The sequence below is a fragment of the Gouania willdenowi genome, chromosome 12 (assembly GCF_900634775.1).
Source record: "Gouania willdenowi chromosome 12, fGouWil2.1, whole genome shotgun sequence".
In the NCBI taxonomy this organism is placed as follows: Eukaryota; Metazoa; Chordata; class Actinopteri; order Blenniiformes; family Gobiesocidae; genus Gouania; species Gouania willdenowi.
Genome location: NC_041055.1, coordinates 12,872,818 through 12,998,748, shown reverse-complemented (window position 1 = coordinate 12,998,748; position 125,931 = coordinate 12,872,818). Strand labels below are relative to the sequence as shown.

Genomic DNA, 125,931 nt, shown 5'->3' with positions numbered 1-125,931 from the left:
CTGGGAGTGAAGTCTGTAAGGTGGAAGATTGAGAAGCAAGTGCTGGAGCGAGTGGGTCATGTGATGTGAATGGGGAATGATAGACTGACAAAAGCAATGGTGTTAGGGTGGCATACTAAGTTGGAAGGATTCAAGAAGAAGAAGGGGCAAAAGAAAAAAATGATGCTGTATTGGAAAAGAATGATGAATGAGGCAGGGTTTGACTGGACTGATGTGACAGGAAGAAATGGAAGGGTATGGTGGGGGAGAGAATGGAGCATTTGTACAAATGGGAGTGCCAGTAAGGACATAAGTATGTGTGGGGTGTCAGGGAACTTAGAATGGAAAGGAATGAGAGGAGAGTGATTGACTTAGTGTATAGGTATGAGGGGTGTGGGAAGGTCTGCCAGAGTAAGGCAGGCCTGACCAACCATCAGAAGCATATGCATCGAGTGGCTGAGGAGAGAGTGAAATTTGAGTGGGATATGTGGAATGAGTGTGGAAATGTAAGCTGCGAGAGTGATTCATGAACGGACATGTACTGGGGGTGTGAGGGCGGTGGATGGAATCAATCAATCAATCAATCAATCTTTTATTTGTATAGCGCCAAATCATAACCAATGGTATCTCAAGACACTTTACAGTAGAGCAGTCTTAAGGACGGACTCTTCATTTTATGGATACACACCAGTGGCGGCTGCTGGTCTTTCATGCAGGGGAAGCTCATTTTCTGCCTACTTCAGAAAATGTATCTGTTTATTTAAATGTGAATTCTAGTAGAATTCACATTTTGTTGTCAACAACTATTTGTAGATTATCACACACGCACGCACGCACGCGCTGGAGTGTGAGTGTTTGGTCAAAAGTCTCACAACACAAGCAGTAACAGTCTCCACAAACACCAAAAACAGACACTAGGTTTGTCAGAAGTTGATTCGCTATGAGAGGATCAGCAAAGTCTTCGTGTCAACACAGAGCAACGAACTGAAATATTTGAAAAACCCGTCTGTGTGCTTATAACGTCATACTCTCTGATTGGCTCATTTCGCTGTCAATCAAAATTGAATTAGCCTGAGACAGATCATCCAATCATCATCCATTATTCCAGCGTCCGGAACAGACAGATCCAGCCCACTGCTCCATAGACCTCCTGTGAAGCCCGGCGTCCGATGGGCGGGACTAAGTGCGTCATAACCGAGCATTTATCCAATGAGCGTCTAGTTTGACTGCAGTGGATCAACCCCTAAATCCTCTCCCATTGAAGTCAATTGAAGCTGAACTTCACCACTGTTTATTAACACTGTGACGCTGCGGTAATGAATGAAGAATGTCACGCTGTCACTGTCAGTTTCCTGTTACAAGAAGCAGATTCTGAACTAAACATACATGTGTTCTGTCATATATTTAGTCAATGAAATGTACACACAACACTACATATTTGACCACTGATTTTAGGGGAAGCTGAGGTTCCCTTGTAGTCTTAAAGCATCCGCCACTGATACACACATATGCATATATACGTATACACACATACATATGTATCCCACACCCAACATGAATTCATCATGGCGGCAAGGAAAACCTTCTGTTAAGCAGCAGGAACCTTGTGCGGATCCCATTCCTATGATGAACAACCATCCACGTTATGCTGTGTTGGGTGTGTGCAGAGGAAAGGGTGGAGACAGAGTTGTTGAGACTCTGTAACTCCACACTGAGGATCCCACGGACCTGCAAGACAAAAGCCAGAAGGAGTACAGGAGCAAACACACAAGGGAAGAAGCAGACATAGAGGGAGTGTTAGAGAGAGGATTGGGACCCTCTCCGGTCACTCTCTAACCTAAATGACCTCTCTCTTAACGCCCTCTCCAACCTCTCTCCAACCGAGCGTGCCAGACCCCCCGGCAGTCTATGCCTATTGCATCTTAACTATGAGCTATGAGCTGGTTCCTAACTAAAAGCTTTATCAAAGAGGAATGTTTTGAGCCTAACCTTAAAGGTAGAGAGGGTGTCTGCCCCCCGAACCATGGTTGGTAGATGGTTCCAGAGAAGTGGGGCCTGATAACTGAAAGCTCTTCCTCCTATACTACTTCTAGAGACAAATGGAACAACGAGTAGGCCAGCATTTTGAGAGCGTAGTGTTCTGGGGGGATTGTATGGCACTACAAGCTCCTTGAGATAGACTGGTGCCTGTCTGTTTAGGGCTTTATAAGTGAGAAGAAGAATCTTGAATTCTATTCTATATTTTATGGGAAGCCAATGCAGAGAGGCTAATACAGGAGTAATGTGATCTCTTCTCCTAGTTTTAGTCATTACACGTGCTGCAGCATTTTGAACCAGCTGAAGTGTCTTAAGCGACTTGCTCGGGCAGCCTGCTAAAAGAGATTTACAATAATCCAGTCTAGAGGTAACAACAGCATGAACTAGCTTTTTGGCTTCGCTCTGAGACAAGATAGATCTGATTTTAGCAATGTTACGGAGATGAAAGAAGGCAGTTCTTGAAGTTTGTTTTATGTGAGAGTTGAAGGATAAATCCTGATCAAATAGAACCCCAAGGTTTCTAACAGTTGTGCTTCGTGCCAGAGTAATGCCATCTAGGGCAGTTAGGCTAGCATAGGTTTCTCTAAGGTGTCGTGGGCCCAGGACAATGACCTCAGTCTTGTCTGAGTTAAGAAGAAGAAAATTTTGGTCCATCCAGGCCCTAATGTCCTTTAGACAGGCCTCAAGTTTAGATAGCTGATTTGTCTCACCAGGCTTCATTGATACATACAGTTGGGTATCATCAGCATAGCAGTGAAAGTTAACAGTATTTTCTCATAACATTACCAAGGGGGAGCATATAGATGCATGAGAGGATTGGACCTAGCACAGAGCCCTGAGGAACCCCGTAGCTTACTTTAGTGTACACAGAAGACTTATTATTCACGTGTACAAACTAGTACCTATCAGATAGGTAGGACTTAAACCAGTTTAGGGCAGTCCCTGTGATTCCAAGTAATTCCTCTAATCTCTCTCGTAGAATATAGTGATCTATAGTGTCTAAGATCTAATAAAACCAGCACTGAGAGTCGTCCTTCATCTGAAGCCTAGAGTAGATCATTAGTTACTTTAACTAAAGCAGTCTCTGTGCTGTGGTGAGCTCTAAACCCTGACTGGAAGTCCTCGAACAGGCTGTTATTTTGAAGGAAGTCACAGAGCTGAGCCGCCACAACTTTCTCAAGAATCTTTGAAATAAAAGGAAGATTAGATATAGGCCTGTAGTTTGCTAAAGTGCTGGAATCAAGAGTAGGTTTTTTGAGAAGGGGTTTGATTACAGCTACTTTAAAGGACTGTGGCATGTAGCCTATTGATAGGGATATATTTATTGTCTCCAAAAAAGATGGGCAGACCAGGGGAACAACTTCTTTAAACAGCTTAGTTGGGATCGGATCTGAAAGGCAAGTTGATGGTTTGGAGGATGAAATAATAGAGTTAAGTTCCTGAAGTCGTATATGTGTGAAACAGTTTAGGTTAGGCCTATTTACATTTACATTACAGCAGGCCCAGGTGAAGGCAGGGAGTAGCTAATTTTATCTCTAATCTTATGAATTTTATCGTTAAAAAATGTCATAAAGTCCTCACAGCTGAGGGCTAGAGGAATCATGGGCTCAATAGAGCTCTGACTTTGTGTTAGCCTGGCTACAGTGCTGAAAAGGCACCTCGGATTATTTTTATTTTCTTCAATTAGTGAGGAGTAGTATGTAGATCGAGTATGTCGTAAGGCTGTCATGTATTTACTATGGCTTTCTTGCCAGAGTATTCGTGACTCCTCTGTTTTATTGGAGTGCCACATTCTCTCTAATTTACGGGTTGTTTGTTTGAGTGTGCGAGTTTCAGAGCTAAACCACGGAGCTTTCCTCTGATGTTTAATAGTTTTTTCCCTCAATGGGGCAATTGAGTCCAAGGTGGATTTTAGTAGACTAGCAGAGCTATCGACAAGCAGATCCAGTTGAGAGGGGTTATAATTAATATCATAGTTATTTATTGGATAGTGCACTGAGTTTAAGGCAGCAGGAATGGCCTCTTTAAATTTAGCCACAGCACTATTGGACAGATTTCTACTCGTAACTATTTTATTGCACAGTGCGAGATCCTCTAGGATAATGTTAAAAGATATTAAAAAGTGATCTGATAGCAGAGGATTTTCAGGGTAGACTTTTAGTTCATTAATATCAAGGCCATATGCTAGAACAAGATCAAGAGTATGATTTAAACGATGAGTAGCTTCATTAATAGTTTGAAAAAAGCCAACTGAGTCTATAAGGGACATAAAGGCTGAGCTCAGGCTATCACTATCTTTGTCAACATGGATGTTAAAATCTCCTACTATCAGTATTTTATCAGAACTGAGGACTAAGTTTGATATAAACTCAGAGAATTCTGATAGAAATTCAGAATAAGGGCCTGGAGGACGGTAAATTATCGCAAATAAGACTGGCTGGCAGGTTTTTGATTAGGTATGAGATAAATTTAGAACCAGGCTTTCAAAGGAAGTGTAATTGGCCTTTGGTTTTAGATTAGGAGAGAGGAATGATAAATAGCTGCTACACCACCTCCACGGCCTATGTCTCGTGGCATATGAGTATTTAAATGACTGGGAGGAGTGGCTTCATTTAAACTAACATATTCATTTTTTGAATAAAAAAAAAAAAAAAAAAAAAAAAAAAAACTAACATATTCATCTTGATACAGCCATGTTTCAGTTAAACAGAATAAATCAAAGTTATTTTCTGAGATAAGGTCATTTACTAATAGAGATTTGGATCTCAGTGATCTAATATTTAATAGAGCACATCTAATGGTTTTATGTTTTGGTGTTTCTAGATTTGAGATTTTAATTTTTTTCAGATTTTTATAATTGATAGCTCTTTTATTTGATTTTTGGGTTGGGGGACAGACACCGTCTCCATAAAATAATATTCATCACCATCACAACAGTTGTCATGGCGATGAACACAGCTATCCAAATAGCAATGGGAGGGAAACTGTCCTAAGGTAAGCGCAGAGGGGCGTGGAGGACTCCACCTCTGTAACATGGTCTCATTTGTGAGATGTCATAACAGTGACTGTGCCATGTTTTCTGATAGTAGAGATGCTCCCGCCAAAGTAGGGTGGATTCCATCTCTTCCTATCAGGTTCGGTTTTCCCCAGAAGGATCTCCATTTATCAATGAAGCCCACCTCGTTTTCTGGACACCACCTCAATAGTTAAATGATGACATGCGGCTATACAGTACATGTCATCACTGGTCAGATTTGGTAAGGGACCAGAGAAAATTACGGAGTCCGACATTGTTTTAGCATAAGCACAAACTGATTCAATGTTCACTTTGGTTGCTTCCGACTGACGACGTCGGGAGTCATTAGTGCCGACATGGAGGACGGTTACTCTTTGCCAGCAACTTTAGATTTGATTCTATGTCGCCCGCTCTGGCCCCTGGGATGCACCTCACGATGCCCGCTGACTTCGCTAGCTTCACGTTTCTCACTATGGAGTCGCCAATTATCAGAGTTTGTTCCCCGGTGAGTGTGTTGTCCTCACGGAGGGTGGAGAACCTGTTTGAGACGTGAACATGGTGGTGTTCCGAGCGGCTTTTTGACCTTCGACTATGCTTACCACAGACAGTAACCCAGTCATTGCTGGCCGGGGGGGAAGCTAAGCTAGAGCTAGGGCTAGCACGGTCCGCACCGGCTAGGTCCTGCTTGCTAGCTTCGGGTTTGGTATCAGGGGTGCGGAACCGCTTCTCCAGATTGTTGATCCTCGCCTCCATATCTAACAGTACGCTACACTTTATGCAACTACCGTTGTCCCTAAAGGAGGACGAGGAGTAACTAAACATCTGACACACCGGGCAGGAGAGCGGAGGAGAGGAGAGAGAAGCCATAGATGCTAAATTTAAGCTCAGCGAAGCAAAGGACAAAAAGGAAGTTTAAAGGAGATTACACTGCCTCTAAGAGGCGAGGTTGCTTTTTACTTAACCTTCGTGCGTTTAACTGTACGGTAAAAAATTAAAACAAGTGTTTTCAAGGCTAAAATATCAATGACAACAAGTTTGATTAGCGTTAGCAGAACACAGTAGTAGAACGCTGCAAGCAGCGGTAGAGTGTAAACAGGAAATGATCGATACGTCACCACGTCACGTCCTCCACGTCCATGGAAGCAGACAGTGTAGAAGGTGTTTGGTGTGGATAACTTATGGAAACTATGCAAGACATAGAAGAAGATGCAGAGAAAATGGCCTTCGTGTGGGGGGTGGAGTGGAGGTGGGTGAAGGGGAGGACGGGGGTGGAGAGGCGAAAATGTTGGTGGGAGCAGTTGGTGAAAGGACAGCGAGAGGGAGGCCTTCCGTGTGCCTGTGGTGCCAGAGGGAGTTTTCGATTGCCAACATGGCAAGGCACCCGAGGAGCTGCATGTTGTGGGACCCTGGGTGGGGGGCAGGTCCCTGACGGCTGCCGATGGCCCAAAAAGTGACTCAGTCACACTGCAATAATCTTTTTTCTCTTTACTTGTCTGCACATGCTGTCAAAAGTCAACACTACAAGAAGTGCAATCTTTTTTTAGACTGCAATGCATTTTATTTTTTATTTTTTGTTATTGCAATTAAATAAATTGCATTATTTTATTGCATAATTTTGACCATCACCAGCCCTCCCTAAGGAAGGGTAAGAAACACTTTATTAAAGGGAGAATATAAAAAGAGAGGGCAGTGTTACACCTAGGTGAGGGGGTGGGAGGGAGGTGGAGGGGGAAGAGAGCAGGGAGGAGCGATTCAAGGAAGAGAAATGGAAGGGTGGGGAAGAGTGATTACTGTAAAGTGAGATGTGAAGTTGTAGGCATGAGGCTTAACTATAATGGTGATGGCTGTGGGCAGAGGGAAGGAGTGAGTGGTAATACCTGAAACAGGTATTTGGGATCATCGTGTCTAAAGTTAAGCCCACAAGTTTTATCCCACAGTCCAAGGCATGCTTGTGCATCGTAGACCGATGTATGTGCAAGAAACTGCCACTGTAAACCCAAGCGCTGCCACGGACTCGAGGACGCAGACAGAATAGCAGAAAGAGCGGGGGACAGCGAGCCCAGGCAACCCCCCCGGCCGAGCAGCCCCTTAGACGCCCCCAAGACACCAAGTCAAGAGGCAGCCACCGCCCCCCACATACACACCCGAGAAAGCACCTAGAAGCCGAGGAGCCAGCGCACTCCGCCACTGCCCCCAACCCCCAACCCCAAGGCCCCCCACCGACATCCACCCCACCACCCCCACCCCCTGCCACCCAATCTCCAAAGGGGAGGGCCCAGTAGCCCCCCGCCCGAGATCCCAGCAGGGGGGCCAAGGCCCATGCCCAGCAGACGGCCAGAGCTGCGACGAACGGGCAGCCAGCGGGCACCAGCCAGTGGGCCCTGAGCCAGCAGGGACCAGACCCCAGGCCAGAAGGACCCGGAATAGAAGCAGCACCGGGAGCAGCACGCCGAGGGCAACGACCACACCCCCGGCCGCCCTGGGCAACGAGAGGACGCTGCACGCCGCACCGCCAGCCCCCAGGCGCACTGACCCAGCCCCCCAGGTCACCATTTTTGACACCGCCAGCGCGATGCGCCTCAGTTATTGCTAAAGTCCCCTCGCCGCCCCACCCACCCCCAGGGGCCAGACCGCCACACCGGCATGCGGCACGCACAAACCAGAGGCGGTACTTTGGGGACCGCCCAAGCAGGGGCCACCCCACGCCGCACCCACTGTTATGCAAGAGCGTGTCTCGCACCACCCACCCCGGAAGACCCCCGCCAGGACCGGCCAAGCCAGCCGGCCCCCAAGAGCACCCACCCAGGACCGGGAACCCCCAAGGGCGAGACCCCGGGCGAAGCCCCCCGGGGAGCACCCCCCCCAACCCAGCCCACACACTGGCCACAGTCAAGCAGGACCGCACAGCCCCAGACGGCGCAAGGACAGCAGCCCAGGCCTCGCCGCCCACCGGACAGCGCAAGCCACAAGGCAATGCCACCCACCGGTGCGCGAGCGACCGGCGGCTACCACCGCAAGAAGGAGGCACCCCAACGGCACCCACCCAGTGCGACACAGAAGTCCCCAACTAAGGGCGCCCCGGACCCACCCACTGATCCGCAGATAGCAGGACAGACCGACGGCAACCGCAACCACCGGAACAGCTCGCGCCGCCTCCCAGCAAACAGCATCATCTCGAAGTGCCAAGCAACCCCGCCCCAACCTCGATACAGACACCCGCACCCCCCAGGGCGCCCACCCCCCACACCGGCGAGACAGGCCACCCCGGGCCCGCACACACCTAGGACAGCCCCCAAGGCGACCAGGAGACAAGACATGGACCAAGCCACACCCATAGGGAAGAGGCACCCCCACTCCCCGCCGGGCCGACACTGCCTGGAGAGACCCCGCAAAGAGAGCCCCCGGACGCACCCCCCATGACCCCCGAGACCCACTGCTCCACCATGGCCGACCGCACCATCTTGATGTATTTGCTTTCTACACGGTGGCCCAGCCATCAAAAAAGGGACCAGGCCCTCACCCGACAGGCCCAAATATGTGGTCCTACCCACCTTCCTGTTATGGTGCCTCTTCATTCCCCAATGGAGAGGCACTTCCCTATCCCCTGTGTGAATGTGTGTGTTTAGTGAATGTATGAGGTGGAACCTTTGTGTATATAAGTGTATGTGGTGCAAATAGACCCGGAGGGTGGTGTGTTGAGGTGCGATTAAAATTGGAGGGATTGGTAGGACAATTTGAGGTGGGAATGCCGCCCCCACGCCACTACTCAGTAGCACAGGTGGCGGCACCCTCCACCCTCAGCCCCACCATCCAGCCCCCCAAGGGTATGGGTGTGTGGTGCACCAAGTGAGTGAGCCAGACCAGCTGGGAGTGAAGTGAGGTGTTCATTTTAGGAGGCCTGTCTGGTGCGAGCCCGGCCCGTCCACATGGCGGGCCACCGGAGAGGATAGATGGCGCAGACGGGCATGCGGCACAGTGGACCCCAGGGACGCGCCAAGCAGCACGGCCAGAGACCCACCCCGCGGCACCCCCCAGACCACGCGGGCCCCACGGGGCACGGCGGCACCCCCACCCCCCAGACGCGGCCAGGCAAATGCGAAAAAATTCATATCGGGTTCATATCGGGCGGGAGGGTCGCTTTAGTACCATAGCATTTTCCACTGAGCCACATTTACCCATTACACATTCAGCCACAGCCTGTTTGATGCTCAGATGGAGGTAAGCAAGACAAACATCAAGCCTGATGTGTGCGATCAGAACGTCATATTTTGCTATTATTATTATTATCATCATCATTATTAGTAGTAGTGTATAGCATTTTCCGTCTCTTACTTAAAGCTGATATCTGGAGTTTCTGAGAGGACGTCTCGATGTCCCGCCCTCACCAGCCTCACTTCCTCCCCCTGCCTCTGCAATCTACCAGAAGCCACCCCTCCACCACAAAGCTCTGACAGGTAGTGAACAACATCTGACTCACATTAGACAAAAAAAATGTGTAAATGATACAGGTCAACAGCAGCTCAGAGGTTCGTGTGTTAATATATTGAATTATTTTGGTAGTGTAAATCCTTAGAATCTAAGCATCAACAATGTAGAAACGTACGTATGCTACCTCAGGACTTGACATGAAAGACCGCACATTTCCACGCTCACTCCAGTTTCTGAACATCAGGATTTTGCCATACTCACATTATTGGGCTTACGTACCTTTTGTAAATGAGGCCCCAGGTTGCTGAGTTTTGTGTGTTACAGCAGTGTTACAACATGCTTTACGGCAGAAGTAAACCGGTACATACCGAGTAGCGGCACTTTGAAGCAATAGACATATATGTACATAGATGCCTCATCATGCTGCTGACGTGACTATGTGGCGCCAGGAAGACCACACGCCCGCTCACATGCAGAGACAGACGGGAATACACACATGATGTGTCTGTACATACACACAGAGCTTGATGAACTTCCTGATTAGTGCAGAATCTGCTAGTTATAGAACCACAGTCAGAAACATGCAGAGTTCTGCATTGGAGCTGTCAATCAATGCACACTGAGGGTTGTGATCAGAAAAAACCCTCCTCCCTCCTTTTATAGGAGGGACTGAGCCAACAGTGAAAGTTGGTGACGCACTATGGTCCAAATAATTTGTCTCAGCCGATAGCCGAATTCAATTGTAATAGCTGGCGTTCAACCCTTAGAGGGCAGTCACTCCGACATTTTACAGCTAAATTCACAAAATTAAAATACTTCCACTAAAATGTTAAAAGTTGGACTAGGATCAATCAACAGCACTACCTATTACCCAAATACATATGTATTCAGCAGAAAAAAGCAGGTTTGGGGTTGAGTTACTCTTTAAAATAAGCTACTAGTGGATGGAAATAACTTTGAAAGGGAATGTTGCACTAAATTTTGGTCACTGTTGGCTTGGTTTCAGTGTCCACACTAATTTCATTTTCCATCTATTGCTACTTAGTTTAAGAGCAAATATGCTGGCTTCCCAAAGTACAGTATCATGTTTAATGCAGTGACCACAAGTGAAAATTTACTTGTACAGCCTCTGCACTGAGCTAACTCAAAGAAGAAGCCACAATATTTCATTATTACACAATAGTTCATTTATTAGGGGCCAGGCTACCTTATCTGCTGGGAACTATTGTTGTCTTTACTTTCTTTCTTTTTCTTCATCTAAGTAAATTATACTTCCCTTGTGCAATCACCAAATTTAGCAAAAATAGTCCTGTCCCATGCCAGATTGCCTCAGAGGCAAAAACATGCCAAATAGTCCTACAGGTGACACGACATCAAGCCTCTAAAGTTAATTTTTTCGAAAATTCACAAAAAATCAACCATGCTACAGATTTGCAACTTTCAGCCAAATGTAGCTCAATACCAAATAAACTTTTGTACACATAAAGCTGCAGTATGTACTTTTTTTTGGCTTCATTTGGTCAAAGATCCATTATCACCTTTGAGCATATCTTAATTCAAAGTGTTCTGAATGGACATTGTAATTTTGCAGCTTCTCTTGGCCCTGTATAAGAGTTTTGGAAATCCATGAGCGTGATGTGTCTTTTTAGCCAATCAGAGATTTTTTTTACACAGTGCTCCATAAAGGCAGGCATACACTTTTCGCTGAGATTTGCAAGTGTCTCTCCACTTCCGGGATCTTCTTCTTTGTCTGTTTTAATGGCGACGCTTCAGAGTTCTTCTTCTTCTTCTAATTTGTACGTTGCATTTCCGGAAACAAGACCCCGAAGTGTCGTATATGGACGTACAGTGTGAGCAGTCAGATCTTGTCAGAGTGTCGGTCCGTATAGTGTGAGAACATGAATCGTGAGCTGTGCACATTTGGGCTTTGCACGAATCGCACAGTTTGACCTGGAGCTGAGTACAACAATTCAAAAAATTGCACAGCCAAAAGCTGTTTTGGGGTGTTACTATTGGCTTCCTGCCGAAAGTCGATGCGCGTTCACGTCCTCTGTAGTAAAAGTGTAATGTAGAAGGGTGAACGTGGTTGTTTCTATACAAGTCTCACAATTCTACAAACAGCATGAGTCTATTAATCGTCATTAATGAAAAAAAAACTGTAAAACTTAATAAACCTATCTCCTTCTTTAATTTCCGCTCAATTGACACCAAAACTGCGCATCTTCAGACTCCGGTACACAAACGATCGACACAAATTTAGGATTTATCGAAATTTGAAACTACACGTACCCACTGTTGTGCCAAATTCAGGATTGGACAAAAAGGTAAACATTAAAATACTTTTAGAAAACTTTGTATATGATTGTGAAAATTACTGAGAAAAAAAAAAAAAATTACAATGTGACACTAACTAGCGATGCGATTGTTCAAGTCTGTAAATATCATTAAGTAGAGTGCAACTTGCTGAAATAACTACTTCAGAGTTTCTCAAATGGGGGTACGCGATGCCACTATAGGGGGTACTTATATACAGTACACACTTGTAAGTTAATTGTGAATTTAGTTTTACTTATAAAGTGATTCTACTTATTTGCCTTTTTTGCACAACACAGATGTTGCTACTTTTAAAATGTATTTTTTTGTGTGTGCATTGTTCACACCTGCTTTGGCAATGTAAACTGCGATGGACTTGCGCCCTGTCCAGGATATACCCCCGCCTAACGTGAGCCAGAGATAGGCACCGGCAGACTCCCGCGACCCTGGAATAGGACAACGCAGGTCTGAAAATGTATGGATGGATGGATAGAGAGAGAGAGAAAGAGAGAGAGAGAGAGAGATGAATTTGATATTGATATGAAAACGTGTATTTTTGGTTTAAAATGCTAATCATAATAATGATAATGAAACTGATCTTTATTATAACATAAACTAAAAAATACAAGGATCAGTCTTGATCCCACACCAGGTAGGAGCTGACAGGAAATGATACATATCTATTCAGGAGGCACTAAATACTATTTCTTTCCACTTATTTACAATGTTAGATTCTTTGAAATGTGTGTTATCTCTCATTTATTCCATCAACCTGCTCTCTAGTTATTGTTTTTTTTTCTCTCTTTTTTAACATTCTGAGCAAAATGTTGTACTCAGACAAAGGAGGTACTTGGATTCAGAAATAAGAGAATGGGGTACTTGAACCAAACAACTTTGAGAACCACTGGACTACTCCATAAGAGTGGCTCTTCTAAAAATTTGTGATGCTGCTTGATTGGGTAGCAGATGGAGATGAAAGGCTGCCTGAAAGACTATGATGGTGTGCAGATTTAAATGTGCACACCTTCTAGAAGCTCCTTCCTCAATTGGGGAACTGAATGCACCAACAGCTGAGCTGTTATAAGCATAAGCTAACGAGTACGTACGTTCCTCCAAGCTGTCCATCTTTTGTCGGTTTCTAAAGTGTGATTTTGGTAACACTTTAGTTTAGGGAACACCTATTTACCATTAATTAGTTGCTTATTAGCATGCGTATTAGTAACATATTGACTCTTAATTAGTCATTAAGTACTTATTAATGGCTTATTCTGCATGGCCTTAATATACAACCAGTAAGCCATTAACTAAGAGTTTTCCCTCAATAACCTCAGAATTATTACTTATTAGTATTAAGTAAGGAAGTTGATCAATTACAATCTCAACATGCTAGGGTTAGAATTAGGGTGAAGGTTAACCCAAACCCTAGCCCTCTTTGGACTGCCATTAAGTGTATAAGGCATTAGTAAGTACTCAATAAGGCATTAATAAGTACTTAATAATTACTAATTAAGAGCCAATGTTACTAAAGCTAATAAGCAACTAATTAATGGTTAATAGGTGTTTCCTAAACTAAAGCGTTACCGTGATTTTTTTTTTTTTTTCATCCTTTAAACACCTCCACCTGTGAATGAAACTCTTTGTGTGAACATACTCATACTGGTATCAACATCACATTAAGTTTTTTTTTTTTAAAGTTTTTTTCTGATTGCACTTTACGTGGACCCAAAAATCAGACTCTGAATTTTACTTGGTAAAGTAGAAGAGCTGACAGTCACATACCTGGCTAGCAGCTGCCTGACGTTAGGGCAAATACTGTGACATCAGAACTAGAGCACACTCATGCATGCTCTGATTGACTGAGTCGATTGATGATTGGCACCTTCTTCAGCAAATAACACATACCTTAAAAGAGGTGCTCTACTGGCTCAAAAAAGGTGTCAATCAGCATTGCACTACACCAATTTCAAGCAGTCGAACATCTTGGTATGCGACTTAATCCACTTATCTGTGGATTTTTCCAGGAAAATAGTTAATTTGTTGTAAGCAACCTATTGGCTGATGTGATCTATAATCCAGAAAATACGGTACTTGCTTATATTTGGTTGACAGAGTGTTCTTTATATAGTTTCTTACGACACACCATTAGTCAGCCAGACAAATTTGAATAAAGTCATTTGTGTTTTTCTGTTACATTATTATTAATTCATGTCACACAGTAAAAGGGAGAACAAAATCACACACACATACACACAAACATAATATGTACAAGTTTAATAAGTGTCCACTGTCCCCAAGATCTGGGAAGATGTCCCTCCAGCCAATCTCATGGTGATGCCTCTGTGCAGCCTGTGCACATATTAGCTAATACGTATTTTACATGTAAGCATATCTCCACAGCTTCAGTAAGCATTAGGGAGCTTATGAGGGAGAATCCTGTGAAGGTCCAGTCTGTGTTGTTGACTTTTACACACACACACACACACACACACATATGCACACAAAGAGTGAGAGGGCAGCTAAACAACGCAAACTCACAACAAATATCTATTTGCTTCTTCTTCTGTGATTACATCCAGGTCAAACTTCTGCAGGGCACTCAGAGAGAAGAGTATGGAGAATCAACACAATCGACCCTTGAGGTGTCAGCTGTGGGGGGCTGCAGGCTGGTCCTATGGTGTCAGCCTCTCTGTTCATAGTTGACATCCAATCCCTGGTTTGTTTCCATGGGGTCCTCCTTAAAGCTTTCACACTGCTCAATGACTTTCCTGAGAATACAGAACAATCAGAGGTGAACTTAAGACTGTTAAATATTAAGTGTCTGTACATATGTATGTGTGCAGTATGATTTCAGTCCTAGGAAATAGTGATTCTTTGCATAAATGCTTTTTAATGAAATATCAAATGAACTGCATCAGGAAACACGCTTCTTTTAGACAGTGAGGCCCAAATGAAGCTGAATGACTTAGGACAAGTTGTCCTCATCTTTGAGCTCTGCAATAGCAGCCCACACAGGTTTATTATTGTACCAGTTTTCTCATATTGTCTACATGATGTTTACTGTTACAGCCCATGTTACATTGAGATTCCAAGAGCTGTGTCTATAGGTATTATTCTATTTGTGTTTTTCAGAAAAAAGATCAGAATCAGAAAGGATTTTATTTGCCAAGTACATATTAAAAACAGCACAATAAATTTTACTTGGCAGATGGTGCTAAAATCAGAAAAAGAACAAAAAACAAACCTGAAACAATACTATTAATGACAAATATAAAGGATAAGGGATAAATAAAGGATAAAAATATATACATAGATACAAGTGCTGCAGGTAGTATTGTCTTTATGGAGGTGGTGATGAGGGGGGAAACAGTTTTTGTGTCTGGAGGTTATGGTCCTGATGAACCGAAACCTCCTTCCAGAGGGGAGACATTGAAGCAGTTTGTGTCCATAGTGGGAGGCGTCGGCCACAATCTTCCCTGCACGCCTCAGAATCCTGGATCCGTACAGGTCCTGGAGGGAGGGCAGATGGCAGCCGATGACCTTTTCTGCAGAGTGTACGATACGCTGCAGTCTGACCTTGTCCTTGGCCGTAGCTGTAGCGTACCAGATGGTGATGGAATAGCAGAGGATGGACTGGATGATCCATCTATCTATCCATCATCTTTGCTGGCAGACTGAACTTCTCCAACTTCCGCAGGAAGTACATCCTCTGCAGAGCTTTTTTGATGATGGAGCTGATGTTCAGCTCCCACTTGAGGTCCTGGGTAATTATGGCCCAAAAGAAGCAGAAGGACTCCACAAAGCTAACTATAAATTCTCCCAGAGTAAGGGGCTGGAGGGAGGCTGGGTTCTTCCTGAAGTCTGCCATCATCTTCACTGTCTTTAGAGCGTTGATCTCCAGGCTCTTCTGGCTGCACCAGGGGCATGATTAATAAAATTGTGCCTAGATAAACACACTTCAGCTGGTGTACGCTAAAAACCAGAAAATGCATACAAATATTTTTTTTACAACTCATAAACGAGGGCGCACACCTGTCCCACGCCCATTTTGGTTTTAAATCACAATCAACTCAAAAGTTGTCGCACACGAGGAAACACCTTACTCTGCCCATACGGGTGCCCATAAAAGGTCCGGTGAACGCCCTTAATAAATATTCGCAAATACAAATTTCACATTGGATCAAGTGGGAAAACTAGCAAATAAAACATATTCCGCATAATGCAAGGTGGAGGTATTAATTGTTCAGGTGGACACACGCAGGAGAGCGTAATTTGGTGACAGTGTGCAAAACAAATGATAGAAAGGCTGATTGCGTTGCGCTGCCTCAGAGCGTCAAAATGTGACTGAAGTGAAAAACAAATCGTCAGACATAAAAGTGGAGGAACATATGTGGATTACTCTCAGTAGGAAGAGCATCTGTTCAACAAGCTCAGACAGAAGGCTGGAGGATCATTGGGGAACCCATGTGTTATAACAGAGACTGAGGGGGACACAGATGCACTATATGTGCCAGAAGCATGGGATTAAATTGTATTTGCTTGTTTGAAATAAGATGAACAGGTAGTAAAACACTTTTGGTACTGTACGTAATTCACAATATTTAATTTCAAGTAAAATCATTATTTTTTATCAGTCAGACTCCCAGGATGTTTACTTGTCAGTGGTGCTGGGGTGAGTGAGGTCGGGGGCACGGCAGCCTCGTTCGCCTTCCCACAGCACCTCGTCCTCCCTTCCACTGCAGCCTCGTCCTCACGAGGCCTTCCTTTTTAAAAGCAACAGGTGTTGCAGCCAATTGATTACCAGTTTTGCGCAATGATCATGTGATTTTAATTATAATTATTATTAATATAAAACTGTATTTGTCGGCGTGCGCACGTCACTCACTTCCTTGGGTGTGAATTTTTTCCTCCGTTTTTGCAAATACAGTATATCCTTCATATATGATATGTATTGTGAAATGTGCAATGTTCAATTATTTCACACAAATGTATCGTTTTCATTTCATTTCATTTTCACTATCAGTAATAGTGTCCGTTTGTGTCTGTTATTTTAAACGTGTAAAATGACCAGCTATGTTTGAGAGAATTAAATGGTTTTACTTCCATTCGCTCCTTCATTTCTCCTATGCTCACACCTCCGGTCAGCTGCATGGAATGCAGTTTGGTCATCATAATTCGAAGTTCAGCACTTTCCAGTGCTTTCATCTGGTGCTGTTTAAATCAAGTGCAAAACTTTCAAAAAGTTGCACATCTCAGACACATTTATCTGTGTAAAAAAAAAAATCAATTTTCACTCCCTTTCGGTGTGATGGAAACTATTTCATTTTACCAGCTAATGTAAAAAAATCTTTTGAAAATTTTCAAAAAAGGGCTCCGATGCATCAACGACATCAATATACACTACTTTATTTACATTGGAACAAGGACACTCCTTTCTAATGCTGGATTGAATGAAGCTTAACTACCGATCCAAAAATATTTACAAGAAAAAAAACCTGATACTTCACGGTAAAATGTCCATCTTACCTGGCCATGTCTTTGGTCTCTGAATGAGAACTTTCTAGCTCCAGGACATTCTCCAGAAGACTCATTCCCCCTTCTTTAATTAGTAGGGGGCAATATTTACTCGCTGCCATCCAAAGAAATACAAATAGAAAAATTATTTTTGGAGTATTTCAGAATAAAGTTAAAGACAGACAGCACACCTTATTAATTATGGGCCGTATTCTCCAAGTGCTTTTTTTATGCGCCTGCAGTTACGTGACTATCTCCTGCACGTATTCTCGAGTCCAGGCCCCTGGTAAATAGACAAAAAACGCGCAAGTCTGAAGTTTTCCTAACGCTTGGAAATGTCATTGAAATCTGTGAAAATTAAAAAGCACACTTAATTTGAAACCCCTTCGTTGATAAACAATGTAACAGGTTGATTTGATAAGATTATTGCAGTGTGACAGATTAACGTTTGTTTGTGAAGAAAGCCTGATTTTATTAACTTCTTACATTCCTGCATTCAGAAAAGATCAGCGCACATCATTTGTCATTATTTAACTAGTTATTTACTCTTGTAGTTTGCTCAAAATGTGGCTTTAAGTTGTACACTGTTAAAATAGTTGGACAGATGTCCGACGTCTGTCACAGTTTAATTTACAGAGTCGCAGCCGACGCACGCAACTTAGGTGCGCACAGCTGATCAGCTCTGCGACGCTGCTCCCACCATCCTCCCAGGAAAAGGAATGGATGGCACGGGTAAAATATAATTAAATGTAAGACATTTTGTCCCGTCTAGAACTGGTAAATGTCAACATATTAGAAATGCTGATGGTCAATCCTTTGACGTGCTTGTGTTACTCCCCCCGCCACCCCCATGACAGTGTCACTTTGAATAGATTATTTCTGGGAGTCTCTTTTGCAATATTATGAGTCCGTGTGGCTTAAATTGTAACCAAGTCCAAACTTTAAGTGCAATATAATGTTTCTCCTTCCTGGGGCGCTGGACTTATTCCAGGTTCAGAAGCACGTAAGAGGAAAATGTTGCTCCACCCAGAGTGCGTAACTGGGATGAAGGTGCTTAGTAACTAACTGAAGTACAGGGGCAGAATAGCGCGCAGCCAGAAATGGCGCCGCTGCACGGCTTTTCTGACTTACGCGCATGGAAGAATACGGCCCTATAAGAGCTTGTGCAGAATAATAGATAAATAAATAAATGCATGAAGATAAACTATTATAAAAGGTACAAGTATTGAAATATATTGAAACAACAAACTATACTCGCTAACACCTTGGCAGTACTTTGCTGAATAGCCTGTGATAGTCCAAATCTAAATGCAACTAAATGAGCTTCCTCTTAATAAAGTCCTCTCAGATACTCACGGTAAACTGACACCAGGTTGTAGAGGGCCCATGTGGCCCAGTGCTGACTGACAGGGGAGATGCTTTGTGGCAGTAGCCTCAAGATGGGCTCAAATGACCTGAAAGGACAAAGCCAATTTTAAGCATTGAGAGATCAGCTGAGATCAGACCTATGCTCTCTGCACATGTTTTTTCCCTTCTGCTCAGAACAGTGACAGAGATACAAGAATATAAGACTTTTCTTTTAAAAGTGCTATATAAAACTGACTTATTATTATAATAAATATCATTTCCTCTCATGCTTCCTAAGGAAGTAAATGAATAGGATTCTTTAATACATTCTGACATGTCAATGTGTCATTCATCTTCTGCCTTAAACATCAAAACAGTGATTTAACATATTTAAAGCAGAAATAAGTAACTTTTTCACCTTAATAAATCCTTCTCGTAGTTCCTGTGAGGTATACAAGTATTTATGGGGTGATTTGGGGGAGGGGGGGGGGGGGGTCTTTCATCTCCCCTTGCTGTCTCTGGCCAGAAAACCGAACTTGCAACTTTCCTGCCTCCGACCCGGTGGCAAGACGTACTGACCAGTCCCGGGGCTGCACACGGTTGTCTACCCCATGCAGTGACAGCTCAGCAGCAATCCCACAGCATTGTGGTGTGGTGCTGCTGCTGAGCTGTCACACACACTGTCGTCGTGGCAGCGCACACACACTCGCCACCCAGCGCTCCATCAGGCAGCACACACAAATATTCATCCATCCATCTATCTATCCATCCATCCATTTTCAGAGCCGCTTTGTCAGCACACAAACACATCACACACATTTCCACACTCCCTTCTGTATTACTTCCAAATCATTCATTAATTTTACTTGTCTCTCTTCCTCATACTGTTCACATGGGACTATATGTGTGAAAGCACCCTTATCGCCAATTTCCACTAGATGCGACTCCGCTGCGTTACGTCTCCCCCGTGCCACCGGAGCTCATAAGTTTCCACTTTAGTCTGTGTTAATTTCCACCGGGTCCGCTGCAGTGCATGTCTGCTCCTTCCCAGCTGCGACAGTCCTGTGCCCTGCGCCAGATATACGCAGGACTTCTATTTCTGTATGCACGATGCATCAATCAGCACAGAGCAAATGAAGCTAAACAGGAAATTAAGCACGTACTCCGCAATAAAATATTCGGTTACTTTTCAAAATAAAACACTTCAGATTATATTTCAAGTAACTACATCACCAAAATGTCATATAGTGTAAAAACAAATTCACATTCACTATATTGTTTCCTCTCATACTGTAACTGCACAGTAAACTGCAGCAACTTTGATTTAGTTCATGTTTTACAGGTGCAGTTTTATCTCTTCTCTGTTGGCTGTTGTTAAAAAAATGTGGCTATGACAAATCCAGAGAGTCCAACATTCTTGTACTCCTTCATTAGGAACACTGACCTGTTTATCTGTTTATTGTTGCGTTTATAACACATACATTTAACTGCGTTCTTGCGCGATTATACACATATCGTGCAAACTCCCCTGTCCAACCGGAGTGTACCGTGGCGCACTCAAAATGCAACCGGTGGGATTATCGGACGGCGGACAGCGGGGAAAAACCGGATCAGTACCGTGGCGCAGCGGAGACGTATCCAGTGGAAACTCCCAGTTAGTGTCACTAACGCAAAGGTGCGCATGTAGCTGTAGGGTGGGGCAGGCGGAGGGGGGTGGAGTTTTTCCGACAGTGACATAACCAAAAGGGACCTTTAGGGGGAGCGCTAAGCGCAAGTTACTTAGTTCTGCTTTAAGGAAGGTAGATTCACCTGTAGTTTATATTGCGTCGTGAACTGACATCCCAGCTTTGGATGGCTTCCCACATTTTCTCCATCACAGAGTCTCTTTTTGGCTCCTCCATGGACCAAACTTCTGGTCCGTCAAACATGACATGGGACAGCACACCACATGCGTTGTACGAGACCTCAATCCCATCAGCTTTGCTGTCCAGCAGATTACTGTTTCAGATCAGAGTGACATGTTAATAGAAAACAGTCAGACTGTGGACGTGAGACATCTGGTATCACATTGAAATATCTACCTCTTACCTGAACACAACAATGAATTGAGGCGTGAGCAGCTGAGGCCTTAGAGCTTTGACCTCAGCCACATTGCCCAGAAGGCCCAGCATGTTCCGGTGAAGCTCCTGCTTGTCTGGAAACTCCTAGAGACAATGTAAGAGAACCATCTTATAGAAACCTTACTCCTTACTAATGTACTGATGTTTGTAACAGGTGGTCCACAGACCACTTATGATGCACAAGCTCATGTTTTAAAATAATGTTTTTCTGAAGTGCCTGTAACATAGGTGTGTAATTAGGGGGCCAACCCCACGGGGCCAGGGAACCGCGTATGTAAGCATACCCAATTCCTAGGGCCAGCGGTGCTAGGAATCCTATTGTATTTGTTAAGATAATTATTAATGGGCCAAGCCCGCGGGGCCAGGGAACCACGTATGTTCCTAGGACCAACGAATACAATAGGGTTCCTAGCACCGCTGGTCCTAGGAACCCTATTGTATTCATTCCAATTATTAGGGGGCCAAGCCAGCGGGACCAGGGAACCGCGTATGCTTACATACCCTATTGTATTCATTAGGATTATTATTAAGGGGCCAAGCCCACGGGACCAGGGAACCGCGTATGCTTTCTAGGACCAGCGGTGCTAGGAACCCTATTGTATTTGTTACGATTATTAGGGGGCCAAGCCCGCAGGGACAGGGAACCGCGTATGTAAGCATACCAGAGCATAACAGTCTAGTGATTTTTATTTGTCATTGAGGAAACACACTCATAGTAATACAATTCTACTTTAAGGAGTGTTTGAACAACTAATTTCACACAGTTTAGACAATAATATCCTTTACAAGATAAAATGTTACTGCTTTGGTTATATTAGGCCCATTATGATATGGACCAATATTTCTATCTCTATATTTTTCCTCAAAATGGCAATAGGTTATATACAGTAAAATCCATTTATTTTAATTTTATTTTTTTCAATAGTTTTACAAGAAAAACAATAATGGGTCAAAGTCAGTGGAGAAAAATTCCACAAAGACCCTTTTATTAATCACTAGCAGCACAATATCAACATTTTGTATCACTTTTGACTTTTTCCTTCATTAAGGCTGAAATGTGATTAAATTATGTAGTGTTGCTTTTTTCAGGGCAGCTCCGACTGCTGAAAGTAGTTTTTAAAGAAAATCACATTCAGGACACTGTCTCTTTAAGAATATGTAAACCGCCCCGTTAGCTACAGCAGCAGATTTCTGCTACAGCGCAGCGACAGAGCGTTAGTTATAGAAGAAAAACACATGCAGTGTTTTCCCAAACATATTTCAGTGCTTCAACACTCAACTGATCAAGTTTTACAGCACAGACAGACATCTGCACTGAGCCTCTGACAGACAGTCGCTAACACGGAGGAAGCAGCACAGCTAACTGTGTTTGTCCGTGCACGGGGGGGAGGGGGAGCGCCGCGTACTTCTGCCCTGTTTAAGCGCTTAATTAATCTTAATTAATGTCTGTTACGCTGACATGCTGACTAGCAAATGGTGTGATTTGGCAGAGAAAAAAACCATTGGATGTTCTGTGTATACTGTATGTCTGTATATATGTGACTGTGGGGGTATGCGCCAAATTTGAATAATGTAGGCCAGTAGGGGGCGCTGCAAATATGGGATTATTATATCTCTTAAATGGCTGGACAGATTTTTACCAAATTTGGTGGGTATGACCTTTGGTCGCTCCTGAGGCCATATCTCAAAGTTTTTCGTGATTGGTCAAAGGGGGCGTGGCTTAATACATCAAAACATATATACAAACATGTATTTCAGCTGAATTACTATGTTGTGAGCTGTGAAATTTACAGGGTAGACATAAAAGACCACCCATACCAAAAATTGCACCACTAGGTGGCGCTATATTTACAAACAGCACACAGATCACTCATACCAAAAAGTGGGTGCAAACGCATTTTGACCTGTAACTTTCACATTTTAAATCACATCTTCCAAAACTTCATATCCACCTGTTCACAGCAAATGGCACATTGGCCTGTGTCCTGACGCTCGCCTCAAGCCCGTCATCCTTTGTGACGTACTTCCATGGGCTCCGCAAAACCTGGGGGCCGAGTCACCAGGGGAAGGCTTGGCCCCCTTTCATAACTGCTTGCAGTTCTAGTTATAGTTACTTTTTATAGTTTCGTTGGTAAAAGTGGTGCTTCAGGCTATACAGTGCAAGGGAGGGTGGGTCCAGGGCCCCCAGGGGACCTGGAATGCAAAAACTCACATATATCCGCCAGCAGGTGGCGCTATAACAAAGGTCAATGCGTTTTGGCCTATAACTCCCACACCGTTTGCTGCACATTCAAAAACTTCATATCCACAGATTCCCGGAATAGCACTAAATCACCTGAGCTAGGCCACGCCCATTTCCGCCTAAACTTTTGTGGAGCAAAATCACAAAAACTGTAAAACTTACTTTTTCGAACTACTCCTTGGGATTTTGTCCAATCAGCGTGAAACTTGGCACGTTGAGTCTTCAGTTGGACCTGATCTAAAGTTCAGTGAAAAATTGTTTGGGCAAAATATGCACAAATTATTAATGAGTAAAATTTTCTAGCTTGCTATAAAAACGCGAACTAGTGCATATCTCGGTTATAATAAATGCTAACAACATCAAATCTGAGATCCTTGGTTGGCATGTGACTGTAAGGGTATACCCCAAAGTTTAATAATGTAGGCCACTGGGGGGCGCTGCAAATATGGGATATTTATATTTCTTAAATGGAAAGACCAGTTTTTACCAAATTTGGTGGGTACTAGTACAGTGCCCGTCGGAAGTATGCATTCATATAGTGGGCGCTTAAGGAGAGTTGTCAATTACGGGCATAATAATAACATACTCTGTAGCATTATTAAGGGGTATATTTGCAGGTGCAAAGTAAAATACCGTGTGCAATTTCCCTGGTTTAATTCTATGAGACATGCGTTGTTTTTTTTTTTTGTTTTTTTTTTAATAATTTTTATATTTTTTGTTTTAATTATTGTTTGTTGTTGCCATTGTAGTGTTATTCTGAGGGGTATTCCATAAAGAGGGTTATGTTGAAACTCTGAGTATGTTCAGGCTCAAATGAGGGAAACTCTGAGTATCCCATTCCTAAACGCGAGGTATGTACTTCTCTGAGTATGTTACCATGACAACATTGTCCGTGAACTAAACCTGGTCGCTGGCAGGTTTGATCAAAGAAACCCTGGGTTTCTACCTGGCTCCGCCCACCTGAACACCGTTTCTGAACACTTTAATGAACCTTAATACTCTTCTCTGAAACACATTAGAAACATCACACACCACAGACGTGTTCACATCATTAATGTTGTGTTGCTTTACGTTTTTTTTTGTTTGTTTGTTTTGTGCAAACGGTAGTTTTCTTTATAACATTGTGGATACAGATCATTAAGTGAAAGTCACTGAGAGGTTGATCTACATTAAAACATCTACTGACGTCTGTGGTAAAGTTCTCTGAATACAAACCTGTGGATAAAATAAAGGAGGAGATGGCAATTTAAATTATTAAATTTTTAAGGCTCGATTGTTTTTTTATATTGTTATACAGTTAAATCTGTAACTCACGCCTCTTTGAAGGTATGATGGTACAGTGAATTGTGACGCTGCTCTTGAATATATATATATATATATATATATAAACATTTATTTCAGCTGAAGTATTATGTTGAGGGCTGTGAAATTTACAAGTTACATATAGAAGAGCACACAGACCGCCCATACCAAAAAATGCACCACTAGGTGGTGCTATAATGGGTGCAAACGCATTTTGGCCTGTAACTTCACATTTTAAATCACATCTTCCAAAACTTCATATTCACCTATTCACTGCAAATTGCACTTTGGCTTGTGCCCTGACGCTCGCCCCAAGCCCGGCATTCTTCGTGATGTACTTCCATGGGCTCCGCAAAACCTGGGAGCCGAGCTGCGTGGGAAATTCTCTCAAACAGACCTCACTAATTTGAAACTGATGATTCAGTTTTCAGAAACCTGGAGCAGTAAAGTTGAATTTTCTGTTCTTGTTGGCCTAAAAATTGTTTCCACTGCATGAGTTTGAGCTCTGATGTTGACACATTCCAGGTTGTAATAAGTAGAGTTGAAAGCTGTCATTTTTTATGGAAGAATATTTTTTGCTCATAAGTGAATATTTAATAAAGTGGTTTCCAGTAGGAATGCACTGAAACCTAAATTCTTGGCAGAAACAAAAAATGAGGAAACTAAGGTCGAAAACTAAAACACTGAAAGAAATGATTCTGCTAATTACTAGTACCATGGCATTTATCGCTGCATAAATTCACATTAAAGTCATAGTGGCATGAAAAGACAAGTTGATTTTAATGGAAAAATGAGAAGCCAACAATCCTTTTGATATATGACATGTACGGTCAAATGATAGTAGTATAAGAGAAAATGAAAATAAAGCCAACATTTCCAAGTACTGTGCTTCCATCTGCCTGTGAAATTAGCCGCGACTTTTTCCGTATTGTGACATCATGGGAGGCTCAACTTCTGCTGCCTGTTACTGGGAAGCATTTCACTTTACATTTAGAGCTTGGATTGGGCAGTGCCTGGTGTCAGTGGATAGTTCTGCTCCTCCAGATTCTGATAATGTGCCTTTTGTTTAGGTAGAGTCCAAACTAAGCAAAACTCACACTTTTTGGGAACCGTATTGACCTGGGGTCCAATGCATTAAAGTACGGCTTAATTTATGACTCAGATTCTGACAAGCAAGTAGTAATGGAATATGAGTAATCAGTGAAAACGGTAAAAACAACTATTATTGACAACAGGATTTTGTCGGCTCCGGCTCATTGTTTTAAACTCATTTACCCTCGTCTATACATTCACCCCCTTGTCAAAGCTCTATATCCACTGTCTGTATCCACAAAGGCACAAATACGGACGCAGTAGCAGCTTCTGTATTCACACATGTATCCACTACTTCTGTGTGTATGTATATATATTACATTTTTAGGATTAAAACAGACACCGGAGAAAGTACCAGAGGACTCCTTCAATAAAATCTTCATCCTGCAAGCTGCCCTGATGTCCCCAAAGGCAGTACTATGTGTCTTAAACATTTAAGACACGTGACCTCAACTTTTAACAGTTTTCTTTTCATCGGAAACAACTCTTTATATGTGCCTTTATTTAATGATGTTTTAATCACGAACAAGACTTTTCCAGGGAAGGTGCTTCATTTTGGTGATGGATCAAAGTGTCTCTTTTGTCATTTTGGGTTATGCTTAAAGCTAGAAATAATTCAAATAACTAATTTAAGGCATAATCAATTGAAAGTCATGTTTCAAGGGTTCATACAATCTGAATTTCATAATGTTTACAGAAGTTTTATTTAACAGTCTAAAGAAACTCATTCTGTAACACACACACACTCACTCCATTTTGGCCCTGACGTGGCACACACACACATTCGAGTTTTATGACTCTTTGTTTGAAAGCATGTGGTTTTTAACCACACCCATATTCGACCATGTTGTCTTTTTACAGTAGAGTTAAGACTCCCGCTTCCTTCTGCTAACCAATCAGAACTTCACCTTAAATGTGTTTTTAACCAATCAAATCACAGCCTGAAATGTTTATAAAAGGCCTCGCTCCCTCCTATCTCATTCTCTTGCTTATCACTCACTTGTTCCTGCACTATTGTTCTCTTACCACCCTCTTCTTCTTGCTTTGATTACACACAGCAGCTCAAGCTGCTGTAAATAACCAAGGCAGCAAGCAGCTCAAGCTGCTGTCTTCAATAGTCAGAAATTTTCCAGTTTGTAGTTATGCAGAATATTTGAAAAATTATCTAGTCTACTCTCTTAGTCCTAAAGGGGCCTTGGGCCATTTCATGCCATGAGTAGCTATTTTAGCTATTTAAATTTCTAAAATTAGCCAAGCAGCCTTTTCTTTCATTTTTGGAGCCACTCGAGTTTTCATAGCTACCATATTAACTTTGAAACAAACTCTAGCCTTTTGATTGGAGATTTGGGGTTGTTTACGACTGCCCATCAATGCCCAGGAGTCGGTATCTTGTGAGAAGAACTGAAAGTATCCCCGCGGGCCCGCACAGGCAGGACAGGAAGCTATTCCTCAGAATGAGCAAGAAAAACTCTGCCAAAGCCCTGCTGGTTACGCAGCGGGAGCCGTTCGACTGAGCCTGTACGAGGAGGGTAAATACACGCACACACTCTGGCGAAAGGTGGTTTATAACAAACAAAATCTCTTAATCAAAAGTTCTAGATTCATAGTCCATCATTTTAATTTTGGTAAAGTTTTATTAATTTTATTACTTTAACTCTACCCTTCTCTCTTTCTCCCTCTTAGCATTAATAAGCCCATATAGGCCATCCCTACAAATTTCAAAATAGACAGAATCTAAAAAGGTGTACAGGGTACATACCAAAGTCGATGTACAAATGTGCATAATGTAGATACTAATGAATAAAAAAAACTGTGAATACCCGGGAAAATGCCTAATAATTATCATCCATGCTTGCATTTGATGTCAATATCTACTTGTAAAATAAAAATGTACACATTGTAAATGTTGTTTTTATTGACATTCAAACTTGTATTAAACCTCTATTCTTAATGACAAGAACTCACTACAAAAACAGGGAACTGTAACAATTAATAAAACAAAGTGATGTAGAACACTTCAAACTCATTTCTAGATGGCACCTCTGGCAATCGAACATCTATCTATCTATAAAATCAAAAAAGGTCTGTGTGTGCGTGCGTGTGTGTGTGTGGAGCGAATATCTCCCCGACGCGGTATGAGTTGAAACTTAGTCAATGTTCAAAACGTTAATTTTAAGATTACGGCCCTCTTGGTAGTGAGCGCGGTATTGAGCGCGCTACTTCCAATTCCGGGTTCAATGACGGCACTATGTCACAGTTTGTTTGGGTAAAAAAAAAAGGTCAATATTGAAAACGTTTTTGTACTGCTAAAAGTCATTTAAGTTAATATTTCATGGTTATTTAATATTTCATGTTTATTTACAATTATTCCCGTGATCCAAATGTCCTTTAAATCGCAGGTCATGGACTCCACTCTGTGCCATGCTATCGACAAAGTCACAAACACAGGAGCTCTCTGAATAGATTATATGAAACCGTCAGCCACTGGTGAGTCTTTTGCAGACAAATTTCCCATTGTTTAAACCATATAACTGTCCATGTAATTGCTCACTAATGCGCTGTTTCACTAGAGTCGGTACTGAGCTCAACCCGTTCAATACTCCATCTGGAAAACTGCAGATTCTCTGTGGTGCCGTGCATGGAAGTTAAGTTCTGACCACTCGGTTCGAAGGTAAACAAGGATTTTTGTTTAAAAAAAAAAGACAGCCAAATTGTAGATAATACTTTAATTTCCTTACTCACTCATGTAGTTTGGAGCTTTACGTTTTGTTTTGCACAGTTTTGTGTTTTTCTGTTTGCCGCTACAATGGCTATGGAGTTTGGTTATCAGCCCCTCAAACATTTCACGGGAACACACACACACTCACCACACATAAGGTTTTTATAATAAAAATATACTAAATTAGTAAACTAAAACAAAAAACTAAACAATATTTATACAAAAAGTACACAAAACAACAACAGAATATAAATATGAAAATGAACACCAAAAAGATACAAAAAGAGACAAAATGACTCCAGAATCACACTACAATGGCAACAAAAAACAATAATTATACAAAAACTACACAAAAACACAAATACACAAAATAACTCCAAAAAACATACATTACAAAAAAATACACCAAACAAAATAAAATACAAAAATTAGTAAAAAAAAAAAAAACAACAAACACATTTATCATGCACATGTCCCATCTATCTGTCTGTCTATAAAAGCAATAAAGGTCTGTGTGCGTGGGTGTGTGGAAGCGAAGATCTCCCCGACGCGGTATGAGTTCAACCTGAATCCTAGTCAGCGGGCTCCAAATACCCTAAGTGTGTGCATTTGTTATTTTGAAGTAATTTGGTGTAGCGAAACATTCAAAACGTTCATTTTAAGATTACGGCTTTCTCGGTATTGAGCACGCTACTTCCGGGCTCATAACATCATTGTGTCGCAGTTTGTTTGGGTTCACTATTAAAAAAGGTCACTATTAAAAACTTTTTTGTACTGCTAAAAGTCATTTAAGTATTTCCTGTTTATTTAATATTTCATGTTTATTTAATATTTCATGTTTATTTAATATTTCATGTTTATTTAAAATTATTCCCGTGATCCAAACTTCCTTTAAATCGCGGGTCACAAACTCCACTTCCTTCTGTGCCATGCTATTGTCAGCGTCTCAAAAAACGGGAGCACTCTGAATAGATCAATTGAAACCGTCAGCCACTGGTGAGTCTTTTGCAGACAAGTTTCCCATCTATACTATAATTCAAGGATGGTCTGTGTGTCTGTGTGTGTGTGCGCGTGTGTGTGGAGCAAATATCTCCCCGACGCGGTGTGAGTTCCACCTGAAACTTTGTCAACGGGTTCCAAATACCCCGAGTTTGTGCATCCCTTATTTTGGAGTAATTTGGTCATTTCTAAATGTTTATTTTATTTCAGACACTATATAAACAGCGATTTTCATTGATGTACATTATTCTTTCATGACATACACAGTGGTGGCAAGCTACCATTGTAGCAGACAGACAGAAGCGAGGCTCCCATAGTGCGCCATTGGTCCCTCCATACACCACCAACACTCACACCGCATTCAAACAAGACATTTCACTGTGGGTGAAATGTCTTGCCTAAGGACATAATGACAAATACCAGGGGAGCGACAGCTCCCCCTATTGTGGCACATTCCAGCCTGCTTAGCTCCCAAGATCTGACAAGATTGGGCAATGACAGGCAGGTATGGCCAAATACAGAAGCATTGTCGAAGCAAGGGAGATCCGCTGCCTCGAACCTGCTTCGCCCATTAGGTTGGACTTCAGCTATGACCGTGACTTCCAGGGCCTCCAGCAGGGCCAATTCAGACTCTACCTTTGACTCGTAGTTAGGATTATTTGGTGCCGCGTATCGGGCCATGTAGGGGTCTGTGTTGAAGTACAGGGCTAAGTGTAGCTATGCCGTTGACGTGACACAGAAACATAAATCGCACTGGAGTGCATTTTTCATTGTTTTTACGCTGTGCTGCATCTCAACCGATGTTTAGAAGACTTTAGTGCTCTGATATAACAAAATATGTCGTCCACACCGCAGACACAATGACCGGTATCCAGAAGAACGTCTGCTGGCAGCTGTTTTTGCTTGTGTCATTACAACGTGTTTCAGCCGGGTTGCTTTGGTGAACGAAGTCTTCCAGTCGAAAACTGAAAATGCACTTTTGAGCCACTTTTGATAGCACTAGTCTCCAGAGTAACAACCAAAGTAAAGACGAACCTGTAGACATTCCAGAAAAAGATTCATGCCTCGAGAGTTGAGGAACATCTGGCAGTTGTCTGGTGTCTCATCTGTGATGTTCCACAGAGCGCTCCAGGAGAACTCCATCACCTGGTCACACTGAAAATACAACACTTTGTGCTATTCCAAACTAAAAAAATTTATTTTATTATTATTGTAAATTTAAAAAGAAAAATACATTCAAAAAAAATATCCAACTCACCATTCTGTCTTGTAGTTTCTTCTGAATTAAATTCAGCATTGTCTGGGGAAAAAGACAAATATTAACAGTCATCACTACCTCTCAGCTACAATGTCATTGGTTCAAGTCCTGGCATTTCTAATGAGAGTTTGTATTTTCTCACCGAGGCTAAAAAGGTAATCTCAGTTTATTCGTTTTAAAGTGGCTGTGCTACCACCAACACAACTTGTATTTTTCATTAAGTACACATGCATAATAACTGATTTAACAGTGAAAAGAGATATTTTGTGCCCTGTCATTATAAACCATTTTGAGGCAGACAGATATGGCCTAAAAAGCAGAAGTGACTTAAACAAGGAACGCTTCATTTGTTTCTATGCATACAAGGCATGGAAAAGTCTGACATTCCATCAGATTTCTATACCAAAAGGGGGAAGATGTATTACTGGTGGGTGTAGCAACACCTCAACAGCATCAAGAAGCAAGGATGTCCCGATCCGATATTAATATCGAATATCAGTCTGATATCAGCCAGAAAATGAATATCTGATTTTATCGGTCTGCATCTAAAATCACCGAAAAAATATATATGTATACAGCAGTTCTATGATAGAACTGCTGGATACATATATATTATATATATACCTATGGATAGAACTTCTATCTGTGGTGGCACAGAATCCGCAAAGTTTAATACGACCAACCTCATCGCGCATTTGAAGCAGCAGCATTTGAAAGAGTGTGAGGATTTTTGCAAGATCACCGAGGTGAAGAAACAACAAACCTCTGGCTCCCTCACCCTTCCAACGCTGGCCGAAACATTTGCAAAGCCTGACAAACTCCCACAGTACAGCAAAAAGGCACCGACTATAACAGAAAAGATAGCCCAGTTTATTGTGCTCAGCCCCTGTCGGTGGTGAGTAATGTTGGGTTTAAACGCTTACATAAGCACCTCGAGCCTCGCTACATTATTCCTAGCCGCCACTACCTTGTCGACTAAACAATACCTCAGATGCATAAAGAAGTTAAAAAGTGTATTTGCACCCATGTGGTGAAACTAATGTTAGCTTCACCACCAACATCTGGAGACCACCGACCGCTGTCCTTATTGAGCCTGACTGTGCTCTGGGTAGATGCTGACTTCATATTGCAGAGAGCAGTGTTACATGTACGTGAGTTCAGAGGTTCACACACAGCTGATGCAATCACAAACGCCATGGAGGAGATGCTGCGTGACTGGAAGATTGACAAAAAGAAGGTCCATATCATTTTAAGAGACAATGCTGCTAATATGAAAAAGGCTATAGATCAGCTGGGTGTGCCGAGCTTAAGATGCTTTGTGCACAGTCTTCAGCTTGTAGTCCATGAAGGGGTCTTATCACATCGAGCTGTAAGTGATGCACTAGCGAACGGGAGAAAAATAGGGGGCCACTTTAAGCATTCCCCCAAGGCTTATTCAAGCCTCAAAGACCTGCAAATAGAACTTAACGTCACAACAAAACATCTCCAGCAGGATGTCGTGACACAATGGAGCAGTACCAAGTACATGATTGACAGCCTCATTCATCAAACACAGCCACTGCATGCTTACACTTCTAAAGAAAACAACACCCTGCCAGCCATTCTAACAGCAAATCAGTGGGGGCTGTTAAGGCCAGGATACACTGTGATTTTTTGAATCGTTGTGCTCCAGCTCAAACTGTGCGACTCATGTGCAGAGGACGAATGTGTGTAGCTCACGATGCATGTTCTCACACTGTAAGAACTGACGCTCTGATACAATCTGACTGCTCACAATGTACGTTCCTCCACGACACGTCGAGGTCTTGTTTCCGGAAATGCAAAGTACAAATTAAAAAAAGAGGAAGAACTCTGAAGCGTCGCCATTAAAACAGACGAATATCAGCAAAAAGAGCTTTAAAAAAAGAAAAGACGGCGATGTGATGGACCAGGAGTTGGCTGGACAGACGTTGGCTGGACAGTCCGTCAATTTTACAGCGGTCCTACAGTGTTTGGGCAATGATCTTCTCCAGCAGCTTTAACTTGTACTTAATAGGAGTCAATTGACCTAGCAATCAATGTTTTGTGTCCTCTTTGCCTCTGCTGCCATCATGCAGATCACTTGGCTGTGAGCCAGCTGGCACAAACATGTAGTAAGCAGTGTGGGGTGTAACACGTTTACTAAATAATGCGTTACTGTAACGAGATTACAATCTCGAGTAACGTAGTAGTGTAATGTGTTATCATGGAATGACATATAATCAAATTTCAGTTTTTAACTAAATACTAGGTCCGCTACCTTGCGGCACCACCGAGGAGGATGTAGACTTCTGCTACATGCATGTCTGCCTGCTTAAAGCTGCAGTTTGTAAGCTTTAAAAATCCATATCCAAATCATCTTTGAGCATATTGTAATCCAAAATGTTCTGAGTGGACAGTGAATCTATTCTCCTTCTCCTGGCTCTGTAAATGACCTTTTGAAATACAGGAGCGTGACACTGGACTTCAGCCAATCAGAGATCTTTCTAACAACAGGGCGATCTCATGAGCTGTTTTCAGCATTACTATTGGCTGCTCAAACTGCTCATCAAAAGACTGCACATTCACAATCTTAGAGTAGGGAAAGTCGCATGACATATCTTCCAGCAGAAGTCTCCATCGTGGCTTTTGGCACAGCGGTTGCACAGCAAAGCAAGAGGAAAAAGGAAAACTGAGGTGGAGGAGCAACAGAATAAAGGCACAAACGTGTTCGGGAGTCTAACTCTGTTTGTGCAGCCTGCTGCAATTCGCTTTCAGTCAGTGCGCAGTCCGCTCCGAGTCAGAGAGAGAGTGATAACAGATGGAATAAATAGCTTGTAAACCAAATAGAAACATTATCTAAAAGGTGGAGAGAACAGGCAGAATTCATCTGCAGTCTGGATGTGGAGTATTTCTGCTCTGATCAGCTGAGCTCGGCTGCAGCTCAGCTGCTTGTGTGAGGAACGGCTGCAGCTCGGAGCCTCTTACTGTCTTTACAGCAGCAACTGATACGTTCTTTCATGTCTCTAAAACATCAGAATACTCTCCAATAATACAAGATAAAGTCCCTACACTTGTTACTAGTCTCTAAGGAGAAAACAGTCGCAAAGAGTTCCACAGTGTGCACGTGAACGCAAGCGTTCAGAAGAAGACGGCGAGGTTTGTTCAGGAGGGGAGGGGGGAGCGTGGAGTGTCTCACGATTCTACAAACTGCAGCTTTAAGTCACGCTTAGCGTGAGGTAGAAAAATGACAGGGCGAAGGCGAAGAAGCTGTTCAAACTTCAAACTTTAGGGCATAATTACCTTGCTTCCTATCAACAACAGGAGTCATAACTAAGAGAAACCTTAATGTCGAGTTTCTAATGTCCCCACACTTAACATTTTCAGTGTTTTCTTAGTGCAGCTATTCTAACTTTTGTTGTTGTGTCTTTCCTAGCTTCCTGATGCAAAAAACAAACTCCTTCAAAGCTCTGCTGCCCCCGCCTTCTTCCTTTGCCTGTGTGACATCAGCGTAAGGCAAAAAAAAAAAAAATACTCAATCATTTTTAAACTTTTTGTTTGTTTTATTGCCTAGCTTGAAATACAGTGGTGTGGAAAAGTGTTTGCCCCCTTCCTGATTTCTTACTTTTTTGCATGTTTTACACACTTATATATTTCAGATCATCAAACAAATTTAGACATTAATCAAAGATAACAAGTAAACACAAAATGCAGTTTTTAAATGAAGGGTTTTATTCACCAGGAAGAAAAAAATCCAAAGCTACTAGGCCCTGTGTGAAAAAGTGTTTGCCTTCTAAACCTAATAACTGGTTGGGCCACCCTTAGCCTACTACAATCAAGCATTTGCAATCACTTGCAATGAGTCTTTTACAACGTTGTGGAGGAATTTTGGCTCACTCATCTATGCAGAATTGTTGTAATTTAGCCACATTGGAAGGTTTTTGAGGTCATGCCACATCATCTCAATAGGATTGAGGCCAGGACATTGACTAGGCCACTCCTAAGTCTTCATTTTGTTTTTCTTCTTTCTTATGCTGGAGTCACGAACACTGACCTTAACTGAGGCCAGTATTGCATGCAGTTCTTTAAATGATGATGTTGGGTCTTTTGTCACATCTTGGATGAGTCGTCACTGTGTTCTTGGGGTAATTTTGGTCGACCGGCCCCTCCTGGGAAAGTTCACCACAGTTACGAGTTTTCGCCATTTGTAGATAACGGCTCTCACTGTGGTTCGCTGGAGTCCCAAAGCTTTAGAAATGGCTTTATAACCTTTTCTAGACTGATAGATTTCAATTACTTTTTTCTCATTTGTTCCTGAATGTCTTTGGATCTCGGCATGATGTCTATAGCTTTTGAGGATCTTTTGAGGATCACTTTATCAGGTAGGTCCTATTTAAGGGATTTCTTGATTGAGAACAGGTGTGCAGTAATCAGGCCTGGGTGTGGCTACAGAAATTGAACTCAGGTGTGATCAACCAGTTATGTTTTAACAGGAGCTGGGAGGAAAACACTTTTTCACACAGGGCCAAGTAGCTTTGGGGTTTTTTTTTTCCTCATCGAGTGCATTTTGTGTTTATTTGTGTTATCTTTGACTAATGATTACATTTGCTTGATGGTCTGTTATTTATTTGTCATTTATTTATTCAATTAGATCATTTGAGTTTGTATTGGTTGCGTTAACTAAAATAACTGAGTATTACTGTTAACTAAAATAATTGTAAACAAGTTCAAAATATCCTGCTGTGATTTTTTTTTTTTTCAATTATAATAATTTTCTGAATAATTTTTGCAATGGGTGCCCTTTTTTCTGGTTTGAGCAACTGACCCCAAAATGTTTGAAATAAAAGCTTTTTATAGACATCTGTTATAAACTTCAGAACATTGAGACTGTGTTGATGTTACCTTGACAAAGCCCATCTTTCCCACAGCTTCTTTATGATGATTGTCCACCTGGCAGACCAATGCATTGCAGAGATGAACCGCAATTCTCTGGATAGACTCATCCTGCCGAGCCGGTTCCAAGATCTGCAACAGCAGCTGGTTGACCCGACTGTACTGGAACTCCAGCTCCTCTGGTATACTGAAGTTGCATAGCGTCAGGCAGCAGTTCCTCTGGACCTGGACACCATGGACACCTTTTTTGTAATTTCATTTTGAAAGTTCGTCAATTATTGTTGATTTCTAATAACTACAAACTTTATATAAACAACTATTTAAATGACTTATTAGAGTCCAGAGAACCAGTGGCCAAAGTTTTTGATCATATTTGTATTGTCTTATGCTGCTTTTACAGTTACCGGTAACTTGCTGTTCTATAGGTGCTAGATTTCATTCAGGATTGCTTCCCTCCCAGAATTAGATCTTGGTGTTCTTGGTTGTGTCTCTGATGTCAGAACAAGGAATGCTCATGGCTAACTAGTTAAGCGTTAACAAAAACTTAAATTGATTAATACTAACAGTTAATTTTTCTAAATTAGACACTTACAGTGGGGCAAAAAACTATTTAGTCAGCCACCAATTGTTCAAGTACTCCCACTTAAAAAGATGAGAGAGGCCTGTATTTTTCATCATAGGTATACCTCAACTATGAGAGACAAAATGAGAGAAAAAAATCCAAAAAATCACATTGTAGGATTTTTAATGAATTTATTTGCAAATTATGGTGGAAAATAAGTATTTGGTCAATAACAAAAGTTAATCTCAATACTTTGTAATGTACCCTGTGTTGGCAAGTAATGTCAAATGTTTTCTGTAAGTCTTCACAAGGTTTTCACACACCTCTCATTTTTTTAAGTGGAAGAACTTTCACAATTGGTGGCTGACTAAATACTTTTTTGCCCCACTGTCAATCAACTCATGGGGGCAAGTACCGAAACGTGCAACAATTGGACACTTTGCAGCAATGAAGCGAGCAAAACTGAGCTCTGTATGGGACAATCAATTTCATCCAAAAAGATAAGGAATTTACAAAATGTGTGGTACAGCCAGGGATGGGTTTTACTTTGGACAATGTGAGCGACCGCCCAAGGCGCAATCTATAGGGCGCAAGCCTAAAAAAAACCCCAAAACAACACATGCCAGTTTTTTTCGACTAGCTCTAATTTCCACGTTAGGTTGGAATAGTGGCCGCTGGGGTGCCTCTATTACTATGTTAACTTGCTGCAAAGAGACACACAGGTTGTGTGCCCCTTGTGTGCCAACACACAAGGGGCAACAAGCACTGACCAAGCGCTGACGTTACCAAAATGTGTGTGTGAACCCGGCCTGACCTGTGTGAGACTTTCAGAGGAAAAGCAAGAAGGAGGGCAGAGGGATCACGAGAGCTGCAGGTGTGTGATTTGAAAAGTCGTAATATTCTGTTACTGTTTATGCTTGTGTTTGCAACTGCAAAAACTTTCTTCCATTATGATACTTTTGAATGGGTTATTCAGTCTGTGACTGTCACTGACAGTTTGTGATTGCAGGACTGCATTATTATTAAACGGTCTTATTCTACTTGATTAATTAATTAAAATTAAATCAGGGCTTTCGCCTTTAATTGGCCATGTAATGTTATTTCATTAATGGAATTTGTCCTCTGCATTTAACCCATCCCTGAGGAGCAGTGGGCAGCCATTTTGCGGCGCGGTTCGGGGTTAAGGGACTTGCTCAACATCCCACAGTGACGGCCAAGGTGAGGCTTGAACCAGCAACCCTCCGATTACAAGCCCAGCGTCCTTAACCACTAGGCCACCACTCCCAGAAATAGAATTAGATAGAAATGTCTTGCAATGGAATTATGTCATAGAACTACAATGTGTGACTGTTGCGAAATGTCAAAAAACAGGGCTTCACACCTGTGCGCTTCCACACACAAACACCCCTGCTCACAGATTCTCAATAGAACATATAAATCTTAAAAGTAACGGTTATTAATCAGATAATGAGTGTTGTTTTTTGTTATAAAATAATTTAAATGAGCACCCCTCGTCAGAACTCAACAAAAGTATTAATAATGAAATAAAACAAATTAAAAATAAAAAGTATTCCTAATGTTTTATCTATCTTATGGTAACGAACACATAACTTAATGATCTAAACAGGGGTGTCCAAACGTAGTCCTGGAGAACCAGTAGGCCACCAGGTTTTTGATGTCCCTGCTTGAACACAGTTGAGAGGCTCTTTAGCAGACTTTCTGTACTGCTGCTTCAGGAGTGTTGGAACAGGGAGACATCAAAAATCTGGTGAACTACTGGTCCTCCAGGACTGCAATTTGACACCCTCTGATCTCTTCTGCTTCTTGACGAAGGCTGTCGCATTTTTCTTCTCCTGCTCTCCTCCCTATCTGACCTTGCTGCCAGCTGCATTCTTGTTTTGTATGCTGCTATTAGTAGACTCTCTCCGTATTCATCCAAAACCGAAACTATGGAATTGGTCAGCTGGTCACTTAATGCTATTTATCTAATTTTTTCAATGAAAAGACCAGGCCGAGGTGAGCCTGCGTGCCCTGATGGAACGTATCCACCGGATACACGATGGATTCCTGGAAGATCGTCTGTCTGTCTTTATTTTCCATTGAGGACGTCGAGGTAATATACATAATTAGAATCATGGTAGCAGGGATGCTGCTAATTGTCACTGGCAGCTATTTGATCTATCCAGCTCATGGAAGTGTGTGAAGAAGTGCCTACTACTGGCAGCAAGCTGTCTTTTCTCCCATGTTATTTGTTACTGTTCTTCCATGTTCTCTTCAGATGGGGTGATACTGAAATTTGTGTAAAGCACTTAGTAGTAAAAAGCGCTCTATAAATAAAAATTACTTACTTACTAAAACTTTAATATCAAACAAAAAGCTTAATTGTCAATCCTTTGTGTTTATGACCATAAAACACAATATTTAAATAGACTCACAGTAACCTCTTGATACTGTTCCATCCCGTTGAGAACCACTTGAATGACTGCTCGACGTAAACGCACACTCTGATCACTGCGGTACTCTGTGTTGGTCAGGTAGAACAGAGCCGCACTGCCTGTCACCTGGATGCTCTTGTCATATTTATGGCACTTGAGCGCTGCAATGACAAGCTAAAACAGAAACAAACCACACACAGGATGAAAGTGTATGGTATATTCAAAAGGTGTAGCAACATGACACAGATCCACCTATGATCAGTTAGTAAGTCACATAGCTTACTGAACAATACATGCTCATACTTGCAAAGCTCGGAGCAGCTGGCTGCAGTGCTGTATTCTGGCTATGTCAAACAGCTGATTGATGGCTCTGTGTGCAAGCTCGGGACGAAACTCTGTGTATGCCTCTATGGCATTCAGAACCTGGTCTTCATTCTTTGATCCAGTCACCTGAAAAGTTACCAATAACACCTCAGTGATTATTATTCAAGTGCCAAATATACTCTGCCAGATATTCACAGTTATCTGGATCATTCACACATCGATAACACAGGAGGTGGAAATGTATGGGTTGCCCCATTTTTTTTCAAAAAAGCCACAATCTGTATCAAATTCCGAAGAAACTCTGTGGGGTAATTGAGGATCCAACTTAACATAACAAAGTAAAATTTCAAGAATGATGAGAGATCTCATATACATTTGAGATCTCTTACAGTATATACGATATGTGATTTAGATATATAGCTAAGATATTATCTATAGCAGATCCAGAATCAGTATAATCTGTTTTTTTTTCTTAGCAACATCACTTTATAATAACGGCGCTACCAAATATGGCTGTGCTCTTGTTCCTCTTTTTGTTACCCTCCCAAACTCCCTCTCCCTTGTATTCCCCACTTTACTTGGGTGTAACACTGCCGTCCCTTTTTATGGTTTGTACGATCTGATAATATTAGATCGTAAAGGATTACAATGTGATGACAATCTGTAAAATCACAGAGATCGCAGAACCGTCTGCAGTATGCAGAAAGAGTAACTAAACCCGCTGGTTTTGGCTGACCTGCCACGAGGGGGAAATTTTAGAAATGCCTTGATTATGGGATGGGCTCTTGGAACAGTTAAGACATGCCAAGTCTTATACTATACAATCTCCATAAAGCAATCTATGCTATGATAACTACCAACTTAATATACCTCTCTATTCACAATTCTTTCAATTCAACCTACTCACCACAGATTGCATAATCCACAGCTGCTAGTTCTTCTAGCAGGGGCGCAGCAAACAGTGCTCATTTGTGATGCATGATGGTCCAAAGAAGTTACAGAATTTTGTTCACAGCCAATAGCAAAATTCAATTGTAATAGCAGTGTTTTAACCCCTAGAGGGAAGTCACTCTTAGATTTTACAACAAAGTACTTCAAATTAAAATACTTTGACTAAAATGTTGAGAGTTTGACCAGGATCAATCAACAGCACTACTAGATACCCAAATGCATTTGTTTTGGGGTTTAATTAGTCTTTAACCTACACATAATGTAAAATATTTTGTTGACACTATTAGGGTGTGTACTTGAATTTAGCATCAACAAAAAAAGGTGACATTGCGACTTTAACAATTGCTTTATGTATTAATGCAATACAGAAAAACAATATAATACTTTTTTACTTGTACTGTCCATACCTTGTAAGCAGGGATGTGAGTCACATTACAGAGGGTAGTTTCATACAGGCCAAGAAACTGCAGTGGCCTCTTCAGATCCTGGAATGGGTAAATGCTGCTTTTACAGGGCTCTATACTAAATAAGGAAAAAATACACACCAAATTAATATTCTGTTCAATAAATACATTTTTAAACTTGTTCTTCTAAACAATAACACTAAGCTCTTCACCTTGGGTGTCCCATAGCTTCTTCAAATTGTTGAACTGTGCAGTTGTCAAGCATGATTTGGCCCGAGATGTCAAGTGACACCAAATTGACTAGGCGCTGTACGATGGCTGTCAGGATTCTCTTAGTCATTTTAAACTTGGAGGTCCGCCTGCTCTCTCGTGAGATGTCTAGATGCCTAAAGGAGATATTTTATTAATTTTATTTTATTTAATTTTCTTGTCATTTGTATAAGCACATATGGAAAGAGCAGTTACAAAAATGTCATTAAGCTAGTATTTTCAAAGTCCCAAAGTATACCCATAACAGAGGCCAGAGGATGCAGTTCAAGAATAAGTGTGACAGATGACTAACCTCCTGGCTGCCTTACCTGAGATTTACCAGTTCCACCACAGTACAGATTAGTTCCTCGGACAAGTCAACATTGTAAAGAACAAGAGAGGCTAGTCTGTCTTTCCACTGGGAAAGAAACGCTGTTCCCAGCAGCTGTACGTTGGAGAGATCCAGTGAGGTCAGGGATTTGAGAGGTTTGAGAAGTGTCTCAGCATTCACCTCATCAGGTAGGCCTCCCAGATTCAGCAGTCGGAGGCGGTTGAAGCCCTGAAAGTTAAAGTTTGTCTCTAAGGCCCGCTTTGACACATGACCTTCCTCATCATCCTCCTCAGAGTCCTCATTGCAAGCGAGTGGAGCACCTCCTTTTCTGTAGAAGATGTGGTTACAGCCAAAGAGACAAAGGGAGACCAGTGTCTCCTGAAACCAGGTGAGTGTTCTTAAGCTGCGGGAGGATAAGCTGTTGCAGTAGGTAAGGTGCAGCTCAATCAGGTCCTAATAGAACAAAGTAAACCGTTACTGACAGTTAGCGATAAGGATTACTACACCTTAAATTAACAAGACAAAAATGCTATTTGTGATAAATCCTCTTTTTCTAGACTGCCCCAGGATAGCAGTACATTTTTAAGTAGATAAATAAATGCCAAAAAGAAATAGTAGTTGCCCAGTTAGAAGCTGTGCTTTTATCATTTTTTTTTTCCCAATTTCTTTGAGTTTTTGTGAGGGACTTTGGAGATCTTTCTAATTCGAAAGCCATCATTACTGTGATCCTGTGACTCTCAAAAAGTATAATGAACAAAAATATAAACGCACAAACCAAAAATGCTGAGTTAAATGATTTATAGTGAAATATGGTCAAAAATAGTGTTTTATTGGTGCACTGAATAATTGGTTTTGCTCAATTAAGGTGAGCAAAACCGTAATTGACCACTCCCTGTGAGATTATGCACTCATTGGTTATTACACCTTTGAGCTGCATAGAGCATAACACAGAGTTGGTCAAGCAGAAAGACCACATATTGGAGCTGAATCATTAAAAGCCCACCCTTAAAGGTGCACTTTAATCACAATTCCCATTGTCACAGTTGTCACATGATGGAAGCTGGGATATCTGTGACGACCGTGTAAACACACTTGAATGTGCATCATTCCACCATCAGCCGATTGAGAAGTCGATTCAGAGAGACTGGCGACACTGTCAATCGTATTGAAAACCTTTGGGATATTCTGAATCAGTGAGTCAGACAACGTGTTGCGGTTCTAGGAAACGTGCTCCAGGTCCGAGTTGCGCTGCAGGAAGAATGGGACAACATTCCACAGGCCACTATTGACAATCTGGTTAACTCTATGCGCCGGAGATGTCACACTTTACATGATAGCATTCGGAGTCAGTACTGAGTGCTGTGAACTCTGCCGACTGACCCCTGGTGGGTTTAGGCTGTGATAACTTATGAATTGTGCACAGTAAATTGATTTTGTTGGTTGAAACAAAAGGCAAGAATAAAACACTAATTGTGCTGGTGAAATATTTCCAAGTTGATAAAAAATATTACTTTGAGCGTTTATATTTTTGTTCAGTTTATGTATAGTATTTTGGTGTCATGCACGTATACTCAATATTTTTCTCTCAAGGAAAAAAGTTGATTTATAACCCATAACCTGTGTAGCCGAAGTGTAGACAATCAAACGTATGTGTTTTTTTTTTTTTAGTTATGAATTACCTCATATGAAAGGAAGTTTTATAGTTCAAACTATGGGAGCCTTAAAAGGCACACAACACCAAAATGTGTGATGATGCTGAATGCAAGAACGCATCTTAAATAGGGCATCCACAAAATGTTTTAAACTATTATGTCCATCTTAATGCTGAATTTGTCACTTTACTGTTGCTTTTTCTGTACTTCAGGTCTGCTTTTCCGAGCATTACTGTATGCGGGTTGTGACGCGGAAGCAAAGACTGTGCAAGGCTCCCTTCAGCTGAACTTCGAGCACAGACTGACGACACCTATGGAATTGAATACTGTGTAGCAGTTCATGTAAGAAAACGCAGCGCCTTATGGCTTATACAGCCAAGCATAGACAGCAGGGCTGATTGCTCACTATTTATATACATATATATATATATGGTTCATATTAATGTTAGAGTGCTGGCCAAGCCTGAACCAGACAGTTTAAATAATGTTTTTTTTCCCCATACAAATGACACATTTACATTTGTATGGAAAACACCAGTGGGAATTTCTCAGAGGAGCGCATCAACATGCATGGTGAACAAGCGCACACTCTTCACTCCCTGTAATGTTTCAATCTGAATATGCTACAGATAAACAGTCTAAACTATAAAGTCTGCAAGTTGTCAAGCAGCGACTGTGAATTGTGTTTGCTGCCAGGTTGGAAAGAATTAAGCTACAGCGGAGCGCTCTGACTTATTACAGAGGACATGGGGTCAGTATCCTTCCTCTAGTTCATATTGATAAAACTGAATGAATTTTTCAAGCAGTATATCTACCTGCAACTCCTGCTTAGCTTCATCTGAGGATTAAGGATAACAATTTTCAAAGTGTAGTGCTGCAAAAACCAAACTTTAGTGTGCTTCGGACTTATTGCTCAGACTTATAAAATGGTATTAGGATCATAATAATCCCAACTGGTGTCATGTGCCCTTTAAAGTATCCGCACAAATAAACATCAAACATGAATGTAAACATTCCACCTGCTTTCTGATGGCCTCCAGATCTCTGTCATGCACTAAGTCTTCTCTCAGTTGTACTCTGGTCAGTCTGGTGCTCCGAGGATCTGAGAACAACTGAAAGAAGCTCTCCTCTGGTTCAAAGTTACTGTGTGTGTGGAGCAACTCCATATATCTGTGAAAACACAGTTTAGAACATTTGACACAGTCAACAATGCAAATTAGCTCTGACCCAATAAGGGAAAATAAAGGTTGACAAATGCATGGCTTACGTGTTGACAAGTTTGTCACAGATTTCACTGGGTAGGAAAATGTCTGAGCGCAGACAGAGTTCGTTCCCGAATCCCTGGTAGCACATGGTCTTCCTGAGATTTCTTAGGCAGAAGACTGTTGCAAGAGTCATGAGGGTGTCGGGGTTGTCTCCTGCCTTGGCTGTCATGTTTGAATCTGCAGCTATGTTTCAGTTCAGAGAAAGGGCAGAGCAGGCGACCCAATAGTGTTTAAAAAAGTGAAGCTCTCCCAGCATTCCTTTTAACACAAGCAGCGGCTCTTTCTGAGAAAAAAAAACAAAAAAAACAAGGCAGGTCTATTAGATCTCCAACTTAACTTTTTTCTGTTGTGTTCTATTTTAATTGTCTGTGTGTTATCCCTGAGAAGGACTGTACCCGGCATTGTGCTTAGGTTAGCTGGGATACAAACTAGCTATATGTATGGAAAAAAACTGCCCTAATGTTCAATGATCAGCTCTCATCCCTTTAAAACACGAGGTGATCACTCTTTTAAGGCGGTAGCTCCTCGTCTCTGGAATGCTCTTCCACACACTCTGCGGATGCTGGACTCTGTGGATGTTTTTAAAAGTCATCTAAAGACTCACTTTTTTATGGAGGCTTTCTTGACACACTCCTGTTTGTGAATGGACTCTTTTATACATTGTAGCATCATTGTAGTGGACTTTTATATGCATTGCGCCCTTTTTAAACTGTAAATTGTGAAACACTTTGTGACCCTGGTCTGAAAAAAGCGCTATATAAATAAACTTTACTTACTTACTTAATGTTTGCAATGGGGATGGACAGTCAAATATATAAAGTCAGGATACAGAACACTCAGTAGACTCTTTTGTTTACACATGACGTATTGTGATCCATAGTAAGAGTAGATAACACGTTGAGGACATCCTAGAGAAGGAGAGGAATTAAGGTGAGAAGTAGAACAGTGTATTGGTATAAATGGGAATGATAAAAGTGAGAATGTGAGGATGGAGGGAGGGAAGGTAGCAAAGAAACAGTTAATAGTATGCCTGGAGTCAATATTTAAAAGCTGTAAAAGGAGAAAAGAGTACAAGCAGGGTGAACTGGATGGAGTTGAAAGTCAGAAAAAATCTGCAACAGTAGGTCCCAGCTAGGTTGAAGGGGCGTCTACAGGAAATCAGTGATCGCAGCCAAGAAGCAGGAATAAGGACATGGGAGATGAGTGAATTGGAAAAATGATGATCCACTGTGGCAATCCCACTGAGAAAAATAGTAATACTTTTAAAAATCTACAGAAGATACACAAAAAAAATACACACTTGAGTTTGACCTTCCACTTTTCCATTATCCTTTCAAAACACACTGACAGTGTTTAATTTTCTCATTTCATGTCATATAGGTGGCTAGCATTTTTAAATGACAAGACAACCTAAAATAAGGCAGCAAACTACCTGCCGAACATTTTTAATCATGGTAACAACATTTAAACAGATTTATCTATCTAAAAATTGCCTGCTATAATGCAGTTGGCCTGCACTGCCATACAATTGCTCCTGTAGTTTGCGCAGGCGAGCCGCCGAAGAACAGTTAGCTGCAAAGCTAACAAGTTATTCTGCAGAATACGACTTTGTCTGAACTATACATAACTTCACCCAAATACAACGATAACAAAAGGCGCATACATCCACCACGGGCACTTGTGCTGAATTGCGCCACTTGTTATTCTAAGTTCAACTTTCACTGGCCGATACAGTGTCACTGGTAATGTACAGCCTCTAAATTAGCTTGTGGCTAACGATGACTTTCCGAGATGTAATGTCAGCGGGCTTAGCTAGTTGTGCTAGTTTGACAGGGAGTGGTGTGCAGGTGAAGAGACAGCTACCCGGCCGCAGGCTTTAGCCGATGATCAGCGCACTGATGGCGAACAGCAATTGAGAAGTTCGGTCCAATCTTGACTCATCTTTACTGGCTATCTTCCGATGTCAACAAACAGACGCTTCCTCCTCCTCTTCCTCCTCCTCCTTCTGTGGTATTTTTTGGCGGTTGGCAACAACACTTGAGTGCATTACTGCCACTGATGTGAGTGGGGGTAATGCGAGTGTCAAGCAGCAGTTTTGTAAAAATCAAAGCGTGAGGCGAAAAAATAATACATAATAAATAAATAACATTTAATTAAATATTTCTGATCAGCATGGTTTCTTTAATAAAAATATATGAAGTATAATCAGTTTTATACCAAGACCAAACAGGATTTATTAAAAAGAGACACTCGAAGACTATTTAATTTGAACAACATGGCACAGAACTCTAAAAAGAAAACAATAATCTTGTCACTCGACGCAGAAAAAGCATTCGATAGAGTCAACTCGTCATTCCTCCTTGCTGTCCTTGGCAAATTTGGCTTTGGACAATCATTCATACAATAGATCTCCACCCTCTACACTAAACCTAAGGCCTCAGTAACCACAAACAAAATAACATCCCAAAGCTTCACACTGCAGAGGGGAACCAGAAAAGGCTGTCCACTCTCACCTTTGCTCTTTGCAATATTCGTTGAACCTCTTGCAGCAGCTGTTCGTCAAAATACTGTTATTAAAGGAATCCACTCATTCATTTCAAAACACAAAATTAATCTTTAAGTGGATAATATTTTACTCTATATGGAAGAACCCTCCTCATTAGAAGAAGTATTTAAACTAATAAACAGCTTCTCTAAATTATCAAGACTGTTCCATTAACTGGTCAAAATCATCAATCCTTCCATTAACAAAAAAATCATGAATAAAAGTTATTTTTTACAGTACTTACAAGTAACAGAAACAATCAAGAAAAACACTTCTGTAGATCCAATTGCCTTACAACCTCCAGAACTGGCTATATATATAAAGAAAATCTCAAAAAAAAAAAAAAAAAAAACTCTCAAAAATATACAGAGCACTCTCGAATACTAACTCTAATCACTTACCAATCAGTAAATGGGAGGCTGAACTTTCAATCACCACAACACCGATTTCTGGACAGATATTTGTTGTAATACTTTTACAAAAAACACAAACCTACAGCTAATTCAATACAAAGTCCTCCACAGATCTCACATTACCCAACAGAAAATGTATAAAATGGGCTTCTCCCCAACAGACATCTGCTCTCAGTAAACCCAGGGAACTATTGATTCTTATTTACATGTCTTATGGCTTTGTTCCTCAGTTCGACAGTTTTGGTCTTGAATTACTAAAAAACTGGCCTCCATTTTGGACTGCAGGATTCCTCTCTCTCCAGATCTATGTCTGATAGGAGACCTGGCGAAGCTTGATCTTCCAGCAAACCAATCACAATCCATCCTTCGCGACACTCACCATAGCAAAAAAAAACAATATTAGTGAATTGGAAAGATAAAAAATCCTTAAACATAAACCAATGGCAAAATCTCCTCATAGAATATATTTCCATGGAAAAGATGTCAGCTCTCAGAAAAAATAAAAAAACCTGCTTTGAGGAGCACTGGACTCCTTTCTTAACTGCATTTAATCTCGATTTCTTAGCCAATTGATCTAGCCTGCAAGCGAACTGCCAGCTCTCCTGCCGTCCGCCCGGGAACTGGCTGCTGTTCGGTGTGGCGCCGCGCTGCCTCTGGCAGCCAGCCAGGCTCCACCTCTGGCTGACCTACTCATCGCTCCAATTTTAATTACACCTCAACACACCACCCCCCCCGGAGGGTGGGACCACCACTTCCACTCTTTGGAGCTATTGCACCACATACACATATATACACATAAGTTGGATGGGGATCACCGCTCCCCTCCATCAACCTTTTTTTAATAGCACTTCATACATTCACTAAACACACACATTCACTCAGGGGATAGAGAAGTGTCTCTCCATTGGGCCTGTTGGGTGGGGGCCCGGCCCCTCTGTTGATGGCTGGGCCGCTGTGTAGAGTGCAAATACATCAGGAGGGTGCGGTCGGGCACGGCGGGGCGGTGGTCTCTGGGGGGCATGTTGCTGGAGGCTCTCTTTGTGGGGTCTCTCCGGGCGGTGCCGGCGTGGGGGTGCCTCTTCCCTTCGGGTGTGGCTTGGTGCTTGTCTCATCTCCTGGTTGCCTTGGGGGGCGTTCCCCGCAGTGTGCAGGTCCGGGGTGGCCTACCGCGCCGGGGTGGGGGGTATATATATATATATATATATATATATATATATATATATATATATATATATGGGTGCACACACCCAACACAGCATAACGTGGATGGCTGTTCATCATAGGAATGGGATCCACACAAGGTTCCTGCTGCTTAACAGAAGGTTTTCCTTGCCGCCATGATGAATCCATGTTGGGTGTGGGATACACATGTATGTGTATATACGTATATATGCATATGTGTGTATCCATATAATGAAGAGTCCGTCCTTAAGACTGCTCTACTGTAAAGTGCCTTGAGATACCATTGGTTATGATTTGGCGCTATACAAATAAAGATTGATTGATTGATATATATTCGCTCTGTGTTGTTAGACAACCAGTCAAGTATTGTATTGATTTTCATTTGGAGGTTCTCTCCTCCTTCAGCTGTTCTGTGTTTTGACTCAGTGAAAAGACTGCCATGAGAAAGGCTCAAATGGTTGAAGTTCTTTGCTTTTTAATATTATAAGCTCCCTATATTTTTCATCTGGCTCCGAATATTTTTGTTCAGGCATCTATTTACTTTGATTTTGTTCAGGCACCTCCACGGACAGCCTGACCGTATAGACAGGCAACCAAAGTTTTCGAAACAACCCGGTGCCATGTACCAAGTTCACCTCTGTAGCGATATCAAAATAGATTAAAACCCCAACCCTAACCTTATCCAATAAACTGTAGTGAAGACTACAGGGAGTAGAACACCAATAATGGGGATCAAACAGACAGTTGAAGATATCAGTGAGATATTACTTTGGATAAGTTAGATGAAGAATCCAATAAACAAATAATATATGCATGCCCATATACAATCTCTGTATGATGTGAACTCAGATCATGAAACCGGCAAGCTTTTGGTGAGTTTTACTTTTTTTTTAATCTTTGTTTTTATTTTGTTTAAACGTGTGAATGGAATCAGATTTCTCCCTTTGGTTGTTTGGCTTTGATGCTTTCACTTTGGACGTGTATCAGCTGCTCTGTTTTCCGTGAAGAAAGAGCCCTCTGTTGTGCTGCCTCAGCTTTTGGAGCTGAAGTTTTTATTTTGTATTTTTTTATTGGTCATGATTTTTTTGAGCTCGCACGTTTTTCTTCTTTGTTATTTCTGAACGATTCTTCTTTTACCCTTTTGTTTTTACTCAATTTCAGGAAAATTGAGACGGAGATTGAGGACTGCAGCCTCAACCAAGTTTACATTTTGAATTTTTTTTTGACCGATACCCTCGTAAACAATCTGTACCTTACCCTTTTTGAAGCTGCTTGCGACAGGCAGCCTAGTTCAACATTTATTGTTTTCATTTTGCGCGCCTCCTCCTAACAGGGGGGACACAATTTTTCCTGAGAATACTGTCCTATTAGTTGCTATAAGTACATAGGCAATTGCTTTTCAAACAAGAAGTCCTGGTTATAATGTGCAGAAAAAAAAAGGATAAACCTTGCGAGGGGAACCGCTCTTTGGTGGTCTTTCCTTACTGACATGCGGGACAATTCCTGGGGAATGCTTCTCTTTCCCTGACACCATCCTTGACTCGCTGAACATGCGTCATACTGTCTTGCTAGGGGATAGTGGTCCACCTGATTTGATACATGCTTGGTAACCGAATATCGTTCTGAACAAATTTCTCAGTCTACAATATTAATATTGTACGTTCCCTTAGAGTGAGGGTTGTTAGAGGCTGGCTCTAATCCTGTTAATGTAATACTACAGTGCCCAGAGTCCTGACGGTCTGTTATTAGGGTTTTGTGTTAATGCTCCCAATCCTTTATTTTGAAAGGGTAAACGTTGAGCGAGTTGTTTGGATTTTTTCTCGGTCTGGAAATATAAATCAATCAATCAATCAATCTTTATTTGTATAGCGCCAAATCATAACCAATGGTCTCTCAAGGCACTTTACAGTAGAGCAGTCTTAAGGACGGACTCTTCATTTTATGGATACACACATATGCATATATACGTATATACACATACATATGTATCCCACACCCAACATGAATTCATCATGGCGGCAAGGAAAACCTTCTGTTAAGCAGCAGGAACCTTGTGTGGATCCCATTCCTATGATGAACAGCCATCCACGTTATGCTGTGTTGGGTGTGTGCAGAGGAGAGGGTGGAGACAGAGCCGCTGAGTCTCTGTAACTCCACACTGAGGATCCCACGGACCTGCAAGACAAAAGCCAGAAGGAGTACAGGAGCAAACACACAAGGGAAGAAGCAGACATAGAGGGAGTGTTTGAAAGAGGAATGGGACCCTCTCCGGTCCCTCTCTAACCTAAATGACCTCTCTCGTAACGCCCTCTCCAACCTCTCTCCAACCGAGCATGCCAGACCCCCCCCCCCCGGCAGTCTATGCCTATTGCATCTTAATTATGAGCTATGAGCTGGTTCCTAACTAAAAGCTTTATCAAAGAGGAATGTTTTGAGCCTAACCTTAAAGGTAGAGAGGGTGTCTGCCCCCCGAACCGTGGTTGGTAGATGGTTCCAGAGAAGTGGGGCCTGATAACTGAAAGCTCTTCCTCCTATACTACTTTTAGAGATGAATGGAACAACGAGTAGTCCAGCATTTTGAGAGCGTAGTGTTCTGGGGGGATTGTATGGCACTACAAGCTCCTTGAGATAGACTGGTGCCTGTCCATTTAGGGCTTTATAAGTGAGAAGAAGAATCTTGAATTCTATTCTAGATTTTATGGGAAGCCAATGCAGAGAGGCTAATACAGGAGTAATGTGATCTCTTCTCCTAGTTTTAGTCAGTACACGTGCTGCAGCATTTTGAACCAGCTGAAGTGTCTTAAGCGACTTGCTCGGGCAGCCTGCTAAAAGAGAATTACAATAATCCAGTCTAGAGGTAACAAAAGCATGGACTAGTTTTTCGGCGTCGCCCTGAGACAGGATAGATCTGATTTTAGCAATGTTACGGAGATGAAAGAAGGCAGTTCTTGAAGTTTGTTTTATGTGAGAGTTGAAGGATAAGTCCTGATCAAATAGAACCCCAAGGTTTCTAACAGTTGTGCTTCGTGCCAGAGTAATGCCATCTAGGGCAGTTAGGCTAGCATAGGTTTCTCTAAGGTGTCGCGGGCCCAGTACAATGACCTCAGTCTTGTCTGAGTTGAGAAGAAGAAAATTTTGGTCCATCCAGGCCCTAATGTCCTTTAGACAGGCCTCAAGTTTAGATAGCTGATTTGTCTCACCTGGCTTCATTGATACATACAGTTGGGTATCATCAGCATAGCAGTGGAAGTTAACAGAGTATTTTCTCATAACATTACCAAGGGGGATCATATAGATACAGAAGAGGATTGGACCTAGCACAGAGCCCTGAGGAACCTCGTAGCTTACTTTAGTGTACACAGAAGACTTATTATTCACGTGTACAAACTGGTACCTACCAGATAGGTAGGACTTAAACCAGTTTAGGGCAGTCCCTGTGATTCCAAGTAGTTTCTCTAATCTCTCTAGTAGAATATAGTGATCTATAGTGTCAAAAGCTGCACTAAAATCTAATAAAACCAGCACTGAGAGTCGTCCTTCATCTGAAGCCCAGAGTAGATCATTAGTTACTTTAACTAAAGCAGTCTCTGTGCTGTGTTGAGCTCTAAAACCTGACTGGAAGTCCTCGAACAGGCTGTTGTTTTGAAGAAATTCACAGAGCTGAGCTGCCACAACTTTCTCAAGAATCTTTGAAATAAAAGGAAGATTAGATATAGGCCTGTAGTTTGCTAAAGTGCTGGAATCAAGAGTAGGTTTTTTGAGAAGGGGTTTGATTACAGCTACTTTAAAGGACTGTGGCACATAGCCTATTGATAGGGATATATTTATTGTCTCCAACAAAGATGGGCAGACTAGGGGAATAACTTCTTTAAACAGCTTAGTTGGGATCGGATCTGAAAGGCAGGTCGATGGTTTGGAGGATGAAATAATAGAGTTAAGTTCCTGAAGTCCTATATGTGTGAAACAGTTTAGGTTAGGCCTATTTACATTTAATGGTACAGCAGGCCCAGGTGAAGGCAGGGAGTGGCTAATTTTATCTCTAATCTTGTGAATTTTATCGTTAAAAAATGTCATAAAGTCCTCGCAGCTGAGGGCTAGAGGAATCATGGGCTCAATAGAGCTCTGACTTTGTGTTAGCCTGGCTACAGTGCTGAAAAGGTACCTCGGATTATTTTTATTTTCTTCAATTAGTGAGGAGTAGTATGTAGATCGACTATGTCGTAAGGCTGTCATGTATTTACTATGGCTTTCTTGCCAAAGTATTCGTGACTCCTCTGTTTTATTGGAGCGCCACATTCTCTCTAATTTACGGGTTGTTTGTTTGAGTGTGTGAGTTTCAGAGCTAAACCACGGAGCTTTCCTCTGACGTTTAATAGTTTTTTCCCTCAATGGGGCAATTGAGTCCAAGGTGGATTTTAGTAGACTAGCAGAGCTATCGACAAGCAGATCCAGTTGAGAGGGGTTATAATTAATGTCATAGTTATTTATTGGATGGTGCACTGAGTGTAAGGCAGCAGGAATGGCCTCTTTAAATTTAGCCACAGCACTGTTGGACAGATTTCTACTCGTAACTATTTTATTGCACAGTGCGAGATCCTCTAGGATAATGTTAAAAGATATTAAAAAGTGATCTGATAGCAGAGGATTTTCAGGGTAGACTTTTAGTTCATTAATATCAAGGCCATATGTTAGAACAAGATCAAGAGTATGATTTAAACGATGAGTAGCTTCATAAACCGTTGAGAGGGGTTCCTTTAGTTGTTTTATGCGACTTTTAGTTGAACCGTTTGTTTGTCTTGTACTTGTTTCTAGCGGGCGTGCTAGAGGCTCCCCGTTATTGGAGGAAAATAAATATTTTTTTTCTCTCTAACAGTCGGGTTTGTGGTTATTACTACTTTAGTTGAGCTGTGTGTGTTTGACTGGACATCATCATTCAACACAGAGCATAATTCATGTCACCAAATGAGCTCAACCGCAAATTTGCCGTGACAATGCGCTTCCCCTCATCTTCAACAATACTTCATTTATTTATTTTTTTGGGTTCAGAAATTTGTTTGAACGTAAACAAAAAGTTGTCACTCTCACTCGTCCATTCATAAAGATATACTCAAAACTCTATTTAGTAGTCCTGTAAATTCTATATTCTATTGATGGGCATTCAAATCAAGTCTGGCTTCTGAGGACCAATGTATACAACCCACTTTATCCACCATTTCTGGAATTTCTGTGATTGCACCTTAACATAAAAAGTCAGTCTTTCCATCTACTAATCTACCATTAAAAGCAAGAGAGGTCTGTGTGTGTGTGTGTGTGTTTGTGTGGAGCGAATATCTCTCCAAAGCGAAAATGAGTTCAACCTGTAACTTTGTCAATTAATTCCAAGTTCCACAAGTGTGTGCATCCGTTATTTTGGAGTGATTTGGTGTTGCAAAACGTTCATTTTAATTTTAAGATTACGGCTCCCTCTCTATTGAGCGCGCTATTTCCGGTTCCAGGTTCATGACGTCACTGTGTCGCAGTTTGTTTGGGTTTAAAAAAGAAGGTCAATATTAAAAACGTTTTTGTACTGCTAAAAGTTATTTAAGTTAATATTTTATGGTTATTTAAAATTATCCCGTCTCCATCGTTGTGTAATGCTATCGTCGCATCTCAAACACGGAGCTCTTTGAATAGAATAGATCATTTGAAACCGTCAGCCACTGGTGAGTCTTTTGCAGACAAGTTTCCCATTGTTTAAACCATATGACTGTCCATGTAATTGCTCACTAATGCGCTGTTTCACTAGAGTCGGTATTGAACTCAACCCATTCAATACTCAGGGCTGCCAAGTTTCAGAAAATGACAAGAAAGAGACTTGAGTGACATGATGCGCACCGGCAAAAATAAGACTGATGTCCTCACTTCCATGCCAGCGTCTCTACCTGCACTGTGGCCTCCTAATGCTAGTTTTAATCAACCAGAAATTAGAAATGAATATTAACAGTAATTTTGACAAAATACATTTATTTGTCAATATTTTATTTCAACCAACTCTCCATCATTTAGCTGGCGACATGTCTCATGTTGTAGGTGTTTGTCACAGATTTTGATGCCTTGATGACAGAGGCAGGGGGCTCCCACCTAAAACACTGTGGCCCAAGGCAGTGCTACCTTTACCTCAGCTCTCCTTGTCTGCAACAGAAAGGAGGTCATTAAAAAGCAAATCATGTAAAAAACATTAAAACATCAAGTGATTTTTGATTGAATGAATGTCTTAGCAGCAGACTCAATGTCGATAGAAAGAGACCATTACATACAAAAATAATCAAATAAAAACAGTTCAAATGAACTTTAGATTAGACAAGGCATTTGTTTCATTTACTATGTATTTATGCTGATATAACCTACAAGTGCAATTTAGCTACTGGCAGTGTTCATAACACTGGTAGTAGCTGAATAAGAGTTTTAATGTCTAGCACTGACACACACATGTAGGGTTGCCACCTTTCAGAAAAGAAAATAAGGGACACAAGGGACAGTGAACACAATCCTCAAAAATAGAATCATTTTGACACAGAACAGTGTTTCTCAAACGTTATTGCCCAATGTATCCCTCATGTTATATATGATCTATTTGTGTTTGCAGGCTCGTCTAAACTCTTTCCTGTGTCTCGTCCAACATTAGCCTTGAATTTAGGCCTTTTTATTTAGTTCTGATTTTTTTGCTCATTTTAGAACTTAAACTTCACCTTTTGGTGTATTTTAAAGAGTTGTGCAACACATTATGATTGATGGATATAAAAAAAAAGTCTGTGCGCATGTAAAAAAAAATCTATAATATTGAAAAATAAACTGAAATGTTTGTGTGTACCTCCTGAAAGGTGTTTAAGTAAACCAAGGGCAGCGGTCTGCAACCATTATTCTCAAAGGAACCATTTTTTCCTCCTTACCTGGATTAAAATCCTTCCGGAGCCGAAAAAAATACCTTCTCAATGAAGACAATATAGTGTAGAAAATTATATACGTAGTTACAATTATGATGAATAATATTATTAATATATATTAGTTGATGTATTTGTAGTGCTACAAAAAATAACTTGAATTTGATAACACATGATTATGTCAGTCAACACATACTAATTGCTCATTTCTTGCAACATACCAAGTATGCTTATTAATCTGGCACGTTGGCAGTTAATTAAATATTTCCCCACACAAATAAAATCTCTATTTTCTTCCAAAATAGTCTATTTGTTGGTTTAGTTAGGGATTTAAAACAGAAGGTTAACCACAGATGCAAGGAAAGTTTATGGGTGATGATAGTTATTGCACAATGCGATTTATTTTTAGGTTGACAAATGGTTGTATCGTGATTTTATTTGGTGTCAATGTCATTCATTATTTTAATATTTTCTTATAGCTATAGGGAGCCATTGCAAAAGACTCCAAGATCCACATGAGGCTCCAGAGCCACAGGTTGCAGACCCCTGTCCTAGGGGTACACGTACTCCAGTTTGGGAACCACTAGAATATACAGAAATCTCTCTAAACATTTTTACCGAGGGAATATATATATATATATATATATTGTGTTTTATTTTGTGTGCGACGGTCTCATGTTCTGGTCATTTATGCAAATACGGAAGAAACAGCGTTCCGTTTTGGCTTAGTACGGGACGCACCATTTAATGGACAAATAAGGAACGATTCCGTATTTTAAGGCTGGCAACCCTGCACACACGTGAGTGAGACACACACACACACTAAATGTTAGTTTTTTAGACGAGTAAACTAACTCTATAACACACACACAACAATATAAACAGTGAACAAAAATGGGTAGTTACATACCATCACAGACGACTCGGTTCTGTCGACGACTCGGTGCGTGTTGTGTGAGAAAGATTATTTATAGAAAATTTAGAACATTCAAATAACTTAAATCACTTGTTTCCATTGTAATTAAATTTAAATAATGAAAGTGCTATTAATAATTATTTAGACCCATTAATTTTATTAGGTGACCTAAGTCTGTGCGTCTGTTTGGTCTGTGGGATTTCATGTGGGGGGTAATATTAAAAATACTGCAGGGGGCGCTATAGCACATGCACTCCTGAGACGTGTACTGTTTCTTTCGATTAGTCGATTATGATGTGTGTGCCAATTTTGGTGACTGTTTTTGGGTTTCTAAGCTGTCAAAAAGTACTTCCTGTTTTGCATCAAAAATGCATCGCCAGGAGGTGGCGCTATGACTGTGAATGAATATTGACATATGGATGTGATCAGAACAGGACTCTGATCAAGCATGTAACGTTTGACGCAGATTGGTGCAGAGCCCGAATGTTCGCAGCTCACGATTCATATTCTAACACTATCCGGACTGACACTCTGACACGATCTGACTGCTCACACTGTACGTTCATACACGACACGTTGGGTGTAAAGCTGCTCAAATTAAGCAGTGTTATTATTTATTATGTACTACATGATATACAACACTCGATACATGTGCTTTAATATGGGAGATACACTTTAACATGGTAGTTAATCACTAAGTTAAACAAAAACTAGGCTAGAATGAAAGGATCTATATGGATTAAAAGCATTTAAAAGTCCAACAATGTAGATTATGGCATTGAAAATCTCTAACAACGTTACTACGCAGTCCGCATTCGCTGATTGTTATGTGCTTCCGCGGCCGGTGGATGCCAATTTTTTTGTCGCGGGGGAGGCCGGCGAGTAGATTATCACAACACCACTCAATCCATCGCTTTATATCTAGACAATGAGTGCAGGGTTTGCTCGTTCTCTGTTCCAACCGGCTTGTTTTATCAATCGCTGTAAACAACAGACTAGTGAGTCTATGGAGCACCCGCAGTGTCCTCCATGTTGTAAATAAAGCTACTACGGGAAGAAGAAGGAGGGTCGAATGTCATTGGCTGCTATTCCTCTAAAACATTTTTACTTGGTTTTATTTTGTGGTTTTGAACGTTTTAGTTTTATATCGCCTTTTTTTTTACTAATTCTAAGTCACTGTGTTTTTTGGCACTTAAAATATGTGTATATTGTGTAAGTTATATAAAAAATTAGGAAAACTGTAATGAAAACATCGTTTGTGTCTGCCCTTTAGCAAACCGAAATGTGATCAGAGGACCGTGCAGGCGCCGGAGCGAATCCTCGGAGGTGCTGGTTGTTGCAGCGTTGCCTCAGCATCGCCGTCGGCTGGGATTTTTGGATGTGAGGAAGAAAGGCGTCGGAAGAGAGAGAGCTGAGAGGAAAAGATCACAGGTTTGACCATTAGAAAGACGTGTTCCCATGTTTATTACCTCTGCTAGGCGCAAAGCACAGAGCCCATTTGTCCGTCTGCTAGAAAAATAACTTGAAAAGTTATGGACAGATTTGGATGAAATTTTAAGGAAAATTGATTGGGACAAGGAACAGGTGATTAAATTTTGGTGAAAAATAATATATATATATATATATATGGCAAGCGTTCAGGAAATTAAATATACATATAAAAGTCTGAATATATATAAGAAAAGTTTATATGTATATGACAGTGTATTTATATACTTAATATATATATATATATATATATATATATATATATATATATATATATATATATATATATATATATATATATATATATATATATATATATAAGTGTATTTATATATATGAAAGACTTTATATATATATGAAAAACACCACACAGAACGACCCACAGACAGACTTTTATTCTGCTGCGTTTGATAAAAATGATCTTGTATCATGTTTTCCACCTCACACCGATAGCAGAGGTGTAATTTGTGTGTCGATGACGTTTCGTTTAAAAGATTTTACAATGTGCAAAATAAACATTTTACTGCCCGTAAAAATGTTTTTTGTAAAATTGTCAAATGGTAGAAGTTCTAACATCTATTGTTCCTCACACCAGCCTCGCAGTTGATAGTCAGTCACCAGATTATCTGGATACTATTTTGATTGTAACATCACGAAACAAAACATAAACGTGAGCAATTTTTTATGAGCTAAAACATCCACAGACTGAATGAAAACATGAGCAGGACCAGAAAACTGCTGAAATAAATCCTAAACAGTCCTTTTGTGTGAGGAGACGTCCTGGACCGGGTGGGTGGGGGTGGGACGAAACGAGGTGCAGCACTTCTCTAGAAAGTCCCCTAACAGAGGCTGTCTACAACTTTTGCCCATTTACTCAGAATCGTTTGACACAGAAGAGATGTGAGAACATGAGTTTGAGCTGGAGCTAAAAAAATCGCAGTGTCTGCCTGTCTTTACCTCTTCTGTCTCAAACTATATAAATGACTACAAAGATGGCGTCCGGGTTTTTCATATATATATATTAAGTCTTTCATATATATATATATCTTAAGTTTTTCATATATATATAGAAATACACTTTCATATATGTATATTAAGTCTTTCATATATATATATAAACACACTTTCATATATACATATAAATACACTGTCATATACATATAAACTTTTCTTATATATATTCAGACTTTCATATATATATTTAATTTCCTGATCGGCTTGCTATATATATATATATTTACCATTCGTTTTCCCATCCAGACTGTGGAACTTCTTGTTGAAGATGTCATAGGTTCTCTCAGAACAGGCTTCACTGATGATGTCATCAGAACAAAAATATATATAATTGGCCCTCACAGAGCATGATTTGCATGATTTGCAATATTTTAATAACTATTTGACAATTAATAATACCATTGTTATTTCAATTGCTAAAGGTATGTTTTGATTATCAATGAATCTAGTAGTGTATATAAAATCAATGTAGGACTACAACATAGGGTGGAAATCACAATATGGGTGGAAATGAGCTGCTTGGTGGAGGTCTGCGCTCTCTGAGTGCTTTTCTAGTTCTCAATGAATTAATTGAGTAACACAGGACTGTGTAAATGTTTAATGGTGCCTCGATTCCTTAAAGCCAACTGTTGAGGTGGATTAGAAATTAATTAAAAAGGACAGTTAACTTTCACAACATTGGCTATTCAGCATTTAATCACGAATGCAAATAAAGACAGGAGGAATATGTAATTTAAATAAATAAATTTTAAAAAACAAAAATTATTTATTTATTAACAATATTGTGATGCCGGTGAATCTAATGGGCATGTTATTCTGTGTTGCCATGTCTGGGTCGTCAGGTTGGATGTTACTGTGTGTCTGTTTTGTGTTGTGTCCTTACTCTCGCGTTAGTCTGTAGTTGGCGGGAGTAGAACGAGAGTTAGGTGGTTGGTGGGAGTAGGGAGAGAGTTAGTTTCTGTTCTTACAGAGTGGATGCTGGTGACAACACAGTGTGTGTATGATGGTCCTACTGCTTTGAACCCTGTTATTAAAAGCAACTTCTGACAAAGCTTCTGCATTCACTCATGTATCATCCTCACTACATTGGTGTCAGAAGTGGGATGGAATGGGACATAACCAGAACCTGGAAAATGCCCACCGCCGCCTGGAAAGAGTAGCCTGGGTTGCGGAGAAGTGGAGAGCCCCAAGTCTCCCTGATGGCTCCAGCGACAAGTGGCCACACCGCCCAGAGTCACAGGCTAGCTGCAGAACAACAGATCTACGCACCCGAGCCGCAACAGCTTGCCACCACCACAGTCAGATCCAGGGTTGCCGTGAAATTGCCGAAATATGACGTCACAAACCAGCTGGAGTTGTACCTCAAACAGGTTTGGATCGCGGCGGCACACAACGGTTGAAGTGAGGGAGATACCGCCACACATCTGGCCCTCACACTGGAAGGCCGGGCACAGCAGGTGCTTCTGGACTTGGCCCCAGCAAAGGAGAGGAAGTTGCTCGCACTATGGCGTTAGAACGGCAGTTCGGACAGCGCTCATCAGAGACAGTGGAAAGAGAAAAGTTATACAGCCGCCTCAGCCAGGAAGGGGAAAGTCTGGGACATTCAGCTACATGCCTGCTGGGGTAACGTTCTTTTCCCACATGTCGCACAGGAAGAGTTAGCTCTCCATGCGTTCCTGCAAGGACTTGTTCCTGAACGTCTCCGCCAACATGTTTGCCTGGCAACGCCTCAGACGCTGGAGGAGGTGCTCCGAGAGGCGGAATGTGCTGAAGCCATCCTCTCCACATAACGGGCGGCACCAAGCACTCAATCCTGCGTCAGGATGGCTGACTATGACCTCGAGGAGGTCAAAGAGGTACGCCAAGCCCAGTCGCCCACACCGCAATTCCAGCAGCGATGTTCATTGACCAGACAGCGCCCACACTGCTCATCTGATCGCTGTTATTGGTGATAAGCCTGGACATATTGCACGCGATTGCCCCGCCCTCTGCACCGAGAGTCAAAACAACCCCTATGGAGGGAAATGACATCAGGGTGGCGCGATGAGGGGGTCGCCATCCCAACCCACCATACCCCTCCAAGGCCGTTGCATGCTGGTCATACCAGGAGACTGTATTTGACCTGTCAGCTGGATGATCAGAGCTGTCAGGCGCTCATAAACACAGGGTCTACCATCTTTCTGGTGCGGCCAGGCATTTCATTGGGCACCAGCGGACCACTGCCAGATGCATGGACCCCCACCCAGACCCAGCAGATGACAGTGATGGGAGAAAAGACTGGGCTCACGGGGAGGAAGCTGCTGTGGGTTCGGGCGGGTGGTCAGGAGGTGGTGCATGAGTTCTGGCTAGCTGACATTAAGGAGCCGTGCATCATCGGCCTGGACCTGCTGTCACACTGGGGAGCCCACAGAAGTGTGCATCACCCTGGGGGTTGAGACCATCAGGCTGCAACGTGGACGGAATGAGGGAGTAACCAAGAGGATTAACGCAGTGAGCAGCACCATGCCAAGCTTCTGTAAAGCACCAGGGAGGCTCCCATCATCGGCCTGGACCTGCTGTCACACTGGGGAGCCCACAGAAGTGTGCATCACCCTGGGGGTTGAGACCATCAGGCTGCAACGTGGACGGAATGAGGGAGTAACCAAGAGGATTAACGCAGTGAGCAGCACCATGCCAAGCTTCTGTAAAGCACCAGGGAGGCTCCCATCCACCGGCAACTCCCCCTTTGTGGAAACAACGAGAGCGGTGCAGGACCTTTTACAGTGCAGCTGTAATGATTTAAATGTCTAACAAAAGCAAGACCTGGCAGGTCTCCTAAAATACTTTATGGACATTTTTTGTGCCAAAGATGAGGACTGTACACAGACTGTGCTGGTTCAGCCCCTCCTGGTCACTTACATCATCACAGATTAGCATTCGCCAAATGACAAGCAGCAGCAGACATGATTCGTCTGATGGCCGCTGATGGAGTGATTGAGTCGTCTGACAGCCCGTGGGCAGCACCAGCCATGCTGGTTAGGAAGAAAAATGGGAACTGGTGGTTTTGTGTGGATTTTCTGTCTAAATAGTGTCACAAAAAGAGACTCTTATCCCCTCCCCGGATGGACGACGCGTTGGGTTGGATTGCTGGTTCCAGTTGGTTCAGCTCCCTCGACCTGTACAGTGGTTACTGGCAGGTGAAGCTAAACTAAAGATGGTTTTCACCATCGGTCAAGGACAGTGGCAGTTCCGAGTGATGCCTTTCGGGTTTTGCAATGCACCAGCAATGTTCAAGCGGCTGATGGAGCGGGTGCTGGCTGACGTGCCGCGGGACTGGTGTGTCATTTACCTGGATGATTTGCTGGTGCACGCTGGAAGTTACGTGGGTGCTCTTGCTAACCTACGGGAGGTGTTCACCGCCATTCGCTGAGACGGACTGAGGTTGAATCCAGCCAAGTGCAGCCACATGGCTAAAGTGACTGAGTTTCTGGGTCACCAGCCAAGGTAGCAACTGTCAGAGACTGGCCTGCTCCCACAAATGTCAGCGAGGTGTAGAGCTTCCTGTGGCTAGCGCCCTACTATTGGCATTTCATCCAAGGTTTTGCCACCATAGTCAGCCCGCTTCACCACCTGACAAATACTGTACCAGTGGGATGACAAGTGTGTTGCCGCGTTTAACCAACTCAGGGCAGCTTTAATGGAAGCACTGATCCTGGCTTTTCCGGATCCCCACCGACTTTTCATCCTTGACATGGATGCCAGCACCACGGGGGTTGGAGCAGTCCTGTCACAGCAGGGAGATGACGGAGAACACACAGTTGCCTACTTCTGCCGCACTCTGAGCCGAGCTGAAAGGAATTACTGCATGACGCGACAGGAGCTATTGGCGGTTTAATGTTCTCGTGTGTTTGTTCTGTTATAAGCTGTGCCCTTACTCTCGCGTTAGTTCGTGGTTGGCGGGAGTTAGGGGTTGACTAGTCGACTTTAGTGTTCTCTCGCGACTCTGTCCATGTGACGTCGACTAGTCGCAGTACCTGACTTTTGCCCAAGATGGCGGCGCAACACAGCAAACCAGGGTCCCCTGCATGGCAAAGCAGCACAACATCAAGCGTTTCTTGCTCCTTCCTTGTTTGTGCTCAAACTGCAGCTGGTAGGCAGATACTATGGCTAATATACATGCTAACGTTAGCTGTAGTGGTAACATGTCTGTGTATTAAGCAGATCTGGGAAACATCAGCAGCGCAGGAAGGAGGCTCCATTAACGAGGGAGACCGCTGTTGTGCCAAAATCTGTGACCCGAAAAAAATCTGTGACCGTAGGTGGAGACAGTTCCAAGCCCTGCTGCTTCTAGGCGGAGATTTACTCCCTTTTTAACACGTTTGTAAATCTTCTCCAGTCTGTTTTTACTTCACCCACCGGAGCATCATGTTTAAGGGGGAGCTCCTTAATAGCTATGAAGAGGTCTATGGAGTCGACGTAGCACTTTTCTTCTCTGCCGCCGAGAAGCTGCAGCGGTCACAGATTTTGACAAAACACCGTCTTCGGTGAAGGAACCCCAAGCTACTGTAAAAACAGCCCAAACCAAGTCTAAACGCCCAACTCTGAGGAAGCCTTGGGGCTTAACAGTTACCGTAGACTCACGGTAGGCAAAGCAGCAGTGTTCCTGGGTTTCTTAGCTTCTATAGCATGTCCTGTGTCCTAGGGGTTGGCGGTGTTGTGCCAAAATCTGTGACCCGACATGACTTTTATAGATATTCACGTAATATTACAGATATTCTTTCGGTGCTAAAGGGGTAAGGAATCATTTATGAACATGTTTAAGAGTAGAAGGCGGCTAGAAAGAGATTAGTAGTCGATTACACCCACCGCCTATACGCTTCTGGACATCCCTGCTTAATAAACATTAAGAATTAGTGAAAAGAAGGCGTTTAAATGACAGCTATATTCACATCTCATCAAACAGAAATAATTCTTATTGGAACTTAAGTAATGAACCCTGCGACCTTCATCAGTGAATTCATTGAACCCTTTGTAACTGGAAAAAGAAAATATGTTGATTGTCTAGATATTCTTCAAGATTATAGCTAAATTAAAGACAATAGTTTTCATGTTTGTGCTAAAGATCAAATCAAGCTCGTTCCAGTTCAGGGGCCAACATTCCGACTAGTTGGATAGAAATCAAAGCTTTAATGTCAAAGAAATATGTCTTATCAATAATGTGCTCTAATTGATCATTTATATGCTGAAATCTGTAGAGAATATGTAATATGCAATCACATCAATAGTTTAGGTTTATTCTGTGATTTTTAGGGATGGGATACGATGAAGGGCCGACTGTAGTTACATTATTTAGGCGGTGGCAAAATAGAAAACAAATTCATAGTGAAATTATAGTGTTGCTCTTGTTTTAATTTTGACCTTTTTGTCGACAGGTTTGGCCTCATCCACGGTTTCTCCTACACCTGCAGCATCAGGATGTGTCCTGATCTCTGCTGCTGTGGAAAGTCAGAAGAAATTAATGTTACTCGTTTCGGAAATTGTCCCATTTTGAAAAATATTTGGAATTCAAACCGCCAACATTTCTGCTCTCCATCAGACATGGACTTGCCTTCCACCTCCTGAGCCTTCAGGAAAAATCACATGTCTAATGTTAGAGCAAGACATAGCACAGTATTTAAGATAAAATGGTTCTTCATTTACATATGTGTCTACTGATTTATCTGAGGACATCGCTGAAGAGTTCACCTCCTCCTGCTCCTCTTCATCCCTTTCCTTCTCTTCTTCTTTGTTTTGGTTCAACTCCTGAGGAAAGACATAAAATAACAACGGCTGATAATAAATCAGCAGAGAAAAGACTGGAGGAATCACACTTAGGTTAGAGAAACACAGAATGAGATGATAAACACAAGTTTAAACTCACTACAGTTACACAAAGAAATCAGTGGATGAAAAGAGAGTTCAACCTGATCTGATTTAAAAATCAGCTGCAAACATTAAGCCAGTGGTTCCGAACCTTTTTTTGTATTGTGACCCCATTTTGATGTCAATAATTTCTGGCAACTCCAGAGACATTTTTTTAAATTACTTTTTGTTTAAATTTGTACTGTACTACAAATACAGAGCTGCCACTGTTAGTAACAAGTTGTGCCAGCTCAGATATTTTTTATACTGCATTTTACTGTGACTATTAACTAGATTTATATTTGACAAAGTTAAAGTAAAAAAATACAGTTGTAATCAAAGAGAGATGTGAATAGTATTTTCAGAAGACAGAACCCCTGTAAGGCTTGTGGACCTGACTCTGTCTCTCCTTTCACCTTAAATCACTGTGCTGATCAGCTGTCTCCAGTGTTCACAGACATTTTTAACACCTCACTGGAGACATGCACTGCACCAGCCTGCTTTAAGGCATCAACCATCGTTACTGTCCCAAAGAAGCTGAGGACCACAGGATTCAATGACTCGCTTTGACCTCTGTGGTCATGAAATCTTTTGAACACCTCATGCTCTCCCACATCAAGGACATCACCAACCCCCACTTGGACCCCCTGCAGTTTGCCTACAGATCCAACAGGTCTGTAGATGATGCTGTAAACCTGGCTCTCCACTTCATCCTCCAGCACCTAGACTCCCCAGGCTCCTACGCCAGGATCCTGTTTGTGGACTTCAGCTCTGCTTTCAATACAATAATGCCACCTCTCCTTCACGACAAGCTTTCCCAGCTGAACGTGCCAGACTCCACCTGCAGGTGGATCACAGACTTCCTGTCTGATAAGAGGCAGCACGTGAAGCTGGGAAAAACATCTCTGCTTCCTGGACCATCAGCACTGGATCTCCTCAGGGCTGTGTACTTTTTCCTCTGCTCTTCTCTCTGTACACCAACAGTTGCACTTCCTTTCATCAGTCGGTCAAACTCCAGAAGGTTGCGGATGACACGACCGTCATTGGACGATGGAGACGAGTCCGCCTACAGGTGGGAGACAGACCGGCTGGTGTCCTGGTGCAGCCAGAACAACCTGGAGTTCAACGCTTTAAAGACAGTGGAGATGAGAGCAGGCTTCAGGAAGAACCCAGCCCTCCCACCCCCCTCACCCTGGGTGAGGGGGGTGGAAGGTAAGCTCCACAGCTGTAGAGTAAGCTCCACAGAGTCCATCTGCTTCCTGGGGACCATCATCACCCAGGACCTCAAGTGGGAGCTGAACATCAGCTCCATCATCAAAAAAGCTCAACAGAGGATGTACTTCCTGCGGCAGCTGAAGAAGTTCAGTCTTCCAACAAAGATGATGGTGAACTTCTACAGCTCCATCATCCAGTCCATCCTCTGCTCCTCCATCAACATCTGGTACGCTGCAGCTACGGCCAAGGACGAGGCCAGACTGCAACGTATCATCCACTCAGCAGAGAAGGTCATCGGCTGCAATCTGTCCTCCCTCCAGGACCTGTTCGCCTCCAGGACTCTAAGGCGTGCAGGAAAGATTGTGGCCGATCCCTCCCACCCCGGACACAAACTGCTTCAATCTCTCCCCTCTGGAAGTAGGTTTCGGTCCATCAGGACCAGAACCTCCAGACACAAAAACAGCTTATTTCCCTCTGCCACCATCCTTATGAACACAGCCCCAGCCAGGTTTAGTTTTGGCTAGGATCTGAGTGAATGCTGAAGCCCCGCCTCCTGACCAGTCAGTTCTCTTCGAAAACGACCTGCCCATTGTTAGAAGATCCTGGTTGGTGCAGATCTGACAGCTACATTTAGGAAAGAAAGATTATTAATGGATAGATGCAATCCTTTCATTTACTGATGACATCCTTTAGGAAAGATATAGATTTATATCTGATGGACTGATCAACAGTCAGCTGATGAAGCCTGTTTCTCTGTATGCGTGGACGAGTGAAGTAATTTGTTTTTTAATTAATTAATTAATTAATTCATACCCTATAGTGAGGCTGACAGCATCAGCAGGAACATACTACAGTGAAACGATGTGCTCTCATCCCAGTGTGTGTGATAAATAGAGGACTAGCTCAATAGAAACACGTGTGATAAAGTTTAACTGATCAGAGTGCTGTCTGTTTATCATAGAATGGAATAATATCATAAATAGTCTTACACCTATACGCATTGACAGTGTCGGCAGCTTCCTGCCTGTGTTCTTTCATTCCTGCCTTTTATATAACAGTGTTGTTTTTGGTCTGAATTATGGTATTTAATTATTCATCATTTTAAACTTAGCTGAACACCTAACCTGGTCGGGACCAGGTTATGGAGAGGATCAGATCTGAGCGAGAATAAAAGTCCCGCCTCCTAACCAATCCCTCCTGGTGCGCACTGCACTAATACTGTTGCTCTTTGCTGTCATCATGGTTTTGAATTAATTATGGACTATTCTCCCATGCATGTGGGTGTTCCCATTCAAATCTGGCTTTACACGCATTCTCCTGTGTTCGTAAGTCCTTTTCCTCTTACCCTAACCCTGGAATAAGTGTAGTGCCCCGATAAGGTGAAACATTATATTGCACTAGAAATAGAAATATAGACTTAGTTATATTTGAAGCCACACGAACTTGTGCGTCACTCAGCTGTGCGATTAATTAAAACCCTGACAGACACAGACTTCTGTCCACGTTGGTCACAGTCATTCGACTATTTTCATACTATGTCCAACGTAATGTCACAGTTTGATCTACTACAGAGTGAAATAAGCTGTCATATGAGGATGAGGATGGACCAGAAACTGTCCCAGTAACTTTTGCAGTGGACTTCCATGAATGAAGATAATTACATTGTGTTTTTCTGTATTTTTCTGTATATATAGTATGCATACACACAGGCACACACACACACATGTATATACAGTATACATATATAGATTTATTTTTTATTTTTTATTGAGGGACAGTTCAGTTCACATAGTTTCAGTTCAAGCAATAATGATGTGCTGCACACTCTTGTCCCCAGTTGGGTTTCAAAACAAAAACAACATACATAATTAAAATTCCTATAAAACAATATACAAGTACCCGATAAAAAACATGTACAACCCAGCCTATATAAATAAATTCCTAATCATCACAACTCTAAACCACATGGAATAATCTTATATAGTTACTTATGTATACAGGTGCTGGTCATAAAATTAGAATATGATGAAAAAATTGATTTATTTCAGTAATTCCATTCAAAAAGTGATTCACAAAGAGTGGACTGCAGCTGGAGTCAGTGCTTCAAGAACCACCACACACAGACGTATGCAAGACATGGGTTTCAGTTGTCACGTTTCTTGTGTCAAGCCACTCTTGAACAAGAGAGCCTCAGAAGCGTCTCGCCTGGGCTGAAAACAAAAGGGACTGGACTGTTGCTGAGTGGCTGATGAAAGTAAATTTTGCATGTCCTTTGGAAATCAAGGTCCCAGAGTCTGGAGGAAGAGAGGAGAGTCACAGAATCCATGTTGCTTGAGGTCGAGTGTAAAGTTTCCCCTGTCAGTGATGGTTTGGGGTGCCATGTCATGTGCTGGTGTTGGTACATTGTGTATCCTTAGGTCCAAGGTCAACGCAGCCATCTACCAGGAAGTTTTAGAGCACTTTATGCTTCCTGCAGCTGACCAACTTTCTGGAGATGCAGATTTCCTTTTCCAACAGGACTTGGCACCTGCACATGGTGCCAAAGCTTCCAGTACCTGTTTTAAGGACCATGGTATCCCTGTTCTTGATTGGCCAGCAAACTTGCCTTACCTTAACCCCATAGAAAATCTATGTGATATTTTGAAGAGGAAGATGCGAGAGGCCTGACCCAACAATGCAGAAGAGCTGAAGGCCACTATTAGAGCAACCTGGGCTTTCATAACACCTGAGCAATGCCACAGACTGATTGACTCCATGCCACGCCGCATTGCTGCAGAAATTCAGGCAAAAGGAGCCCCAACTAAGTATTGAGTGCTGTACATGCTCATACTTTTCATGTTTATACTTTTCAGTTGGCCAACATTTCTAGAATTTTTTTTTTGTATCGGTCTTAAGTAACATTCTAATTTTCTGAAATACTGAATTTGGAATTTTCATTAGTTGTCAGTTATAATCATCAACTTTAAAAGAAATCAACATTTGAAATATATCAGTCTGTGTGTAATGAATGAATATAATATACACGTTTCACTTTTTGAGTGGAATTACTGAAATAAATAAACTTTTTCATGATATTCTAATTTTATGACCAGCACCTGTAGTGTTTGTGTGTGAGTGTAAGAGAGAGTGAGACATATTTATTTTAACATACCTGCTGATAACGTCTGTGGCAGTGAAAGAAGATAATTTGTGAGTTGACCCATCCTGGACCTTAGTTTCTTTCTTGGAGTTTTACTTCTTGATTCTGCAGTGCTAGCCACATAACCTGTTAGCACAGACTCGCCTCCCTGTGTTTCAATACTGTCTGAATGCTTTCTTTTATGTTTCTCTGCAGAAGCCAAGCGCTTTCTATCGATGAATCTTCTGTAGCATGATTAATCAAACCCAGCATCTTGTGAAATGCTGTCATTCAAAGTCAATACAGTGTTTATAAGTTTCAGCTATGGTCTTGCTCTCACCACTCAAACGAAGCCATTGTTCGAAGCAGTTTCGATACGCTTCCCATCGTTTTGCTGAGACTTCTTGTAATTGTTCTCTTTTTACAGATACCAGGAAACCAGATAGCATGTTTTTGATGTTTTTTTTAAAAAAAGTGATTGTCGTGTTTTTGGCCTCTGAAGATTGTATACCGGTCGCAGCCAGTCAGTGACTGACCTGTCAGATGTTCAAAATGCACGACATTTCCTCCTACTGTGCAGGTAACCTGTCTGTCAAAAGCTAAAAAAATGTATATCAGCAATACCTTGTTGGGTCACGCCCACCACTGTGGTCACAAGTCACACATACACACCATTTAGTTTATTAAGTCATTGATGGAGCATGATGGCAGCTTCAACAAAGGGGCTTGGTGGTCAGAAACGACTGATCCATGTGTAACCGTTCTTGTTCAGCAGGCCAACGGTAGTCAAAAAGCACATTCTCCAGGGCTGCAGTTACTGTCATTCACTCCAGGGTTAACCTCCTTCACTTTAGCAGCAGCGTTAGAAAGCAGCACACAGGTCTGTCTGAGAAATGCTGCAGCCTTAATTACATTAATTGTTACTCACAAAACATTTGCAGCTAAACTAAACAAACACATTTCCTCTAATCATTCGGCCAACTGTCGTATCCTGTCACATTCACTCTCGGCTCTACAGCTCCCTCTCTCGCTCGTCCACTCGCGGCTCTCTTTTTCATAATGCCTTAAAGGAGCTACGCACTTAAACTTTCAGTACAACCTGTAAACCTTCATTACAATTTCAAACAGTTATTGTCCTAAATTAATGTTTAGGACAATAACTAATACTAGACTAAAACTATCACATTTTGAAATGACTAAAATGTCACTAAAACAAATAAACATTTTTGTCCATAAGACTAAGACTAAAACTAAAAAGGCTGCCAAAAACAACACTGCTCCAAAGCACTGTTCAGTTATTTTCTTATAATGTAAGAAACGTCCTTTTGTAGTTCGGAGAGGGTATCAGCTTTTATCATAGTGATGTTTATGGTGGAATTCGCCGCCGGTATGGGTATGGCTTGGGCCGGACTGTGAGAACTCTACTGAGGATGTGTTGGGCTCTGTTGAGGCCGTTGTACTTAAACTTTTGAAGACCTGATGCCATCTGTAAATTTTGCCAGTGTTTAGCTTGTAGTTTTATGTTTTGATGTTATTTAAGATGCACGCTCCGATTAATTATGAGATTAATGACAATTTTTGCGGCAGCCCTTGCGGAAGACCAGAAGAAATACACTCTGCAAATTAAATCTTTAATGTTTTATTTGGTAAACAAAGTTCAGTTTGCTAACTTTAAGTTTCACTGTACAACATAATTGTGTCTAACACAAATAATTATCCTCTGCACAACAGCAACATCTGGTGGGGCCATGCCTCACTGGTCCCACTGCCCAAGACAAAGAACCACATGGCTCCCTCAAGCAATTCCTAGATTCTCCAATTTGGTTTTATGACCCTTTGCCTAGAAGGAGATGGTCCTCTGTCTCAGTTCCTCATTCTCCATCTTGTTTTTATGACTCCCGCCTCTTCTCTCTTAACCAATCAGGCCTGCGTCATTCAAATCCAACAGGGAGTTTGAACCAATCCTACTACGTCTCCAGCACGGACTTACAGGTGCTGGTCATATATTTAGAATATCATAAAAGAGTTATTTCAGTAATTTTATTTTTTTATTCAAAAAGTGAAACTTCTTGTATACATTCATTTCACACAGTCTATTTCATAGACTATTTCAAGTGTTGTTTTCTTTTAATGTTGATGAATATAACTGACAACTAATGAAAACCCTAAATTGAGTATCTCAAAAAATTAGAATATTGTGGAGAGGTTCAATATTGAAGACAGCTAATTAACTCAAAACACCTGCAAAGGCCTTTAAATGAACTCAGTCTAGTTCTGTAGGCTACACATTCATGAGGAGGACTGCTGACCGGAGGGTTGTCCAAAAGACGACTATTGACACCTTGCACCAGGAGAGCAAGACACAAAAGGTCATTGCTGAAGAGGCTGGCTGTTCACAGAGCTCTGTGTCCAAGCACATTAATAGAGAGGCGAAGGAAAAGATGTGGTAGGAAAAAGTGTACAAGCAATAGGGATAACCACGCCCTGGAGAGGACTGAGAAACAAAACCCATTCAAAAATATGGGGGAGATTCACAAAGAGTGGACTGCAGCTTGAGTCAGTGCTTCAAGAACCACCAAGCACAGACGTGTGCAAGACATGGGTGTCAGCTGTCACATTCCTTGTGTCAAGCCACTGTCGAACAAGAGACAGCGTCAGAAGCGTCTCCCCTGGGCTAAAGACAAAAGGGACTGGACTGCTGCTGAGTGGTTCAAAGTTATGTTCTCTGATTAATGTAAATTTTGCATGTCCTTTGGAAATCAAGGTCCCAGAGTCTGGAGGAAGAGAGGAGAGGCACAGAATCCACGTTGCTTGAGGTCGAGTGTAAATTTTCCACAGTCAGTGATGGTTTGGGGTGCCATGTCATGTGCTGGTGTTTAACACTTTTTTCAATTTTTGACCAAACCACACCGTCTTTAACACTAGAAGTCCCAGGGATTTCTATATCCCCCAGAAGTCCCAGAGCAGGGTCAAATGAACTCTAGGACCAAACTGACGACTCTGATGGCTACAATTTGCATCTATTCATTTGTAAATGAATCACCTGAGAAATCAGCAGGGGGGAGAGCCTGACTCTAACAATGGAAGTCTGGAATGTTAGGGGGAAGTGCCCTGGAAGCTAAAGTCACAATGCCCCGTTTATTAACTCGTTCTGCTTGATGCTGGGGGAGAACAAACACAGACTACAAACATTGAAAGAAACAGAGTCACCTCTTCCAACACACCTGATTCAAATGATTATCAGGCTTCTGCAGAGCTGGATGATCATTTGAATAAGGTGTGCTGATTAGTGGCCCTCGAGGACCGGAATTGGACACCCCTGGAATACCCTGTTGTCATGCATCCTTTTGTGCTGTGGGGAATAAATAGCTGGCTGCTTCCACCTGCTGACACTCCACACTTATTCTACTCAAAATGCAGAGAAGATTTACCACTCAAGAAGCGTTGGAATTGATCCTGAACAATGCAAACCCTTGTGACTCAGATGGGGAGGACATAAACCTTCAGCCAAATTCGGATTCGGACTCTGAGCTGTCTTCAGGTTAGATTTCCCAAACATCCTATTTTCATTTCCTGACTTTATTTTTATTTAAAACCGAAGAAAAGAATAATTTGAATTTGTTCACATTGCAGATGACGAGACTGCTCCTCATCTGGAAAAGAGAGCTCGGTTGGAGAGTGAGCCCACAGAGACGGCGAAAGAGGGCACAGTGTGGCATGAAGAACATGTGGGTACAATTCTCCGTTTCACTCCAATGGAACCGTACGCTGCAGATGGAGAGCCAACAGCAAAGGCCAGAAGAAGAATCAGGAGTCGCTTTCAGAGCTTCCTCTGTTTCATTACTGTTGGCATGCTCCGTCCCATTCAAGAATGGACTATTCAGCATGCACGGCAAACGGAGCAGACGGACTGGTTCATGATCCTCCATGAACTAATGGCATTTATTTCTGTTATTATTTTGAGGGGGGTGACCAAGGTTCCATCTCTGCGTGACAGCTGGTCAGCATGCCTGGGAAACCCACTTATCACTGGAATTATGTCACGAAACCGTTTCCAAGACATCATGCGTCACCTACGATTTGATGACATGTTTACGCGCAGTGAGCGAGTGCAGACAGATAAGTTTGCTGCAATTTCGGATGTGTGGGGATCGTTTGTTACCAACTGCATCACATGCTACAACCCTGGTCGACACATCACAATTGATGAACAGCTTTTCCCATCGAAGACTCGCTGCTGTTTCCTGCAGTACATTGCAACAAAACCCGACAAATTTGGCATAAAGTTTTGGGTGGCTTGTGATTTGAAAACAAAGTACATCTGCAATGTCCTCCCATATCTTGGAAAGGACCCCAGTCGTCCCAGTGAGGAGAGACTTTCTGAGAGTGTGGTGATGAAGCTGATGGAACCATTTATGGACAAAGGCAGGACGGTCACCACGGACAATTTCTTTACATCACTGACACTTGCACGATGACTGCTCAGCCGGAAAACCACCATCCTCGGGACAGTCAACAAGATTCGCCGGGAAATTCCTCAGTCAACTAGAAAGATGGACCGCAAGGAATTCACCACTCAGGTATGTTGTTGGTCTTTTTTATTCCATCAACACCTCTGAGTGTGTCATTGTGTTTAAAACCGCTATAATAACAACAATTTCTTCTTTTTTAGGTGTTTTCCACCACTGGTGCCACGCTGATGGTGTATGCGCCCAAACGAAAAAAGACCGTCTACATTCTCAGCAGCATGCACAGCGTGGTTGAGACTGAGGAAACCATCAAAAGGAAGCCAAACACCATCACCCAATACAACACCACAAAGTGCGGAGTGGATGTGATGGACCAGATGGTGCGGGAGTACAGTGTGCGCACAGGAACACGGCGATGGCCAGTCGCCGTGTTCTACAACATGATCGACATGGCGGCACTCAATGCACATCTGCTTTATCAAGCATGCACCGGGGTGCAGGAGAGACGGGTGGACTTCCTGGTTCAGCTAGCAAGAGAGTTGGCTAACTCTCATGTGAGTGAAAAGAAGGCACTCAAAGAGCAACTGCGCCAACAACAACCGCCTACACCTGGCCCTGGGAAAAGGGCTAAGTGTCAGATCAACCATTGCTGCAAGAGCAATCGCGCAACTGTGCGATGTGTTCATTGCCACAAATACACATGTGGCAAATGTAGGAGAGAGATACCGTGGCAGTGCCAAGTATGTCACGAGTCTCAATAAGAGGATGAAGGAGATTCTTCTAAATATGTGCACAGTTGCTTTGTTATTATCATTATTTTTATTTATTTTGTTTTTTTTTACACAAATAAAAACCATTGAAAACAAATCAGAGTTGTTCTTTTGCACATTTCTCACACCACACTGTCATTAAAAATAAATAATTTTTGTGTTCTCTTTGGGTCAAATGACACCTCTCTGGGTTTTATAGGTAAAAAGTTCATTTGACACCTCTGTGGGACTTCTAGTGTTAAAAATGAACTCCTCCTCGAGTGTTAAGAATTTCCACATGAAATTTGGGATTTATGTTCTTGACAAGTTGGACAATGATCATAATGAAAACTGTAAGTTTTACCACATTGCCAGGCCAACAGGGCCAAGCCAAGCCAACTCAGCTGAAACTCATTTAATCAAAACCCGAAGTCATGTGCAGAACGCTCTGCACGCAATGACATGACAACTCAACCAATACTACCCCTAGTGGTAAAAGAAAATCACTTTATTCATTCTACTATGCATTTTGTTGACATTTTTCAACTCACATTCCCAAATGTGTTCAGAAATGCTCTGGAAAAGTGGATGATCATTTTTCAGGCAGATGGTGAGTTTTTATGGAACAGACTTCCTGTGGCAGAGCGCTATTTGCCAAAAAAAGGAATGCCTCAATTGGAGTACGTACTTAAAAAAATTTGCGAGTGATGAAACCTGCCATGTATGTTAAGGGTACCAAAACCTCAAAAACATTTTTGTTATTTTTTTTCCAAAATTGGCTCTGCAGTGCCTCTTTGAAATTTTAAAATTAACAGCCCCTAGCGCACATTTGCACTAGACATCCCAAATTTACAGACAGAATAAATCAAGATGCACAAAAAAGTCTCTTGAAGCCATCTCTCTATAAAAGCAAGGAATGTGTGTGTGTGTGTGTTCCTTAAATATCTCTGTGGATCAGGATCAAACTGACCTGAAAGTTTCAACATGGCTGCTGCTTGGACTGCAATGATGCCGTTAATAAATTATTTCATGAATGCTTTACAAATTCCGTGTGCATCTAAACTCGCTGTTGTGGATTAATGACACTAAACAAGTCCGGACCAATTTTGTTCCGGTTTGAGAAAATCCAGATCCGCGAGGACAACAAACTGGAATCGGAATAGATGGGGTTCAACTCCCCATACCGTCCTTGTTAAAAGCCAAAATATATGAAAACACAATAGTTATCACTCTACACATTTCACAACAAACCTAAATGTAGCCTTTGCGCGAAGAGGAATCCTCATAGAAACAGTAAATTCATAATGTTTGCTGTACATAGTCTTATTGATCTGCAACTTCACACAAATGATTACTTTACTACCACTAACACATACCAATGAAAATAACTGACTGTAGACACAGTGTCACCTACTGTATACTTGTGAGCATGAGATGTTTTTTTCACAAAATTTCATAAAACTGACATAGAAAGCTCCAACGAGGTTCAAACCGTTCTCTAAGTATTCAGCTTTCTATGGCCAACATTTCATACACCGCAAACTATGGTCTACAAGTCCGTCACTCTAACTTTTTACAGATATGTTACACGTGTTGGTTCTTGGGTAATAGTAATATTTCATATCACTGCTTTATGCAGGAAACATACCATTTTAGGTTCTTTTGGCCCTGATTAGTAGCTTACCAACAACATTTGATCGGTTGAGATCGGACTAATGGTTAAATTTCTGTGAATATTATACTAAACCAAATTTTTAGTGATCAGCTCCTGTCTTCTTAAGCACGGCTAAAAAGTATTTAATCTCCTCATTGGTTTGTGAAATTGATATGAGGTTTTAAAATGTTGTTAATAAGGCAACCCTAATAAATATAGCAAGGTTTAGTCAAAATATTCCCAGCGGTTATGCTACATTAAAGGTAATGCACTTGTGTGGCTGAATATTCACCACTCCTCCCCCTGGTCCTGGATGTCTGATCACACACGCACACTATTATGGGGGATGGATTGATCAGTTCTAAATTCATGCACGCGTACCTGCCTGCCTAACTTCACCAAACTTACCTTACTTAAGTAGTTAGGTGTAGTGGCAGGTGTGGCGTGAGTGAAGCTATAGCAATCAGGTGACCTTCACTATGTAGCACCTTCTGCATGACATGTAAACACTTCTTAGGGCGACCGTGGTTCAGGTGGTAGAGGGTCGTCTTCTGATGGAGAGGTTGGCGGTTCGATCCCAGTACCTGACTATGTGTTCTTGGGCTGAACCCTAAGTTGCTCCCAGTGGTCGACTAGCGCCTTGCATGGCAGTCCTGTCCCATTGGTGTGTGAATGTGAGAGTGATTGGGTGAATGAGCTGATATGTAAAGCGCTTTGAGACTGCTTCAGTGTGGTGATAAAGCGCCATATTATCCTGTCCAATCACAGCAACGATCTGACTCAGAGCGTAACACTACAGTCACTACCACTCTATGAACAGGTGTCGTGACACAGACTGTAACCGGACTAAATGGTGGTCAGTTATACACTCAGACACACACTTACTGACTTGCACGCGTGTATACGCCACCTGGAAGCCTATTTTTTCTGTGTTTACATGTCACGTAGACGGTGCTACATAGTGAAGCGCGCCTGATCGTATGTGACTAATATATTTATGTTTGTTAGGTGCACATCCCGGTGTGGCGTAGGTGAGCATACACTTTATGTATGCACATTAAAGCATCTGCAAATGTGTTAACACGTTAAAACGTCTGCAAGCACACATGGGGACGTGACTTGTGAATTGTGCCCGTGTACCCAATCTAAGTCTATGGAAAATGTAGATCAGACGTGCAGGCACAGGGTACTCGCTCGTTTACGCGTTCGATAGACTGGTGCGCATGAATTTAGAACTATGGGGGTGGATTGCTTCTAAATTCATGCGTCTGTGAGTGTATAACGAACCACCTGAATGTGCACCTAACAAACATACATATATCAGTCACACGTAGACGCAGATGTGGCGTGAGTGAAGCTATAGCGATCAGGCGTATGGCGAGTGGATAGTTCCACTGCTAACCTACCGCAGGAGAAAGTCATGTGAAATCAACTGATCTGAACTGACTGACTTCACCCCGTCGTCGCCAGTGCGCCACACCTACGCCGCCATGTCGCTGACTTTCTTACGCCGTCGCCAGCTTGTGAAACCTCAATAAATTAAAAAAAAATTAAAACAAAACTCAATATATTTAATTATATTTCACGTGTTCACAGACATAGCTGGTTCCATTAGACAGTAATTTAACTATTGTGATTATTATACCTAAATATCCTGAATGATTCAATCCTCAGCTTGATCTGGTTTAACTATAGTCATCAGAGAGATATTCATTAACTATATGTATATCATTAGATATAAACTAAATTAGATTGAGCAACAGTAAATACACTAATGTAGTTATTTTTGCTTTTCATTTGCTTTTTATTTTCTTTTAGAAAATAATTTCATTATAAATGAGGAAATAAATAAATTACAAACTTTGCATTGCTCCAACAATGCGAATCCACAGATAACCAACAGCATTTTTTTTAGTAATTGAAGATTTAACAAAGAATTGTTTCAGAATTGTAGCGGCTGCCCAGAGAAGGACTTGAACCTGAGTCCTCATGATGATTGCTTGAACTGAGAAGAAGAATGTGATCACAGAGCTACATCTGCCCATGGGAAGCTGAGTGTAAAAGTCCACCATGTGGAAGCAAAGTAGGAGGAAACGCAAAGCCTTCCCACTTAAAGTGTGATTATTAAAAAAAGTAGAAGATTGTAGCAACATTTTAAGCTATAAATTGTAGCTGTAGCTGCAGAATTAAAGCTTTAACAGCAGTATTGCTAAAAGTAAAAGAACAACAGGTGACACACTCTATCAACCACTCAATCATTGCATGACAAAAAATTGCACAAAATCTTGAATAACATTAAAAGTAAGAGATTTATAATTTGCATAATGAATGAAAAACGCGATTAATTAAAAAATTCATATAAATTTTTCTTGTCAGAGTGCAACCTCTACAAATCACTGATAATTGTAGATTAGAGAATGGGCTACATTTTAGTGCCAAATTTGAGTCTGAGTTAAATATTAACAGAGATATGGCAGTGTACAGTGAAAGCATAAACCTAATATTACATTAAAAGTATTAGTGTTAGCATTTCACAATTTACTTAGCAGCATTTTCACTATGCAGTGGAGCATTTAGATAGATTTTGATTAGTGTAGATCAGTTAAGATTTGGCAAAGTTGTAGCTCTTCAAATTGTGCGGAAGATTAAGAAAAATAACTAGAAACTTTGCATTGCCGCGACAATGCAAATCCACAGATCACTAACAGCATTTTGTTCAGTACTTGAAGATTTAACACAGAATTACTTAGAGCTGCAGAGACTGCCCAGAGCAGGACTTGAAGCAAGGTCCTTGTGATGATTGCTTGAACGTAGAAGCAGGATCTGATCACACTGAGCTACAGCTCATGAAAAATTGTGTAAAAGTCCACCTTGTGGAAGCAAAGTAAGAGGAAATGCAAAGCCTTCCCACTTAAAGTATAATTATAAAAAAGTAGAGGATAGTAGAAACAATTTAAGCTATAAATTGTAGCTTAGCTGCAGAACTAAAGCTTTAAAAGCAGTATTACTAAAAGTTAAGAAGCAACAGGTGACACACTCTAGCAGACCAAATCAACCACTCAATCATTGCATGATCACAAAAATTTTCACAAAATCTTGAATAACATTAAAAGTAAGATAGTTATCATTCTACAAATTAGATATTATGATTGTCACTGAAGAGCAGAACAATCTGATCTTTGAATGGTGTAAATCAGTTAAGATTTGCATAATTAATGAAAAACTGTAAATTCAAAAATTCATGTAAATTTATTTTGTCAGAATGCAACCATTAAAAGTTACCTAGATTAGAGACTGGGCTACATTTTAGTGCTGAACTTGTGTCTCTGAGTTAAATATTAACAGAGATATGGCAGTGTATAGTCAAAGCATAAAATCTAAGATTACATTAAAAGTACAAGTGTTGGCATCTGTAGGGAATCAAACCCCCAAGTTGACCTTTGACTTAGAACACTGGCTTCACCAGCCAGTGGAGTCGGAGAGTCTGTCTCCTACTGTGAAGTGCAAACGTTCCCACAGGGGGATCTTCTCCCTCTTCCTGCCCGAACAAAGGAACAGGAGAATCCAAGAACAGTTTGTCTCCTGTTATCACCTCTCTGCTACATTACGATCAAAAGGAAGCAGTCAGTCAATGTTTACATGCTAAGTTTTCAAACTCTGGGCTCCGACCCCCTGCAGATGTTGCCACCTCCCGAACCCACACCAATGGTTACACAGGACGTTGGAATAACCCTAGCTCTCCCGCTCAAATGAGAACAAAGGACATGTGCTTGACTGAAAAGTTACAAATGAAAACATTATTGGAATGATTTCTACAGAAATTGAAATTGCAAATGTTGTCTGCACTCGTTTCATGTAATTCAATAACCAACAGAATGCTATTTTAAATGTTTCATCATTTAAAAAGTGCTTAAAAATACCAGAAAACATCACAAAAGTTAGTTTGAGGTATCTACTACAACCATATAGTTAAGAAGAGGCATAACATGATTTTTGACATTTATGTTTATGAGTAATTACAAGTAAAATTCATTAACCGGTTCCTGAAGTGATTCTAGGCTATTTTCCAGTCGTGTTTGGTATCAAACTCTTTCATTATAGATGATATATCAAGATATGATGTTGAAAAGATTATTTGAATATGCTGAACTCATTATTATGGTTTATGTGTAAATCTAGGAATCATCCCTCCTGTTTGTCTCTGTCTCACATAACACACACTTGAAACACACCCACAAGCTGAAAGCAGAGACATTGACCAATCACCGATATGACCTCAGAATGATCAACCAAGACACCTCCTCCAAAAGGCGTCTCCAAATTCTTTTTAAAAAAGGACGCGCGGCCAGAAACTTCAGTTTTTTAGGACGCTGGCGTTTCAATACTCAACGCGTTTCCCTCCCCAACTTTTCACTTATTTCATTTTATTTTTAGTTGAAACAGTTAGATTTTTGGAATGAACAGCTGCTTGGTTCGGACGAATCCAGCATCTAGTGACGTGCGTAACAGCCGAAAGAAGCCCGGCCTGCGACCCACTGCGGTAAGCCACGAGCCATTATCTAAGCCAGCTGCGAAGGCCAGAACGCCTAGATCGGCTGAAGGGGCTATACTCTGTTGAACCGCAACAGAACCCAACGGTGGCACGTCCTGCTGCATTGCTTCAAACAGCACCTCCAGGTCCAACCCTGACATCATCTTCAAGGTACAAGAATGAACTTTCATCAGCAACTTCATCCACAATAGATCACATACATACTTCCATAACTACAAACTTACACTCACTCACAACATGTTCCACACACAGTTCATCTCATTCATGTGTGTTCGTCTCCCCTGTCTGTCTCCCTCTCTTTGTTTTATGAGCTCTCTTGATGATTTTATTCTTTGATTTTATGATCTTATTATTCGAATATGTATCCTGCATTTTTATTCAATATTTAGTAGACCAGCTTTCTCCTAGCATAGTGATTTCACTTTATTACATATAATCCTCACTTTTATTAGCCTAGAAATGCATTTTATCATGATTTAATTATCCCATTTCAATTGATATTTTGACTGTGTTAATTGTTGACTTTTGAATAAAAGGTTAAACATAATCTTTGATTCCTCTGATTCATTAAAGCTGTGACTATGGTGTAGATTTGCTGTTAGAATTCACTTTTCCCTGGTTTCACATTGATGAGTTTAGTCTAAAAACTTAGACATATTTCTCCTGTTAAAAGGAGGGGCACCCCGCAAAATTTGAAGTAATATTAATAATCATAATTAATATTCTTAGTTATATAACCCATTAATAATAACTCATCCTCCTACACATCTCACAATTTGCTTTGCAGCAGTTTCATTATGCAGTGGAGCATTTTGATATTTGAATAGTGTAGATTGGTTAAGAATTGGCTAAGTTATAGCTACACAAAAAAGTGCGGAAGAATAAGAAAAACTACAAACTTTGCATTGCTGCAACAATGCAACCGGGAATGCAAATCCACAGATAATTAACAGTATTTTGTTGCATTAACTCGGTAAGGGCCTGACTTTTTGTGGTTGTTCCTACAAACAAAAGTATTGCAGTTCGGATCCAGCACACATCAGACACAGCTGTAGTGCTACAAACATATAGAGAAAACAACAACTCAACACAATCAACCCAAAGCCAACAAATTAAAACACATACTCAGGATAAGATCAAAATAAAACGATGTGTGCAGAAAATGAAAAACCATTGCATTGGTCCCAAATGATTCAATTCACAGCTAGAGTGAGAATTCACTGATATGATAATGGTCCAACATCAGGTACAGCCCCCCAACTCCTCAAAAACAAGTTGTATCAACTTTCAAATACTCATATGTTTCCAAGGTAAGGATGGAGCAAAATAATACTGAGATCCTGTCATTTAAAGAGTAACTTAATCCCCAACCCACTTTTCTGCTGAATACATATGTATTTGGGTATAAAGTAGTGCTGTTGATTGATCCTAGTCCAACTTTTAAAATTTCAGTAAATGTATTTTAATTTTGCGTATTTAGTTGTAAAGTGTCAGAGTTCCTGGCCGTTAAGGGTTGAACGCCGGCTATTACAAGTGAATTTTGGTATTGGCTGAAACGGATTCTTTAGATTTATCTGCATTATCAACTTTAACTGTTGGCTCTGCCCCTCCTATAAAATCTGAGAGAAGGGAGAAGGGTTTTCTCCAGTCACAGTCCTCAGTGAGAATTGATTGACAGTTTTAATGAGAAAGTCTAATGTTCCGTGAGTAAAACAGCCCACTGTATCGGTAATGTTTATGACTGTGCTTCTATAAGGAGCAGATTCTGCGCTAATCAGATGGTTCATCAAGCTACAATATGTGTGCATGTACAGGCACATAGTGTAAATATCCCCCCCTGTCTCTGCACTTGCCTGAACGTGCATGTACTCATCGCTGCAGTATGTGCCTTTATGTAATGGACTTCAAGCTAATTATTGTTGATTTTTACTTATTTTACTTTTAAGAAGAAATGTTCTCACTATTTAAACATTGGAAGTAGTTCATGACTGCTACATGTCCATTCCTCTGCTTCAATAAATCCTTGTTAAAAAGAAACAAAAGCTCATGTTATTTAATTACTACAACATTAAAATTCATTTATTTCATATGAAATGCATTTGACTCATGTTTGGATCCTGGTGCAGCAGGTGAGACTATATGTCATACACTCAAACAAACAGGATCAGCCCAAGTCACATCAAAGCATCAGTACAGATCTTTTACTTTTACTCATGTCGAAGAACATTAGAATCAGTGCATTTCTCCGTGGACCAAGCGTGACTCGGCTCATCTCAGGTGCAGGTATCGCGGCAAAACGTCATCCCAGAATTCTTCCGACTCACCAGCAATCTGACCTTTGACCCCTGACCTAGGTTTGCCCCTATCTGGCGATGTACATTTGACCCTTTTTTTAACCTCTTCTTCTTCTTCTTTTTCACTATTACTGTCATCTTCAGTTTCCTCATAGCTGCTTTCTTCCTCCTCTTCCTCCTCACTTTTTTCATTATCCTCCTCTGTACTGCTTTCCTCCTCCTCCTCCTCCTCCTCCTCCTCTTCCTCTTCCTCTTCCTCCTCCTCCTCCTCCTCCTCCACCTCCTCCTCCTCCTCTTCCTCCTCTTCCTCCTCTTCCTCCTCCTCCTCCGCAGACTTCACAGATGTGTTTCCACTCTCCTCTTCCCCCTCCTCCTCCTCTTCCTCCTTCCCCACACCTTCAGACTTTTCCTCACTCTCCATGTCCTGACTTAACCCTTTTTCGCTGTCCTCCTCTTCTTCAACCTCCCCGTTGCTTTCGTTCTCATCTGTCTCATCTTCACTTTTTGTCACTCCACTGGTCTCCTCCTCCTCCTCAGCACTACTCTCCTCCTCTTCCTCCTCCTCCTCATCTGTCCCTGACTGAGCTTCACTGTCTCCATCACTCTCTTCTTCACCCTTTCTTACTGTGTTAGTGCTGTGGCTGCTATCTTCTGCTTCCTCTCTAACATCAGCACTAGTCTTCTGCCCTTCCTCCCCTTCCTCTTTGACGGCTGGTATATCCACCTGATCTAAACTTTGGTCCTGACTCATGTCCATGTCACTCAGATGGCTCTGATCTTCAGGACTTCCTGGTATGATATTGATGCTGACCACAGACCTGTTGCTAACATCAGTTGACTGAGCCTCATATTCTGAGCTCATAGACTTTTCCAGTTTTGTGTTGCTAATCTCAGAAAGCGCTAGGGCACTCTCACGGGCTCCGGCTGTCATATCTTTGGCTAGCCCAGAAGTGAGCGTGGCGGCTCCGGCCAGTATCTGGAGGCATGACAGTTTTTCAGCCTTAGCTGCTTTCTTGTTTTCCTCATTTTTTGATTTTTTAGAAGAATCTTTGTCCACTGTCCCTGATTTCTCCTCCTGAACAGCCTTGTGTGGGATGAGTGCTGATTTGTGACTTTGTACAACAACCGGCTGTTTTTTTTCTAGCCCACGATTGGCCTGAACTTTTTGAGTTCGCTGTTCAGAGGTAATCTGTGACACTGTCTTCCCGCTTTTGAAACTTAATTTGGAGCCTCCTTCTTGCTTCCTACTGACATCAGTCATTGAATAGTATTTGGACACTGTCCTTCTGACATCAGCAGGTCTTTCAAACTGGTTCACTTTGTTTCGCTCTATTTTCTTCTGTCTCTGCAGGCTACGGGATGACGACGATTGAATGCTGGGTGGGGCCTGATGGGAATGGTCTTCCTTGCTTTTATGAGACAGCAATGTTGAGGAGAAAGTGCTCTGCTTTGAGAAATCTCTGTCTTTTAAAGCCTTAGCATAGTTAGCCTTGTTCTATTGCCATCATACGAAAGCAGGAAGAACAGGAATGGAAAAAAAAGATTAGAGAGGAAAGGAGAGGTCGGAAAGTTTCAAAGAGACCAGAGACAGAAATATCAAATAATTCAAGCTCAAACCTTTAAACGTATATACACACATACAAATAAACACTGAACAAAAATATAAGCACACTTTTGTTTTTGCTCCAATATTTCATGAGCTGAACTCAAAGATCTAAAACGTTTTCTATATACACAAAATACCTAATTCTTTAAAACATTGTTCACAAATTTGTCTCAATCTGTGTTCGTGAGCGCTTCTCCTTTGCGAGATAATCCATCCCACCGCACAGGTGTGGCATTTCAAGATGCTGATTAGACAGCATGATTATTGTGCAGGTGTGCTTCAGGGTGGCCAGAATAAAAGGCCACCCTTAAATGTGCAGTCAGAAAACCAGTCAGTATCTGGTGTGACCACCATTTGCTTGACGTAGTGCAACACATCTCCTTCACATAAAATTGATCAGGTTGTTGATTGTGGCCTTTAGAATGGTGGTCCACTCTTCAATGGCTGTGCGAAGTTGCTGGATATTGGCAGGAACTGGAACACGTGGTCGTATACACTGATGCAGATTAATAAAATGCACCTGCGTTCGTTGTCCATAACATACGCCTGCCCATACCATAACCCCACTGCCACCATGGGCCATTGATCCGCATACCGCTCACCCACACACGCTGTCTGTCATCTGCCCTGAAAAGTGAAAACCAGGATTCATCCTTGAAGAAAACACCTCTCCAACATGCCAGATGCCATCGAATGTGAGTCAGGTCGAGACCCCGATGAGGACGATGAGCATGCAGAAGAGCTTCCCTGAGACGGTTTCTGACAGTTTGTGCAGAAATTCTTTGGTTATGCACACCGATTGTTGCAGCAGCTGTCCGGGTGGCTGATCTCATACAATCAAGGAGGTGAACATGCTGTATGTGGAGGTCCTAGGCTGGTGTGGTTACATGTGGTCTGCGGTTGAAAGGCCTGTTGGATGTACTGCCAAATTCTCTGAAACGGCTTTGGAGACAGCTTATTGTCGAGAAATTAACACTCAATTCATGGGCAACAGCTCTGGTGGACATTGCTACAGTCATCATGCCAATTGCACGCGCCCTCAGAACTTGCAACATCTGTGGCATTGTGCTGTGTGATTAAACTGAACATTATTAAAGTGGCCTTTTATTGTGGCCAGCCTAAGGCACACCTGGGCAATAATCATGGTGTCTAATCAGCATCTTGATATGCCACACCTGTGAGGTAGGATGGATTATCTCTGGAAAGGAGAAGTGCTCACTAACACAGATTTAGACAGATTTGTGAACAATATTTGTGAGAAAGAGGTCTTTTGTGTATATAGAAAATATTTTAGATCTTTGAGTTCAGCTCATGAAAAATTGGAGAAAAAACAAAAGTGTTGCGTTCAAAGACTTGTTCAATCTATGTTAATAGTAGATTTTTTTTTGTACGTTAAAGCTTCATTTTGTTCAAGATTGTATTTGAAACATATTCATTCTTTTTTATCAACTCTATGATCTCTTACGATCTTCTTACGGTGACACTGCAAATAAAAAACCTCATTATGCATAAAGCTTTCCTTGGTACTGGTACCTTGGACAGCTGCTTCCACAACTATTTGCTCTCAGAGCTCCTTAAAATGAAGCTTTAGCAGATCAAGACAATGTGTCACACACAGATAGATGACGAATTGGTGTTTTATCAAATAACTGTCTCATTACAACAGTGCACAAGCCTTTTCAGCGCTCTAAGGTTGATTCTACGGTTCTAGCGTTTGGAAAAACAATGGATTACAATCATTACCTTGCAAACCGGAGACAGAGTGAGCGATTTATTCTCGGGGTCCATCTTCATCACGTGTGTCTGTGAGAAAATTAAATGCACAACCTGTCACAAACTTCCATCTGGAACTCTTCAAAGTTGTGAGGTTTCCTCTCACCATGTTCAGGAAGTCTGCGGTCTCTCCCAGACCTCTGACGCTGTCCGTGTCGCTAAGGTTGTCCAAAGTAGCTGTCTGCTCTGATGCTGCAGGGTTTAGAAGGACAATAAGTGACTCATGTAAAGGATTTTTTTTCTGAGCACATTGCTTTGCATTACTTCATATCTATACTATTGTGATGTGCCTCACATTGTCTCCTAAGCAATTTGTCACATTTTTAAAAAATTCTTTCTTACTTGTACATAAAGGTGCTTTGATTTTCACATGAAACCTTTAAAATTGAAGCTTTTATAGACATCTTTGACAAGAAAAGGAGATTGTTTTTTCATAATATTGCGTTTGATGTCTCACTATGGAATGCACGCTCTGCTGCAGCTCCCATAACACCAATCCTGATTGGCTGGTGAAATGTGTCCGTCCGCCACAGGTGGTCCCACCTACTATAAGTAGTGGAGGCGGATGGCACCACTTCTTTCAAACACTTCTTCTCACTCAGAAGTCCATGTACTGTTTCAACTAACAATTAAACGATGCGGTTATATTTGTTTTACTAATTTAAAACCAAAACAGAAAAACAGAAAAATCAAAAACCAGACAAACAGCGGTTTTCTGGTGCTTTTCTGGTGCTCCGTTTCTTGTGATCAACTTCCGTGTGTGTTGACAGCTGAAGGTGAACATCTTGTTACTGAAACATCCACAGACTGCATTAAAACAGGAGCAGAACCTGAAAACTGCTGAAATTAATCCTAAACAGTCCTATTGTGTGCAGAGACATGGCCCAGGACCTGTGGAGGGAAACAAGGTGCAGTAGACTTCTGTTCTGGTCCTGTTCCCTCTGACAGAATGTGACGTGCTTAAGGTCTCGCCCTAATTTCCCCATAAATATCCAAATATCTCACAAACAGAACAAGATTTCGCCATTAGGATTTTGAATTGGCAGCTTATTCGGCTAACATATGTATATGACATAAGTTATAATAGTATAATATATATAATTATTTTTTCTAAGTATCATGAAGTTTGCTTGCATTCACCAAATGTGTTCCAAAAGTCCCGTGCACAGAGACAGCCAATTGAGTGTCCCGGTTTGATGAAACATGCATACGGATGTCAATACAGACAGACACACAGACTGGATTACAGACAGACAACTTTGTTTACAAATCCTAATTCTAATCTACACACACGGATTGAAACACACACCCGGATTGTATTACACAGACAAAAATAGTTTTGTTGCAATAATGGCCACATAGCGGAGCACTTTTTGTTTTTTTCTTTTTGTACCAACCAATCACAGCTTTTAGAAGTCTGCATCATACCTAGCAATGGGGTCAACCACACCTCCTCAGTAAGATAAAAGTTTCTGTCCCCTCCTTGCTCAGAGTTGCTCTCAGAAACTTCCTGAATCACTCTCAAGCTAAGATTCCTTGCTAAGAATTTTTTGGCTAAGTTTGGAGATCTCTGAAAAGCTTTGTGAATACGGAAACTGTTTTTTTTTTGCACAAAATTAGTCAGTTCAAAATAAATTTTGCTAAATAAAATGTCAATGTGAACACATTCAAAATCTAGTACTTTGACTTATTTGGACAAAATCAAGGGTAAAGGTTGGATTATCTATTGGTTATTGGGATGTGAGTCGGCTGGTGCTTCTAAGGAAATCAGGGGCAGCTGTAAGAGTTATCACCAAGAGGAGGTCAGTACCCTGATCACGAGAGCCGTTTGGCACCTTTCTGTGGCTCGGCTTGGGTAGAGGGAGTGTGGCTGGGATGGTAAGGCTGGAAACAGGCAGCATGTGAAGAACACCAAACTGGTCTGGAGATATTTCCTGAGGATGAAGAAGACAAAAAAAGACATTGCTTGAGTTTTCTCAGCTGATCTGTTTGTGTTTGTGTTTGTGTGTGTGTGTGTGTGTGTGTGTGTGTGTGTGTGTGTGTGTGTGTGTGTGTGTGTGTGTGTGTGTGTGTGTGTGTGTGTGTGTGTGTGTGTGTGTGTGTGTGTGTGGTACAATAAATGAACTGAATGTTTGAGTTGCTTTTAAAATAATATTGATTTGAATTATGTATTTATCTTTATTACTTTTATTAAGTAAAGCACTTTGTATTTTATCTTTATTGAAGCCAATCACCACCAATGGAAATTATCCTTATATGCTGTAAGTCCTGTTTTAAGGAGCAGAGATGTGCTTCCATAACTCTGAGTGTGTGAGCAGTGCTGTGTAAAGTTTGGATTGCTGGCTTGTTTGAGTGAGAACAAATTAAATGAATATTTTTTTTTTTATTTTATTGTTGAGCTCACTGCACACTGACACCCACCCTCTCCCTGCGGCGATCCCGCGCCGAGAGGATCCTCTGCAGGGTGCTGCAATCAGCCGTGTTGCCCAGCAGCTCCTCGTGAGGCCGCTCCAGGTAGTCCTCTATCAGGTCGTCATCCTCCAGAGTTAGCTGTGCATGGTGCTCAGTCCTGGGCCGAGCAAACACCACCATGTGACAGCCACCACAAGTTGCCTGGGTTGGGCAAAAGTTAAAATACTAAAAGGTCAAACAAATGAGTAAACCAAAAATGAAAGTAAAAATTTTATAATTTTTTTAAGGTTAAATGTAGTACCTTCTTAGTTTTTACATCATTTGCACCAGATTGTATTAATGCCAACTGAGTATCAACAAACAATTAAAAAATTCATTAAGAAAGCAAAATTAATAACATTAATCTGAGAATTTTATCAAATTAAATATACAGTTTTAGAAAAAAAAGAAGCATAAACAGTCAATGGCAAAAATGTATATGGTCAATGACTTGACACCTAAATATTCCTGTCCAAATGCATTTTTTCTTGTTAAAAAAGGTTTAAATGTATTAAAAAAATATCAAATATGTAGTAACTTAGTATATATGCATTCACTTTGATTATTTCCTTTAATCGTTACTTACTAAATTACTTCTGTAATTTATTCTGTTAATCAAAGTGTCATAAGAACATGTGGTGCACTGAAATCTTTGAACTTACTAAATCTATTTAAAAAAATGTTCTACCCTATTTTAGTTTCATTATAGTCCTGTATAACATTTAAAAGTTTTTTTTTATTTTTTATTTCCATCATAATATTCATACAAACCTTATATGTAATTTACCCATATAACAATCACAAAATAAATGTTTTTACTAATAATGTACATAAATTGAATATGAAAATGTGTGTATGTGTGTGTATATACACACAGTTTATCAATGGGTACAATCTGACTGCATAATAATGGTTCTGTTGCCATAAATGTAAAGAGTGAAAACTGTGTTCCACCTACTGCCTGAACATCTAATTGAAGGAATTGTGGGCACAGAGTCGGTTTGAACTGGTTGGTAAAGTTTTCTTCTCCCAGTCCCAGTTTACCATGTCTGCCGTCTCCAAATGTGTAGAGCAGTCCCCCGTCTGTAAATACAGACAGTGTCTGTGTTGATGCTTCACACGCTGAGCATCACTGAGGCTGTGGTTTTTTACCCGTGATGACAGCTGTGTGGTTTTCTCCGCACGAAACCTGACAAACTCGCCCTTTCTGGAAATGCTTCACTATACGTGGCAGATGAGACTCGAAGATGAAGGTCCCATGACCGAGCTGTCCAAACTGACCGAGGCCAAAGGTGTACACACTGTCCTCTGGAAACATGGGAAGATTTCACTACACAGTCGGATTAGATCAAGCAATAAAATGAGTAACAATAAATAAATAAATGTAACAAATCGGTTCAAAGTTATTCTTATTATAATCAGAAATGGCAAAAGTACCCCGATTCCTTACTTGAGTAGAAGTAAAATACCTATGTAAAAAAAGTAAAATTAAAAAGTACTGATCCAAATATCTACTCAAGTTAAAGTAAAAAGTACAGGCTCTGAAATGTACTCAAAAGTACTTTTAAAAGAAAAAAGTATTCCTGTTGGGCGATTCACTGGCTGCAAAGCTATTACACACAGGATAATTGATATGGAATCTGCTTTAGCAATGTTATTGTTTGAACAAACACTATCTGTCTAGTATCCTAATGTACTTCACTATATAGTCCTTTAGGCATTAGTATTGTACACTTAAATTTAGCACATCACACTTCTGAACATTGTGTGCACCCCTAGTTATGACATAAGACTCTTATGTCATAACCGAGGGTGCACACAACAATTTTGATCTGGTTCTCAAGGAGCACCAGAGGTTTCTTGGTGGTGCTCATTTTTTTAATGTCTGAGTCATGGGTCAGATATTTTTTCTGATGAAATAAGATTCAATACAAAATTGGCAGTTAAATAAAACATATAGATAACATCTGACCATAAAATTAAAAATAAAAAACCCCATAAGTTTCGCTATAACATTACTGCTGTTAACAGTACTGGTTACTGTTTTTGATCATTCTAACAGTAGCAGCACCTACCTAAAATCCTTTCCCCAGACAATGTTTGTATCCTTAAGAACAAAAATGTTAAATACTCAAATGAGCACTAACCCACTTGGATGTGGTGTCCATTTTAATATTTTCAGCGCTCATGAGCGCTTCATGTCCTTCTCTGATGTCACCTGGCTTGCTACTAACAGGGCTGTGCAGCCCTAATAACGTTATTTGTTTTGGCCACTAGCTTAATAGCGGTGTGCACCGCTGAGTGATGTTTCATTAGATTAGAATAACTTATGTATGAAGAGGACACTTGTCATGTATTTTTTTTTTTTTTTTTTTTACAGCAAGCAGCTTGAAGTAGTGATTGTACTTCCATGCTGTAACCACCAGTTTTAAGTCGACAGACTGCTCCAGGCTCCACATTGTTGCCTCTCACTGTCAGCACAAGCTTGGTAGCAACACCCACTTACCTAAACTCTGTCACTGATTGGCTTACCATGGAATTTCACTCTACCTTCAGCCAATCATCATTACTTGTATGTCCGTTTAAACCCTCCCCCTCCCCTTACTTTCAGCTTCTGTCTGATTCTGGCTGAGTGAGTCGCTGGGTCAAAACAGTTGACGCACATCGGTGTCGCGGTGCCAAAAAACACAAAATTATAGGCTTAAGGTTATATATATAAAGTAGCAAATCTTTTTGGGAAATGTACGGAGTAGAAAGTACTGATATTTATGTTGAAAATGTAACGTAATGTAAAATGTAAAAGTAAAAAGTCGACAGAGAAATAAATACTTCTAAAAGTATAAAAAAAAACAAAATCTACTTAAGTAACAAAGTATTTGTACTTTGTTACTATTATATTATATTTCATATTAATCAAACATGACATATACATCCAAGCAGCCTTGTACTGCTTTCTCTGACTTATGAGTAAAAGTTCAATAAGCAGGTAATAATTAACTAATTAATTAATGTGTGCATTATATTCTATGTATGATAAAAAAAATTAAAAACGACAGCAGTCAATATTTTCTGACGTCCTCACGAACACGTTAAAAATCAAAAATCAGAAATGAGGAAACCAAGGCCGAGAACCAAAGAAAATCTATTAGTTGCATTTCTGGCTCTGACTGTGAACTAACCACAATAAAATGGTGACACTTCATTTGAAGGGGTATACATAAGGCTGATATTACGCTGTCATTAATATGGCATGACAACTGTGATTAGTACGAACAAGGCGTCATAAAGGCTGTCATTAAGTGTTGTTCGCTAAATTACGCCGTTGGAGCTGTGTTGGCATTTCTTGACAAAGCATTGTCAAGACAACTTGTCATTAAGAACGTACAAAATGACCAACAATTATTTTTGTCAAGACAACTTGACATTGATCACGGCAAAATACCCTCCCAATTTTTACATAATAACCAGATTATATTAACATGTCGTACAAGACCTGATTATTAAACATCCATCCATTCATCCTCTGACTCACTTATTCCTGTTTCAGGGTCGCGGGGGTCTGCTGGTGTCTCACCGAACAGGGAACCAGTCCATCGCAGGATGACACACATAATGACAATCACTCACACTCCCTTTCACTATAGAGCCATCTCAAAATTCCAATCAAGTGAACGATCATGTTTTTAGATTGTGGGAAGAAACCAGAGTACTCGGAGGAAACCCAGGCAAGCACTAGGAGAACATGCAAACTCTGCACAGACAGAACCTAAGTGTCCACCCCAGGGGCCTCATTTATAAAAGTGTGCCAAGATAAGCACACTTCAGCTGGCATACTCTAAAATCCAGGATGTGCATAAGCAAACCAACTCTAAGACTTATAAACAGGTGCACACGCTGATCCCACGCCCGATTCCGTTTTAAATCACAATCAACTTGGAATGTTGTTGCACAAGAGAAAACACCTTGCTCTGATGGCGCCTATAAAAGGTCCGGTGAACACCCTTAATGAATATTCACAAATACAAATTTCACGGTGGATCAAGGGGGAAAACGAGCAAATAAAACAAATTTCACTCAATGCGAGGTGGAGGGATTAAATGTTGGTGAACACACGCAGGAGAGCGTAATTTGGTGACACAGTGAACATTACGAATGACAGAAAGGAAGATTGCGTTGTGTTGCCTCAGAGCGTCAGACTGTGACTAAGGTAAAAAAAGAAATGATCAGACATAATTTCTTTACTAGAATTAGAAACAAAGCTAATGTTCCCCCTGCAGGAGTGCGCAATAATTTGTTAAAAAAAGCTCCCCAACACGCAGCTTTTATTTACATAGTTTCACTACAATTGGTCTATCTTAACTGACCTCAATAGTTAGTGCTTCTAAACCAACAACCTGTCTTTTAGTTCCAATCCCAACTCCACTATTTAAAGATGCTCTTCCACTAATTAGCACTACTGGTTAACTATATTAACACATCTCTAGTAACAGGTTATGTGCTCCTTTAAAACCACTGTAATCAAACCTCTCTTTAAAAAACCTACCCTCAATCCAAGTGACTTGTCCAATTATAGGCCAATATCGAATTTCCTTTTGTTTCCAAAATTCTTGAAAATGTCATTGCAGATCAACTATGTGATCACCTACATAGGAACAATTTATACGAGAGCTTTCAGTCTGGCTTCAGAGCCCATCACAGCGCAGAGACTGCCTTAGTAAAAGTCACCAATGATCTTCTCTTAGCCTCGGACAGAGGGTTGATATCATTTCTGGTGCTCTTAGATCTCAGTACAGCCTTCAATACAGTGGACCGTCATTTATCGCTGCAGAGACTGGAAAGCATTTTTGGGATTAAAAAAACAGCGCTGGGTTGGTTTAAATCTTACCTATCAGACAGAACCCACTTTGTTCATGTTAATAATCTCTCAGCGAATCGCCAGAGTTAATCATGGAGTTCCACAAGGCTCAGTTTTGGGACCAATACCCTTTACATTATATATGCTTCCAAAAGGTAACATTATCAGAGAACATAGTACACATTTCCATTGCTATGCAGATGATACACAGCTTTACCTCTCAATGAAATCAGATGAAATTAGTCAGTTATTAAAACTCCAGCCAGATATCACATCCTGGATGAGACCAGGATAAAACCGAAGTAATTTTATTTGGTTCAAAACATCTTAGAGCTAAATTATCAGAGCAAATAGTGTATCTGGATGGCATTACTCTGTCACCCAGTACCACAGTAAAAAACCTAGGCATTATCTTTGATACTGACTTATCTTTTAACTGTCATATTAAACAAATCACTAGGACAACCTTCTTCTACCGCGGAATATCTCCAAAATCAGGAATATCTTGGCCCAGAGTGATGCTGAAAAATGAATCCATGTGTATGGGGGGGGGCGATGGCTGCCTCTAGGCTTGGGATCTTGGGGGCGTTCGGGGGGCTGCTTGGCCGTGGGGTGGTCGCCGGGGGCCCCTAGATTGCCCGCTCTTGCTGCTGGCCTGACTGCTTCTTCGGGCCAGGGGACGGCTCGTGGGTTTTGCAGTGGCGGTTCTTGGAAATACATTTGTCATGGATGCACTGGCCTTGGGCTGTGGAATAACACTCATACTGGGCTCAACCATAGACACGTTGTTCCCAAATACCTGTTTTATGGAATTTCCACTCACTTCTTCCTCTGTTCACAGCCACCACCATTATTCCTAAGCCGCACACTGGTCACCAAACTGGCTTGATAACACAACAATAAGCACAATATACACAACCACAATTTCACATCGCATCACTTGAAACCTATCGACTACTCCCCACCCATTCCATTTCCTATCTTGTATCCCTCTTCCCTGTTAACTTCCCCACCCCCCTCCACCCCCTCACCTTGGTGTAACACTGCCCTCTCTTTTTTACATCCTCCCTTTAATAAAGTATTTCTTACCCTTCCCTAGGGAGGGCTGGTGATGGTCACAATTATGCAATGAAATAAATAAATTTATTTAATTGCAATAATAAAATATGCATTGCTGTTAAAAGATTGCACTTCTTGTAGTGTTAACCTTCGACAGCATGTGCAGACAAAGGAAAAGAGAAGAATAACAAAAAAAAAAAAAATTAATCCATGCATTTGTTACATCTAGATTAGATTATTGTAACTTCCTACAGTCAGGATGTCCTAGTAACTCATTAAAGTCTCCAGTTAATTAAAATACAGGTACTAACGAGAGAGCATATTTCTCTAGTATTGGCTTCCCTTCATTGGCTTCCTGTAAAATCTAGAATAGAGTTTAAAATCCTCCTGTTAGCCTACAAAGCGCTACATGATCAAACTCCTTTGTATCTTTGAGACCTGTTAGTGCCCTATCGTCCGGGCAGAACACTCCGCTCTCAGTTTGCTTGTCTACTGGAAGTTCCTAAAGTGTCAGCAATCAGGTTCCTCACTTTTTGAACCAGCTCCCAGTCGTAGTACGGGAGGCTGCTACTCTCTCCACCTTTAAGGCTAAATTCAAAACCTACTTATTTGCTAAAGCATATACTGTTAACCTAACCACTAGGAAAATGGCCTAAACCTAAAAATAGAAACTAAAAACTAAGATTATATAGTAGAACACCAACATTATATTCAAACACGATCCACCATCTACATATAGCTCTAATGGGCTGCAATAGGATGATGTCCAGTCAGACAGTTGTACAAATGTATGTCTTTTATCAGATTCTACCTAAACCGCCGCATTGGTACAAACTTTATCATGCGCATATCCCTTAGAATTAAACCAGGGAACTCACAAATGCTATTTTACTTTGCGCCCACACATAAACCCCTTTATAACACTGAGTACAGAGTATGTACACCTCTTTGTACATCCAACCTTCAAACACATACTCATTTGGCCATAATTGACAACTCTACTTAAGCTCCCACTATATGAATACATTTTTCTGACGGGCACTATATTAGTATTCTAAAAAACCTTGAGTCAACAACAATCTTGCAATGCTATTATGTCAATCCCGCTATTCCTGTGTAACAGGACCTTACTGTAAGTACTTCATGAATTAATTTTACATGTCAGACTCGCTTCTCACAGTCTGTGGGGGCAGGGTAACATCAATCCAGCCAAATCTATTGCTTTGGTCTTCACTCTTTCTAATCATGGGGACTACGACAATGGAGAATGTGCATGAATTTTCCAGGGAGTTGGTGAGAGAGATTTTAGACGTTGCTGAGAATGTCGGAGCAGGAATATAGTACAAAAATAATGTACAGATTGTATAGTACCACCCAGTGTATCAGAATAATGTGTACTAGCTCTGCCTCAATCTCTTGTCAGGAATCAATTTAGCTTGACTTGATGTGCAGGTAACGAATCAAGTGTTAGAAAACCGCCCCCACAGACTTTGACGAGCGCGTTTGACAGACATAACGAATTTATGAAGTGTTGCAACACCAGACCATGAAATAAATAAATGGTGAAATACTTATACTTCATACTTTTCACAATAAAAATGGATTTAATTAGTTATTTACACTTTTAATTAATGAATGAATGAATGGTGTATTTATCTACTAATAAAAGCAAGAAAGGTCTGTGTGCGTGTGTGTTTGTGGTGCGAATATCTCCCCGAAGCAAAACCCATTCAAAAAAGTGGGTTGCCATGCCATGTGCTGGTGTTGGTCCAGCTGTGTTTCCTTAGGTCCAAGGTCAACGCAACCATCTGGTTTAAGGACCATGGTCTTGACTGGCCAGCAAACTCGCCTGACCTTAACCCCATAGAAAATCTATCGGGTATTGTGAAGAGGAAGATGCGAGAGGCCTGACCCAACAATGCAGAAGAGCTGAAGGCCACTATTAGAGCAACCTGGGCTTTCATAACACCTGAGCAGTGCCACAGACTGGTCGACTCCATGCCACGCCGCATTGCTGCAGTAATTCAGGCAAAAGAAGCCCCAACTAAGTATTGAGTGCTGTACATGCTCATACTTTTCATGTTCATACTTTTCAGTTGGCCAACATTTCTAGAATTTTTTTTTGTATCGGTCTTAAGTAACATTCTAATTTTCTGAAATACTGAATTTGGAATTTTCATTAGTTGTCAGTTATAATCATCAACATTAAAAGAAATCAACATTTGAAATATATCAGTCTGTGTGTAATGAATGAATATAATATAACACGTTTCACTTTTTGAGTGGAATTACTGAAATAAATAGACTTTTTCATGATATTCTAATTTTATGACCAGCACCTGTATAAAATGTTTTTGTGGAATCAACACTGGCAGGGATTGAAAAAAATATATAATAACCTAGGTAAAATATTCATTTTTATTATTTCTGTCGTCGAGCTAAAATCCACACAAGCAACTGACCATCTCTCCAAGTCTTTCCTAATGTCTTGATTTATTGTTGTGTAGTTTGCCTCATACAGTTCATCTATTGCTTTTGTAACATTGACTCCCAAATATTTGATTGATTTCTCATTCCACTTGAGCTTGTATGTTTCCCTTATCTCCAGTGATGGAGAGTAATTTATTGATAAAAGCTGTGTTTTGGTTACATTGATGTTATATCCTGAGTAGTTTCCATAGGTCTCTAATAGTTTTATTGCTTTTGGAAAACTTTCGTTGAGTTGCATCAGAAAAATAAGAAAAAGTCCTACTTTATGTTGCTCTTCTATCTTCACCCATTACACATCCTTTTCCTGCCTAATCATCTGAGATAAAGATTCAACAAACAATGCAAAAAGGCTTGGTGATAAACAGCACCTTTGTCTCGTCACCCTTTCTAATTTGACTGAATCGTTTTGTCAAATTACCTTTTTTTTATCCTCGCTGTAGGTTCCTGATATATAGATCCGATACACTTCACTGATTCCTCATTAAATCCAAATTTTTCTAAAACCTAAATAGAAATTTCCAATTCACACTATCAAAAGCTTTTTCTGCATCTATATTTACAAAAACTGCACTTCCCCCCTTCCTTTGTAAATGTTCAATGATATGTAAATTCCTACTTATGTTATCTTGTGTTCATCTTTCTTTAATAAATCCAGTTTGATGTTTATCAATCAAGTCCGCCAATACATTTTCTAATCTCTTAGTTATTATGGAGGGATAGATCTTATAAACCACATTCAATATCGATATTGGTCTGTAGTTGGTACAGTATTCTTTGTCTTTATCTTCCTTCAGGATAACCGATATAATAGCTTCTTTCGATGAAAAGGCATCTTACCTGTCCTGAGGCTATAGTTAAATGATCCAAGTAAGAGAGGTATTAACTCCGTCAGCTCCTAGTGATTTCCTAGATTTAGTCCGATTAATTGCCTTTTCTATTTCGTCTTCTGTTATCACTGAAGTCAGCAATGTGTTCTGATTTAAATCTGTTGCTGGCAAATCTAGTTTGTTCAAAAAAAATTATCATGTGCTGTTCTGCTATTGACTGTGTGCACAGTTTACTGTAATAATCCTCAAACACTATTTCTTCTGGTTCATATATAATTTTATTGAATATTGGGTCTCTTATTTTATATATATTACTTAATGCTTGTTGTTTCCTAATGCGTTTAGCCAAAGATTTTGAGGCTTTAGAACCTCCCTCGTAGTAGGTCTGTTTAACAAATCTTGCTTTCCTTTCCACCTCTTCCAATAGGATTTTATCTATTTTTTCCCTAACTTCTTTACTTTGGTTGAAAATTATCGGGTCTTTTGTCAGTTTATGTTGTTGTTTCAAGTCTCTTGGTTTTTCTGTTTGGTTCTGGTATATTTCCAGTCTGGGCTTTTCTTATTGATATTTTTATGCAAAATCAGCCTCCCTTTTTTTACTGCTTTCAAGGCATCCCATAGAATAATTGGATCTACTTCCCCGTTATCATTTTCCTCTTTGCATTGTATTATTTCCCCTTTTAGTACATTAACTAATGCCTTATCATTTAGTAAACTGTACCTTCATTCAATCGCCAGATTGTATCCTTCCTTTTATTTTCTAGATTCCTTTTTAGGTAGATTGCGTTATAATCTGTCATATCGGTTATTCCAATCCTGCACTCTTTGACTCTGTGTACCTCTCCCTTATTCATTAAAAAGTAATCTATTCTGGAGTATACAGCATGGGTGGCTGAATAGCGGGTATAATACTTGTCCAGTGGGTAGAGTTCTCTCCATCTAGTATATCCTTTTCTGACATAGCTGCCTTCATGTACCTATTCATTTTTTTTCTGCTTCCTTTCTTTCCTGTGGTATCCAACCCATATTCCAGCACAACATTGAAGTCCAAATTTATGAGTCCAAATATTTTCTCTTTCTGGGGCAGCATATACATTTAACTGAGTCAAAAGCAAAGTAAGAGGAAATGCAAAGCCTTCCTACTTAAAGTATAATTATAAAAAAGTTGAAGTTTGTAGCAACATCCATCCATCCATTTTCATACCCGCTTATTCCCGTTTAACAGGGTCGCGGGGGTCTGCCGGTGCCAATCTCCGGCTCTCATAGGGCGCTGGGCGGGGGTACACCCTGGACAGGGCGCCAGTCCATCACAGTTGTAGCAACATTTTAAGCTATAAATTGTTGCTATAGCTGCAATTAAAGCTTCGCATTCCCACAATAATAAAGAAAACAGATCCTAAAAGCGGGAACGCAATAACAGCCTTAGTGTGTGTCGATGGCTGACCTGTGAGCGCCACCGTGTGGCCACCCCCGCATGCCACCTGCCTCACAGGCTGCTGGATGCTCTTCACTGGCTGAGGCACTCGGTGTCCCGTCACCTGCTCTGTGCTCAGACCAAGTTTACCGTTGTCACGCTCCCCAAATGTGTACAGAACTCCATCCCCTGAGATACGAGAGACAAGCAAGTTTGACCAATGAACACGGACATTTAAAAATATTGTTATCATTCTTGTACTGAAAAGTTACTCTTCTGATTAAAATATAAATAAAAATAAAAACTCATCCAGGAATAAATATTGAATTACGTGATGTTGTGAGGTTTGCACAAACTATTTTTGGTAAAAAAAATTTTTTTAAATAAAAATGAATAAATAAATTAGTGCTGGGACTTTATGGAATTAATTGTGATTAATTAATTATAGAAAAATAACGCAGAATGGTGCACCTTATGTTAGCACGTGGTGAAAAAAATAAACAAATTTGTTGTTTAAGCTCATTTATGGTTTTAATCAATTCAGTCATATACCAAAATCCATTTAAATTGAAAACTGTTGCTTCTTGTGTCAAACATTGCTAGGCGATTAATTTAGATTAATCATGATTAATTAATTAAAATCTCTAATTAATTAGATAATTTTTTTTAATCGGTCCCACATCTGAAATAAAAAGACCAACCTTCTTACATCAAGGTAGAAATTAAATGTTTGCTTCATGTCAAACGTCAATGTGTCGCCCACCTGTCACTAAGGCAGAGTGGTAGTATCCACAGGACACCCAGCTGATTGGTCGTCCCACGCTGACCTCCTGTGGCCACAAGTAATGGCTCTCCTTCCCCAAACCAATCTGGCCCTCACTGTTGTCTCCCCACATGAACAGCTTTCCAGTCGCTGCAAAAATACACAAAAAAAGTCAGCTCTTATTAGATTTAATGATTTCAATGCAAAAACACAAATATTTGTTCATGATATTTGATGACAATGGAATGCAGCAATGGATGGAGATAGAACAGAGTACAATAAAGTGACTTGTTGGTGTGAGTCTCACCTGTGAGAGCGGCCGAGGTGTTTGATCCGGCATCCAGCTGCTTGATTGGTCCATGTGAGTCCAAGGAGGTCACCTTCTGGAAGGTGCTTCTCTCTTCACAGTCACCGAGTCCCAACTGACCCTCACTGTTCCCCCCAGAGGCATAGACCCCACCCTGAGCTAGAGACACAGACACACGGAGAGAGAGAGAGACTTGAACAAAGGCTGGAAACCAATTGCCTGAGGAAACATTTCCCAACATGAGCAGGGCAACATTTACAAGGAAAACTTTCATGCTCAGTTTACGATAGTAACAGAGGCAAACTGTTTGAATAAATAGTTTGAATACTTTTTCAATGTTGCATTAAACAGTAATGTTGCCTCTTGTAAATTGAACAGATGTGAAGTGTTCTCATGATATGACAAGGGAGCCTAAAGGGATCCAAATACTGACCCGTGCAGACAAGCGTGTGGTTCCTCCCACAGGCCACCAGCTGAACTTTCTCACACTTCAAAGCTGTAAAGTCACCAAAAAACAAATCCATCAACATCAGTTCCTTTCAGCAATAACCAAAGTCGATTCACAGGCCTACGCAGAACAAAACAGACCAAAAATAGATTTACAGCAGATTATGAAACCTGAAAATGGTATTAGAGAGGAAACCCACCTTTGACACACGTGGGCTTGTTGATGGTGACCTTGGAGCCCAAGCCGAGCTGGCCCCAGTTGTTGCTGCCAAACATGAAGAGTTTCCCATTTTCTGTGGAAACGAACGACAGCAGATTAATTACAATAGTAAGCAATGAGTCTTGTGAATCACTGTGTGATCATATCTCATTAAGTGGCTTTGGAGTTGCTATGGGGAAGGATTATGTAACATCTTGGATAGGGGACAGGAACATCTGTAACAGTATGGACTGGAAGCTCCTCCCACTAAAGATTAGAACAACAGGACTAACAAACAGCTGCTGCTGCTAAACAGACATAGCAGTGCTTACACACACCAGCAGAGGGCAGTGCTCATAGATGTGAGCCAGATGTGACCAGCTGACCCCAACTTCAGGAGGAAGTGAAAAAGAACATCTGGAACAGATGGAAGCTCCCTGAGATAGGAGGAGGCTTCGGGGCAGTAACCCCTAAATTGGGAGAACTGAGTTCTGAACTACGAAGCAGGGTTTTCTCTTATCGAGGTAACTTCAGGGTTAAGCAGAGGTTTTCTGTACTTTGTCACTGGTTAATTTCTTACGAGGTAAATCACCATGGAAACTGATGCTGGACCGGAGCAGGTTTAGTTTTGGATAAGAAATCAGCAAGCATAAAAGCCCCACTTCCTGTGCGTTTAGAAGGCGTGTGTCATTCTCTCACTCATTGGTCGATCTGATGCTGACCACAGAAAAATTATATTTGTGGATAGATTGAATCCTTTTCCTTTAATGTGGTAGTATATATAGGAGTTCAAACACTCAAGTACAGTTCAAAGTTCTCAGAACAAGCCATATAGAAGCACAGTGAGTGTATATCCTTTAATGGACTAATCTTGAAGTCCATTGCCTCAACAAGGTATTAAAAAAACAATTTTGAAACAATTGTGAAATGCACCCAGAATCATGCAGTCTGTAACTCTTATAAAAGTGACTTTTTGTCATATTTCCTAAAGCTGTCACTATGTATGGACAGCCTTACATGAAACTAGCAGTTTGTGTGAAAAAAACAGGCTCATTGAGTCCCCCGCTACCTTTGGCAGACTGCCAGAATGCACCGCGACCGAGCAAAAAGAACCAATCAGAGTCAGGATTGTGTTTGATGGACTGTCTGACAACTGTTGCTCAGCCCCTGCTCCCTTCCGCCGTGGCCAAAACACAGCAATGCTCATAGCAAGGTAGTGTCTGGAGCGCCATCTTTTTTTTTAACAGTGTTAGGTCTGGAGGAGTAGAAAATGGAATTGGTGACTTTTCTGCTTGAAAGGTAATTACTGCTGCTTGATTTACATTATGTTTGATTTGTAATTGTTACACTAGAACTCTGTAGTGCATGTGTTGTTTGTTGATGTGTGCGCTGCTTTCACTGCAGCCTCCGTGTGGGCTGCTGAAAGTGACATTGTGTTGTTATGCTGCTTCTGCTGATAGATTGGTGTGCCTCTGTACATATCTATGGATGAGATAGTCCAAGAGATAAAAGGAGGGAAAGTAGTGAAGGCTACTAGGTTGCAAACAAGGAGACAAAGGACAATAACAGACAGCATGCCAGTTGTATTACTTTGAAAATTGCATAAGTAAGAATGGGATACTTATGTTATTATGATGTTAGACAATTTATTCTAAAGCTAATACGAGGCTGTAAGTGTCAGAGAATGGGGCACACTGCAGAACAATGCAAAGGAAAATTAAGATGTGCAAGATGCGGTGGAGAGCATGAGTATGTGAAGTGTGACCAGAATGCAAAAATCAAATCCTGCAATTACAGTTGTGAAAGCAGCAGGTGAGTAATAAGGAATTAATGAAATATCAGCAGAACTTATTCATAAAATGTTGAAACCTTGCAGTGATTATGGCCTGGATTATAGTTTTATTTTTTCAGCTTTGTTAACAATAGTTGACAAACGTAAGCTGCTCTGCAGGGTTTCTACATGTTTTTAATTGGTCAAACACTGCAAACTCTAGCCCTTTTTATTGTGAGCGCACTGATCCAGGTTGGAAGCTTAGATCTCTTACTTTTGTCAGTGTGACAAGGATCCTTTCTGAATGACATTGTGATGGCGAGCAGTGTGCATACCTGTTATTAAAGCTGTGTGCTCGTCTCCACAGGCAATCTTCAGTGGAAGATTATTCTTAAACCAGAACTTACTGGGAAAGTTGTCAGCAAACATACTTTTTCCAAATGTAAAAACAGCCCCTGACTCTGTGAGGAAAGAAAGAAAAATGAGTGAGGAATGCTATTCATTAGCTGCTGACCTGGGAATAGTTTCTAAAATGATTCCATTGAAACTGCTGTCAATGTCCCAACTACAAGTTTATTTTTAAGCTCGGATTGCACTTTATTAAATCCCGGGCGCACGGTGGCTTAGTGGTTAGCACAACCGCCTCACAGCAGAAGGTCCGGGTTCAAGCCCTTGGGTGGACACCTGGGTCCTTTCTGTGTGGAGTTTGCATGTTCTCCCTGTGCTGCGTGGGTTTCCTCCAGGTACTCCAGCTTCCTCCCACAATCCAAAAACATGACTGTAAGGTTCATTGGAGTCTCTAAATTGCCCATAGGAGTGAATGTGGGTGAGTGGTTGTCTGTCTGTGTTGCCCTGTGATGGACTGGCGCCCTATCCAGGGTGTGCCCCCTGCCCAGCGCCCAATGAGAGCCGGAGATTGGCACCGGCAGACCCCCGCGACCCTGAACAAGATAAAGTGGGTCTGAAAATGAATGAATGAATTTATTAAATTCCCACAGGATCTTTAAAAAATACAGACTAAAACAAAGAGACTAATCATGAGAAAGCAGCTGACGTTCACTTTGTTTTTCAGATTTAAAATCTAAATAATGGACAGCTTTAATTTTCAGTTCAACTGATGCTCTAGACCAGGAGTATCCAAACACGGCCCTTGACGGCTGGAAGTCCACCAGAGATGGAATCCATCCTACTTTGGAGGGAGCATCTCTACTATCAGAAAACATGGCACATTTATGACATCTCATGAATGAGACCATGTTACAGAGGGGGAGTCCTCCACGCCCCTCTGCGCTTGCCTTAGGACAGTTTCCCTCCCATTGCTATCAGGATAGCTGTGTTCATCGCCATGACAACTGTTGTGATGGTGATGAATATTATTTTATGGAGACGGTGTCAGTCCCCCGACCCATATTTCACAATGATTTTAACATAAAATCAAATAAAAGAGCTATCAATTATAAAAATCTGAAAAAAATTAAAATCTCAAATCTAGAAACACCAAAACATAAAACCATTAGATGTGCTCTATTAAATATTAGATCACTGAGATCCAAATCTCTACTAGTAAATTACCTTATCTCAGAAAATAACTTTGATTTATTCTGTTTAACTGAAACATGGCTGTATCAAGATGAATATGTTAGTTTAAATGAAGCCACTCCTCCCAGTCATTTAAATACTCATATGCCACGAGACATAGGCCATGGAGGTGGTGTAGCAGCTATTTATCATTCCTCTCTCCTAATCTATCCTAAACCAAAGGCCAATTACACTTCCTTTGAAAGCCTGGTTCTAAATTTATCTCATATCGAATCAAAAACCTGCCAGCCAGTCTTATTTGCGATAATTTACCATCCTCCAGGCCCTTATTCTGAATTTCTATCAGAATTCTCTGAGTTTATATCAAACTTAGTCCTCAGTTCAGATAAAATACTGATAGTAGGAGATTTTAATATCCATGTGGACAAAGATAGTGATAGCCTGAGCTCAGCCTTTATGTCCCTAATAGACTCAGTTGGCTTTTTTCAAACTATTAATGAAGCTACTCATCGTTTAAATCATACCCTTGATCTTGTTCTAACATATGGCCTTGATATTAATGAACTAAAAGTCTACCCTGAAAATCCTCTGCTATCAGATCACTTTTTAATATCTTTTAACATTATCCTAGAGGATCTCGCACTGTGCAATAAAATAGTTACAAGTAGAAATCTGTCCAACAGTGCTGTGGCTAAATTTAAAGAGGTCATTCCTGCTGCCTTAAACTCAGTGCACCATCCAATAAATAACTATGATATTAATTATAACCCCTCTCAACTGGATCTGCTTGTCGATAGCTCTGCTAGTCTACTAAAATCCACCTTGGACTCAATTGCCCCATTGAGGGAAAAAACTATTAAACGTCAGAGGAAAGCTCCGTGGTTTAGCTCTGAAACTCACACACTCAAACAAACAACCCGTAAATTAGAGAGAATGTGGCGCTCCAATAAAACAGAGGAGTCACGAATACTTTGGCAAGAAAGCCATAGTAAATACATGACAGCCTTACGACATAGTCGATCTACATACTACTCCTCACTAATTGAAGAAAATAAAAATAATCCGAGGTACCTTTTCAGCACTGTAGCCAGGCTAACACAAAGTCAGAGCTCTATTGAGCCCATGATTCCTCTAGCCCTCAGCTGTGAGGACTTTATGACATTTTTTAACGATAAAATTCACAAGATTAGAGATAAAATTAGCCACTCCCTGCCTTCACCTGGGCCTGCTGTACCATTAAATGTAAATAGGCCTAACCTAAACTGTTTCACACATATAGGACTTCAGGAACTTAACTCTATTATTTCATCCTCCAAACCATCGACCTGCCTTTCAGATCCGATCCCAACTAAGCTGTTTAAAGAAGTTGTTCCCCTGGTCTGCCCATCTTTGTTGGAGACAATAAATATATCCCTATCAATAGGCTACGTGCCACAGTCCTTTAAAGTAGCTGTAATCAAACCCCTTCTCAAAAAACCTACTCTTGATTCCAGCACTTTAGCAAACTACAGGCCTATATCTAATCTTCCTTTTATTTCAAAGATTCTTGAGAAAGTTGTGGCAGCTCAGCTCTGTGAATTTCTTCAAAACAACAGCCTGTTCGAGGACTTCCAGTCAGGCTTTAGAGCTCAACACAGCACAGAGACTGCTTTAGTTAAAGTAACTAATGATCTACTCTGGGCTTCAGATGAAGGACGACTCTCAGTGCTGGTTTTATTAGATCTTAGTGCAGCTTTTGACACTATAGATCACTATATTCTACTAGAGAGATTAGAGAAATTACTTGGAATCACAGGGACTGCCCTAAACTGGTTTAAGTCCTACCTATCTGATAGGTACCAGTTTGTACACATGAATAATAAGTCTTCTGTGTACACTAAAGTAAGCTACGGGGTTCCTCAGGGCTCTGTGCTAGGTCCAATCCTCTTCTGTATCTATATGACCCCCCTTGGTAATGTTATGAGAAAATACTCTGTTAACTTCCACTGCTATGCTGATGATACCCAACTGTATGTATCAATGAAGCCAGGTGAGACAAATCAGCTATCTAAACTTGAGGCCTGTCTAAAGGACATTAGGGCCTGGATGGACCAAAATTTTCTTCTTCTCAACTCAGACAAGACTGAGGTCATTGTACTGGGCCCGCGACACCTTAGAGAAACCTATGCTAGCCTAACTGCCCTAGATGGCATTACTCTGGCACAAAGCACAACTGTTAGAAACCTTGGGGTTCTATTTGATCAGGACTTATCCTTCAACTCTCACATAAAACAAACTTCAAGAACTGCCTTCTTTCATCTCCGTAACATTGCTAAAATCAGATCTATCCTGTCTCAGGGCGACGCCGAAAAACTAGTTTATGCTTTTGTTACCTCTAGACTGGATTATTGTAATTCTCTTTTAGCAGGCTGCCCGAGCAAGTCGCTTAAGACACTTCAGCTGGTTCAAAATGCTGCAGCACGTGTACTGACTAAAACTAGGAGAAGAGATCACATTACTCCTGTATTAGCCTCTCTGCATTGGCTTCCCATAAAATATAGAATAGAATTCAAGATTCTTCTTCTCACTTATAAAGCCCTAAATGGACAGGCACCAGTCTATCTCAAGGAGCTTGTAGTGCCATACAATCCCCCCAGAACACTACGCTCTCAAAATGCTGGACTACTCGTTGTTCCATTCGTCTCTAAAAGTAGTATAGGAGGAAGAGCTTTCAGTTATCAGGCCCCACTTCTCTGGAACCATCTACCAACCACGGTTCGGGGGGCAGACACCCTCTCTACCTTTAAGGTTAGGCTCAAAACATTCCTCTTTGATAAAGCTTTTAGTTAGGAACCAGCTCATAGCTCATAATTAAGATGCAATAGGCATAGACTGCCGGGGGGGGGGGTCTGGCATGCTCGGTTGGAGAGAGGTTGGAGAGGGAGTTAGGAGAGAGGTCATTTAGGTTAGAGAGGGACCGGAGAGGGTCCCATTCCTCTTTCAAACACTCCCTCTATGTCTGCTTCTTCCCTTGTGTGTTTGCTCCTGTACTCCTTCTGGCTTTTGTCTTGCAGGTCCGTGGGATCCTCAGTGTGGAGTTACAGAGACTCAGCGGCTCTGTCTCCACCCTTTTCTCTGCACACACCCAACACAGCATAACGTGGATGGCTGTTCATCATAGGAATGGGATCCACACAAGGTTCCTGCTGCTTAACAGAAGGTTTTCCTTGCCGCCATGATGAATTCATGTTGGGTGTGGGATACATATGTATGTGTATATACGTATATATGCATATGTGTGTATCCATAAAATGAAGAGTCCGTCCTTAAGACTGCTCTACTGTAAAGTGCCTTGAGATACCATTGGTTATGATTTGGCGCTATACAAATAAAGATTGATTGATTGATTGATTGATATTCCATAAAGCAGGTTATGTTCAAACTCTGAGTATGTTCAGGCTCAAATGAGGGAAACTCTGAGTATCCCATTCCAAAAAGCGAGGTATGTTCTTCTCTGAGTATGTTACCATGGCAACATGAACTAAACCTGGTCGCTGGCAGGTTTTATCAAAGAAACCCTGGGTTTCTACCTGGCTCCGCCCACCTGAACACCATTTCTGAACACTTTAATAAACCTTAACACTTTTCTCTGAAAGACATTAGTAACATCACACACCACAGACGTGATCACATCATTACTAATGTTGTGTTGCTTTACGTCTTTTTTTTTTTTTTTTTTTTTTTTTGTGATAACAGTAATTTTCTTTATAACATTGTAGATGTAGATTAAGTGAAAGTCACTGAGAGGTTGATCTACATTAAAACATCTACTGACATCTGTAGTAAAGTTCTCTTTATTCATATTATTCACCGCTCGTCACGTCACTGAAGCAATAAAGTGATGAAGCGACCAAAAAGTGTGACTAATTATGGGTAATGTAAGCCACTATAGTCACTGAAGACTGAACGCACCTTTAGAACAGGCTCATATTCCTCAAACAACGGCTTATTTCACCACTCAGGTTGAATAAATCACTATCTTCCGTTTGGTTGTCATGGCAGTTTGAGTATTCTTTGATTCATTGATGATGGCTTTTTATCGCGCGTGCACGTAAGTAACACAAGGTTTACATACTCAGGGTTGATTGACCCACTTCATACCAGCTGTAATGGAATCCAATACCCAGAGTTTCCCATCGCGGGGTATGTTGACCCAGAGTTTATGGATAGACTCAGAGTTTGTTAACCCGCCTTTATGGAATACCCCTCAGGTTTTCAATGTGTCCCTTCTCCAACACTTCTGAAATCCTGTAGCAGCTATGCAGGAAGTCTACTAACAGCCTCTCAGCTGTGTTTGAGCTGGGACACATTGAAAACCTAATGGACTACCAGCCCTCAAGGGCCGCGTTTAGACACCCTTGTTCTAAACACTGGATACACTTCAGTGATAATAAAGTAAAGCAGAAATTGTTTCAATAAAGCTGTGGGAACCTCAGCTGAAAGTCCAAATCCATGGAGTTGGATAATATTCTCCTGCAGATAAAAGGCTGAACAGTGTCGGTTTGTGTGTGTGCATGCATGTGTGTGTACGACACACTGGCAGAAATCTCCTACCATCAGCTCAGTTTAATGTAATTATGGGGCTAATCGTTTGAACTGAGCTGAGTCCGACTGACCTGAACTAACATGTCAACCTCTCCTACGCCCATATAACACATGATAATGAAGCTCATCCACACATAAACATGTGAAGCAATTAATAATATTTATCCAAAATGATGCATCTAAAACATGCAGGACACAAGTCCTTCAGAACGAAAGACACACAGGTTTATTATTCCAAACCATGTGAGGTTCTCCGATATCCAGAACAAACTTATTTGAGGTACTCAGTACCAGAATGTACAGAAAACCTGTCAGTGACAGGTTGTTATATCAAAGGGTCTGCTGTCAGAAATCTGGCAACCACAGCTCCCATTTCACTGTCTGGGAGGTTAAAAAAAAACATGTATTTTCCTTTGTAAGTAAGTGTTTGCAAGTGCACAAACTTTTCTATTTATTTTTTATTTTTTTAAGCAATAAATAATTTCTATCGCCGTTTCAAAACAGACAATGAAGTTTATCTTATTTTAGAATTTTCAATTTCACTCTAAAAATGCCTTTAAACTCCATAATTTTACATTAACAAGGATATTATATGTGATTTACGCAACATTCAATCTGAACCTTTACAAAACCACTTTTAGGAATTAAAAGTACCTGAACATATAAAAAGCAGTGCTGAAATAATACCATTGCCATTTGTGTGCATTCATGAAGTAACCTTGTATCAGTGGTAATTTAAACGAAAGTAATAACAGCCAAACAATCAACACGAGTAGCGTGGAATAACGAGTGAAATCTGCACCAAAACGAAAACCAACAAGTGTTACCAATAAAGGTTTGCTTAGAATTCCGCTAACAGCTACCTTTAAAATATCTAACGACTAACGGGCGGAAGCTAAAAGATGCCAAATAAAGATTTTGAAAAAACAGTTTGTTACCGGGAACCTCGTCCGCGTCCTCTTCCGCCATCTCTGTGCAACTTAAATCCGCTTTGCTCGCTGTTACAACCCGGAAGTAAACAACGCGTATCCCTGACGACCACGCATGACACGTGACATAACCCGGAACAGTGTATTGTTTATGTGTGTGTGTGTGTGTGTGTGTGTGTGTGTGTGTGTGTGTGTGCGCGCGTGTGTGTGTGTGTGTGTGTGTGTGTGTGTGTGTGTGTGTGTGTGTGTTGAACAAAAGTGCACAAACCCTTCGTGACTGGAAAAATAAAATATGATAGATAATGTTGGAATGAATTATTATTCATAGTTTCTTTTTGTGTGTGATACTACAATTATAAATATTTATACTCAATAATTATATTCATAAAATATATTCAGGTCAGGAGACAGTTTTAGAACATCTGATTTAGACTTAATCTAAATCGAAAAAAACAACGCAACCACGTACGTAAGTGAAGAGACAAAACAGATATGATCAGACAGTAAGAATGATGCTCAAAAAGATAGTTTGACCTGAATCCACAAATCTAACTCATTAACAAATGAGATTAATTTTATTTCAAATATTAAACTTAATACACAAACAACTCATATTAATATACCAAATTAATCAAACATATTTGTATTGCTTTAAATGACCAGTAAATGTCATCTTTAACAAACTACAATACCTGATTGTTTGATTTCTAAATGTACAACATGTTCTAATTAAAAGAAATACTGCAAGACTTAAACGTTTGAAAACTGTGCTTTGACTTGTAAATTTCTTCCTGAATGTGTCTTCATCTTTGATTAGCTCATGTTTGACCCTGACAATCACAAATGTCTTATGTATCATAACAAAAGAAAACATGTGCAGCCATGTGCCAGGCATGTATGTGAACTGTCTCATAAAAAGGAAGATTTTGTAAAATACGCTGTCAGCTCTTGATTGTCATCTCCACATAGCGTTTACCTAAATATAAACAAGGAGAAGCACTCTCCATGACTATTTTTGTTCATAAATGACTCTAACATTCTTTTTCTAACAATCTGTGGAGGCAAATTTCAGCATCCTGCCTTTACAATAAAGAAAAATGACTTTGTTTTGGTCATATCACTGGCTGCTGCACTAAAAAAACACAGCCCACTGTCTCCAAACCCTCGCTTCTGATTGGTCAATCCCACACATGGGGGAGCGGGGAGGGGAGGGGCCATTTCTACGAGCACGAATCAGTTTTGCTACAGACGTCTCGCAAAATGTGTCGCAAAACTCAAGCAGCACAGATTCACACGAGAAAAGTAGTTTGTGCATCTGTAGCGGCAGATTGGAGAAGTTGTAACCGAAGAGTTGTGGTTGTAAATGATCATTTACGCAAGTAATTAAAAAACATGTGAATAAATGTTGGACTACAAGTTTGCAGCTGTAATTTTATGTGTAAATATCAGTTTTTACATTTTTTTCCAACATTTGTGACACTACATTTATTTCACGTGTGGATTTTTTATACACAAGCTCAAATCACATTCTACAAGCGCTCACGTCACATTTTACAAGCTCTAACATTTTGCAACAACCTTCATATGAAAACTACATTCGAGGTCCAGGAGTGAGACAACCCTGAGGTCTACAGATGTGTATTAGATGAGTGCATGTTTCTCCTATTGACTTGATATAGTCATTGATTCATTTTCTGTTCATCTCTGATAAATTGATTGATTGATTCAGCAAAGCAAAACCTCTGACTATGTCTTTCTGTATGCAATCTCAGGTACTGGATATGAGAGTATCTAAAAACTCTAACAATTGGTGACCCCCGACATGCCAAAGACCCTGAGATGACAAAGAAGTGCTGGACTCTGGAGCTGCTTTCCCAGACACGACGGCAGTAAAAAAGTGAGCAGCAGCTATAACACTAAATTGCACATATCATTTAATTAATGTCCACAGGGGAACAGCTCCAACCTACAAAGTGAGTTGACACCTGATAACTGTAAAGATATAATAAGCAATGGAACATTTAAAGGGAATAACAGGTTACTTTATTTTACATTTTTTTTATAATCAGTATTTTGTGTATGTTTGACTAACTTTAGTTATTTGTTAACTTTTACTTTTAATATGATCATGAGAGATGATTCTTTTTTAAAGGGAAGGTTGAAAAAGACCTAATCAGATATATACATACATATGTATCCCACACCCAACATGAATTCATCATGGCGGCAAGGAAAACCTTCTGTTAAGCAGCAGGAACCTTGTGTGGATCCCATTCCTATGATGAACAGCCATCCACGTTAAGCTGTGTTGGGTGTGTTTTGTTAAATGGGTCCCTGATAGATTATAAATTCAGACTAAATTTTAAATCGTAAGATGAAACGTCCTTACACGATAAGATGACATTCCTTACGTCAATGAGTCAAACTATAATACTTAATTTTAAAAAGCGTGAGGTTAAAGTCCTGACGTTGTCCGGTTAAAGTCAAGACGTCTTAATTTTATTACAAAAATGTGAGATTAAAGACCTGACGTTGTCTGGTTAAAATCCGGACGTCTTATTTTCTTAAAAAACATGAGGTTTAAGTCCTGACATCATGAAGTTTGAGTCCTCATGTCAAAATGACGCCTCTACCAATGGGCATCTGTACCGAGCCAGTTCTGACCATTTGTAAACCCAGCGGGCGTGTATACCTTAATTTTTTGGTGTGTAATTTAATCAACAATGAATCTTAAATAAGTATAACAGACTAATGTATTTTTGTTTGATTACTGTCTGTCAAAACTAATTAAACTTAACACTTTATTTTGAAAGATTAATATTGACTTAATTTAACTGTCGTTGTTACAAATTAGTTTAGATTTTTTCAAATGTAGTACATTGGTGACGACCACGAGCCAAGACAGACGAGCAGGAACAGGCAGAGTAAGGTTCCAGAAACAGAGACCACAGGAGGCAGAGGCAAGACGATACAAGGTGGAAGCTGGAGCCGATCTGGTGCGAGTTCTGAGTTGAGCTCTGACTAAGCAATGATCCGGCACTGATTAATGGTTAGGGTGCCGCTTATATGGACTGTTGATTGCCTCCTGCAGCTGGAACTCATCAGCAATCAGGCCACTCACTCACAGCACCACTGAAGGCTCAAAAAGAAAAGCAAACAGGTAAAACAGCACCCCTAAGTGGCGCTAGAGGGCGTGACAGTACCCCCCCCCCCCCCCCCCCCCCCCACGTGCTCCACCTGGTGCACCTCGCAGACGACCAGGGTGAAGGCGGTGGAAATCCCAGATGAGCACTGGATCCTCAATCCGGCCACGGGAAACCCAGCTCCTCTCCTCTGGACCATAGCCCTCCCAGTTCACCAGGTGCTGAAGACCCCGGCCCCGACACCCCATGCTGTACACCAAGCCACCGCCCACCATCCTAGGAGGTGGAGGGAGACGGACAGGGGGGGCTAGAGCACTCTGCCGCACGAGTTTGAGCTGGGAGACATGGAAGGGTGGATGGATGCGTATTGAGGCTGGGAGCTTCAGCCGAACAGCGCTGGGGTTGATGACCTTGTTAGGGTTGGGCATCGTTTGTATTTTACAGATTCTGATTCCTATTCTCAATTTCGATTCCTGTTCTAAACGATTCTCGATTCTGATTCTTTGAGTTGTGCAGGTCAACAGGTCACATATTTCACAAAAGATTTTTTTTAATTTGACAGGCCATTTTTATTAATTCACTTAGTTGATACAGTTTAATTTGGTTGCCGTACTGTAACTAGGGTATTCAATTACAAAGGTCCCCAACTGTAAATGTAAAAGTGAAACTTGCTGAAATAACACTACAAACAAGTTGGCAGCAGTCTAAAAAACAAAGAGCTACAGCCCAGGTAGATGTGAAACTAAATAAAACAAACTCAAACAAACCCTAGAGCAGTCATGTGACAAATCAATCAGCAGTTCTTGTTGAGAAAGGTTATTATTATTCTGGATACAGTGGAAACAGAAACTAAAAAAATGTTATATTGTGAACTTGATTATATTGTATGCATATCTAAAGCCACAAAAAAAACACCACTTTAAAAAGAAAATAGACTAATATAAGACCTCTTTACAGTTATTTGGGTCATTCTGCTCTTGCGCGACTTGCGGCAATGACGCGCTGGTGACGACATAATCCAAAATGGCGGTGACCTGGACTACAGCTGACACTATTTAATAAAAGCCTTAAAAGACATGGATATAATGAAAATAGTGGATGGACAGAGACATAAACATGCAGAAACAGGCTTCACCGGACGGCTGGCACTAGGACCCGGAGGCGAAGTAAATGCGTCCCCGTACTGCATGTACAGGCTGTAATATCACCAGTTTATCATTTTACTAGTTGTTAGAGCTACTATCTTTACCAGGGAACTACTATTTGTTCCTGGATATTGTTTTCTGGAGTTTTCCTGGGCTTTTTACCGGTGATTAGTTCACATCTCCCTTCTGCTGCGCGGTCCAAACTGAAACCGTAGACACACACACACGTTCTGAACGCATCTTATACAAACCCCGCGTAAACAAACCGAGCAAGCCGCGGAAACAAACTCGTGCAGGCATTTAGGAATCGAAAAAAAGAATTGAAAAGCAAACATCATCGTAACGGTTCTGGAACCGGACGTTAGGAACCGGTTCCTTTTTGGAACCGGTTCTCGGTGCCCAACCCTAGACCTTGTCTACTGGAAACGGCCCAATGAAACGTGGGGCCAGCTTCTTCGACTCTACTCTGAGGGGAATGTCCTTGGCATGCAACCATACCTCTTGTCCGAGGGTGTAGGTAGGTGCCGGTGAGCGTCTTCGGTTTGCCTGCCTCTCCATCCTTGCCGGCGACCGAAGGGCTGAATGGGCCTGCCTCCAGATCCTCCCCACCCTCCGGATGAACCCCTGGACAGAGGACACAGCCAAGTCACGCTCCTGGGATGGGAATAGGGGCGGCTGGTACCCTAAGGAGCACTGAAAGGCGGACAGTCCAGGAGAGGAATTAGTGAGGGTGTTGTGGGCGTACTCAACCCAAGGCAGGATGGTGCTCCAGGCCACAGGGTTGTCCCCAGAGATGTATCTCAGGGACTCCATCTCCTGATTGATGCGTTTCGTCTGTCCATTTGACTGGGGGTGGAAACCTGAAGTCAGGTTGACCGTTGCCCCAAGTGCCGCACAGAAAGCTGATGTAAACTAAGTTTCATGATCGGACACAATGTCAGAGGGAATGCCGTGAAGCTGGAAGAACTCTGCCACCAGAATATCTGCAGTCTCTCGAGCTGTGGGAAGTTTAAGGAGAGCAACAAAATGTGCAGCCTTGGAGAACCGGTCAATCACAGTCAGGTTGGCAGTTTTACCATGCAAAGGGGACAGTCCAGTGACAAAATCCACCGCGATGTGGGACCATGGACGACTAGGAACAGACAGGAGCTGCAGGAGACCTGAGCTGGGCTGAGTAGACGTCTTGTTACAGGCACAGATGGAACATGTAGCAACAAACTCACGGGTGTCATGGTCCATGGCCGGCCACCAGAATCTCTGACGGAAGACACCAAGGGTGCGGACAGCTCCAGGATGACAGGTAACACTAGAGGAGTGGGCCCACTGGAGAACCTGAGAGCGCATAGAGTCAGGGATGAACTAGGTGTTGGGAGGTCCTTTACCTGGGTCAGCTTGCTGGCTCTGGGCTTGACAAACCTGGGCCTCTATCTCCCAGGTGAGGGAGGCCAGGAGACAGGACTTGGGAAGCATGTTCTCAGGCTCAGGAGGTTGCTTCTCTGTGGAGAATTGACGGGAGAGAGCAGCAGGCTGAGCATTACGAGAACCAGGGCGATAAGTAAGGGTGAAGCGAAATCTGCCAAAAAACAAGGTCCAACGAGCTTGACGGGAATTTAGTGTCTTTGCTGATCTGATGTACTCAAGGTTCTTGTGGTCTGGAGGTGAGTGCTGTGAGAGGGGCAGCTATCTTACTGCAGTTCCGGATGAATCTCCGATAGAAATGAGCAAAACCAAGGAACCATCGGAGCTGTTTGCGGTCCTTGGGTACGGGCCAATCCTGGACTGCGGAGACCTTTCCGTTGTTATGGTCAATTATTATATTCATCATCACATCGTCAAATGTATGTTCATGTGTACAATTTGTCATGTTATAATACATCACGACTCCATTACTCTTTACACTTTTGAACAGCTGAATCATGATTAAACAGTACAGATCGTATTATTCTCAGTGCAGCACAGTCTCTGCTCACATGCAGATATACACTGACGCACACACTTATCAAGGACAGATAAAGACTGGCACCGAACCTTCTCATAACATCTTCATCATCCTCCAACATTTCCACTATGGGCATCTGACTCCCTCCCTTTTGTCTCTCACTGTTGGGACCTTTTCTTATCTGTATAAAACCTTAAGCTGAAACTGTTAGGGGGCGCGGCACTTCCTTCGGACGTCCGCCTGGACGGACGCTAATTTTGTTTCATTTTGTTCCATCTTGTACCTTTTTTCTTAGTTTAGAATAAACTTTTTTTTATATAAAATCATCAATGCTTCTCCTGGACTCCATCATTCAACCAGAGCAATGAATCATGTCTCCAAATGAGGTCAACCGTAAATTCAGCCGTAACAATTGGCGTCGACGAACTGAATCCATCTTCTGCTCTGTGGGGTGTCGACCGTGGACCAGCACTGGGTCGACACACTTGAAGCCCCGGTGGCCCGCGGTGGTCTGCCCTCGGACAGAGACTGGAGCACGAACCATCGGTTGAACCTCAAACACCAATTCGGACTAAGGTAAAGCTGCCTTTATAAACATATATATATAAATTTTCATTTACATATATATTCGCTCTGTGTTGATTTTTTTTGGAACCAGTCAAGCATTGTATTGATTTTCAGCTTTGAGCTTTGATTTTGATCCTCAGCTGTTCTGTGTTTTGATGCAGTGAACTGTGCCATGAGAAAGGCTCAAATGGTTGAGGTTCTTTGTTTTTTAATGCTGTAGGTTCCCTCTGGTTTTCTTCGGGCTCGGATATTTTGACGGGCAACCAAAGTTTCCAAAACATCCCAGCGGTGCCATGATCTGAGTTCACCTCTGTACCGAAAGCAAAATAGAATCTAACCTAAATTGTGTTTCTGTGAATCAAACAGATGAACAACCCAATAAACAAATAATATATGCATACGCATATACAATCTTGGTATGATGTGAACTCAGATCATGCTTTCAGGCGAGTTTTACTTTTTTTTTTATCTTTGTTTTTATTTTGTTTAAACGTGGAATCAGATTTCTCCCTTTGGCTTGGCTTTAATGCTTTCATTTGGACGAGTGTCAGCTTTTGACTTCTGTGCACTTTGTTTTTTTTTTCTCTCTCTCAACACACACACACACACACACACACACACACACACACACACACGAGAGAGAGAGGGAAGTGCACAGCGCACACGCAAAGGCACGCGCACGCACAGAGAGAGTTTTTTTTATTTTTTATTTTTTCCTCTCAGAACGAGGACACACACACCCACACAAACACGCACGCACGCACCCACGCACAGAGAGAGAGAGGGAAGCACGCACACGAGGACACACACACACTCAAACAAGAGAGAGGTGGCGCCCCTCACTGGCCAGTTTAGTGCACTACACACTTGTGACACAACATTGTGATTTCTCACTTCTCCCCTGCCTACAGAATAGTGCCATTACACACAGACACTATTTTTATTTTAATTTTAAATTTTATTTTGATTTCATGTTTGATGGGTTCACTCTAAAATGAATATGAGCAACACACACACACACAGATGAATACAGTATTTCATTTTATTTTATTTTAATATTACTGTTATCATCATTATCATTTTTTTTTAATTATTATTCTATTGTTGGCTTTGTGGTTGCCCCCCCTGAAGAAACGACATCTTCAATGAAAGAATGAAATCACCTTCAACTCTTACGCTAATGAAATGTCAACATCATTCAAAGGACCAAGCATCAGAAGGAAATGGACAATCAAAGGTCTGTGACCTTTCAGGACTCAAGGACTCAACTCCCATTCAGCAAAGCAATGCTGAAATAACTCGCTCAGTCCCAAGTCAACTCTTCATCGTCTATGAATGGGCTGGGATTAACACATCCTGCCCCATCATCAAAGACTGAGAACCTGTGGGCGTCGGAGTGATTCGACACTCCCCCACCAATGAGTTGCGAGTTAAACGCCACGACTACTGCCTGAACGATGGGCAGCAACTGCAGACTGGTCACACGTCTGATGGAATATCTTCACCAAAAAAGACACTGTTTCAAAAGCCACAAGGATACCAAGCCACAAGAAGTCCACCACAGCCTTTGGTGGTAGTGCTAAATCACTTTAGCCTTGAACTTTGGCATGGAGGGGGACAACTAGCAAATAGCCAACAAGCTTCTCCTTCGCACAATACTAACCCCTCTATCTTCTGACTGTGCACTAGATTATTTTGTTTTCATTTATTCTCTCACACGCAGACAGACCAGACATACAGTCACACACCCACATTCATAACTATGAGAAACACAGGACCACCAGAACTTCACACAGAACCCTTCTGTTTGCCACATGAGATCAAGTGTGCCCATCATTTATCTTTGCTTTTATTCATTATGTTGCTCATTTATTTACACTGCTGTTGCCTTTATGAGAAAAGAACAAACAAAGGGGAAGAAAATAGTGTTACTGATAAGGTTGTTTTTGTTTGCTTTTCTTTCATTTTATTTTCTTGCTGAGGGGAGGCCCCCCACAACGCAAGATATGGTTACATCCGTTGAAGAAAGAGCCCTCTGTTGCCTCAGCTTTTGGAGCTGAAGTTTTAATTTTTATTGGCCATGATTTTTTTGAGCTCACACGTTTTTCTCCTTTGTTATTTCTGAACGATTCTTCTTTTTCTCTTTTGTTTTTACTCAATTTCAGGAAAATTGAGACAGAGATTGAGGACTGCAGCCTCAACCAAGTTTACATTTTGACATTTTTTGACCGATACCCTCGTAAACAATCTGTACCTTACCCTTTTTGAAGCTGCTTGCGACAGACAGCCTAGTTCAACATTCATTGTTTTCATTTTGCGCGCCTCCCCCTTACCGCGTCGGACTGTCTTGCCGGCCCAAAGACACTCGACAGCAGGGGGGGGTACCAAATTTTTTCCTGAGAAAAAATTTCCCATTAGTTGCTATGAGTACATAGGCAATTACTTTTCAAACAAGAAGTCCTGGTTTAATGTGCAGAAAAAGGATAAACCTTGCTAGGGAAAGCGCTCTTTGGGGGATAGCGGTCCACCTGGTTTGATACATGCTTGGTAACCGAATACCGTTCTGAACAAATTTCTACGTTCCCTTAGAGTGAGGGTTATTAGAGGTTGCGTACTCCGTTCAATCTTAGAGGTGCCCAGAAAGTCCTGACAGTTGAGTTTCCCTCAGGTTGCAGACCGAGGTTGAGTTTCCTGCCGATTCAGAGGTTTTTTTTCTTAGACTTCTGGAGTTTATGGTGGTTGAGTTGTTCCCAAACTCTTATTCTTCAAGAGTGGAGGTTGAGTTTCCTGCTGATTCAGAGGTTTTTTCCTAGACTTCTGGAGTTTATGGTGGTTGAGTTATTCCCAAACTCTTATTTTTCAAGAGCGGTGGTTGAGTTTCCTGCTGATTCAGAGATTCTTTTTTACATTTCTGGAGATGGACAGCGGTTGAGTTTCCCCCAGGTTGGGTACCGGGGTTGAGTTTGGTTATTGTGCACGGCTGTGCGATTGCTGCCTGATCAGCAGCTAGTAGACTGTCAGTACTGCAAGGGACAATACTCTAAGTGTAGACTCCGCCAGGGCGGAAGTAAAAAGGAGCGTACCTCTTAGTAATCAGATGATACCAGTAAAAAGCAATTAATTAACACTAAAAGGTTGCCAAGCATGGGGGGGGCAATAAGAGCTCATTGACCCCGAGAGAGGAGGTGGACTGGCTATCGCCGTTGGTGGGTTAGATGAGACCTATATTCCACTTAGACACTGCAGCAAAACCTTGTGAACGCATGGACGTGAAAATTGAGGCATGAACGTGTGCGGTGCATGAGTGACTGAATGATGACACGTTACGTATGCCTGAGAGAACCGCGTTGTGAGTGCGAATGTGCCGTGGACGTGTCATTGAGTGATTGACCGATGAATGGCTGTTTGACTACACATGTTCCTCTGTTTCGCCTTTCTTTCCTCCTGGGTTTTGATGCACTAGATCTTCTCCCTGTTTTTGCCAATTATGTAGTGGGGTGTTCAGAAAACACTGCTGCTTGTTAAAAAATTATGGTTTTAGGCCTTGGGCCTTCTAAAAAGTTACCAGGTTTTAAAGGTTTTTTCTGGGTGTTTAAAAACACCAAACGACGTTTTTTTTATATATGATACCACTTTCAGTGGAATGACTGGTTTTGACCTTGACTGACCTTACTGTTCATGTTCAGTGTCCATGTTTTTTTGTTGTTATATGTGTATACTCGTTGTGGTGTGCACTTGTCTACGTCTTCGTCTTAGTTGTTGTTATTATGTAGCTTTTTCCAAAATACAGGTCGCTGTAAGGAGACGAATCAGATCCAACTAAAGAAAAGAGATATTTTTAAATTATTCATTTAAGTCTTAATGTTTCCTCTCTTTCTGTTTCTGAGTGTTTCCTAACAGACAAAGCCACCGCCTTCTCGACTCCGATCCTACCTCTTCGCCGCCATGCCTGGTCACTGCTCTTATGATGAAGGATGAGAATTAAAGGGAAGTATTGTCCATAACTGTAACTGGGAAGCAAAGGGGAAATAGATTGAAATAGACACGTGACAATATGACATATTGTGGATGTTCTAACATAATATCTATTCCAGAGACTACAGAGACTTCCAATCCAACTGCAAAAGTGGGGACAGATCTTCAAATTTCCAAAGGGAGCGTACAGTTGACCCTGGCTTTGACCTTTTAAGGCTGAGGAGGAGGAGGTCGAGGAGGTTGGAGGGCACAAAGGCAGGCGGACACAAGAGAGAGGAAAACAGAGACACATCCAAAATAATCAGATAAGTGATTTTCCAATGATATTTATCATATGGTTTTAAGAATCCAAATGTATTCTTATGTAAAAAAGGGAAGGGAGCGGGCCAACGTCCCTCTGATTTCTTGATTTATATTTTATCATAGGAAAATATACCTCAAACCCTCCAACCATTTTCTTCTTGTTCCACCAGCACTTAGCGTGCAAGACCATAAAACACCTTCACTGGGTGTAGACACTTTTAAGGGAAAAATTAAGTGTTCTCAACATTGGGTTGGTGGCCCAATCTGGGTCGCCTGAGATTTAAAAAGGGTCCTCCTGAAATTCTTGATAATTGATTGAAATAAGAGATAGTTTAAAGTTAAGTAACTTCCAAGTATTTAAGGAAGCTCTCCAAACCGTGCTGGGGCTCGTCACCCCTACGAATGGGATAAACACAGAGAGCAAAAGACAATATGATTGTTCGACTCAACTTAACTTTAATTCTGTCTAACCTTAAAGGGCCAATAATCTTGCTAAACTCTGGTTCAGACACAGAATAGGAGACACTTTTGCCACCAATTGACCTTCAAAATTAAGTAAATTACATCTCAAATAATAATTATGAGGGAAAATAATGAAATAAATGAACTGACAAATTCAGCTCTATAAAAGAATTAGGCTATGTAAATAGGTGTGGAGTGTTAACATTATTCAGAATAAATAAAGGATAGAATAAGATTTCTCCTTCACAAATAAGAGATAGCAAAGAAAAATGAAACAAACAATTTATATAAATAAATAACATCATTTATTTATTTGGTTAAATTTATTTAGCTTTCTCACATCTCCATGTCTCCCAATTGTATGTATTCATCTTGAGAAGACATGTAACCACACTCCACACTTGTCCGACTTGCATGTCCTTCTCCGTCCGACTTGCATGTCCTTGTAAACAGTGGTTCTCAAATTGTTGCTTCTCACCAGGTAAGTAGATGTACCACAGATAATCACTGCAACTCCAGCTATGCTTCTTCTTACTCCAGGAAAAGAAAATCGAATTAATACTTCCTGCTTTTCTTTCAGCCTCATATTTTCCCACTCGCGTGCGAATGGGCTATAGAGCTAGCATGGCTAAAAGCTCACTAACCCACACCTAACCATTGTGTGATTGTGCAGCAGCACCTTTCAGGATCTGAAAAGCTCTCAGATCCTGACCTCTGACCTGTCTCTGCCTTCCTGGCCATACTAACTATTCATTTAGTTAGTTAACTAAACCTAACACCCCTAAACTTTTATTCTATTCTATTCTATTCTATTCTATTTTATTTTATTTTATTTTATTTTATTTTATTTTATTTTATTTTATTTTATTTTATTTTATTTTATTTCGTTTTGTTTTATTTTATTTTGTTTTGTTTTGTTCTGTTTTGTTTTTCCCCCCCCCCTTTTTTTCTGTCCAGGTACCAGCTAAAGCCTACCAGGTACCAGGTACCAGCTAAAGCCTCAGTAGTGGGATCGCGCATGTGTTCAGGTACCAGCCAATCCCAAGAGTTCTGTTTTGGTGTTTTCCCCCCCCCTTCTGTTCAGGTACCAGCCGATCCCAAGAGAGGTTGCCAGGTGTGTGGAGACTACCCTTCCTCAGACAACAACCAATCATCTACAACGCCGACCGGCGGGCGACATGGATCCAAGATGATTGCCGACACCAGCTGATGCTGAGACGGAGGCTGACCGAACAATGAAGGGGGAACCGACAAGGCCACTGAGACACACACAAGAAAACGCTCTAGAACAAGGGCCTAGCTTTGTTTATAAGCCACACCAAATGCTCATAGCTGGGTTAAGGGAGGACAACCTCACACCTAGCTGCAGGAATACAGTCATAAACCCTTCTGCTACGATTGAGGAAAATACTCAAGGTTCTTCACTCATGATGCCGCCAATCAAGTGCGGTGATTCTAACCATGGCTATTGGTTACCCCAGTTACCACTGAACTCAGCCGATGAAGACGAGTGATGTCCTTGATGCAAATGATGATTTTTGCTTATCTAGATGTAATAAAGGATGATTTTTGATGATTCATGCCATTGATAATAATGATGAAGTTTTTTTTTAAGGTTTATTTCCACATTTTTCTTGATATATCTGTGCCTCACAAAAGAAGAATATATCCAATGTATGACAATAACGATGCTAATGGTTAACCCTGACAGACAGCAAAGGTGGAATATAATAATTTTGTTTCTTGATTTGGTCGTTGATGCGACCAAAAGTGGGGAATGTTATGGTCAATTATTATATTCATCATCACATCGTCAAATGTATGTTCATGTGTACAATTTGTCATGTTTTAATACATGATGACTCCATTACTCTTTACACTTTTGAACAGCTGAATCATGATTAAACAGTACAGATCGTATTATTCTCAGTGCAGCACAGTCTCTGCTCACATGCAGATATACACTGACGCACACACTTATCAAGGACAGATAAAGACTGGCACCGAACCTTCTCATAACATCTTCATCATCCTCCAACATTTCCACTATGGGCATCTGACTCCCTCCCTTTTGTCTCTCACTGTTGGGACCTTTTCTTATCTGTATAAAACCTTAAGCTGAAACTGTTAGGGGGCGCGGCACTTCCTTCGGACGTCCGCCTGGACGGACGCTAATTTTGTTTCATTTTGTTCCATCTTGTACCTTTTTTCTTAGTTTAGAATAAACTTTTTTTATATAAAATCATCAATGCTTCTCCTGGACTCCATCATTCAACCAGAGCAATGAATCATGTCTCCAAATGAGGTCAACCGTAAATTCAGCCGTAACACCGTGTTTAGTTCACCTTGCAAGTTGATGTAGCCCAGGAAGGTTACAGCAAGGGAGTGGAAATTTCATTTCTCAGGCTTAACAAAAAGTTGGTTTCTGTGAAGCCTCTTTAGGACCAGACATGCTCCTCCTGAAAACGGGAAAAGATGAGGATGTTGTTGATATAGACAAAAACGAACTGGTTGATCATGTCACGGAGGATGTCATCCATGAATTGTTGGAAAACAGCAGGGGAGTTGGAAAGTCCAAAGGGCATGACAAGATAGTCATAGTGTCCTAAGGGAATATTGAAAGCTGTCTTCCACTCATTTCCCTAACGGATGGGAACAAAGAAGCACCCACCGGGGATGATGAGGGATGGATAATACCGGCTGACAGGGACTCCTTGATTCACTTCTCCATGGAGGAGCGTTCGGGTCTGGAAAGGTTATACAACCGACTGCGAGAGCAGGTTAATAGGGCTGTTAATAGGGCTGTCATAAGGGCGGTGGGGTGGCAGAGTCTGGGCTCGATCCCGGCTAAATACAGGGGAAAGGTCATGATAAACTTCAGAAACTGTGGAGAGATCTACAGGCTCAGGAAGCACTGGGTCAGGGGGAACTGAGGGAGTCAGGGCAGAGTGAAGGCAGAGGGCGTGGCAGAAGGAGATCCAGGAAATTACTCTCTCCTTACTCCAGTCAATGTGAGGGTTATGTGACTTTAACCACGGGAATCAAAGGTCTAAGGGCAGATTAGAGTGGCTAATGAGGTGGAAACTGAGGGACTCATGGTGATTACCGGCAAGGGTCAGGAAAACAGGAGTGGTCTTGTGACTAACCTGGGCCAAGCTTAGCCCATTGAGGGCTCGGGCTTAGAGAGGGGACAACAAAGGGACTGTCAAAGGGACCTCAGCTCCAGAGTCCGCTAAGACAAAGATGGACAGCATCTGCGTGCTCAGACTGATGGATGCAGGTAGATGGAGGCGTTGAGGGGAATTGATTAGTGTGCGGCTCACCACTATCCCCTCATTCACTGGTGAGCGTGGTCTTTTCCCGGTCAGGTTGGGCAGGTGGCGACATAATGACCCATCGTCCCACAGTAGAGGCAGGCGTTGGCAGCTCTCTCTCCTGGGACGAGAGTTAGGCCCGCCCGATCTGCATGGGTTCGGGAATGGAAGAAGGTGGTTGAGGGTCCTTCTGCACTGGCTGGGGATCAGAGATGAGAGACGAGCAGCTGGCTGAACGCTCTCGCCGTCTCTCCCTAAGCCGGTGGTAAATGGACTTGGTAAATGGACTTGATTTTATATAGCGCTTTATCACCACACTGAAGCAGTCTCAAAGCGCTTTACACATCAGCTCATTCAGCCAATCACTCTCACATTCACACACCAATGGGACAGGACTGCCATGCAAGGCACTAGTCGACCACTGGGAGCAACTTAGGGTTCAGTGTCTTGTCCAAGGACACTTCGACACATAGTCAGGTACTGGGATCGAACCCCCAACCTCTCGATCAGAAGACGACCCACTACCACCTGAGCCACGGTCTGTGGTCTAGGCGAATGGCCAGGGAGATGAGTTGATCCAGGCTGCGAGTCTCCTCCCGAGTGGCCAGTTCATCCCTGAGGGAGTCCTGAAGCACCCGGTAAAAGGTATCCCGAAGGGCTTCATCATTCCACCCTGCCACATACCCCCCAGCCGGCATCCTGCGTCTCTGCCCTTGACAGGATGGTCAACGACTTTCCTCATCTCCTGGTCAAAAGAGGCATACGAGTTAGTGACAGGACTTTGACTCTCTCACACAGCCGCCCGCCACTCTCTGGCGGACCCAGTAAGGAGACTAAGGAGCAAGGCTATGCAGGACCTATCAGAGGGGTACCTACAGGGTTGCAATTCAAAAATTAAACTGAGCTGGGTTAAAAAGTAAGTGACACTGGGAAGATTGACGAGAGTAGATGGAGGAAAAGAAGCGGCTACGGGCGGGACCTGGCACTGTGACGTGAGACTAGCAACCTGATCTCCTAACTGGGAGACCTGGAGACATAATGCCTGGTTGTTTTCTAAGAGATTCTGGAGAAGTGTTTCATGCTGACCTAACACTCCCTGGCTGGCTAAAGCTTGCTGGATGTGCTTTACCGGAGAAGCCTGACTAGCTCAGAGTTTGTCATCCGCTGAGCTCATGTTTTTGGCCAGATAGTACTGTTACAAGGCGGGTAAAAGCTCACGTGCAGATGACAAACACATGGAGACAGAACTGAATTGAACTGTTTTATTTAATAACTGAGGGAGCTGGCAAGACCTGGTGGAAGAGAGGAGAGAGGGATTAGCTGAAAGGGTTTAGAAAAAATGAGTCAGTAACGACAAACTCAGCGGACTAAACTGACCTGGGATCCACTAGAAAGTGCAAGGCTTAACTGAGTCTTCAGGGAGGCGAGGCCGAGGATGAGGATGGCAGGCAACGGAGCAAAGGCAGAGTCTGGTGCTGACATGGACAGGATGGCTGGGGATTCACGGGGAACAGAGGATCCAGGCTGGGATCGGGGGGTCTCCACAACCCAAGACAGACAAGCAGGAACAGGCAGAGGAAGGTTCCAGAAACGAAGACCACAGGAGGCATAGGCAAGACGGTACAAGGCGGAAGCTGGAGCCAATCTGGTCAGAGTTCTGAGTTGAGCTCTGAGTAAGCAACGATCCGGCACTGACTGATAGTTAGGGTGCCACTTTTATGGATTGTTGATTGCCTCCTGCAGCTGGAACTCAACAGCATTCAGGCCACTCACTCACAGCGCCACTGAAGGTTCAACAAGAAAAGCAAACAGGGAAAACAGCACCCCTAAGTGGCACTAGAGGTGGAGGGCGTGACATTAGAGTTGACGTACTTAGAATGGACAATAACTTTGTTTACATTTTTGCTGTTGTTTAATAGGATTACAGTAGTTATTTGGTGTAATAATCACAATATCAAACATTGATTAATTAGTTAAAATGGGTTATTTTGTTTAGTCTTTGTCTTCATCTTTCATGTATTGAGTAAAAAGTCCTCCTGGTAGTTATAACTTGCAGTTTATAAAAGTTATTATGGTAGTAGTAAAGATTTTTATTGTTTTTAGTTTTAGATTTTGGATAGTATCACACACTAAAGCATAATCCTCCGTTTTGATATACATTTGTTTTACAAATTCTAATACATTCTGTTAGAAAATAAATGAATAAACATGCAACACAAACCTTTTGTTTAATA

At 41.4% G+C, this 125,931-nt stretch overlaps 2 protein-coding genes across 13 annotated transcripts; both read right to left on the bottom strand.

Moving 5' to 3' along the window:
* Positions 1 to 14,029: 14,029 nt before the first annotated feature.
* zer1 (zyg-11 related, cell cycle regulator) lies at positions 14,030 to 45,446 on the bottom strand. 3 transcript variants are annotated; one of them, XM_028462383.1, is made up of 17 exons: positions 45,290 to 45,442; positions 44,203 to 44,334; positions 43,429 to 43,709; positions 43,181 to 43,331; positions 40,508 to 40,962; positions 40,142 to 40,315; positions 39,933 to 40,047; positions 38,554 to 38,700; positions 38,251 to 38,424; positions 35,263 to 35,478; positions 30,364 to 30,405; positions 30,141 to 30,260; positions 20,720 to 20,835; positions 20,441 to 20,629; positions 18,641 to 18,738; positions 17,297 to 17,399; positions 14,030 to 14,538 (listed from the first exon to the last, which is right to left on the bottom strand). In XM_028462383.1, exons 3-17 carry the CDS (start codon positions 43,593 to 43,595, stop codon positions 14,451 to 14,453), a joined length of 2,355 nt encoding a protein of 784 aa, XP_028318184.1. In that variant the 5' UTR covers positions 43,596 to 43,709; positions 44,203 to 44,334; positions 45,290 to 45,442; the 3' UTR covers positions 14,030 to 14,450. The 3 variants fall into 3 exon arrangements, with proteins under 3 accessions (XP_028318184.1, XP_028318182.1, XP_028318183.1); XM_028462381.1 differs by lacking the exon at positions 44,203 to 44,334 and having other exon boundaries at positions 45,290 to 45,446; XM_028462382.1 differs by lacking the exon at positions 45,290 to 45,442 and having other exon boundaries at positions 44,207 to 45,278.
* Positions 45,447 to 55,983: 10,537 nt separating this feature from the next.
* On the bottom strand, positions 55,984 to 108,973 carry rpgrb (retinitis pigmentosa GTPase regulator b). Of its 10 annotated transcripts, none has more exons than XM_028462582.1 (17): positions 108,859 to 108,973; positions 102,133 to 102,258; positions 100,028 to 100,120; positions 99,814 to 99,876; positions 99,381 to 99,539; positions 99,074 to 99,223; positions 98,341 to 98,499; positions 88,818 to 88,973; positions 88,624 to 88,748; positions 87,636 to 87,827; positions 87,025 to 87,148; positions 85,321 to 85,406; positions 85,185 to 85,244; positions 63,584 to 63,685; positions 63,462 to 63,507; positions 63,302 to 63,378; positions 55,984 to 56,813 (listed from the first exon to the last, which is right to left on the bottom strand). In XM_028462582.1, exons 1-17 carry the CDS (start codon positions 108,887 to 108,889, stop codon positions 56,691 to 56,693), a joined length of 1,872 nt encoding a protein of 623 aa, XP_028318383.1. In that variant the 5' UTR covers positions 108,890 to 108,973; the 3' UTR covers positions 55,984 to 56,690. The 10 variants fall into 10 exon arrangements, 8 of the variants coding, with proteins under 8 accessions (XP_028318383.1, XP_028318384.1, XP_028318385.1 ...); XM_028462583.1 differs by having other exon boundaries at positions 63,302 to 63,375; XM_028462584.1 differs by having other exon boundaries at positions 63,492 to 63,507.
* Positions 108,974 to 125,931: the final 16,958 nt, after the last annotated feature.

Coding starts and splice junctions, on each gene's coding strand:
- zer1 (XM_028462381.1), bottom strand. CDS start 43,595: ATGACAGCCAAGGCAGGAGACAACCCCGACACCCTCATGACTCTTGCA. Junction 40,316..40,507: donor GTGGAACTGGTAAATCTCAG/GTAAGGCAGCCA, acceptor TATCTCCTTTAG/GCATCTAGACATCTCACGAG. Junction 38,425..38,553: donor AGCTGCTCCGAGCTTTGCAA/GTATGAGCATGT, acceptor TTTCTGTTTTAG/CTTGTCATTGCAGCGCTCAA.
- rpgrb (XM_028462582.1), bottom strand. CDS start 108,889: ATGGCGGAAGAGGACGCGGACGAGGTTCCCG. Junction 88,749..88,817: donor CCACACAGCTGTCATCACGG/GTAAAAAACCAC, acceptor CTGTATTTACAG/ACGGGGGACTGCTCTACACA. Junction 87,828..88,623: donor TTCAATTAGATGTTCAGGCA/GTAGGTGGAACA, acceptor TGCCCAACCCAG/GCAACTTGTGGTGGCTGTCA.